Raw genomic sequence first — 121,896 nt, forward strand, 5'->3', positions numbered from 1 at the left:
TTGGCGTGTTTGGTGCGTTGGGATGTCAGTCATGGTGACGCACATATAATTCAGCTGTGGATCATCCCGTTGGATGAGGAACGCGGGTAAAATAAAAATGGGTGGAGTCTAGATGAACGCAATGATGTCATTGCAAAATATGTGTGAGTGACCGTAAACGCGGGAATTTATCAGTCGTTATTCAAATGTACGTTATTCCCTGTATATTTTTTTTATTTATTTGTTTTGTTTTTTTTTTCTTTGATGCTATTATGGATGTAATAGATACTAGTTGACTACTAGTTATATATAATGTGCAGTATTTAAAATAATATATAAAGTAATAACCCAATAATTTGGTTTGTTGAACTTAATGTAAAAGCAAACGTTTGAACGAGTTGAATTTATCATAAATAATAGTAATTTATTATAAGTAGGCTAGTTATAGTCTGTTTTCTCATCATTTAAAAAATATGTAACCAAAATAGCCAAATGTTTATGTGAAATTGATTTTTTTTATTTTCTATGTATTATTTCTGCCTGCTAAAATCCAGTTCAATAATTCTGATTCTGCCTGTTTTGTATTGTGCGAAGTTAATTAGGGACGCTGAATAATCCAGGATAGTTTACATATGGTCACAAACATGAAAGTCAATGCATGATTGTTGAAATCTATTCATTTAAAAGGTAGGTAGAATATGTGTCATTTGCATAATACGAATATCAGCTGTATCTGGCATATTGGGTCAATGTTATGGATCTTTACATTGTGCTTTAGAGGTCATCGGGAGGCAAATATTGGTAAAATCATAAAATTGCATAAATCCATGTTTTATATAGCTTCACCAACTACTGTTTGTATTTTAATAAAAGTAAAGCTGAATTATGGGCAGAATGAGGTGCTTTGGCCTGTGATATTTTATGATACCTGTTAACTAATAAACATACGTCTTATGCATCCTTGTGCAATGCTACTGCAGTACAGACATTTCTATGTTGAAGCTATAAGAGAATGACACTGCTGTAGAAATAAAAACATTACCTTTATTTTTCCACAAGAGGGCGCGAGAGAAACTCTTGCCTTCAAAAATGATTTGTTCACTTCAGTCACACTTGACTTTACCATTTCTGAATGCATTAAAATAGGAGGGGGATGCCTGATAATTAAAATTATCATCTGTTCTCAAATGCATTTTGTCGTACGTTTTGCTCAAAAAGTTACACAGTTTGATATTTAAACATATTCAGGGTTTATCACTCACAAGGACATCAGGCTCAGAAATTAATTTGACGTGTCAAAGTGTTTGTTTACTCTTGAGCACGAGTAAATTAGACACACACCATCAATGTTTATGTTCAATTATTGTTTATTCATACTTTTATGGCTTCATTATGTTGTCGACAGCTCACAGCCTGTGACGGGATGCATTGGACTGACTTCTGGAAGGTGTCCAGTGTCTGTGTGTGTCCATAACGGTCACTTTGAGCCTTTACACACTTGCATACTTGCATTTGGCACTTGGCTAGTGTTAATTAATTAACTACATTTCATTTTCTGAAGTGAGTATAAGTAATGCTTTGATAACTCGCCATCACGTTTCCATGGGTAGTCACAAGCATGTTCCATGTAATTGATTGGCAGTTAAGTGGTTGCTAGGGTGTTGTTAGGCAAGAAGATGTTTGCTATATGCAAGAGTGTTGTGGGTTACATGATTGGTTAAAATCATAGTGCATTCCATATTTGTTCTCATTAAAAAAACTGCAATTTGAATCAAATTGGCAGATCATTTGCCACGGATATGTGTGTGATTGATATTAAATAGATACACTCTCCGGAGGTAGCAGCTAAATGAGTATAATGTCGAGTGAGATGTTTGTGAGCCAGGCCACATCAACTGACAGACTGGGGAAAGCGGGATCTCCCACGACCCTTTGCGGTGTGGGATGGAGATGTGGAAATAGCACTCAGCGTTTTGGCAGCAGTCGAGTCCCTCTGGGGAAGTTTGGAGAGCAACCAAAGCGGAGTGGAAATAGAAGCACTGGAAAAGAAAAAGACATGCGTTCTTTAAAGTAAAACCACCCGTCATGAATCTGCCGTTGAATATAGGTTAGTAATAAAAAAATCACTGTATGTACAGTTGACTTTATAAATCTAAACCATAAATGTGTGTTTGTAATGGAGCTTAAAAATGTATCCTATGAACCATGCACAACTACTCATAATACTCAAGCCACATGCTAAATGTGGTGCTAAAAACACTCAAAACACATTTTGCACATTTGACTTTGTTTTTGGCAACCACAATGTGCAATCCTACTCAGAACACCTAAGCAACTGCATAGAAACCATCCAAAGTATTCTAGTAACTGCTTAGCAACACCCTGGCAACCACATAGAAACACACCGGAAACAACCCAAAACATATAAATGCAATATAAACTACTCAGTACATTTTGACAACCCCCTAACAAACAAAGATAACACCCTGGCAACAACCCAGAACATCCCAGTTATATCATATAGCAACCCTCTGGCAAGCAACACCACAAAACATCCTAGCAACTATATCGCAACTTCCTGGCAACCATCCAAAACATCTTAGTAACTGCATAGCAACACCCTGACAACCATCCAAAACAGTCGAGTAACTACATAGCAACACCCTGACAGCCACATAGCAGCCACACAAAACACCTAAGCAACTGCAAAGTAACACCATGACAACTATCCAAAGTAGCCTAGCAACTGTATATAAACACCGGAGATCGGGGTACTACAACAATCCAACATGCTAACAACCACTCAGAACATCTAAGCAACCACACAGCAACACCCTGGCAACAATCCAACACATCCTAATACAGTAAATGCTAACTCCCTTAAATAACTCAAAACACACTAGAAATGCACTATGAACTACTCGTATATTTTAGCAAACCCCTATAGCAAACAAAGATAACACAATCTGGCAACAACCGAGAACACCCATGTTACCGTATAGCAACATCCTTGCAAGGAGCAACCCAACACATCCTAGCAACCACACAGCAGCTTCCTGGCAACCGTCCAAACATCCTAGTAACTGCATAGCAACATCCTGACAACCATCCAAAATAGCCTAGTAATTGCATTCAGTAGCAACATCCTGGCAACCACCTACAACATCTTAGTAACTGGCAACACCCAAGCCACCGCATAGCAACACTTTGACAACTTTCCAAATGCATAGCGACAACCTGGCAACCGCACAGACACACGCTTAGAACAACTTAGAACACCTAAGCAACTGCATAGTAACACCATTACAACCCTCCGAAATATCCTAATTAATGCATAGAAACACCCTAGAAACAACTCAAAACATCAAAGAAATGCAATATGAACCACTCAGTATCGTATTGCAACACCATGGCAAGTTACCACCTAAAACATCCTAGTTACTGCAAAGCAACACCCTGACAACCACCCAAACCATCCTAGCAACCACATGCTAACAGCTACTCAGACCACCTTAAAAAAACACATAGTAACACCCTGGCAACCATCCAAAACATCCAAGTAACTGCATAGCAACAGCCTGGCAACCACCCAAAACATCCTACAACATATGACCCAAACTAAGATAACACACTCGCAACCATCCAAACATCCTAACAACTGCATAGCAACGCCCTGGTAACTAGTCATATTTTTAACACCTAACAACCAATGATCACACCCTAGCAAGTTTTGTATGAAAGTTAAATTAAATTTCCGATTTGTGATGTGTTATGATGTCTAATGGTGTGTGTGTGTCCTTCAGAGACGTCTTCAGCACTCGTCCTCCACAGATGCCCAGAACAGAGGGGCGTCTGGAACTCTGGGTATTATATAAAGTGTGTGTAACGTACGTGGGTGCATTTGGGAGAACAGGACTAACAGGAGGGGAAGTATTTATGGATGTATCCAGGGGTTATAATAAAAATATTTTGTTGCATCATGTTCAGAGATGTGAGACTAAAGTGTGCTGCGTATTTACTGTTCATCATATACTCTCATATACTGATCATTTCAGGGGTTTTCAGAGTGTTATACAAGTAGACACTATTCAGAAGTCCGAAAACACATTAGGTAGGTTTGAACAAGTAATTAATCACTTCACGGTCACTTATATTAAGTATGTTCTAGTATGTGTGTGTAGTATGAACACTATTATGGTAGTAAAATATTCCAAATAAGGAAGAATAAATATAAAACAAAGAAATAGGCCAACCTCAATGATCTGATATGCATGAGGGCTTTGAGGTTTGAGGAAACACAAGGTGCACGGAAATATCTTATCTAGATTGTCTCTCCAGATGGTGCACACCCTATGGATGTTTGTTAGATGTGACAGATCAAAGTGTGTGTGTGTGATGGAAGAGGCGAATGAGGTGTGTAAACATCACTAGTCCTGATGTGGAGTTCATCGAGGGTGGTTGTGGCATTTTATTTTTCCACTTAGTCAAGGTTTCTGGAACCAAATATAGTTTTTAACAACCATTTTCCACCTCCTTTCCCAAAACATCCTAGCAGCAACAGCAGAAAAATGCAAAAGGCAAGCATGACACCATGGAAACCACTCAAAACATCCTGGTAAGTGCATAGCAACACCCTGGCAACAACCCAGCAACACTCCAAAACATCTTAGTAACTGCAGAAACACCCTGGCAACCACTCAGAACATAGCGAGCACATAACAACGCCCTGTCCGCCACCCTAAACACCCTGGTAACTGCATAGCAACACCCAGGCAACAACCCAGAACACCCACAGTGGCAACCAAAACATCCTAGTAACTGCATAGAAACACCCTGGCAACATCCCAGAACATCTAGCGATCATATAGCAACACCCTGGCAAGCATCCAAGACATCCTCGATCTGGTCCTTATCATTTTGCAGGTAGGTGTTCGACTCTCAACAAAGAAGGGATTTTTTGAGCCAATGACCTGAGTATAACATTACTGCAACCGAAAGTTTATTTCACCCAGAACTATCCATGCAGAATTTATTTGGACAGAATACACAACTACTTTTGTGTATTCAAAAAACTTCCCAGAAGAGACTATTTTTTAAGATGGCTCCTGCCTGTATACACGAAGTGAACTGTCTTCATAAAGTATCTTCTTATTAAACGGTCTGTACACTTACAAAGTTCTCAACGCTTCGTTTTGCATGTATGGAGCCTCATTATGTTACTGTGTGAGAGTGAGGCTATTTTGAGCCTTGTTAGTGGTATTAACTGGCGATTTCTTTTTACTTTGTCAATGCCCCCATTACTAGCATTATACGCTAAACAGTTTTTAGAGATAAAACTCTTTACATTCGATTATCAAGAAAACAAATCTCAGAGAACGGTTGACTAGGTACCGATGTTTTATTAGACCAAAGGTATCATTGTTCGCCGGAGTTCTCCTTTAACATGGGGTCTATTGACATTTGCTCCCTTTTGGGACCGGCCTCTAGCGGATTTTAGATGTATTGCAGTTTTTCGCACTTCCGGGTAGGCTTCATTTATCAGATTAGAATGTTGCCGCTTGGTATGGCCCTGCAATGTGATAAAAGTTTTGCATGATTGCACAAACCATTTGCATTATCTTCAGAAACTGCTCAAATCTGGGTATTTGTTTACTTGCAGTTGCACATAAAAAATTTACATAAAAAATAGCATGAACAATGTTCTTTTCATAGTAGCAAGTTACAGGGCTTTAAAATACACCGATGGGAAATTTAAACTCCTCCAGCATGTTTTGGAGGTAATGGCCATAATTAGCTTGACAACGTCCCAATAACTCTTAGCCTCTAATGAAGCATTAGAAAGTGATTCATATCTTGCCTCCGCTATAGCTGAACCAGCGGGATATCTTGGCCCTCGTCACTGCAAATAATGTGTTTTAAAGAAAATTCACTGGGGCTGAAATGATGAATCATGGGAAGGTGTTTCCAGATGTGACTTCTTGTTTCTAAAAAAACACTCTGAATCTAAAGCCACTTGTTTTGGAAACTTTTGAAGAGCTGTTTAGATCACTTGCGTTTAGCTGTGCTTCGTAACAAATAAAACATCTATCAAGTTCTTCTCATTGTAGTTGTTGCTGTCATGTTTTTTAAAAAACATATAGGCCTACCAAAAGTGGTTTAACCGTCAAGTAAAAAGTAATATAGCCGAATATATCATTTAAAAATCATTCGTATCTTGGAACATAAACTCTGTTTGTCATATTCATTCACTCAAGACATTGTTATTATGAATTGTTTTTGTGTGTTTTTAAATAAGTATAAAAATACCCCTAAACCAATTATGAAATTCTTATAAACTGCAAGCCTCAGAAACCACAGTAACAGTTATCTGACAAATAAAGTAATGTATTACTTTTAAATTTACAACAAAATATCTGAGTTACTTTCAATAAGTATTCTACTTTTTTCCTCATTTATTTACCTCTCCGTGAATTTGCATTTCATTTAGCTTTAGCCCGAGGCTAATCCATTTCACTTTAAGTGTGAAAAGGCCTTTACACTGAGTAGAAATATACAAGTCCAGTTGAGAAAAAGTAACGCAAAAGTAAAGTAACACATAACTAATGCAACAACAGCAAGTACGACACCAAATTCGAATTATGTAGCCCCGCCCCTTTTCAACGTTGCGCTCGTTGTCCGGTCTGTATTTTCACAGCGATCTTGTCTTTTATGAATGAACGGCTCGTTTTAAAATATTCCCGGTCTACTGACATTTGACATCTACTTTAAATATTACAATCCTCATGATAACTTTCGTTAACTTTAGATTAAGTAAATCCAGTTCAAAAGCTATAATTACTCCCGTACTGCAACGCCATAGATATACAGACCGACCGCAAAAAAGGAAGTTCAAGATGGCGGCGCGCGTGTTTCTCGATCTGGTGCATATGGGGGCGATTTCAAACGCATTTTCAAGTATGAATTCCTTTTCATTCAACTTGATTTGTATCGCTTTTGTTAGTGCAGACAATTGAAAGGTGGCGGTGCAAAGTTCCATGTCAGTCTATGAAAATAAACTTTATTCTGAGATTCTGAACCGAAGAAAGACGGCAGGTTGTTTAGCGAATAAAGGCTACGGGTCGGGGGATGGTTCATATTTAAATTTTTCACAACACAGAGCTTTTTTATGACCAGAACAAAGAGTTCATATTGTGGTCTCACTCTGACTTGCATCGTTGTCAAGTGTGAGCCGTTTGATTCTTCTGAAATTCATGAGACTCCATTTAATGTCATTGCTGTGTGTGTGGGAGAAAACACTGAGACATTAAAGAGGGCTTGAGAGAATGTAAAGCCTCTGCACACCACATACAAAACCCACTTGAACATAAACAGAGATACCGTCGTGATGTTGTGTTATCGTCCTGTTGCCATGACACCCAGTACTGTGGCCTGAGGCGAATCCTGTCCTCCATAGACCTGTTCTTCACACACACTGATCCATCTCTCCATCACTGCAGGATCTCAGAGGAGGATGAAAGCTGTACAGTGGGTGGTGTGTGAAATCTCCTGTCAAACGTCTCACTCATTCCACCAGATAACAGCGCATTCACTCCAAACGCTGCAAGTGCAACATTAAAGTCAAGAAATTCATCATCTTAACTCTAATAGGAGTGAAAAAATATGTGAAGTATATGTATTTATAACACACAGAACTGCTATTGTTTATTAAAACGTCATTTTGGTCATTACAATATAAAATAAGAATAATACAATATAAAATAATAATTAAATATATATTACATAAAAGTATAAATTATATATTATTTAAAAATATATATAATAATTATTTTATATTATTATAATTGTAGGCCTATACCTATTGTGTGTATATAGAGCCTATATATCGTGGCTTGTATGTATTTTTAATGTCATATATATATATATATATATATATATATATATATATATATATATATATATATATATAATGAATACATATAATAGGTTAATTATTATATATATATATATATATATATATATATATATATATATCAACAATATAAAATAATTATTAAACAAATATTAATAATTAATTGTAAAATTATTATAATATTACATAGTTAATATATTATTTAATATATATATATATATATATATATATATATACATTTTATGTATTATATAAACATATTAATTAATTAAACATGTTAATTTGGCAACAAACTGAAATAAGATAAGCTAAAGTTGAAAAACTAAAATGACTAAAACTGACATAAAAATTAGCTGAAGCTTAATAGAAATATTTTTCAAAAGCACATAAAACAACTACAACCCAAAACAAAATTTAAATGAAAACTGAAAATATTAAAATAAAAGTACTATCATAGTATATAAATAATACTACAGATATTTGATTCTGAATTCTGATTGGATGACAGACACTTCCATGCGATTCATTAAAGGGATTGTTCATTTTATATCATAGTTACATTTTACTTCAAAATGTAAACTCTGTCAGTAATTACTCAAAAATGAAAAGATATTTTTGAGTAAATCTGAGAGCAGGATCACTCCTTCATAGGCTTCTATTGTAATTGAAACTTGCCGGCCCAGAAAGTTATGAAAGACATCGTTAAAATAGTCCGAGTGACTACAGTGGCTCAATCTTAAGTTGTGTTGTACGTCACACGTAGGCTCACTATTGGCCGACGCTGGTCATGTGTGTGTGTGACGTACAACACAGAAGCGCTGCGCTGTTACACTACGGGAAATCTCGAGGCCCACAGAGAAGGAAATTAATAGTTGAATAAAGTCGTTAGTTTTGCAGACAAACTCAAACCTGCGTCCACTTCTGTGAATAAGATGTTTTTATTGTCGTGTTGAATGAAACCGTATTCACAATCCATTTACCATGTGGGAGAGGGTAAATGTTCACTTAAAAAAATATAAGATCAATGATGAAAGTTAAAAAGGCAAACCCTTAGTTCACATGGCAAGGCAGAGTCACCCATAACTGATCGTCCAGGGCTGTTGAGTGTGTGTGTGTGTGTGTGTGTCTATTCCACTCGTTTAGTCTCATCTGCTGTAATATTCACAAATAATGATGTTTTAGCCATGCATATGACCGCTAAGTTTGGCATCTTTTTTTATAAACTACACACAACCATCTTGAATTGTTTTCAATACAATTTTACACATTTTTACATTTCTGGATGATCTTACGGATCACAGACGTGATGGTCTGAATAAGAATTGCTCTGTAATACCAAAAAAAAAGACCAAACGACAATATAGATTAAGAAAACATTATTATCTTATACTCTAATGATTAAATAAACAAAAAAAGAAACATATCCTCATAAATTTTAATAACAGATTTGGTAGCCTGTAACTCTCCTGAGAAAGGTATGATAAAATGATTTTTCTATTATTATTGTTATTATTCCTGTCATATTTGCTCAAAGCAGATGAATCAAGGAACTGATAATGAAGTTAGCCACTATAATTGTTTTCCCCCTTGTGTTTCTGTACAACATTCATGAGGTTGACTGCATTATGATTATTCCCGTTCCACAATATCATTAAATTAACAATCACATCTAGTACAGGCTTCCAGATTAATGGCTATTTCCACAAACAGGGTTCAAAACAGAGCTTCGTCCACCTCAGGAGGTCACATATTACATATTTAATAACTAGAATACATTTAAAATGAATTTAATTAACATTTTGTGATCTACTTTTAAATAATATCCCCCTAATCCGAACATCATTATCAAAATGATTATTTTTAACAGCTGAATATGAAGACCTCTGAGGTGCAACAGGCCAAAATCACCATTTTAAAGGCTCAATCAGTTGATTTGTAAGTGTTTATCTAACTTATCAACTAGTCGTTTGTCTTTATTGCTTAAAAAAAGTAACAGGACCCTTTTCATGGAAAGTGCCGATTGCGTTTCACGAAATACTGTTCCTGCCTGATTCAAAGCTTTACAGTCTAATCTAAAGCAAGTCCCATGATTGTTTTACTACATTATTACAAAATACATCATTTGCAACATTCTATATCGAGGAAAAAAAACACAACATAATCGGCTGAATATTCCCAGCAGTTTCGTAAATCAAAATGGACACGAAGGTACAAAAGAAAAGTGCTTCTCAGGATCCTATTTGGCTTCCTCAAAGAAAATGTCCCTCAAACACTCAACATCTCAAACACCAGACGTCCGATTATAGTCCCTCGGAGGAAACGTCCCCTTCGCCGACGACTGTGGGCCGTTTGGAAGAACAAAACTAGCTCTTTCTGGCTCTTTATTAAAGTAATGGCAGTTTAAGACATCGGGTTCTCTATGTGCAAACGAAATGAGTCTCTTACGAACAGCGCCAAACTCTGAATGAACGTGTCGAAAACATGCGGAGAAAGGAAAGACTCAAGTATGGCGCATTTTTAAAACCCCTTTGACCTTTTTTTTGGAGTTTCTTGTCAATTAATTGATCATAATTTAGGCGTTTGTAGGAAACACACTGTAAAAATGAATACGCTTTATCTAATCAATAGAATTGTGGCAACAGATTACAAGCAATATTATTAATTAAATTTAACAAATTAGAATTAAGTAATAATTAATCAAAGTTAACCATTTAAAATGAGTAAAGTTTACACCAAAAATATCTCACTAACAGACAGACGAACTCTTTATTTTATATTGCCAACATTGAAGACACCTGATGTTAATAAGCAGGAGAAAACCGTCATTTTAAAACAAATACTGATCACCATAATGGTGACTTCAATTTATGTTTTTTTGGGGTTGTTGTAAGTTTTACTCATTTTAAATGGTTAACTGTTAAGGAATTAATTTGAAAAATTATCACTCACTTCTAATTTGTTAAATTTAATTAATAATATTGCTTGTAATCTGTTGCCACAATTCGTTTGATTAGATAAAGCATATTCATTTTTACACGCTGGAAAAAAACTGAAGAGCTTGACGAATGCGAAACAATGTGTTTTCTCAACTTTTATTTGCCGAATTGTCACAAACGAAGTTTGCATTTTTCATCTACGTCTTTGCAAATCAACGGATCTGATGAAGCATTGCCTAAAAGTTACATTTCTCAATTTGCACGGTTTTCGTAAACCCTTGCGCTTTTCATCTACGTCATTGCAAAGCTGATTTCTTTGCAACGGTTTGCTAAAATTCGTTTTTGTGTGTGTGTGTGTGCAATGCACATTTCCATTGAAATCAAAATAGGCTAATGTATTTCCAAACCCTAATGTGTTTCATCTACGTCTTCGCAAAGCATCATTCCAATTAAAATCAATGGATTGCAGCATTTCCCAAAATTTACAATTCTCGACTTTTGTTTGCACGGCTTTGCGTATGTTATTTTTCTGCAATGCACCATCAAAAGATCTGAATCTTTGCCTAAACGTTAAATTTATCTAAACGTTTGTTCGAACACCCCACCAATAGCCCACGTTTTTGTTCATCTACGTCAACGCAACGCCCCATTCCTGTTGAAATCAATGTATCACTGCTTAAAGTTGCATTTCGCAACTTTTGTTTGGACGCCACAACATCACTTTCGTCTTTGCGTCGCACCGTTTCCATGTAAATCAACAGATCGGCAGCGTTCTCGAGTGTGTAGATGCACCAGTTTTCGATGATCTCCACGTGGCTCCTGATTGCGAGGGTTATTGTATATTGCAGGAGGAACAGCACGGGTCTTCTTTATCCGGCTGCGAGGCGTAGTCCATCTGCCTCACGATCTCTGAGAACAGCTCGTCCACCATGGTTTTGCTCTTGGCTGATGTCTCCATGAACGGACAGCCCCATTCCTCCGCCAGAGCCTGACCCTCGCTCGACGAAACCTCGCGTTCGTTGTCCAGGTCCACTTTGTTTCCCACGAGAATCACGGGCACTCGCTCATACCTGTGAATGCACATGACACGATAATGAGTGAACGAGTCAACACCACATGGTGAAATGTGGCATTTCAGTACTCATAGATATATACACTAGACCTCACCTTGGGGTTCTAAGCATGCGTCAAAACCGCCGCCATCTTGGAACAGGGGTCTTGTCATAGGAAGTAGCTAGGTAACGCTGCTATCTCTGCCTTTACTTCGAATTCATTGATGGTGGCGGACTTTTGTGCAGCGTATGATGTTCACGGATGAAATCTGAACTAGGAAGAATGTTTAAAAAAAAAATAAAAAATTCTTTCCGGAATCAATGATAAATACATGTCCGACCGTTGGAACAAACCAAAAAAACAAGAAAAATCGCACGCATTCATGATGATTTATGGTGATTTTATTTCCGTTAGACCTGTGTCAACTACATTGAAGCTGATGCATTAAAGTGGAGGGGCTCCCCTGTTTCAAGATGGCGGCTCTATTGACGCATTCGTTCCAATGAACTGCCGTAGCCAAGGTGAGGTCTAGTGTATATGTCTATGTTGAGCACTAAGTTTCCCTGATAGCCCTACTACCATTGGGCAGGCAAACGGATAGTCCCGCCCCCAAACTGATGTCATTGGTTGTAACAGTGTTGGAAAAGAGTCACGACATCTCTTTTCCTGCCGTTCGATCAATGTTTCTCCTAATAACTTTAACCAAACTTCTCTAAAATAGGGGTCAAATAACCTTCAGACCAAGAGCGACACCTACTGGTCAAAAGTTATAGTTGTAACATTGAATTACTCTTAATAATTGAACTAAAAAAGCAAGGACCAAACAAATCTTCTCAACCTGTGCATTCAATTAACGTACTTGTAAACATAATTAATGCTTTCAGCTAAAATAAATATTTGAAGAGTTCAGATGCAAAAGCCTCTAAATGCCATTTGAAATTTTCTTCTTTAATGATGATTTTTATCAAACTTGTATATTTAAGTTCAGTAATTTCACTTAAATATCATTGCCATTTAAGTGAAATCACTGAACTTAAATATACAAGTTTGATAAAAATCATCATTAAAGAAGAAAATTTCAAATGGCATTTAGAGGCTTTTGCATCTGAACTCTTCATTTACTCGTGGACTATGTAGCTTTAAGCTAATGGAGTTACAGGATTATTAGGAACACCTGTTCAATTTCTCATTAATGCAATTATCTAATCAACCAATCACATGGCAGTCGCTTCAATGCATTTAGGGGTGTGGTCCTGGTCAAGACAATCTCCTGAACTCCAAACTGAATGTCAGAATGGGGAAGAAAGGGGATTTTGAGCGTGGCATGGTTGTTGGTGTCGGAGTATTTCACAATCTGCTCAGTTACTGGGATTTTCACACACAACCATTTCTAGGGTTTACAAAGAATGGAGTGAAAAGGGAAAAACATCCAGTATGCGGCAGTCCTGTGGGCCAAAATGCCTTGTTGATGCGAGAGGTCAGAGGAGAATGGGCCGACTGATTCAAGCTGATAGAAGAGCAACTTTGACTGAAATAACCACTCGTTACAACCGAGGTATGCCACAACACACACAACCTTGAGGCGGATGGGCTACAACAGCAGAAGACCCCACCGGGTACCACTCATCTCCACTACAAATAGGAAAAAGAGGCGACAATTGGCAAGAGCTCACCAAAATTGGACAGTTGAAGACACTGAATAAATAATCGAATGAATAATTTGCTCCAGGTGAAACTGTTCAATGTGTTTTCTTTCCCAAGATTGATGTGAGTTAATACGAGAGCGCTTCACTCCAGTTATTGAGCCATCCGATACCTGAGGTCAAAATCATTAAAGATTATGCTAATGTATTTATCTTCTTTGAAATGGCACACTAGCCATGTGTGTGTGGCTGATCCTGGACTGACGCTGTGAATCATCCCCTCCACAGACTCTGAGTCAGAGCTATTGATCTGTCAGACCCTGCAGCTGAAAAACGAGTGTCTTTAGAGAAGTGTGTGTCCAGGGGTGTGTTGGGCTCCTCAGACCAGCTGAGTCATGAGTGTTTAACACAGAGAGCGGAGGAGTGTGTGCTTCAGATCATGATTATGAGTGAAGATCTCAGGAATCAGGACTCTTACATGGATAGTTTGATCTTCAAACCAAGTATCAAAAAATTAAGAATATTTATCAAGCATTAAGTATATCGACAGAAGACGAAATATTGGCCGTACTGCCGCTTTAATGATCACATTAAAGACTTTTATAATGTTGCAAAAGATCCTTTCTATTAAAATATGAAGCAGCACAACTGTTTTCAACGTAATAATAATCAGAAATGCAGCGAATCAGCATATTAGAATGATTTCTGAAGGATCATGTGTAATGAGTAATGATGCTGAAAATTCAGCTTTTATACAGGAATTTTTTTTAAAAATCAAATAGAAAGCAGTTCATTGAAATTGTAAAAATATTTCAAATTTTTTTTTACTGTCTTATATCAAATAAACGCAGCCTTGTTGAGCAGAAGAGAGCTCTTTAAAAACACATAAACAAACTACCGACCCCAAACTTTGAATTGTAGTGTATACTGTATACAATTTGCTATGCATTGATTGCACTACATTTAATTTTTAAAAAATTAAATTTTTGATATGTTTCAGCTTGCCTCAAGGGCATCCAAGATGTAGGTGTCTTCAATTTTGATATTTTTAGGTCAAACTGTTCGTCTATCGGTCTAAAATGGAGGTCTATGGTCACCACGTCAAAGAGCATGCGCAGAGAAGTCCGAATTAAACATGATTTAATGACTCGTGAATGTAAGTACACATTGATGGCCTAAGACACGAAACGAGCGGTTTGTGTGAGAAAACGAACAGTATTTACAAATAAATCGCCCGCGCCCTCAGATCACTTGGACGTGGCTGTGGTTACAAGACGTAAAAACGATATAAATACTGTTCGTTTTCTCACACAAACCGCTCGTTTGGTGTCTTAGGCCATCAATGTGTACTTACATTCACGAGTCATTAAATCATCTTTAATTTGGACTTCTCTGTGCATGCTCTTTGAGGTGGTGACCATAGACCTCCATTATATGAACGGTTTGACCTAAAAATATCAAAATTGAAAATACTGCGGAAACAAAGACACCTACATCTTGGATGCCCTTGAGGTAAGATAAAACATAGCAAAAATTAATTTCAAAGTGAACTATCCCTTTAATACTTCGATTGCACTATGTAAATACGGCGATCCTGTTGATAGTAAATGTCCGCAGTGATGTTGAACCGGAGCAGGAGTTCAGTGCTGACAGCAGGGCTTCAGGATCTCGCCGGTGTTTGATTGACACCGTTCAGCATTATTTATGAAGCACCAGACAATCACATCTCGTTCTGCACTGGCGTTGAGCATCATTCACATCATGTTATTCCATCTAACGTTTCCCCGGCCTCAGCTAATGTTCCTCGACACACTAGCGGGACTGTGGAGCGAGTGTGAATGCTGAGTGGGAGGTAAGAGGCGCAGATGAAATGTCATCTATAAACACTATATATAGCCTGACTGACACGAGGGACGTCTGAAGTCTGAGTTCGACGCATGTTTGAGCCGGTCTGGGAGAGTTTGTGTCATATTCATGAACATATGCTGCTTCAGCTCGTGTGTGTGATGATGATGACGCGGGAAACCCAGACTTTTAAGTTCAAAGCTTGTCAATGAACCAATGGGCTCGATCTATATCTGAATATATATTGAATTTTATACAACATGGTTATACTAAAGAAACGTTAGTCACAAAAACAGATAACACCCCTCGTTGTGTTTATGCTTCTTTTTAAAATTATAATAAATAAACATAACTATATATAAAATTACATCTAAACGTATGAACGTTTCGTTTCAAAGACGGGAGGACAGTACATTTTGAAGACTCGTTTTCCTCGATTTTCCTCCGCTTTAATCTCCCCAACTGGAAACTGTAGAGCATCCTTGCGTCAAATGCAGAAATTATGCGTGCATATAGCCCATTATGATGGAAATCAATTATGTTGAATGCTGTACATTCAGTTTGTACACATTTTAGGCACTGCTGATGAAGAATAACAATGAAGCTGGCTGAGAAAAATACTGCTTATTATTTATTTGAAAATATTTCCTAATATTAAAATAATTTGAGATATAATATTCCACTAAAAATACAAATTAAATTAAAATTATTAACATTTAATTAAAATATTTAATCAAATTGTTTAAGAAAATTATACATATAAATAATTTTTAAAATTATTTTATGATATATATTAGTGCTGTCAAATCAATTAATCGTGATTAATCACATCTAAGGTTTGTGTATTATGTTTTGTGTATTGTGTATATGTGTGTGTGTGACTGTATATATGAAGAGTTCAGATGCAAAAGCCTCTAAATGCCATTTGAAATTTTCTTCTTTAATGATGATTTTTATCAAACTTGTATATTTAAGTTCAGTAATTTCACTTAAATGGCAATGATGATTACCTATTAATTGTTATTTAAGTGAAATCACTGAACTTAAATATACAAGTTTGATAAAAATCATCATTCAAGAAGAAAATTTCAAATGGCATTTAGAGGCTTTTGCATCTGAACTCTTCATATATATATATATATATACTGCTAATAAAGGGAGCACTTAAACAACACTTAAAAAGTAAAAACAAGAAAAAAGTATTTAATAAGATTATTTCATTCATTCAGATCTATGATGTGTTATAGTGTTCCCTTTATTTTTTTGAGCAGTGTATATATATATGTATATATATATACACACACCCACATATATATATACTGTATATATAAACACAAACTTGTATGTTAGATGCTATTAATCACAATTAATCGATTTGGCAGGCCTATTAAATATAATATTTTAATTGTATGATTTATAAGTAAATAAATATATATTATTTGTTGTTGTTGTGATTTACCATAAACTAGTTCTCCTTCAGGTTCCCAATGTTGCTCAGTGACATTTTCCACAATGTCATGCCATGCATTATCATCTTAATGTCTAAGCGATTAAAATAATTTAATACCGTGACAAGATAACGAACACAGAAGCACTAGTTAAGTGAATGTAATTACCCTGGAGTTTAACGAAGCGCGAGCCTTTCATGACCCAAACATCTATTAAAGGATCATTGAAGCATGAGCGTCGACTCTTAAAGACTGACCGCAGAGATGATGATGATGAATCCATGAGCCGATGACAAGGTGCATTTACCAGTTTAGGATCTGACGCCGCTCAATAGCTAATTATGCTTTCATGCTAGTGCGCGCATGCTTTGCTTATTGCCTGAAACCACGCGTCACAGCACACGCATTAGCCTGAACCACACAGAACTAATTTACAATCAAATAATGCAATGCATCAAATGCACTTTAATGATGGAAACGGTTAAAGTTTATTGGTGTTGTTTTAGCATGATTCGCTACAGGAGTTTTTAGAGAGGAACTGTTTGGAGTGTGAATTGATTGTGATGAAGCACTGAGGGATTTAAAACACATGATTTCAGTGTCCGTCTGTCAACGAGTGACGGCTGCATTGCTCCGTCCAACGCATTGAATCCTCGCCGGCGCAGTTGCCCAGTAACGGTTCGACCCCCGGCGCTTAGAAACACAAAAACAGATGTGATGTCTCCAGAGACCCCGCTGGAAGCAATGCATGCTGGGACGCTTTTGGCCAGAAATGCTGGTCAGGCCACACGCTGATTCAGAGCGAAACAAAGGAACCTAGTTGTTAATGAAAACAAAAAGGGGAACGTTTTTTTTTTTTCACCCAAAGATCCCAAAATAAAAATGTCTGTCAGAAATTAAAGGCTGAATAAAGTCCAAACTGACTGAACGAGACACGAAGTTCAGGAACTAAACTGCTACAGTAAGAGTATAGAACATAAAAAAGGATAATACAACAACATCAGAGATTAAGAATAAAGTCATTTTGAATCATTTTGTTATGTTTCTGGTGTTTCACATGTGTTTAGTTCCGTTTCCTGTTTCATGTGTTTAATTCCGTTTCCTGTTTCATGTGTTTAGTTCCGTTTCCTGTGTTAAGTTCCTTTTTCTGTTTCGCATGTTTAGTTCCGTTTCTTGTTTCACGTGTGTTTAGTTTTGTTTCCTGCGTTTCACGTTTAGTTCCGTTTCCTATTTCACGTGTTTAGTTTCCTGTGTTTCATGTTTGTTTAGTTCTGCTTCCTGTTTCATGTGTTTAGTTCCGTTTCCTGTTTCATGTGTTTAGTTTCCTGTGTTTCGCGTGTGTTTACATCCATTTCCTGTATTTCACGAGTGTTTAGTTCCGTTTCCTGTGTTTCATGTGTGTTTAGTTCCGTTTCTTGTTTCATGTGTTTAGTTTCCTGTGTTTCATGTTTGTTTAGTTCTGCTTCCTGTTTCATGTGTTTAGTTCCGTTTTCTGTTTCACGTGTTTAATTCCATTTCCTGTTTCACGTGTGCTTAGTTCCGTTTCCTGTTTCAAGTGTTTAGTTTCCTGTGTTTTGCATGTTTTTACATCCGTTTCCTGTATTTCACGTGTGCTTAATTCTGTTTCCTGTTTCATGTGTTTAGACCAGTGTGTTTAGACCTGTGTGTTTACAACAGTTTCCCTGTATTTCACGTGGGTTTAGTTCCGTTTCCTGTGTTTCATGTGTGTTTAGTTCCGTTTCCTGTTTCGTGTGTTTAGTTCCTGTTTCCTGTGTTTAGTTCCGTTTCCTGTTTCGTGTGTTTAGTTCCGTTTCTTGTTTCACGTGTGCTTAGTTCCGTTTCCTGTTTCAAGTGTTTAGTTTCCTGTGTTTTGCATGTTTTTACATCCGTTTCCTGTATTTCACGTGTGCTTAATGTGTTTAGTTCTGTTTCCTGTTTCGTGTGTTTAGTTCCGTTTCTTGTTTCACGTATTTAGTTCCGTTTCCTGTTTCATGTGTGTTTCAAGTGTGTTTAGTTTCCTGTGTGTTTAGTTTTCTGTTCCCTGTTTCAAGTGTGTTTAGTTTCCTGTGTTTCACGTGTGTTTAGTACCGTTTCGAAGCGCTCGACCAATCACAACACACTGATCCAGCCGACCAATCAGAGCACAGTGTGCTTTTCAGAAGGAGGGGCTTCATAGAGACAGGAAATAAACAGAGCGTTACTGACAGACTGGGAAGAGAGGAGCCGCAACAATGGAGAATATGAGGGAAATAATCAACATTCAAGCAGGAAAACCTGCTCTAGAAAAGCCTGAAACTATAGACTTTGATAAAGGGTATAATAGGTCGTATTTAAATAGCATAAAGTACCTGAACTGATGTGCAAATACAAGCGCTACATCAAGTAAAAGGTCACAGTGCAAGTAAAAGGTAGAAAAGTAGCCAAACCAATTTAAAGTCGTACAACATACATAATCACCCTCGGTGTAGAGAAATGGAGGAAATCTTCTCTTCAGAGTGAAACACAATGAAGACAGATGAGTTCATGTTAATACGCCGCAGCTTTGCTCGCGGTCACAGCGGTGCAGTGGAGCGGACAGTAAATTGGAGCAGGTTAAAAAGCAATCATGGTCGTCAGCGGCCTTACACACTCTCTCCAGGACACGCTTCTCCATGCGTTTCAGAGCTAGGAAAATAGCAAAAACAGATTTCAGATGAGTGTGAAATGTCAATATCTATGGGCTCAAACAGCAGGTTTCCCTCAGGAACACTATCTCATCTTCCAAGAAGGAAGGTCTCGTGAGACCGTTACACCGTCATCCAATCCAGGAACGCAACATCTACTTCACAAAGCTGGCATTAGACACGCTGTATATGTGTTGCATTAAAAAGCCAGACGTAAACAGAAGATCATATACTAATCCACAGGTAAAGGTAAACAACATTTGAACTTTCTATTCATCAAATAATGTTGAAAAAATAAAAGAAATATATCACAGTTTCCCCCAAAATATCAAATTTTTAACATTGATAATAATCATAAATGTTTCTTGAGCATCAAATCATGACCTTAGAGTGATTTCTGAAGGTTCATGTGATGCTGAAAATTCAGCTTTGATCGCAGGATATAAATTACACTTTACAATATATTCACATAGAAAACAGTTATTTTAAATTCTAATAATATTTCACTATTTTTAGTGTATTTTTGATTTAAAAAATGCAGTCTCGTTGAGAAGAGAAGACTACTTTCAAAGCACACACAATTAATATAATAAATGTTATTTAAGTTCTCTCTTCTGGGAGTCTGAATGTCATTTACACATTTCCTTCAAATTAATTAATTAATGCTTTTAGATACCAATTAGCGCAACACATTTTACAACATGTAAATACTTTCACAGAATTGCACACATTTACTATGGAGTGTGTGTGGGCCATGTTTTTAGTAGCTAAATTGAATAGATGGATGTGATTTTGAATCTAAATTCATTGAGGAGTGTTTCACATTAGATAGAAAGCAGATGACCGGCGGGTCCGCCCACATTTCCTCTTCCCAGGGTCTCGCTGCCAAAAGTGCAGCAAGTCTTTGGATTAGTGCGCGCTAATGCAGTCGTGATGTTTCTTTGGCTTCCACCAGCACACAATCTCATTTCTATAGTGGTGAGTGTGCAAATCTGACCAGCGTTTCTGTAGTTATCATCAGCCGTCTCAGCATGTGTCTGCAGATTAACAACCTGTGCCAGAGCTTCAGATATCTTTCTGCAGGTTCTGGCATAAAACGGTGCCAAGTCAATTCATAATGCGAGAGATAAAGCTGCAAAAAATATAATGTGCTTAATGGCGGGAATCTCAACTGGATTTATTTAATGCATTTTTACTTAAAGTGATTTTGTGCAAGTGTCATATCTCATATCGCTCAGCACTAAAATCGGTATTCGTTCATTTATTTAATAATGCATTTATTTGTTTATTCAACAAGTAAGATGCATAAAAGCACAGTTGCTACAACCGCTAAACCCCAACATGCACAGAAACAACTAAATATAGACTCTACTTCATCCTTTTCAGCACCAAATCAGTCCAAGCACAAGCTACAAAAGACTAGGATGTTCAGCTGTTCATGTTTGTATGTTCAGTTTTTAACCCTAAAACCGTATTCTGGACAAATGTGGGCAAAATATTTTTTATTTTATTTTTAAAAAAATACTTCCCTTGATCTGAGCGGTACAAGATTTGGCTACTTTTCCTAAGTTTGCCTCCTGAACACACACATTTTTTTTTTTTTTTGACTCAATTCTACAATGTTAACTGGGTGAAAAAAAAACTTCTTAACCTTGTATTTGGGAATGAATGGGAAAAACTGTAATTTAGAGCATTCTAAAATAAGACAAAATAAGACACCAGGTGACAGCAAAGTCACTTCATCTTGAACTTATTGGAAGGATATTTTAATGTAGTTAAAAAATTTAAAAAAAATAAAAGCATAATTTACATAAAAAATATGGTACTTTTTGAAGTAAATAAATTCAAAAATACCCCCAAAATAAAAACAAACACCATAAATGGATAGACAAAACTTTATCGAAGACAGTGATATAACATTTATAATAAATAAAAAATTAGGAGTCCCCTGTGCCCACATTTGTCCACAATTACAGGATTAAGGGCTATAAAGTGAATTATATTTTCAGGGAACTGTGCATTGATTGATCTCACGACTTGATCACTTTGGTTCACTAAACCTGTCTCCTGTTCATAATGACACCATCAGCCAATATTTAAGGGAGTTTCTAATATTCAACTGCAACAGTGACTGTATGTGTCACGATCACACATCTGAACAGACAGAAAATGCCAGAAGACAACATGGCAAAAGTGCATAAATAAGAGCTTTTTAAAAGCTTTTCTCCTTCAAGGTTCTGACAGGATAATTCAGGCCTTTCAGGTTTTGCAGCTTCAGTGATTAATCTTTTGTCTCTTTGTGCTTTACCTCACGCTCGGTTTATAATTGTTCTGTTTATGAAAGCACTGCAGTGTGTTCAGACCTCAACGTGGAAAAACACAAACAATACAGCATCTGTTTCTCGGCCTTAGGTTAAACTACGGAAAGATTAGAACAGACGCCGACTCCCATTGGACTTATTATTAACGGCACTGTCATATTATTCCACACACACACAGTTTCCATCTTCTTAACTGGGAAATCCTTGGAAAGTTCACCTCGCTCAGATAAGACAAACTACCGGCTTTACAGACTCAGCATCACTGAGGTAAAATTAGGGTTGTTTAATACAGTGTGTATCATGATAAAGAATGATTAGAGTACTGTGACAGAACTCTGGTAAAATGATGGGGTAAGATGCTAATACCAAGGTACTTTTAATATTAACCACAGCACATGTCCAAAAACATGGTAATGCCATCTTTATTGCTGGTATTACGGTAAGAACTGTGGCAGTGCTGTGCTAAAATGACCATATCACATGCTATGCTAATAATATATTTACAATGGTGAATGTCGAAAAAAAAAAAGGTAATAAAAAATAAAAGTTTAATGCTTTCACCTCACTAAAGTACACAGTAAAATGATGGCAATGCCATGTTTTTTTTTTTTAAATATAGTCTGTATTTGATGATATTGAACACTCAGAAAAAAAGGTACAAAAGTTGTCACTGGGGCTGTACCTTTTCAAAAGGTACACTTTTGTCCATTTCATGAGCTAATAAGTACATTTTAGGTGTTAATATGTACATTTTGGGTGCTAATATGTACATTTTAAGTGTTAATATGTACATTTTAGTTGCGAATATGTCAATTTTAATGTTATGTCAATTTCATGATCTAATATGTACATTTTAGGTGCTAATATGTCAATTTTAAGGTTATGTCAATTTCATGAGCTAATATGTCCATTTTAGGTGGTAATGTGTACATTTTACGTGCTAATATGTCAATTTTTAGGTTATGTCAATTTCATGAGCTAATATGTCCATTTTAGGTGGTAATATGTACATTTTAGGTGTTAATATGTACATTTTAAGTGTTAATATGTACATTTTACTTGCTAATATGTCAATTTTTAGGTTATGTCAATTTCATGAGCTAATATGTCCATTTTAGTCAAGTCAAGTCAAGTCACATTTATTTATATAGCGCTTTTCACAAAACAGATTGTATTAAAGCAGCTTCACAGTGATAACATGTAAGTAGCACAACACAGATCAACAACATTGCTAAACACTAAATAAATAACCCCAACTGAGCAAGCTCAAAGCAAGCCAAAAGCAGGGCGACAGTGGCAAGGAACCAAACTCCATCAGATTGGATGGAGAAAAAACCTTGGGAGAACCCAGGCTCAGTCGGGGGCCAGTTCTCCTCTGGCTTACATTCATATTGTTTAAATATAAATATTAAATATAAATATTGTTTATGAATCAAACGGCGCCATAACATATCGCAGGCGTTGAGTCGTCTCATCACAGGCGTTGAGTCGTCTCATCACAGGCGTTGGGGCATCCGAAATCCCCATTTTAGGTGGTAATATGTACATTTTAGGTGTTAATATGTACATTTTAAGTGTTAATATGTACATTTTACTTGCTAATATGTCAATTTTTAGGTTATGTCAATTTCATGAGCTAATACGTCCAGTTTTTAGGTGGTAGTATGTCTATTTTAGGTACTAATATGTAAATATTAAGTGTTAATATGTACATTTTACTTGCTAATATGTACATTTTAGGTGCTAATATCAATTTCATGAGCTAATATGTCCTTTTTAGGAGGTAGTAAGTCTATTTTAAGTGCTAATATGTCCATTTTAGGTGTTAATGTACCACTAAGGTACCAATATGCAGCCTTTGGGTGCAAAAGTGTACCTTTTGAAAAGGTACAGCCCCAGTGACAGCTTTTGTACCTTTCTTTCTGAGAGTGAATGATTATCATATTAATATAAGACATAAAAAGGTGCTTATAACAAAGTACTGTGGTAATACCATAAAGGTATCACGAGCTACTTCAATATTTGCCGTTATTTGCTGTGCGTTTATTGCTATTCACCTTGAATTTACTAAAAAACTATTGTGGCAATGTCATGTAAAATTGATTACTTCATGCGTACCATTGCAAAACATGTACTACCAACTTAAATGTCTGTAACATTGACAAAACACTCTGGAAGTACAGTAATTTTGCTATCATGAGGTTCTCGTGCTTCAAAGAAAAGCACATCAACTAGTAGGCCTATTAAAATCACGGTATGTGGTACTATCAAAGAATATGGTATTTCCATCCTTGATTTTTGCAATAAAATGCAGTGATTTTGTCCAAGAGGTTCTTTCATACAGTGTGTACACAATGATCATATTAATATAAGTCATAAAAAGGTGTATATTAAAAGTACTGTAGCAGTATGGTAAAATGAAACTACTTTAATATCTGCATGGTGGATGCCATTATTTTCAGTTGGTTTATTTCTATTCACCTTGAATTTACAAAAAATGAAAAATATTGTGGCAGTGTCATGGTAAAATGGCGTTAAAATTATGGTACTATTGGTAATAATACGTCATATAATACCATGGTATTTATATCAATAATTATTGCAATACAATGCAGTGATTTTGTCTAAAGAAAGAGCCTCGATCGCGTCTCCTATTAAAACGACAAGCTAATACCACCATGGCACTAATGTGTAAAACATGGTACGAACAACTTGCATGTCGCCGATCACCATGCTATGTCCATGATTGTAGTCTCTTACCTCTTGACCCGGATGATCTGGTCTCTCATGGGCTTGATGTCCTGGAAGCTCTGCTGGTTGACGAGGCTGTAGACCAGGATGAAGCCCTGGCCGTTCTTGATGTACAGGTCCCGCATGGACGCGAACTGCTCGGTACCGGCCGTGTCCAGGATCTCCAGCACCGACGGCGACGAGTCCACCTCGATCTCCTTCCGGTAGAAGTCTTCGATGGTCGGGTCGTACTTCTCGATGAAGGTCCCGGTCACGAACTGGACCGTGAGCGCAGATTTGCCGACCCCTCCGCTGCCGAGCACCACCACCTTATACTCGCGCATTGCGCACAGAACCGAACCGAGTGACGCGCGTAAAGGAACCAGCTAACAGTGTCCGAGCCGATCAGAAGCGATGGGAAACTTGCATCGAATATCGCAGAAGTCGAGCAGACCAGGAGCCATGGCTGGCCGTGTTACACTCACCACAGAAGCGCGCAAAGAGCCACCGCGCGGGCTTCATGGCATCCGGAACATGCAGAAGAGCCAGAACCCGACAGTCGCGTGACGACGAAAGAACCTCTAAACGCTGAACACATCACGCGTCCCCTCCCTGATGCGTCCCAGAATAGAAGATGCACACTATTCTGCATCTTACGGCATCTTCAACCGCCATCCTCTCGGGTGGAGACCTTCTGGAGCCAGAGCACAGTCTCGGGCCGAGGATAGGAGCTTTATAGCGGGATTGATGCTGTGAGCGTTCACTGGGCGCGGAGGAGTTCGATAAGCCACGCCTACTGTTCTTAATAAGGCAATGGTTGAGTGGGGTGGGCGGGACTTCCGCTTTTCACTTCGACGCGGTTGGTTCTAGGATCAGTTGAGCGACCAATGGGAGGCGGTGAAAGGGGCGTGCCAATAAATGATGCTGTTCCTATGGCAACAGCGCGTCGCCTGCATCAGCACCTTAAATAGAAGCAACAGGGATGCGGCCATTGTGTGTGTGTGTGTGTGTGTGTGTGTGCAGTGTTCATCAAACTATCTCAATACTTTAATTCATCACTTCTGCAGGATTACTGTAGCTCATCAACATGTTCTGCTAACGACTAATGTTCATTTTAAACACCATCTATTGTTTTGGTATATCAAACTGATCAAATGTTTTGCTTGAATATCATACTATCTTTATTTTTTAAAATGCCACGTTGTCCGTTTAATTGAACATTGATGGAGGAACAGATTTTGTATGAGAATAAATCATTAAAGTGGTTTATTTTGTTTTATAAATCGTATAAATGTATGAGCTGACGACAGACACACAGGGGGTAAAACCAGCACAGGGCAAAATACATATATACTTTAATAAAAAACATATTTTTATTATAAAGTCCAAGTTAATACTTGTTAATACTAAGTTAATATTATGCTTATTACTTGTTCAAAACAATCACTTTAACAAAGTATGTGCCATAATCGGTTTATTTTGAGATATATATATATATATATATATATATAAATTAATTATTCTACAATATACTATCATTAAAATATTTGATAAATTGAAACAAAATTATTTTAAAAAGTAAAGATTTTGAATGCATTGAATGAGATCCGATAATCATTGAATATAGATTTACAGTAGTAATTATTAAATAATAACACATTTATTATATGATATGATTAATATATTTTTTAAATATGATGGTTCACTGCAGTTTTAAGGAGGAAATACTCAGCAATGCGGTCGACTTATGAACTTACACATGATTCGTCTTAAAGCGTATTAAAAACACCTTATGGACATATAAACAACATTTAAAGCTAGATAGAAAATCTTTTTTTTTCCAATAAAAGTGCTGAGCTGAGTTTTTGTGCCATCTAGTGGTTTAAAAGAGAATAAAGTCAAATGCGCCTTGGCCCCATCATACTGTAATATTTACTCACTTAACGACTTTCCAATCCTGTGTGACTTTTATTCTTCAGTGCAATAGAGTTATTTTCCAAATCAATCTACTTCAAAAAGGACCACAAAAGCATGCAAACAGGCTTGGAATGACATAAACAGTCTTTCCAACAACTATTCGTTCCAAGAGTAACACGATTAACACAATATTACTCAGTTTTAAATATCATATTTTAATTCCCTACCATGTTAAAAGCGTGGTATCAGATGATAATACTATTATGATTACAATATTCATTTAGCATATTACACACACGATTTTATCAGTAAAAAGACAATTGGATGGAAACTGTTATTTGGGAGACGTTTGATGCATTTTCCCTTCGCTGAAAACAGAACTGTGCAAAAAGACCATGGAAACTGTGTTTGCCTTTTCAAAAAACTCGTTCAGGGTTTCTGCAGGTTTTATGAAGGTACATGTAATATTTTATAAAGACTTCTTTAAGACCAAGGGATTCTTTAAGGGATAAAAAGCAACACTTCTGAGTTTGAAAATATAACTTACAACAGATACCCATTATTCTTTCATTCATTTTACAAAAAAAAATAAAAAATAAATAAATAAATAAAAGTAATCATCAAAAATAATCATCTTTTACTGAACCTTCTGATCATTATGCAAAAAAAAAAATCACGATTTTCCTCAGTTTTTTTTACTTGTTTTCCAGTGCAACTGCATAAAGTAAATGTATTAAACATGCAAAAGCACAAAAAGTTTAGTTTTCGGTGAAATTGATCAACATTTTTATGTTTAAAATAACAAATATCAGAAAAATGTATTTCAAAAACTGAACACTTAATTCAATAGGAAGTTTTCATAACAAACTGGCATATTTGTTCTTGTTTTAAGCATTAACTCACTTCACATTGAGTTATTTAACACTTGCATCTCAAGTTAACGTATTAGAAAAGGACAAAAAATGCAGAAATATATATATATAAAAAAGATCAATGCATGCAAAACTGAACGCACATCTTTCTGCTGATGCAGATGATCATGCAAACACAATAAAGCACACATGCATCCTTTTTCTCTTTCTTTATTCATTTTGTCTCAATAGATTTTACACTATTTTTCTGGAACCAAAAACATTTGACTATATGACATAAAATAGCACATAATATATATATGCACAAATAAAACATTTAAAATGGTTACATGAAAACTAATATCATCCAAAGAGGGCTTGGTTTATCATTTTCTTCCGCTATCATCATCATCATCATCTCTGTGAATGTGTGGATGGGCTACTGCATCACTGATGGAAGTCAAGCAGCACAGCGTAAAATTACCCACAATCCCACTGAAAACGGGAGCGGGGCGTTCTCTCGGTGACGACGCTCCCAAATAATAAGAATAAACTCTTACATGTCTCAGTTATAGGTATAGTATAGTCATATATAGATGGAGGTGAGAAGTAAAGTCAGTAGACCTGTTGACACCCTAGTACATATTAATAGCTCTGAAACACAAAAGCTTAAAAACAATGGACTAAAGGTAAGGCAAAGTGTTTGGATACGCTGTGTCTGATCCCAAAGTGCTTCTTTTACCCATCAGTCAACAACTCATTTGGGGAGTAAGAAATCCCAAATCATCCGTTTACGTTCATCACATGTGCAGATTTTTTTCTTCTCTATAGTGTAGATAGAAACATTCAATATATTTCATTTTTTTTTAATCTTCTTCTCAGATTAAATTGAAAATAACTTCTTAATTTGACATAAAATACCATGCAAGATGCTTACTGAATATTTAGGTCTTAGCCGTAAAACAACCGTCATTGATTTGCGTCGCCGTATTCACACTGTGCGTCGGTTTGAAAGTTACAGGAAATCAAAGTGCAATCGTTGGGTTGCAGAACAAACCAGGACAACTTTCATAAATAATATATATAAAAAAAACCAAAAACGCGAGATCCTTTAGTCAATCGAAAAGGGGGCGCGGGTTCTGTAACTGGTGAGTATTTACTACTATCTTAAACGTTACACCGTTAAATGCTACGGAGAAATCTCCCGGTAATATAATCTCGACATAAACGAGGAAATGTTTTACAATCTAACCTTTCGCAGTGCTCTAAAAGAAAGAAACTTAACGAGTACATCATTTACAAAAATACCAAAATTTAGTATCGCAACTTTAGGTTGCCACAGCAACAACTTAATATTATTATGAAATAACTAATCATACTACCGAGAATTTATTTTTTGTACTTTTTTTTAGCTTTTTTTTTTTGTTTTTTTTTTGTGTTTTGTTGGTAAAACATTACCTATACAATAAACATTATGTTGTTTTTTGTTTTTACATAACACAAGCAGTTCTACAGCCCGGCCTGCGCTCGATCTAGAAGCGGCTCCTGATTGGCCGAGGCCGCCGACGCCGCCAAAGCCCGGCTTAATAAATTACATTCATTTTTAAAATAGGTTACACCATTGTTCCGTGTTCTAGCATTTAACAAAACAGAATGACGATAAAATATATTTAAATCACGTTCCACTTCAAAAATTACATTAAAACTGTAACTTTTGGACAAAAAAACAAAATAAAAGCCCTAATAGAAAATCAAACAAAGGGGAAAACGCTAAGACCAGTGCCATATTCCTGCGAAACCAAACGTCTCTGTGGATTGTCTGTGTTAACTGAGCACCATGGAAACACACGATGTTTCTGATTGGATGGGTGCACGCGCTCACCTCACACACGCTCCGCCCACCAGAAATCAGGCATGAAAACGACACGAAACAAAACACAATCGTCCACCAAACAGACATTTAGCTCGTCCTTTACATTCTCGCTATTCAGTTGTGTGAATGACAGACCATGATGATGTCGTTTCTCGTCTCGTCTCGTCCCCACGTTAAGTCATCTTCTCAAGATGCTTGCTGTGTAAAATAGATTTCTTAGGCACTTCTAAACTGTTTATCAAATAAAACAGGATTATCGGCGAGAGCGACGCTTCGTCCTCGTCCTCCTCGTCCTCGCGGTTGTGAAGTTTTTGACGGTTTGACAGCAGCTCTCCAGTTTAATGTAAGCCCTTGGCACGGGACAGAAGCCGGAGTCGACTCCCTGATGGCCGGTGTTCCCACGGACACGTCCAAATCATTCACAGTCCTTTAGCGGAGACAGAAAGGTGGTCGCATGGCACGTGGTTCGCCACATTCTCGCACGGTAAACCTTTCTTTGGCCGGCGGCGGGGATGATGAAAAAAAAAATAAAACGAATCATTTCCGCTCGCGAAGACGGATCAGCTCAAGTCCGAGGAGAAACCGGAGGGAGGCGCATTTGTTTTTGTTTTTTAGATCAGTAGACAATCTTCTTTTTGTCCGCCATGTGACATTCGGTGTATTAAAACAAGAAAATAATCAAATAATAAAATCAAGCAACCCCTCTTTCCCCTATCCGGAGGGTCATGGGGATGTTAAGACAAACTCTGCAGGAGACGTCCTCCCGCTCAAGACAATCAAGCACTTATTATTAAGCACTATTTCTGACAGTGCAAACCGTGTGTGTGTGTGTGTGTGTTTGAACATTGTGCATTTGTTTTTCATTTAAAACAACCATGGGAGAAAAATACACATTATCTGACTGCTGACGATCTCACTTATGCCTCTATGAAACGTGCTGTACATTGACATATATATATATATATTTATATATATTTTCTTGTTTTTGAAGTTAGAAACCGGTCGAGGTGTGTGTGTGTGTTGTGGCTTGCTAATGTGTTACGCTTTATCATGCAGGTTGCTGTAGTTCTATCGGGGAGGGCAGGTCGTATTTACACGGGGATCTTTTTGGGTTTCTCAAAGCAGCTTCCTGACACCCCGTTCCTCTCCGGTGGTTTACTTCAAGATGATCTGCGGGGAAACAAACACACAATTAAGGCCCATTAAACGTCATAATCCATCTTACAGGCTACACGATTGTTCAGAGGAGCCCGTGTGATGCCGATACGACATGAGCGAGGGGTGTGCATGCTATCTATCGGGCGTATGCATGTTCATGTAGTGTTTCTGCTCAAAAATAACATTGTTTAACCCTTATGCTGCATTAGGGACATTTTTGGTCTTTTGCAGTTTAATTTCTTTGACCATTTTGGCTGTTTTAATGCAAATGGTATTAAATTTGGCAAAATTGTGACTTTTTGGATACATGTAAAAAATGTGATCCCATTTTGCAAAATATGTATAACACACACTGTGTAGATCAAATAGTAACACTCAGCACCATAAAGACCAAAAATGGCCCATTGAAACCCATTAAAACGTTGTTTAAATCTGAGGCTGTCAGTAATACATGAAACATGATTTTTGCACAAACATCCTTTCATTTTGAAGCAAAAGCATTATATTTGCATTACGTCACTACATATTTATTCCCTATGGGTGCAAATGCACCTTATTTTAGGCAATAGGCAATGTTTAATAGGTGGCCATTTTTGGTCTCTAACGCGCTAAGTGGGATTTTTTGCAAAGTGGGACTGTGATAATCCAAATCTAAAGTTTTCTCTTTGCATTTAGTTTATTGAAAATAATTGAATTTGTGTGTTTTTTCCTCTTATACAAATCGATGGTTTCGCAAACAAAACTGGTAATTAAAGGGTTAAAATCCTGAAGCTGAATACATTTTTGGTAGTTATGATGAGGACTGATGCTGGTTAAAAGATTTAACTTGGTAAAAGTGGAAAATAATAATAATATATAATATTTTAGGCAATGTTTAATATGTGGCCATTTTTGGTCCTTAATGCACTCAACGGTGTTAAAAATCTAATGCAGCACAAGGGTTAAGTGTCTTTTCAGTTATAAAATAATTAATAAAAAAAAATCAACAAACAATATTTTTGAAGGAAGTCTCTTCAATGCTGCATTTATTTGATCAAAAATACAGTAAAAATATTATTATTCCAATTTAAAACAGCTGATTATTATGCGATCAAAGCTGAAGCATGTGTCACATGACCCTTCAGAAATGATGATTTGATGCGATTCAAGTTAAAATGTAATCTTTTGTAACATTATAAATCCCTTTTACTGTGGCTTTTGATCAATTTGATGCATCCTCGCTTGAATAAAAGAATTATTTTGCATATGTAGCGTCCGTGTTATTTTAATGCAAAAAAAAAAAGGTGAATCAATGCATACAAAAAATGATGTGTCGTATGCTAGTATGCGAGTCAGAACACAGCCAGGTCTCCATCTTAAACTGTGGATACGGTCGTTTATTAGAGGCCTCGGGTCACAGTACAATATTTTGATGTCTTTTTGTGTGATTTTCTGCATGCATGGATGTGGGAGTAACATAAACCAATGGAAATGCCTCAAACAACATCATATTTAATGACATAGCTGGTCTATTCACCAGAGTGTGTGGGTCGTATAGCGAACCTTTTGCCTGGATTCAAAGCGAGTTGAAATGTTTTATTAAACTAGCCCAAGCCAACAGTGATAGTTCGGTCACCAGACGTGTAAAGTCCCCATGAAACACAGGCAGCGTTGTGAGGTAAAGGCAGTGTGACAGCCGGCTGCACCGCGGCATGATGGGAAAGCAAGGCCAGAGAGGGTTCACATGCAAGCTACACAGAGCCCGATGAGACAATGACAATGTAGAGAACAGCGACTCTATGCTGGATCATGATATTGTGTGTGATGTAAACCAGGTTTAGCTGCTATAATTAACAAATAAATGCCATTTATTTCAGACTAAAGCGTTTAAAGACCCCATGAGCAGTTTGATAAGCAGTTTTCTGTCCTAGATTGTGATAGATGAAGACACACTGAAAAAAAATATTTTCATGATTTGTAATCATATTTTTTCTTAAATAATTTATGTAGTTCATATAACATTATATTTTGAGTTTCTGATGATTAAATTAATCTCCTTCATTGTATTAACTCAATTTTTCCAGTTCAATCAACTTAAAATTTTAAGGCAACAAGGTTACTTAATTTTTTAAGTTAAACCAACAATATTTTATATATATATATATATATATATATATATATATATATAATTGTTATTGTAACAATAATATTTTAAACAATTACAGTTATTGTAATATATACTTCTTTAAATGTAATTTATCAAAAGTATACTATTACCTTATATTAATAATTATTATAAATAGATTACATGGTGTAAATATATGCACTTATATTTTATTTACATATAATTATATATATATTTTAAGTTTCTATAAACATAAATATAATTTTTTAGCAACAGTATATGTAAATATACACTATAAAATAAAAACAAATACATTACATAATATAAATATAGAATTCTAGAGCTTTAAAGTGTAAATATGCACATCTGATTTTCAGTTATATCTGATTTTTACATTTTAAAAAAATATATTTTTAATACTTAAAAAAGACCATTACATTATACTGCATTGAAATAATACATACATTGTAAAATTTAAACGAGCATATCTGTATAATACCCATTTTTAAAATATAACTATATTAGTAATGCAAATATACATTAAATACATTATAGAAATCTACAGCTTTACATTTTACACGTGCCATAACAATATTTTTATATTATTTTATTATATTAATAATGTAAATATACTTTATTAAAATAGCACATACACTTTAGAAGGTAAATATTTAATTCTTTAAATTTGTAAATGTATATATGTGAAGTTTACCATATCATTTTATCAATGTAAATATACATTATGTAAATGTTTGATTCTATAGACCTTTCAATGTGCATATCTGTTAAAATATGTGTTATACATTATATTGCTGAAAATATATAATCTACAGCCAAGAATTACGTTTTTTTAAGCTACATGGTTACAAACATTATTTTAAAATCAAGTATTTGCACGCAAGTTTTCATAAACGTTGATATTAGATAAATCTGAGTGTCCAGGAGGGGGCGTCGCTGCCCTACACACACATCACAGGGACGTGCCATCAGTTCACACACCAAACTGAGTCCCCGGCTGTGTTCGAAATGGCATACTACTATCACACTTCCATATTTTCTGTATGCATGAACACCCAGATGACCTAGCATAACTCAACAACACTGAAATCAGTATGGAAGCCGTGTTCGGATTGGCAAGTCCTACTATATTGCAGTATGCAGTGTGTATACTGTGAAGAATAGTATGCATGAAATTCCCGCATTACCTACTACATCTGCTGAAACCTGATGTACGCATCTGAGGACACTGCTTGGGATACTGACTCCCACAATGCAACGCGCTCCATGTGACGTTTCATCTGCGTGTAGAATTCAGCGTGAGTGAACTAGAGGCGGGGAATAATTATTAATGTAACACTTTTAGAAGTACACATATACATGTTAGGGTGAAGTACAGTCTGGCTGTGTTTCCGAAAACACTTGTTAGTAGCACAGAAATCTCTGCGGCATGTTTCCGGTCAAGTCATTGTTGTTTATACAGCGCTTTAAACAATGCAGATTTATAAGCAGGAATATGATGATTCAGTGATGCAAACAGAGATCAATGTTGCAACAGAGCTTGAAAAAGAAAATAGTGTCATTATAATGATAAATTCCCTTAAACGATCTGTTTGTGCGCTTCACAGTTTGTCTAAAACTTCAAATTATAATTACGATGCAGTCCGTCATATGAAACAGCCTACTCTCTTGACCAATAAAACTATGTATTATTTCAAAATAGCTTTTAAATACCATCCGACTTTCCTATCTTGTGTAGAAGCGTAATTAGGTCCACTGTTATTCTATTTAATTTTTAATAATTAATTTCTAAAAAAGACAAAAGTCTGTTTAAAATGTTTATTTCATCTGTATCAATTATTTGTAATAATCAGGTTCATCGACTCACTTGTTTCACTACCGGATGAATCAGTGAATGATTCAATCACAATTTGAAGTGTCATGTGACTTTCTCTATTTCGATCGCTTCCGTAGACATCAGTGTTTATATCTAAACTATGACCCCAGTACTTCTCTGATAATATCAAATAAGAATATGTGATCCTGTTTGAGAAGCGGTTTTATAAATGACAGATTTAATTGTTCCGGTGTGATTCTGTCACAGGTTTGATACACAGACAAATCCGTGTCAAATAGGAATAAGATCGCATGGATGTTTGAATCGAGATCGCAAATCTTTAACTATAAATCATGGACACTCTTGTTTTAACCCAACTTTGGGTCAAATATGGACAAACCCAAATGTTGGGTTAAAAATGTAATTAAAAAAATGTAACCCAATGGCTGGGTTCGTCCATATTTGACCCAAAGTTGGGTTAAAGGAGTAGTTAACTTTAAAAAAAAAAACAACTTTTGCTGATAATTTAATATAATGGACTTTATTGGGAACCAAACGGTTCAAGGTCCAAATGAGAGTTTCGGTGCCGCTTCAAAGGTCTTTAAACGACACCAGATGATGAATAAGGGTCTTATCTAGGACCCTTGAGTCATGACTCGAAAAAAGATTCGTTCATTTTGAACAGGACAGTCACGAACACTAATCACAGAACAGAGCAAGGCGAGCATTTGAGCTTATAAAACTTAAACTTTGTTATTTATTTATTAAATGAGTGATCGTTTCGATTGATAAGACCTTTATTCATTGTCTGGAATCGTTTAAAGCCCTTTGAACAGTTTGTAGTTTGCACTGAAACTGTCTTTTGGACCTTGAACCATTTGGTCCCCATTGAAGTCCATTATATGGAGAAAATCATGGAATGATTTCATCAAAAACCTTAATTTCTTTTCGACTGAAGAAAGAAAGACATGGACATCTTAGTAAATTATCAGCAAAAGCTTTCTTTAAAGTGAACTACTCCTTTAAAACAACCCAGCATTTTTTAGAGTGTAATACTAATACTCGGCCAATAAAGTTGAATCAGATCGATTAACATATCAATAACTTTTTTTATGCTGACATAATATATATTTATGTAATATGTAGAGCATAACCTATCATAAATCTTTGATGTGTGATGTTATGGAAAAGCTATAATGTATGTATAATACAGAAACCCTTAAAATTACCCAACCTAATATAGTCAATTTGATTCAAACATGATGATGTTATGTATTATTTGATTTAGTTAATGTACATGTTTACCAAAGTCAGCTATTTTTTTTTTTCAGTGTAGAGCAAATATAAAATCTAATCAACTGATTTTAAGTGAAAAACATGATTCCGGATCAACGTTACACCAACAAACAGAACTGTTTTAAGTTTGTTTCGGATTGAAATGTAGGACATTTGCACATACAAAAAGAAGCATGTTCAGCACATTTATTTGTAAGGTGGTAACACTTTACTTAAAGGGGTGTGCATAAGACTAACATGACACCTTCATAACCATGACATATGTTATGAATATGAAGGAAGTTTTATGCATGTTTGTGACGACTGTCATTAAGTGTCATTCGCTCAGTTATGACATTTTTAATGCAAATATGACATTGTTTGAGATGTTTTTGACACCTTGACATAAACCAATACCTCATAACCTGTCTTTGTCGTGACAACTTGACATTACCAAGACAACACAACCTGTCATAAACATGACATAGCAGATGAATGATCAAACTTAAGAAAGCACCTAGCTTTATTGTTTAACATTACATTAAAATGTCAGCTTTTTGAGTTTGACATTAATTTCATGACAAAGACACTGACAGGTTATGATGTATTGGTTTATGTCAAGACATCTTATAATGTCATATTTGCATTCAAAATGTCATGAGCAAAAAGACCCTTAATGACAGTTGTCATAAACATGCATATTTCATGTTCATAACATGTGATGGTTATGAAGGTGTCATGTTAGTCTTATGCACACCCCTTAATTAACCTTAATTAATGTTCAATGTCTGTCATGTGACAACTACTCTGAATGCATATTGCATACTACTCTGAAAAACTAGTGGGCGGTGTGCACTGGGCAGTAAGCAGTGAGTTAGTGTGCCATTCCGAACACAGCCTCAGTTCAGTAGATAATAATAACGTGACCGGCGTTCATCCGCTCCCAGCTAAAGTCGTCACCTCAAAGCTGCGTCTGTGCAGCAGTCAAGCGTTTGTTTACGCCTCTCTCGCTGCATAATTAAACTCATGTGTGAGATTAGCGCTCGCGGCGATGACTCAGCGGACGCTGCTGGTTCTGTCTGTCTGGCTCGGAGACTGACGCAAACAAACACCAGAGAAAAGGCCTCTGTGTTCCTCCTTCAGCTCTGAAACCTGTGTAAAACCACGACTGAGAGAAGCATCTGCTAAATATATAACTTAAAAATATAACAAAATGTCTCATTTTCTTAATTTATATGTCTGGCCTTACAGTGAACACATTAGTGCTTTCACCTTCAAATCAATTTTTGAAATTGTTGAAAATCCTGTTTGACATGGAAATAAGTCAAGATAATTAATTAATAATAGATCAAATACCAACATATAATAAAAAGACTAATACAACCATGTATACAATATATAATTGTTATTATAAATATCCTTATTATTGTTTTTGTTATTAATATACTGTATGTTATTAAATAATTTTCACATTTCTTTCTCAGTGGTTTTGATATTTAAAATAGTATTTAATGAATAATATTATTAATTATTAATCATTAACATTGTTTTAAATGTATAACTATTACTATAAATATTTAATTGTTTTAGAATACATTATTTTTAAATTTCCAATTAATTCCACAAACATTTAAATATTTACTGTAATAATATTAAAGGTTTAATAGCATTTATTAACACTATTATTTATTTAAAAAAAATTATTATTAAATATTGAAAAATATTAATGATGAATTTAACAATGTGTTTAAATGTGAAAATATCATCAAATAAAAATAATAGTGATAATAAATGCTATTAAATGTTAATATTATTACAATAAATATCGAAATGTTTGTGTTAGTAATTGGAAATTTAAAAATAATGTTTATAAAACAATTAAATATTTATATCTTTGTAGTAATCGTTATACATTTAAAACAATGTTAATTATTAATTTATTTCAAATTATTATTATTAATAAAATTATTAATTAAATAATGTTTTATAATACATTATTTTTACATTTCCAATTACTACCACAAACATTTAAATATTTATTGTAATAATATTAACATTTAATAGCATTTATTATCACTATTATTTTATTTTAAATCATTTATCATTACATAAATTAAAAATATTGACAAATATTTTTATTGTTATTATTAATAATGAATTTAACAATATGTGTTTAAATGTGAAAAGTGCACACAAATACACATTTAAAATAAAAATAATAGTGATAATAAATGCAATTAAACATTAATATTATTACAATAAACATTTGAATAAAAAAAAAACAATTAAATATTTATATCTTTGTAGTAAGAGTACATTTAAAACAATGTTAATTATTAATGTATTTCAAATTATTATTATTAATATAATACATTTTATAATACATTATTTTTAAATTTCCAATTACTACCACAAACATTTAAATATTTATTCTAATAATATTAACATTTAACAGCATTTATTATCACTATTATTTTTATTTTAAATAATTTATCATTACATAAATTAAAAATACTGACAAATATTTTTAGTCATTATTAATAAAGAATGTGTTTAAATGTGAAAATTTCACACAAACAGGGCACTCTTGCATTATCCAAATAAAATGTTCGCGTTCCATGTCAAGATTTGTTGCTTTACGCTGAATCCCCATCGGTTATGAAAGATATTGCACGATTAAAACATTGATTAATCTCAATCAACGTGATTGGAGGCTGGCGAGACGTGAGGTGCGGTACTTCATTCTCCTGCCAGGTGGCGCTGAAGAGCCTCGCACCGTCTGGCAAGAGACCCTCAGGAAACAGGTTCAATTTCACGTGATGAGACTACAAACGTCCAGTTCCTGAGAATATTCAACAACAGGAAAAGCCACTCGCTGACAGGAAGGCTTCACTTAAGAACGACGGAAGTGGGAAAGCCCTCAAAGTCTCCTTATGTGACCCCCGAGTGAACAATACCAAAGAACGGGAGCGGTCCGGGGAATGCGTGATGGGATCTGAGCACATTAGACGAGTTCATGAGCAAGTCTAGGGCTATTGTGATTTGGTTGCTGTAATTGCCGGTTGGTGAACGTCACACACATTCCCTCCTCCTACAGAACCATTTTTAGCGCCTCGTCGCCCAACGTCGCCCTGGTTCTGCAAACCTCACCTTCTCCCTGCTCAGCACATGACTGTGTGTGTGTTTAGTGTTTGTGTGGATGAGGAAGGATATCTCGACATCAAAATAAAGCAAGGACATGCAGAACGAAACAAGAAAATAATGCAACACAACACAACTACTATTTGCCAATGTGCGAGCTCTGAATAAGCACCGATCCGTCCGAATGAATGCTTTTGGTTTTAGCCAATGGATTCGAGCCTTGCGAAGTGCTTATTCAGAGCTCAGGGATTTATGAAAGAAAGCTTTTAAAAGGAGCAAACCTGATTGGCTGGTGCTGTTGTTGCGTAGGGGACACTTGTGGCAGGAGTTGTTGCTGCAGAGACAGTAGCAGGCGTAGCACTGTACATCATGGGTACTTTTTCAGGAAGGGAACCATGGAAGCAATGAACAGGTAGGTGGAGCATTATGGAAACCAATGCAACAGGTGTTTGGTAGGGTTTTTTTGTAGTTTTTTTGTTTTTTTGGTTTAGCAATGGTGTATATTACAGAGCAGCGAGCCATCGTTAGGTTAAACCAGCAGATGGCATGCAATCACGATGCAAAGCGAGAGAAGCATGGGAAAAAATAAAACAAAAACAAGAGGAAAAAGGCTGATTACAATCACCTCAAGGACATTTATCACCATAATCAGTTGTTTGGCATGGGTGGTTAGTTGGGCATGCGCTGTTAACCAGTCTCGCGCACATCGGGCGAGACTTTTGACAAGTCCTACGATCTACAGGGAATGGCCGTTTGTGATCAAGTGGGCTATTTCTCTAGGAAACTGATCAAAGTTGCCAATACGCTAGTTATTAAGAGCCTGTTCGCTTGGATCTGGCGCTTTCACACAAATACCGTTTAAACGACTTAAAACAATGATAATAGTAATAGAAATAATAGCCACCGTGAGAGAATGTGAAATTAATTATAAATGTCAAATAATGATCTGAATTTAAAATAATAATAATAGAGTAATGCATAATAATTAGGGCTGCAAACGATTAATCGCATCCAAATTATAAGTTTGTCTTTACATAATATATGTGGGTGCACTGTGTATAATTATTTTGTATATATAAATACACACACATGCATGTATGTTTAAGAAAAAATATTATTTATAAAGTATTTATATTTATATATAATATTAATTATATATAAATCTATATACATGAAAATATTTCTTAAAAATATACAAGCGTGTGCGCGTGTGTATTTATATATATATAAAATAATTATACACAGTGCACCCACATATATTATGTACAAACTTTTATTTTGAATGCGATTAATCGTGCCCTTATGCCCTAATAATAATACAAAATAAATACAAATGTAAAGAATAAAACAATAAAAAAATGTATAATATAAATGCATAATATTTATACATTTTACAAAAAAATAAAACAAATATCTGTCCCTGTAAAAAAATTGTAATTTTAAAAAAGACACAAGAAACTGAATAATAATAATAATAATGAATAATTTAAATAAAAAAAATTGTATAATATAAATGCATATTAAAACAAATATCTAATCCTGAAAATGTCCCTGTAAAAAATTGTAATTTTAAAAAATACACAAGAAACTGAATAATAATAATAAAATATATTGAATTCAGATAATAATAATAATAATAAGTATTTTGAATAAAACACACATAATTACTGTATTAATGTACATAATTAATGAATTAAAAAACCCCAACGAGAGAAATGTGAATTTTCAAACACACACACACACACACAGAGCACTCTTGCAGGTGAACTGAAGCAAACTAACACAGATCCACTGATCTAGAATGATGCGTGACGTTACGGTCACGGGTCAATCGAGCTTCAAATCACCTGTAAGAGCGACTAGATCTCTACGTGAGGTGGGAGACAGACAGACAGAGAGAGGAGGAACCTACCAATGCTGCTAGCAGGAGCCATGCACAGAACTGACCCTGTGACCATGCAGTGAAGAGTGGAGAGAGGTTAATAGGGAAGAAAAACATATTAGACAGAGCCAGAGATTCAGTATTCAGCATGCCATACAAATCCAATTAAGCTTGTCATTATAGATCGCTCGCTCCGCCGTGTCGTCATTCCGGTAAAAACCTCGGTGAATTCCAGGAAGATAAACTGGATCAATAGTCAGATGGGCCGCAATGAGAGGACGGGAGCTTAGCGTTGTGAAATTAGAGCGCAGTGTGGGAGAGGAGGAAGAGGGCAACAGGGCAGAGGAGGAAGATGGCTAAAATCAGCCACACACACACACACACACATGAGAGAGTCATGCGGTGAAGTAACAGCCACTCCTACGGTTAAAATAGACGCTCTGCTGTTACAAAAGGCCCAGCGCTGGAGAAGAGGGAGGAACGGGGGCACAGGAGGACAGCTAAAGAAAACACAACCACCACGTGGGTGTGTGATGACAAAATACACCTACGAGGGATTAGACTGCAGGACTCGCTCCGAGACCCGACGCACACAGAGTTTTCATGTGTTTATGCTCATAAAAATACTGCAGTACATACGCCTACAGGTAAAAAAACACAGTTTACTGCGGTTGTTTACTGAGATTCAGAGCCAGGACCATCTTTTCAGTTGATTACGCAGAATAATATAATGATAATAATTATTATTATCAGTTGAAAAGATGAATACAGATAATAACGGTTATAAATAAAGCTCAAGCTGATGAGAGTCGGTCACGGGTTCGATTTCCAGGGAAAGCAAGAACTGATAAAAATGTGAATGAGACACTTTGGATAAAAGCGTCTGACAAATGCATAAATGTAAATAATATAGGTAATAAAATATTAATAATATTAGATACATTTTGCTTGCAAATAATTGTTTTAAAAGAATGTATAAACATTAAAATTAATTGTAATAATAATTAAAAAAAATTATTGTCTAAAAATAGTGTGTAAAATATAATATTAAATATCAAAATGTTCCTGCAATTTTCACCAGGCAATATATAGGGCAAGGAAAATTAATCAAACAATATTTAGCCATTTGAAGATAGTTGGCACCTTTTTTTAAATAATCAGGCTTAATTTGATGTATTTTGTAAATTTTTACATTAATATTAGGGCTGTCAAACGATTAATCGCGATTAATCGCATCCAAATTAAAAGTTTATGTTTACATAATATATGTGTGTGCACTGTGTATAATTATTTTATATGTATAAATACACACACATACTTGTATATATTTAAGAAATATTTTCATGTAAATAACATTATATATATATATATACAAATATAAATATTTTATATATAAAATAATATTTTTTTCTTAAATATACAAGCATGTGTGTGTATTTATATACAGTATATACAAAATAATTATTTTGGATGCGATTAATCGTCAATAATTGCTTAACATATATAAATGTTATATATAACATTTAGAATTTCACAATGATAGACAATATATCACCATGTTTATTTAAATAAATTACAAATATCTCTTGTTTTCAAATAGCAGTAAATATTGTACCAAATATAAAAATAAATATATATTTTTTTACAATTTTGAATGATATATATATAGCGGCCTATATATATTATATTATACTATATATAGTATTTTATCTTATCTGTTGTGCATATTTTAATTGTGATCCGAATTATTTTTTAATGCAAACATATCGGCATTATGTGTTGACCCATATAGCTGGGAGTCAGATATATAATCTGACGGCGTACAAGTGTGCCGATCAAAGCACCTTTTTCTAATTTAATCAATGGCCGGCAATGCTTTTTTACATCCAAGAACCCCAAACATCCATTAACGCGAGTGAAAATCAAACGAAATCTGCATTAGTATTTCGTGCACTCCCTGCATGCAAAAGGGACAAACGCATGTTTAAAGGCCTCGTTACTCCGGGATCGCAGGAGAGAGAAAAAAGGGGCTGATTAATACGAAGCAGTGTGTGTGTGTGTGTGTGTGTTCTTACCTGTGGGAAAGAAAGCGGTGGGCTGCTGAAGCTGTGCGTTGGCCAAAGCCTGTTGGTAGTGCAAGACACTGGGGTTGAAGAGAGTACTGGCCCCGTTACTCTTTTCTAGTGCTGGTCTCTTTGGTAGGGGCTGCAGGACTCCATGGGGGAACGCCTGAGCGAGAAGACAAGCGTGAGTTGCGTGCACGCGTCCGCTTACACAAACATCAATGCACATTGTTGACTCGAATCTCCGTTTTAGAGGCACTTACGTTTACTAGGCTTCAATAATTGGTAATTTCTAAATTGATATCAATGTGACTTTGTTACTTGTGCTATCAAAACAAAGAAGCCAAATTAAAAAAGTCTGTGAGTTGCTACAGTACATTAAAAAGCTACATGCAAAGCAAAAGGTGAAAGGTCATAGTACCAGATCTACAGATGCCTCGAGGGGTCGCTTCATTGCTTTGGCAGTCGACTGAGTCTTTTAATAGCAGGCAGCGAGCACATGATGGCAGTGGGCCAATGGGATTCAAGCGTATTAACATACAGGTAACAGCAAGCAGAGGTGCATCATGGGGACAGCATTGCATTGTGGATAGGTGAGAAGGAAAAAAAACAAAAACAAAAATAATCTGAATGCAGTATACCACATACAAAACAATAGGCATGCACATAAACGAAAAAACTCGTCTCAAAGAAACACATCGCTACGTTCTGAATTAGTACGAAAGCAAAAAGCGTCTACAGTACCTGTTGTGTTAAAAGCGGCAGAAATCAAGATTCTCACCATTTACCGATCAAAGTCAAATGGGATTGGAGATATTAGTGCTATGAAAGCTCTCGAATCATCTTTAGCAGTAAATCAATGGAGAACAAACACTGCATGAAACACACTGACCGCATCCGGCACCCGATATATCCGCTACCGAAGGGTTTTCTGCGCGCGTGGCGGATTAAAATCAAACATCTCTTCGACGGCTTGCTTTGGTCAGATTAGTCGATTAACTTTGCCATCTATTGATTGCTAATTCATGGTTCTGCGGTTGTCATCTGGCGATTTTAACATGCGCTGGGATGACATTTACCACCACTTAGACTTGGGGAAATAAAAGGACACTCGGTAAACGAGGCAAATGCCTTCCTTGACATTCATTTCTGTCACAATATGTTGCAATTTCTTGCCAACTGAGGGATTAAAATGACTCTGCACTTATAAAGCGTAAAGGTCGAAACAACTGATGCGAGTGATCACAAAATGTGGAGCTCTGTTTATTCTTATATCCAATTTATGTTGCTTGTTATGGGTTATATTTATTGTGGTGTCATCTACGTATATATGTAACTAACCCTAGTTCAAAATGCCATGCAAAAGTACTGGTAAGAAGTAAAGATGTGGCTCGATGGAATGACGGGCAGCAAAATGTTTAGTAAAGAAAACGGGATGCTTGAAATGAGATGACGCAGAAGGGCCATGCAAAAATGCTTCAAATCAGAATATCCACAGAAAAGAAAGACAAAAGAATGTGGAAAAGGAAAAAAATGCATCTTTTCTTCCTTGTAATATAGTCACAGATTACAGCAAACGGGTTGTACGAGAGAAATGTGACGCACTTGAAGAGTCATTTAAAGAAGGAGTAGTTCACTTTTAAAAAATCTTTTGCTGATGATTTACTCGCCCCCGTGTCATCCAAGATGTCCATGTCTTTCTTTCTTCAGTCGAAAGGAAATTAAGGGTTTTGATGAAAACATTCCAGGATTTTTCTCCATACAATGGACTTCAATGGGGTCCAAACGGTTCAAGGTCCAAATGAGAGTTTCAGTGCAAACTACAAACTGTTCAAAGGGGTTTAAACGATTCCAGACGTTGAATAAGGGTCTTATCAAGCGAAACGATCGCTCATTTAATAAATAAATAACAAAGTTTAAGTTTTATAAGCTCAAATGCTCGCCTTGCTCTGTTTTGTGATGAGCGTTGGTGACTCTCCTATTCGAAGTCGATCATCAAATTGAGCGAATATTTTTCCTTATTCATCGTCTGGAATCGTTTAAAGCCCTTTGAACAGTTTGTAGTTTGCACTGAAACTGTCTTTTGGACCTTAAACCGTTTGGACCCCATTGAAGTCCATTATATGGAGAAAAATCCTGGAACGTTTTCATCAAAAACCTTAATTTCTTTTCGACTGAAGAAAAAAAGACGTGGACATCTTGGATGACATGGGGGTGAGTAAATTATCAGCAAAACTACTCCTTTAACAGAAAAAAAACATCTATGCCTGTACTCTCTCGAAGCTCTGTTCAAAACCCTAGTGTGCTGCATTGCTGTCTACATAGGCCGCGACCTTCTCGAGCATAAGTGACTTATCATGCACGTCGCAACTAAAGTCTGACTTTTGCATGTTGCTAAACTAACACTCTAAGCATAGAAATATACAGCAGCAAATTGTCCGTATTTATGACGATTTCAGTGCATTGAAATCTAACTGTTCACTAAGCTTGTCGCATGCATTCTGGGATTAAATTCTCCCTGAAGGATACTTGCTGCATGAATTTCTTAGAAAGCAGAAGAACAATGCACAAGCCTCAGTGCCGTCTAGGTGTTCAGATCAGTAGGTTTAGGAAGAGTGTGCTTTTAATAAACATCAGGATGAGATGCTGAAGGCATTCTTGTAACCAAGAGTTTCTTGTTTTGCTCCCCTCCGCCAACATAGAGAACCATTAAAATAAATATGCCACCCACAGGGATTTATCATAGAGGATTACATAACCTTCCACTGGAGAAAAACAAAACAAAGGACAAGAAAATGAACCGTGTCAACTCTTTCGCATTGGGGTCGCGGGTGCAGGGATCGATTGCTTCACTTTAAACCCTAGAAGCAAATCTGAATCGGGGAAAGGCCAGAGCACCTCAATGCAAGCAGCGTTTAAGCTGAAGCTAAAGCCAGGCGCTTTATCTTATTTTCACTCTTGTTTTATTGTTATGGCTGGTGAGCTGATACTGTCCTCGCGTCACCTCATGACCCAGACGCCACAGTGGGAAAACAAAAAAAGGTACAGGGCAAAAGCAAAAGCGAAAATGGAGTAAACAGCAAAACGAATGAGGCCAAGCATGTGAGTGTCATGACAGCAAACGCACACAGGCGTCGTAGCGGAAGCGCGAAAGCTTGCTGCCAAACACCGTGTCTACACTGCAAGCGAGTCACGTGACCAAACTAGATCCTCGCCGTTAGGGATGGGCAACGATTAATCGTGATTAATCGCATCTAAAATAAAAGTTTGTGTTTACATAATATATGTGTGTGTAGTGTGTATAATTAATTTGTATATATAAATACCCACACATGCATGTATATATTTAAGAAAAATGTGTTATTAATATATCATATATTTATATTTATATATAATATTAATTGTGAATAAATATATATAAAATATATACATGCATGTATATATTTAAGAAAAATGTGTTATTAATATATCATATATTTATATATATCATTAATTGTGAATAAATATATATAAAATATATACATGCATGTGTGGGTATTTATATATAGAAATTAATTATACACACTACATTATGTAAACACAAACTTTTATTTTGGATGCGCGTAACCGTTATAATCAATCAACTGAGCGACGCAGTGCACGGAAACTGGATCGTTCCCATTATAAACGACAAGCTTGTGAATTTGTAACGTATACAGTTTTAGAGATCTAGTTTTCTTGCATTGCATTGTAGAAAAAAGTGCATGCGTTCATTATAAATCAACGACGCTGTCTACACTGCATGCATCGCGAGTGTAGACAGCTTCAACAGGAGCACGATAGTTTTCTTATGCTGCTTTGCTTGTTGCAGTGTAAATAAAACTAGATAAAAAGGTTCAAGACACACTTTATGTTGGCTTGAGAAATGCAATAAAGCAATGCAAAATTGTATTACTTGTATTATAAGCAATAAAGTTATCTACACCCGCTTGCAAATGCCTTCTGTAGATTATAATGGGAGTGATCTAGTTTTGTTGCAACACATTCCACAAAAGCAAAACAAATTCAATCCCATTATAAACAACAAAGATAGTCTACAAGCATGCAATATCCAGTTATATTGCATCACAACGCTCTCAATGTAGACGGTTTAGCTGATTATAACAGGAGACATCTAGATTTGTTTTGCTGACTTGCAATGTAGAAACCTCTCAGTTGCTCCCATAAACAACAAAAAGCCGTCTACGCTGCAAATGTGCAATACTGCATCACTGAGTTGCAGTGCATGTGTTTTCTGCATGGCTTGCTTGCAGTGTCGATTCCTCCCATCAGAAATCATCAAAACTGCCTAGGCTGCAGCAAAACCATGCAACAAAATTGCATGCATGCAGACATTGCGATGCAACTAACATTGATATCACCTGTTATAATCGAAGCCATATACATTAAAGGGATAGTTCAATTTGAAATTAATTTTTGGTATGTTTTAGCTTGCCTAAAGGGCATCCAAGATGTAAGTGTCTTTGTTTCCACAGTTGATATTTTTAGGTCAAACCGTTCATATAATGGAGGTCTATGGTCACCACCTCAAAGAGCATGCACAGAGAAGTCCAAATTAAACATGATTTAATGACTCGTAAATGTAAGTACACATTGATGGCCTAAGACACCAAACGAGCGGTTTGTGTGAGAAAACGAACAGTATTTATATCGTTTTTACCTCTTGTAACCACAGCCACGTCCAACTGATCTGAGGGCACGGGCGTTATAAATACTGTTCGTTTTCTCACACAAACCGCTCGTTTGGTGTCTTAGGCCATCAATGTGTACTTACATTTACGAGTCATTAAATCATGTTTAATTTGGACTTCTCTGCGCATGCTCTTTGAGGTGGTGACCATAGACCTCCATTATACGAACGGTTTGACCTAAAAATATCGAAATTGAAACTACTGCGGAAACAAAGACACTTACATCTTGGATGCACTTGAGGCAAGCTAAAACATATCAAACATTAATTTCAAAGTGAACTATCCCTTTAACGAAACTGCAAGTAATGCAACAGAATAAACTGCATACGTGCATGAATATTATAATCAAAACTCAACATCGCTTGCTTATAATGGTGCACGAAGTTGTAGTGTAGACACGTAGACAAGTGAGAGCAGCCTGGCATGTGACCAAATATAGTGGATGAACCTGTGCATTCACGTCAGTTTGGCATGAAGATGCTATCCATCTCCTTAATTTAATCTCGACTGATTTGAGGAGAGCAGGCGAAATGTGGAAGTGAGCCGCCCCCCCGTGACCTTGTGTAGTCAAGGGTGTGAGCAAAAAAGCTTTTAAGCCATCGCGCTTATTATATCAATATCCTATCCTAATAATGATCGCATCAGTAAAGTACAAGATGGATAAGAAGCGGGAGTGATTTTTATCTCTCTCTCTCTTTACTCACACTGTTCTCCTCCAGGGACGAGATAAGGGAGTCGACACAGATTTGGCACGCAACCCGCCCAGATTCTGGAGACGGGTCATGGCTATATAATAATAAAGCAGTGCTCCACATTTAACGTGCTAACATCATCAGATATGCTAATCGCAACCTCCGCCGGCGCGCCTCTCTCAACATGTGTTGACAATTGATTTTATCGTACACATAAAAGGTTTCACAATTCTAAGCACTGCAGCTGGTCTAACATGACTCTTTAAACGTTGAATTGTATGCATGTTATTTGTGCAAGCTGTGATTGGCTCACCATGGCTGCAGCGGCGGCCTGCGCTGCGACGGCGGTCTGGTTCGCCTGATGTTGAGCTGCTTTAATCTTGGCCTGAAGGTGCGCCGGAGGGTGGAAATACTTGCACTTCTCGCGCGAGCAGCGGCTCTTGATGTAGTCCATGCACACGGTGACCGTGTTGTCGCTCGTGTCGATCATGGGGCTGTCGCTGGGATGGGCGAAGCGGCAGTCGGTCTCGCCGCGCGCGCAGTTTCCCCGCTGAAACTCGCGACACACCTGCCGTTCGCGGACGCAAAACAAACACGCAGACGAAACAAACAGGGAACACAACAGAAATATGCAAACAGAGACGTGAGTCAGTGAAGATTCAAACAAAGCTTTCATGTATGAGCACAGGTATGGCAAACACACACACACACACACAGCTGAATATTAACCCTCTGGGGTTGTTCGTTTCAGAGTCACACTCGGGGTGTTCGGGTCCAAATTATATTTAAAAAAAAAAAAATCATGATTTTTTTTTTTTTAACTCTTTTTTTTTTTATAATATTTTTTATTTTATTTTTTGGTGTTTTGAGAAAATTTCAAAAATAAAAAAAAACATTATAATAAGTATTAATGCAATAATTATGACAAAATTTCCCCCCATTGAACATAATAGAAAAAATATATTTTTTAAAATATATATTTAAAAAAAAAAATTTTTTAAAGCTGTATTTCATTTTAGAGTCAAGCCTAGGCCTCAAAAAAGCAATTTTTGGCCATCTGGTGGACAAACTGAGCATTTTAAAAATGCAAAACGCATGTATAATCTGAATTTTTTGGTGTGTTTGTGTATAAAAGTGTGTTTGTTTGTGTGTGTGTGTGTCTGTTTTGCTCTCTTGATGTTTTATAGATTCACCCATTCACTGTTGTGTGTTTTTTTTTTTCAAGATCGTGGCTGATTTGTAGATTGTACGCACAAAAAAACTCAGTATTTTCACATTTTTGCCAATTTCCCATTCATTTTCAATGCGAGTCCATTTGGACCCGAACACCCCAAGTGTGACTATTTTTTTTTTTACAACCACTTTGACTATACACATCCTGTCCCCAATTTTTTTGGGTGTTCAAATACCAAATACCAACAAAGTCACCAAATTTCGGACCATTCCGAGGAAGCTGTGATTTTTAAAAAAAAATTATAAATTCTTCAGGTCCATTTGGGCCGAACAACCCCAGAGGGTTAACAAAAGCAGCGACAGCCTCTCGGTGTGGGAGGGCCGCGGAGGAACGGAGCCTCTCATTATCACAGATATCAGTCAGTTGCTAAGTGATGGCATATTTAATGACACACACACACACACACAACCTTCAACTGTTATTGTTTCAACCACACTGATCATTTTCTTGCAAGGCAGAGCTGAATTGAAAGGCCTCACACTTCTTTCTGTCCCCCTCCTCACACTTTTCTGTAATCAATTCAGCTCTATCTTTAACACACAGACAAAAGCCTTCGGTCTTCACAAACTTACACATTAAAGTCTGAAAATCTCCCACTGACACTCAAACGTTTTAGCCGACAGTGATGATGCTAATATTTGCATACTGAATTATGACTGGTCTGCTTGCCTGCATTAATCTGCATACTGACATGTGATTGGTCTTTTCTTTTTCTCTTTTTGAATTTGTGGCTCTGAATCCGTTCTCTCACGTCCCTCGGCCACAGAATTATTATTGATCTTATTTTGTTTTTACATTTTTTTTGGCCTTTTCTCTCTTACGTCAATTTGTTTTCTGATTTATAACGGGTCTTTTCTTTCTTTCATCATTTCTTATATTGAATTCATCATTTCTTTATAAAAAATCTCTTTTTTTGTTTATTTTTTACACATATTTGCTTATTAAAATGTCGCCAAACATCTTATGTTGTATTTTGATTGTATTTTTGTACTGCGATTCCTCAAAATATCAGATAAATTCTCTCTTATGTCTGGCAATATACTGAATTGTGAGCTGTCTTTTCTCTCTTACATCGATTTGCACATTTTATTTCACTTTCTACCCATTAAACCCAAGGGTTCAAGGTTTGACGACTACAAAACTGCATCCTTTTTAAGGGCCAAAAAGCATAGTATTTTAATGTGCATTTTAACAAAACAAACCTTTCTGCAAGCAGTATTTTAAAGGTAAATATTTAATTGTATTGTACAGTGATCTGGACTTCACTCAAATGTTCATTATTCAGAATTTAGCCGACAATGATGATCCTAATATCTACATACTGAATTATGCCTGCATTAATTTGCATACTGACATATGATTGGTCTTATTTATTATCTGAATTATCCCTTACGTTCATTGCTTCTGTATGTAAATTATTAACATATTAAAAATTAAGTTAAAAGAATGAACTAGACTTACTTTTTTATTCCTTAGGTTTTATAATAACTTTTGTCTAGGTTTCAATAATTGCAACTCAAGCTGAATGAAATGTCTCTGTGTGCCACTTTACCTCGAGCTTGTCGGTGCGCAGTAGTTTCTGTGTGGAGGACGAGCTCGGCACGTTGACCGGTGGGCTGCCCGGGACGATCACAGGGGTGCTGGAGAGCATCTCTGTGGGGACCAGACCCATGCCGTGGCTCATGGGAGTCAGATACGGCGCGTAACTCAGTCCAGGGCTCGAGCCCAGACCTTGGCTGACAGGGAATGTAGGCTGTGAAGACAACAATTATTATTGTTATTTTTTTTTAGAATTAGATATAATTTAACTGTACATATTTAAATCATATTCAATTTTCAATGTCTACTAAATTTAAAAATATTTTTCCAATTAATTAAATATAACTAAATTTCAATTTTCAATTTTGTTTTTAATGTCACTTAGAATAAAAATCTTAAAAAGTATTAAAAAAAGAAACAAATGTCAAATTTCATGCATGTCAAAACACTGCTGTTTAATATTTCTCAAGAGTGCTGTTTGCAAAGTCAAGCATCACTATTATCATTGCTATTTTTTTTTTTCATTTTAATGCCACTCTGACCACAATGATGGTAAAAAGCATTTGACTAAGCAAAACTTTAACCCTTCAAAGTTCCAAAATGTGACAAAATGAAGAGTTCAGATGCAAAAGCCTCTAAATGCCATTTGAAATTTTCTTCTAAAATTACCATTTTTATCAAGCTTGTATATTTAAGTTCAGTAATTTCACTTAAATGTCAATTAATAGGTAATCTTCATTGCCATTTAAGTGAAATTACTGAACTTAAATATACAAGCTTGATAAAAATTATCATTTTAGAAGAAAATTTCAAATGGCACTTAGAGGCTTTTGCATCTGAACTCTTCAAATATGCATTATTTTATACTTTTGTGATAGTTATTAAAACATCAGGAGAGTTTTATACTATTGCGTCAGTTCAATCTGTGTTAGATATATAATGATTGGCAAAACATTCATGCATTATTTTAAGGCTTAAAATACTTATTTGTAAGAACTGTGAAAAATACAATTATTATATTATCCTGGATTTCTCCAGGTATCTTCAAATTAAATTTAATGCTTTTTGATGCCATTTATAAAAAATGACCCATGACTAACCACAGATTTTATATATAAAATATAATATTATTACAATATTATTTTTATACAATAAAAATATTATTTTTACTGTATTATTATACAATACTTAATTTATATTTAAATAGACATGTCCCAAATTCTGAATTGCAACCATTCAGTTTGACAATGATGAAACAATACCAAAATTGCAATTACCAAACTGGTTCCGTGTGTTTATCACACTAACATACATATTTTGTGACAGCAAATTAAAAAGTTCAATTATGAAGGCTATATTGAAACTAATTCATAATATAAAATATCCTTCAAAACTATCTAGGTTTTTACTGCCTGTAGGCTTAAAATGTAATGCTTTTTAATGCCACTTAAGGCCTTAATTTTCACAAAATCCATTTAATGCCCCGCAGAAGCCCAGTGGAAACGTGCGGTCTCCTACCACTGGTTGCATGGTGGTGCCGGGGATCATGAACTGCATCTGCTGGGCCAGCATCGCTGCCGCCGTCTTCTGCTGGATGAGGTTGTTGCGTCCGTTGATTTCCAGCTGCGTCTTCAGATGCGCTGGTGGGTGAAGGTACTTACAGTTCTCTCTCGTACACCGACCCTACGACAGGAGAGATCACAAATGAAACGACTCGTGAGAATCGACATTTTTTTTTACAATTGAAACATTTGCTGAAGTCTCCTGCGAAAAAGACCCCAGTCTACCCTAACAAATGCCAGCCCCAAAATCTGAGATCTCAAAAAAACATGATACGATATTATTGCAATACTCAAGACATGGTAAAAGGTTAACAGAAAAGAAATGTCTTGTCTAGGTCTCGCTGTCTCAGACCGACATTGTGCACAAGGGATTTAGCAACACAATACTACAATATCCACGAAGATATCCGCAACGGATTGAAGCGCGCGTCCAAGTGAAGACGAGAAAACACTGTATCCACGTATCCACTGATCGCAGCGGCAACAAGCTCTTTGATCACTTGATTTAAAAAACACATATCGTACAGTTTTTGATGTACTAATATTTAATAAAACACATATCAGTTTTGGGTTTTAACTTTGTTTAGGAGATTTTGGGACTGCACAACTGACAGATGACTTTGTATGTGTGTGTGTGTGTGTGTGTGTGTGTGTAACCATAGCGACAAAACCAACTTTCGGATCTTGCACTTAAGCTTATAATTTAGTTTATAAAAATATAATTATGTATTCAAAAGTTGCAGAATGGATTCATTTGGAGACTTTGAATCAGCAGAGATAGGCAGGCAATGCAAAACAAAGTCTTGCAAGTTATTGCTTAGTCTGTTTTTTCCTATTCATTCATTCATTCATTCATTCATAATTTTTATTTCGGTCAAAAGAAATTTACAAACAAACATAGAAACAAAACAGGATAGCCAGAGTTTTTGCAATTTTTTACTTTATGTAAGTTATGTGGGATTTCCAACCGAGTTTGTTGTCAATAATGACACCTAAGAATTTAATTTCACTTACTAGTTCTAGTTCAGACATTTCAATTCTAATCTGGACATTTGTATTTATTTTTTTATTACCAAATAAAATAATTTTAGTAATCATCAGTAAACAGACATCAATAAGTTTACCTCTGCAGAAAAATCAACAACAACAACATCTATTATGCATATTTGAATTGACTTTCTACTCATTTATCCCAAGGGGTGAAGGTTTGTTTTCATTTATTTTCAGGAGTGGAAGATGCCGCAACTACAAAAGCATAATATAATGAGTATATTAACAAAATAAAACTGTTTGAAAGCAATATTTCAATGGTGAATGTTCGTTATATTAATAGTATCATAAATCAGTTTAGTTAAAAGCATGAAATACACTTTAGTGGTGAGAGATATGACCAAAATATTATTTCACAAAAAGAAATAACATCAATAAAGTTAGCCTCTGCAATAAAATAGAAGAGAGCTAAATACTCTACATGAAATACAAGCAGGATCAATGCAGAGAAGATGTCGGCTCCACACTGCAATATTAATTAAGTAGGCCAAAGTTAGAAGAATATTCTCACAAGGTCAGCGCGTGTTTGCATTAAACTCCACTGCAGGATATCCAGTGACACGGGAGGCCGAACCGATACGAGTGTGAGAAACAGTGGAGGAGGGGTTAAAGAAGCGCAGCGGAAACACATACTGCAGACACACACACACACTCCTGTTCTGCAGATGCTCATCGCCCTGCATGAGTCCTACAGCATCAGCTGCGAGATCGCCATGCTAACCTTGAGCACACACACATCACACACTCACGATATACTTACAAAACAAGGAAGATGAAGGAAACTAAAATATAGATATGACTGAGTAAAATATTAATTAGTACACTAGTACAAAGAAATCTGTGATTTTATTATAAATATGGTTAATTATGTATAATGTAATTTCACATATTTCTAAATTCTGTATTTTTTATTTCTGTTTTTAAATTTAAAAATGAAAAATTCTTGAAAGTTTTTTTTTATAATTCTTTAAAATGTTTTTATTATATTTCTGAAACTGTTTTTTAAGAAATATACAATTTAACGCTATATATTATTATTATTTTTGAATTCTGCATTTTTGAATTCTGTTTAATGTCTTTTTTATGTTTTTTAAAAACAAATGACATGCAAAAAAAAAACTAGTACAATGTAGAAAAAAGCTGACGCACATACAGTACGTGTGCATGAACGCAAGCTTATCCATTTAACTTTTAAGTTAGAGATATTGCAAAATGCTTCTGCTTTTAACTTCTAAGTACGCACTAAAAAACACAATCATTATCTTACACTGAAACTAGCTCACTGCTAACCAGATGCAATGCTTCATATATGCAAAAAAATGAAAACCTGATTGAAATGAAGAACAAAGCAGGATATAAATGTGTACAAACCACATTAATTCATTTATCGTGCTTATTTCACTATGATCAAATTGCATAATATTTAATCAATCATAATACTTACGCTTCCTTATCAAGGGTATGAAACGTTTTAAAGTAGAGAAGTGACCTATATAAGCTATTGTGTACTCTGCATTGTTGCAGGGAGGTCACAAATCCCTTTAAAACAGCTTGGGAAGCGTTCGCAGGAATGTGCTCGCTCAGCTTATCTGAGGTCTTGCTTGCTTGTGTTGGTTTATGACAACAAGGATAAAAGCGCAAGATGTCCAGGTATCCTTCCTTACTCGGATTACAATGGAGATAGTGTGCTATAAATAAGGCGAAACTAGATCTAAAAGGAGCATGGCTGTCATTTCCATGATCTCCACACTGCTGAATCAGCTCACCGCAGCGCCGGGAACCGAAATATCTGACTTTTGTTAACGCGAGACCTTGGGTGATTGATCACACACAAAATACGTTGCATTTGCGATCACTTAAATGCTTTGAGTTATTGACACAGCTTTGCGTTTTCATAAGAGCCAGACCGATATATCGGCAGGCCGATATTAGGCATTTTCTAAAATATTGGTATCGGCAATTATAATGACCAATAAATGAATATTTCAAAAATAAAATAAAACGGACTAATCACGCTTCAACCATGTCATGAGTGTTGTCAAAAAGTGCAGGCAAGCTGATATTGTAATTATAAGGTAGCTTATAACTATAAGGCAATGTAGGGACCAATTATTATTTTATTTATCAGATCTTTAACATATTTTGATGTTCCTCTGTTTCTTTTTAAGTTTCTTTTTAAAATGCATTATCATATTATTTTAGTTAAAACTCATAAAGAACTACAAATAACTAATGTTAGGAAAATCTGTTAATATTTTTTTGTGCGTTTCTGAAATAAGAATAATAATATCGGCCGATATATCGGATTTTAAAACCAACAAATATTTGTATCGGCCTTCAAAATCCTTTATCAGTCTGGCTCTAGTTTCCATTCACCAAACCTATTGAACGCTGATTTTGAACGCTGACTGTGCACAAAAACGTGATTTTCTCAGGTTTTTTGCTCAAAATGTTCATTTTTATGAAACTTCCAAGATAAAAAAAGAATGCATGAAGCATTCAACATCAAAAGCAGAGGGTCTGTTCTGTCTTTTGATAAATTGCATGTATTCATACAACAAAATATGAATACTTTGGTGAATATGACGCTGAAAAAACGCTGGTGGGTAAAAATTAACTATTCTAAACTTTGGACCACTAGTGTAAATGATGCTAATATCCTTCATTAGAAACATATAATCAATTATAGGCCAAGTTGGAGACAGGTCTAGACACTTAACACCCTCAAATTCCCAAATATGCAGCGCTGTAATCCATAGGATCAGGGTGCCGATGGCTGTCGATATCCCTGCTGGTGCTGGACTAACAGTGTTGCTCAGCCGTCAGGCCAAAAGCTGAAAGGTGTCAAAGCCAATCAGTCCGGGCCGAAAGACGGACTCTCTGAAGTGACGGATGGCGAGGAGAAGTGAAAGACACCTGATAGAAGTAGACTTAGAAGTAGATTTTCGACGCTGTTCAAAGGATCGTTCTGGAATATGTATGAGAGGTTTGATTTGCTGTGATTGAGAGGAGACTGCTGATTCAATAATGAAGGAGGGATGGTCTATTTTTACCGTGAAACTCGGCAGGAATGGGGCTGATGGAAGCTCTGTATCAAATGACCGATCCTCGACGTGCTACACAATACTGCATCACTGCAATTAATGGAGGCACCGGATTTAGAAATCCGAGATGAGATAAACTAAGACATTAAAGGAGATAAAAAGCAGAAGACACTTTAAAGAGGAGGCACAAGGTTCATGACGGCTTGTCATCGCAATGAGCGTCACATGGCGTCATTTACTGTATTTCACATCCTGAAAGAAACATCGCATCACAAATGAATATGAACTGGATTGAATTCCAGGTGTAGCACAATCTTTGTAAAAATTAAGCTTTATTTACACCGATTCAGTTTGGCAAAATGACGAACCGTTGATTGACAGTATCACTGAAAATGCCTGATTCACTTCACTTTGCAGCTGCAAACTGTTGTCAGTGTGAATGGATGGAACGATAGATGAATGGAACGATGGAACGATAGATAGATGGATGGAATGACAGATAGACGAATGGAACAATGGAACAAAGATAGATGGACGGAATGACAGATAGATGAATGGAACTATGGAACGACAGATAGATGATAGAACGATAGATAGATGAATGGAACAATGGAACGAAAGATAGATGATGGAATGACAGATAAATAGATGGAACGATAGATAGATGAATGAAATGATGGAACGATAGATAGACGGATGGAATGACAGATAGACGAATGGAACGACAGATAGATGATGGAACGACAGATAGATGAATGGAACAATAGAACGAAAGATAGATGATGGAATGACAGATAAATAGATGGAACGATAGATAGATGAATGGAACGATGGAACGATAGATAAATAGATGGAACGATAGATAGATGAATGGAACGATGGAACGATAGATAGATGGATGGAATGACAGATAGATGAATGGAACGATGGAACGATGGATAGATGGATGGAATGATAGACTGATGGATGGAACGATAGATATATGGATGGAAAGATAGATAGATGAATGGAACGATGGAACGATGGATAGATGGATGGAATGATAGACTGATGGATGGAACGATAGATATATGGATGGAAAGATAGATACATGGATAGATGGATGGAATGATAGATAGATGATGGAACGATAGATATATGGATGGAAAGGTAGATAGATGGATGGATAGAATGATAGATAGATGGATGGAACGATAGATAGATGATGGAACGATAGATATATGGATGGAAAGATAGATAGATGGATAGATGGATGGAATGATAGAATGATGGATGGAACGATAGATATATGGATGGAAAGATAGATACATGGATAGATGGATGGAATGACAGATAGATGATGTAACGATAGATATATGGATGGAAAGATAGATAGATGGATGGATGGATAGAATTATAGATAGATGGATGGATGGATAGAATGATAGATAGATGGATGGAACGATGGATGGATGGATGGATGGATGGATGGATGGAACGACAGATAGATGATGGAACGATAGATGTATGGATGGAAAGATAGATAGATGGATAGATAGATGGATGGATAGAATGATAGATTGATGGATGGAACGATAGATGGATGGATGGATGGAATGACAGATAGATGATGGAACGATAGATGGATGGATGGAAAGATAGATAGACTCATTAACATCTATTTGCATCGTGTCCAGGCCATTTGTGGCAGTGTAACACAACACACAATCAATCTAGTTTCATTTAATGTTTGTCTTGAGAGGAAAAGAAAAAGAGTGGTTTAAATACACAGAATCACAAATGAATCTGCATTTGGACCGAACTGAGTTTTGGATGTTATCACAATCTTGCCAATTACACAATAAAAGTTTTTTACATACAAGGCAATTACATACTAGCTTCTATTTTCACTAGTTTGACTGTATTTTGAAGATCAAACACATTTTTATTTGACTCAATTTGTCACTTTGTGCAGCATTTTTAATTTGGTGGAGACAGAAAATGTACTTTTTCCACCACCCATGGTTAGTGCATGTATTTTCAAAGACCTCTTTATTACTGTAAGGCTGCTTTTAAACAATCTGTAGTGTATAAAGCATTATATAGATAAATGTGACTTGAAAAGTGAAGCTGCAGTACAAACCAGATTTTGCCGCTCAGGTGTGTGCGTTACTTCAGTGAAAAATACTATATCTGGAGCAACTTTGACCTCAAAGGCGATACGCAACCAGATTTAAAACGGTCAAGTATCCCTGCATTAGCACGACATGACAGACCCGAAATGTCAGAACAAACGAGTTGGACAACCATTAATGCGGCATGAACAAAACACTACTTAGCTCAAGGGACTACTAGACTGACCCATATAGATTTACTAGAACTTGAAATTGTGATACAATCTCTATGACTGGCAAGAAAAACAAGCAAATGTTGATGTGAAAGGCAGTGCAGTGTTCTCAGTGACATTGCTGTCGTGTGGTCTGGCCAGCACCGAACGAAAGTACAGTGGGTCACGCCGGGCCCGTCACTCTCCCGCACGCCACTTAAAATAATAGGCTTGATTACTATACGGCACAACGAGAGGGTGAGATCAGAGAGGCTTAACAGGATGAGCCCTGGGAGTGCTGACAAAGACAGTCTTCAGACAGAAGCGTCCTTGTCATCATGTTGGGACTTTCGTTGGACTGTCCCTCATACTCATACCTGTGTGAGACAGAACTGAATTCAGACGGCATTTTCAATTCAAATTCAATTCCTGAATTTGATTTAAGGTAGCGAAAGGGACGCAGAATAATGATATGGAACGATAGATAGATGGATGGATGGAAGGATAGATAGATAGATAGATAGATAGATAGATAGATAGATAGATAGATAGATAGATAGATAGATAGATGGATAGAATGATAGATGGATGGAATGATAGATGGATGGATAGAATGATAGATGGATGGATAGAATGATAGATGGATGGAATGATAGATAGATGGATGGATGGAATGATAGATAGATGGATAGATAAATGGATGGATGGAACGATAGATAGATGGATGGATGGAATGATAGATAGATGGATGGATGTAATGATGGATGGATGGTTGGATGTAATAATAGATGGATGGATGGATGGATGGATGGATGGATGGACGGATGGAATGATAGATGGATGCATGGAATGATAGATAGATGGATGGAATGATAGATGGATGGATGGATGGAATGATAGATGGATGCATGGAATGATAGATAGATGGATGGAATGATAGATAGATGGATGGATGGATGCATGGAATGATAGATAGATGGATGGAATGATAGATGGATGGATGGATGGATGGATGGATGGATGGATGGAATGATAGATAGATGGATGGGATGATAGATAGATAGATAGATGGATGGATGGAATGATAGGCTTGGATAGATGGATGGATGGAACGATAGATAGATGGATAGATAAATGGATGGATGGAACGATAGATAGATATATAGATAGATGGATGGATGGAATGATAGATGATGGATGGATGGAACAATAGATGGATGGATGGAACGATAGATGGATGGATGGAACGATAGATGGATGGATGGAACGATAGATGGATGGATGGAACGATAGATAGATGGATAGATAAATGTATGGAACGATAGATAGATGAATAGATAAATGGATGGATGGAACGATAGATAGATATATAGATAGATGGATGGATGGAATGATAGATGATGGATGGATGGAACGATAGATGGATGGATGGAACGATGGATGGATAGATAGATGATGGATGGATGGAAAGAACGATAGATAGATGGATGGATGGATGGAACAACAGATGGATGGATGGATGATAGAGTGATGGATATAAATATAAATAGAACAATAGATGAAAGACAGACAGATATATAGATAGAAGGAATGAACGAAGGAACAAAAAAATTATAGGTAGATTTGAACCCGTTTCGCCCACATAAGCACCTCACATGTGCAGCGTCACACCACAGCTGTTTAAGTGCATTAGGGAAAGCCTTTCAATCAGTTGTGAGCACCAGGAGGGTATCAGGTAACCAGAAAGCTTTTAGACAAATTAACTCCACTTACTGTGAATGACTTCTTTGAACCCCTAAAAGCTCTCGCCCCTTTCAAAGCTCAGAAACGAAGGACCGCACCTGAAACATCTGAGACGCAGCACCAACCCCATCAACTGACAGTAAATGTTCTGTACAGTCTCCTCAACTCAATCCCAGTGAGGACTGGGAACACTGTTATCCATTTCATGGAGAGATTAGGATTAAAACCACTTAACCCATTTAATATCCATGCCCCAGACTCAAGCCCAGTAATTCCCATCTCTCGCCCATATAAACGTAACGCATTATCAAGGAAATGAGCATTTAGGGTGAACTTGCTAATTAGGGTATAACTGAGGTCAAGTGGAAGTTGGCTGGAGGAATTAGTGTTTTCAGACTCTAATAATAGACTTACACTGAGATTTTCCCTGCAGATTAAATCCCACAATCTCCTAACAATAGATGAATTCCTAATTTTTACTGTCATCCGTCCAAACGCTAAACGACGGAGAATGTTAAAGGAGTAGTTCACTTTTGAAAAAACTTTTGCTGATAATTTACTCACCCCCATGTCATCCATGCTGCTTTTTTCTCCAGATTTTTGATGAAAACATTCCAGGATTTTCTCCATATAATGGACTTCAATGGGAACCAAACAGTTCAAGTTCCAGTGCAAACTGTTCAAAGGGCTTTAAACGATTCCAGACGATGAATAAGAGTCTTATCAAGCGAAACGATCGCTCATTTAATAAATAAATAACAAAGTTTAAGTTTTATAAGCTCAAATGCTAGCCTTTCTCTGTTCTGTGACGCGCGTTCGTGACTCTCCTGTTAGAACTCGTTTATCAAAATGAACGGATCTTTTTGAGTCATTTGGTTCATTCAACGAACGAAACGAACGAATTGACTCGGAAAAAGATTCGTTCATTTTGATGAACGAGTTCGACCATGAACGAATCTTTTTTCGAGTCATTTGGTTCATTCAATGAACGAAACGAACGAATTGACTCGGAAAAAGATTTGTTCATTTTGATGAACGAGTTCGACCAGGAGTCACACAGAACAGAGCAAGGCGACCATTTGAGCTTATAAAACTTAAACTTTTTATTTATGTTTGAAATGAGCGATCGTTTCGCTTGATAAGACCCTTATTCATCGTCTGGAATCATTTAAAGCCCTTTGAAGCTGCACTAAAACTCTCATTTGGACCTTGAACCGTTTGGTTCCCATTGAAGTCCATTATATGGAGAAAATCCTGGAATATTTTCATCAAAAACATTAATTTGTTTTCGACTGAAGAAAGACAGACGTGGACATCTTGGATGACATGGGGGTGAGTAAATTATCAGCAAAAGTTTTTTCAAAATTGAACTACTCCTTTAAATTCCCTTTGTCATCCTCTACTATTTGACCGATCGAGCTTGAACTGCGGACCCGCTTCTCTCCTCGACTCCGGTTTCCTTGATTTTCCAGGCCTGCAGTCAAAAGTAATCCGACTGCGCTGGTGGGTGGGACAAACACAGGGGCCATTTTCCGAGGAGAAGGAGAATTGAGCCTCAGTTGTGGCCTCCAACACCCAAACACCCATTTGCATCTGAGTCTCAATGGGCCTTTCTTCCAGCGGCGAGCCGCATTACTTCTGATGAGGGCGGCCCACCGAGTCCGAACACTGCAGACGGCTTGATGCCTCGGTTAATGATAAAAACAAGTTTCTCTCATTGTATACACACAAACAGTTGAATGTCATGAACAGGACATCATGTATCTCAGCTGACTAAACTCTTATCTAAAGACTTCAATATGAGACAACATTTGCAAACAAGCTCTCTTCTTTAGCGTTATCATGTGTTGCAAAGTAAAAACTGAATATTAAATGAATGTATTTCCAAACCAAGACATGGAGGTTGAGGTTCATTCTCCAGTTCATCGCTACAAAACCAAACACAATGCTTCTTTTTGCAATTCTTGCCATAATCCTTAATAAATTAACATTAACCAGTATCATATTAATTCAGGGATTCCCGCACTTAGTTTGATTGTCAGCTGAACCCTGAGATTTTAAGTTAATATTTCGATAATCAGGTAATAAAATACATTTTTTATTTTATTTTTGATTGTTTTTATTTTAAAATGATTTATTTCAATATATTTATTTGTAATTTAACGGCATATCAGCAAAGGCTACTCCACATTCATAACTCCAGAAACTATATAAATAATAATAAAAACACTTCAATAAATAATTAAAAAATATGATAATACAAAAAAACAAAACAAAATACATTTACACACAAATTAATGAATTATTATCTTTTCGTCAACTCACGATCCCCTTGGAGTTTAGAAGTGGAGCGAGTGCTTATTGATGACTGATGAAGAAAAACGGCCTTTAGAACAACATACACTAACGAAGCTTTTAATAAAACTGGGAACAAATATTAAAACAATAAACAAGGTTAATATGTTGATTTCATGTCTCGCTCAGGGCCACAATGGCTGATGGTTTGCACTTTCAGGAACTCGAATCGGTAACTTTCTGGCTATTATCCCTGTGCATTCGCCACAAACCTTAACCACAAAACAAGAGAGTGAAGTTGAATGTCACAAGGAACAGAGATATGGTCATGCCCCGGTTATCAGCCTGAAAATGCGTTGTCAGTTAGCGTCGCTGAAGGGCAAATCTCATGGAGCCGGGCTGATCTCTCATGCCTTCACGCTCTCAGACTGAGTGACACTTCAAAACCTGCTCAGAAACGGGAAAACGCATGATGAAGCTGTGAACACAAGGTGTCTCGTGTGTCTGTGGTGCGTTCTGGGTGGCTGCTCGCCCACAGCCATCAACGACCACCAATGAGTTTTCTCTAGCGGTCAAAGTGAAGTGAACTCGCCTGCAACCAGAGCCGACAAGGTTGGCGTTGCAAAGGTGGATGAGAAAGTAGAAAAAGAGTCAACCCTCTTCCGGAGTTCTGATCCATTTCACGCATCATCACATCATCATATGGAATATGACCTACACAGCCGTGAGCGCTGTTCAGCGACATCACTTCCTGCTTTAAAATGAAGGGCTCTGAGTGTATTGGTGAAATACAGAAGGAATTGAAACATTACACTAATTCTTTAGTCTTGCACAGAACCAAGTACTGATCTGTGAGTCTACAACCTGTGATGCTTAATTTCCTTATAGGAGTAGTTCACTTTAAAAAAAAACATTTGCTGATAATTTACTCACCCCCGTGTCATCCAAGATGTCCATGTCTTTCTTTCTTCAGTCGAAAAGAAATTAAGGTTTTTGATGAAAACATTCCAGGATTTTTCTCCATATATTGGATTTCAATGGGAACCAAATGGTTCAGGGTCCAAAAGACAGTTTCAGTGCAAACTACAAACTGTTCAAAGGGCTTTAAACGATTCCAGATGAAGAATAAGGGTCTTATCTAGCAAAACGATCGCTCATTTAATAAAAACTTAACAAAGTTTAAGTTTTATAAGCTCAAATGCTCGCCTTGCTCTGTTCTGTGATGCGCGTTCGTGACTCTCCTGTTCGAATCATTTTTCGAGTCATTTGGTTCATTCAACGAACGAAATGAACAAGTTGACTATGGAAAAGATTTATTTATTTTGATGAACAAGTTCGAAAAGGAGAGTCACGAACGTGCATCACAGAACAGAGCAAGGCGACCATTTGAGCTTATAAAACTTAAACTTTGTTATTTATTTATTAAATGAGCGATCGTTCCGCTTGATAAGACCCTTATTCATCGACCAGAATTGTTTAAAGCCCTTTGAACAGTTTTTAGCTTGCACTGAAACTGTCTTTTGGACCTTGAACCGTTTGGTCCCCATTGAAGTCCATTATATGGAGAAAAATCCTGGAATGTTTTCATCAAAAACCTTCATTTCTTTTCAACTGAAGAAAGAATGACACGGACATCTTGGATGACGAAAGTTTTTTTTTTAAAGTGAACTACTCCTTTAAATGTCCAGGTCATATTTGCAACGCAAGAACAATGATTTTACACTTTTTTCTAACGTAAACAAATTTAACAGAAAAAGAAATGATGCAAAATGCAGTTTGGAGTAATTTCTGGTCAGTGCATCCTCATTTTTGGGATGTTTCAGACTCTTTCCTCTGCTGAGATGTTATTTGCAGATGTGAGAAGTGAGTTTATTAGACTGGATGCAGGGATCAGCTTCTTCCAGATCACTGCTTCCCCAAAGTGAGTTTCACTGTAGCGGAAAAGGCAATTACAAATAATGAGGTGAGAGAGACTTATGGGGAAATACGGCCTGACGCTGGTTTAGTTAATGTTACAAACGCACACATAAGTGCGTAAATCTTACATCTATCTAATATGCATGTCTGCAGTGCAGTTTTCAATATAAAGTTGTTTAATTTCACATATTTAATGCATGAATAAGCAGCTCTTAATAGAGAAAAACAATACAATCCTGTAACAATTTATTTCAAGAAGACACTTTTGTGAATAAATATGTGAATATGAATATGTTTGTGTATGTGTAAAACTAATAAATGTATATTTATTGTCTCTTTATACTGGAAACTATATTATTTTGGCTGTGAGTTTATGGCAAAAGCACTGCAACATTTGACTTTGCATGCACTTGCAACTTAAATATACAGTATATATATATATATATATATATAAATAACTGATAATAATACTAATAGTAGTAGTAACAATAATATTAATAACAATAAATACTTGCAATGTAAAAAATATTGTTGGTTTAACTTAAAATTAAGTAACCTGGTTGCCTTTAAAATTTTAAGTTGATTGAACTGGAAAAAGTGAGTTAATACAATGAAGGAGATTAATTTAATCATCAGAAACTTCAAATAATAAGTTATCTCAACTAAAAAAATTATTTAAGTTGATTTGACAATAGAAAAAATGTTGTGATAACAAATCTTGAAAATGTTTTTTTTTATAGTGTATATATATATATATATATATATATAACTGAGTGTAATAAATGAAGCAGTATAATGTCAGATTATGACATCATGTGAACATGCCTGAAATGCATTTAAAGCCGTTCCTCCCGCTGGTAATTATGCATGCATTGGACACGCAGCAATAATCCCACAGACGGCTCTGACGCGTCTGAGATTAATGCGCAAGAAAGACTAGATCCCGCTCACCTAAGCCTGAGAAAGACTCTCATTAAAATGCCTATTTTCACACAACCCGTCATCTGCAGGGACATCCCAGAAGCACACACACACACACGTACATCTATCAGTGCCTGAGCATGTCATGAACACCGGCACAGATTCTGCGCCACAGAAAGCTCCTCAGATTTCACACTGATTTCTATACGCAGTCCGAGTTAACCAGGTGCCGTGATTCAACATGGACGTCCTCGTGGTCTGTGTGGGAGTTGCACAAATAATAAAAGATTCACGTGTTGCATCTTAACTCGCTTAGCACACTCTTTCTGTTTGTTTTTAGTTGTGCTGATGCATCAAACCACAAGTTGAAGTCTCGAGGTCTGAAAAACACTGATGATGATGATGATGATGATGATGACAGCCAACCTTGTGTTTAGCCGGAGCGAGGGAACAATATTAGCTCTGGTTAGAGCCAGACCGATATTATCCGCCGATATTAGGCATTTTCCATAATATCGGTATCGGCAGTTATAATGGCCGATAAATGAATAATAATTAAAAAATAAAATAAAAACAGATGAAACACGCTTTAATCATCTCTCCTTGGCCTGTTATATTGAAAATGTATGTTTTACAATTTGCAGTATAATGTTATCTACTGCTAAATTATGGCTCATCATAGACTAGCTAACCATAAATCTAGCTAATGCTACTATCTCCAACGTTAACATTAATGAGCTTGGAAACCACAATGAACTTTTTCTGCCTAAATAAAGTAATGATTACTGTATTTATAACTAGCATATCTCTAGTTACAGTCCCTGCATTGTAAAATATAAGTTAGACTTGCGAGGAGTGAACATTTAGACATAGAGAAAAAGTATCAAACGTATCTTGTGCAGAAAAGTTAGCTTTTCTTTTACACGTGTGTGAAATCCAACAATACTTAATAATAAAAATAAATATCGGCCGATATATCGGATTTTAAAACCCAAAAATATTTGTATCGGTATCGGCCTTCAAAATCCTTTATCGGTCGGGCTCTAGCTCTGGTCATTCAAAAACCCAGATTTTCTCTTGGTCTTTGAATAAACTGGCCAATCTTTGCAATATAATTGAACTCTAACACAACAAAACAACCTTTTCCAGCCACAATATTGGTTGTTAAAGCAGCATTATATTAATTCTGCGGTAAAACGGTGATCTTTGTTTTCAGGCCTCGGCCTAAAATTAATCGTACAGTAAATTGAGTTTTGTTATATATTAACAAAAATATTTTAATCAGCAGTACATTTAAATATCCTGAGCATGTCATGAATGAATGCATGAATTAACAATTTAATGAACGTAGGACTAAATAAACGATTCAATTAGTTCAATTCAAAAAAGTATTGAATACATAAACACTAGAGCTGCACGAATGACCTAAATGACAATAATTCGGATGTGTGTATTAAACTTTTGTCATGACTCATGTATAGTATGAATCAGCTTTTTTAACATCATAGTATCATTATTTCTGTGTTACAATCATTCAAAAGTGCTGGGATAAAAGTTTATAGCTCAGATATATACACTGATGTCTTCAGTACTGATCAAATTAGAGCAAATCACCTTTTGAAAGTAACTTGATGCTTCAAATAAAGATTGTATTGATTAGATAATTACACCAGTAGGTGGCGACAAGTAACGGTTAAAAATTAATTTGTAATTGAATCATTTGTTCAAGAGATTTGTTTAAAACACTGATTCATCCAGTAATGAAACAAGTGAAGTCTTCATTCAGTGAGTCGTTGACAAATTTTGTCAGAACATCTAGAACAGGGTTCCTCAATTAATTTTTACCAAGGGCCAAATTCTGCTGACAATACAGAGCCAAGGGCCACCAACCACAATGTTATGACCTCAATGTTTGCTCTGCTATTTTTGTTGTTGTTGTTTTGTTAAAAAGAGTCACAAATCACCACATAGCCCAATTATTCTATTTTTATTTATTTGTATTTATTATTTTCTTTTTCAAACGAGTCTGTTTTATTCAAGAAATTTTGAGCAGATGTTAAAATGGCGTTTGGTATTGTCAGACTTACAGACAGCCACGGTCTGCGTGCATAGCAAACACGTTGGCTTTGCATTGTGGTGGTCAGGCAAAATAAAACAAAATTGTTCAGTCCATTCAGATTTGAATCATCTGTTTTCTGTGTCCACTTTTCTTTTCTTCGCACTTGCCATATTTCCGTTGCGCGCGAATGCCTAGATACTGCGTTTGAATTTTTGCTTACACTGATGTTACCATGACAACCTGTAAAAGAGCGCGGGCCAAACATTTTCCTTTCGCGGGCCGGATGTGGCCCGCGGGCCGCCTATTGAGGAACCCTGATCTAGAAATTACGTTATTTTGTTTAGTTGTCTATTCATAATTGAGATTTTAATGAACAAATAAATGATCAACAAATAGTAAAAATATAGAAAAACTGACTTAATGCATGAATACACAAATGCATTAATAAGCAAGTGAACTTAAAGAAAATCTATGAACAGATAAAAGAACGTAGACATAAATGAGTGTGTGTGTGTGTGTGTGTGTGTGTGTGTGTGTGTGTGTGTGTGTGTGTGTGTGTGTGTGTGTGTGTGTGTGTGTTGGTGTCAGGCACAAAGAAGGCCGTCTGCTAAAGCGTGCCTGATCCAGCACTGTAAATCTGATCATCTGTGAAGTCCTGAGACGTGACACACACCCCGGGGAGCCGCAATAATAGACCTCAATTTAATACACAAATATACTCTCTAATACACACACACACACACACAGCAAAAGCACAGTCATTCAGTAATGATGCACCGACTCAAGGCGACGCAGCATTTTTTTTTATCACCAGTTGCTCGCAAAACGATGGACAATGATTCACATTTTCTGCGCGCCAATTTCTGTGATAATAAAATTCAGTAAATTATATGAGTAAATAAACAAGTAACAAGCATACTTAAACCCATTTGCTTAAAATTTGCTGATGCACGTATGGGAAAATATCTAAAAATTAGTGCCATCAATCTATTTAAAAAAAAATTAAAACAAAGAAATTAAAAAAAATAAATAAAAAAGAAAATTAACATTTTTCTGTAATAAATCGCGATCAATCGCACCAAACATTGAAGTTTTCAATATATTTTTATATTCTAATTATTTAGGTTAATCTCGAAATCTCCAAAGGTTAATCTTTAGGTTAATCTTAGTTAATCTCCAAATTATTGTAGAACATAGAATTGTAAAACAACAAAGACAATTATTTAAAAAAAATATTATAAAATCATTATTAATGCATTTAAACTGAAAAAAATAAATAATTCCATGTGTTAACGTGTAATTTTGACAGCCCTTAAAAATATCTTTACATCTCTCAATTAAGATATCATTGAGATGACCAGCTCCGATCATGCAGTTCGCTGTGATTAAAGAAGTCATAAACTAACAATGTTTGAAATTTAGTAAAGGGAATATTTACTATTAATAATATTTTTTTTCTCATTTATTTTATTAAATCATTTAAATGCAGAATATATAATTGTTTCGGTTAACGTAGCCAAACGCATGGAAAAGAGCAGCATGTACATGGCACAGAATATCTCCTTTTGTGTTCTACGAGAGAAAGAAAGTCACATGAGTTTGGAACGACATAAAGATATGAATAAATCATGACAAAACGAACCCTTTAATGCATTCACGAAACCATCCCACACATTTCTGCTCAATGCTTTTATGCCTGACAAACAGAGCTCTTGACTAGCACAACAGCAAACGTGTCATCAGTGTGAACACACCACGTGTGTCCTGACATTTCATGGCCTTCATCGCCATATTCTCCAGTGCTCGCGGATGAGTTGCGGCGTCACGCGGACGAGCGAGGCCGACGCGAGTCTCTCCGCGCGACTGAAGTGTCTGTAAATGATGGAAGCGCAACAGGCCATGCGCATCAGTGTGAATCATCCGTTTCAAGAACACACGTTCCCTTCACTCTCTCTCAGATATCAATACCAGACCACATCTGATTATATAAAAATATATGAGAAACATCAGATAACACTAGTATTTGCACAGTTCCTCGATATTGTCTTCTCCGGGGACACATGATATTCAGCAATATTTCTGTCGGAAAACTGGACGATGACATCACGGTTTTCTACAGAGCTGAACTCATTTCATATGTGATGATTAAACTGAATCAACACTGAACTGACTTCAGACACTATTTTTGCCTGAAGAATTGACCCCTGTTTACATCATTGAATTATTATTTTCCTGTCTCAATATTCATTTGATAAATATTGATATATAAAATTTACAAACCAACGTTGAAAAATGGGAAAACAGAGCGATCAACAAATCAAAATAAGAGAAGGCTTCGTTCTGATGTGCATTGTATATTAATTAATAAGAATATTACTAGGTAGAGGAATTGCTTATTCTGATAATTACGTCAGTTACATTTTTTTATATTTATTTAGACTAAACAACTCCTCTAGCAAGGAGAATTCTTCTGAACATTGATGTTTTATCATATTGCTTTTATCGATGATTTATAAAAGCAAAAAGCCATAGATTATATCGATTTTACCATGATGACTGTTGAATAGTGTTAATTTCATCAGCTATTTTTTTTTATTTACTCTTAGTCTTAATTTTTCTCCTTAAAGGAGTAGTTCACTTTTAAAAAACTTTTGCTGATAATTTACTCGCCCCCATGTCATCCAAGATGTCCATGTCTTTCTTTCTTCAGTCGAAAAGAAATTCAGGATTTTTCTCCATATAATGGACTTCAATGGGAACCAAACGATTCAAGGTCCAAATGACAGTTTCAGTGCAAACTACAAACTGTTCAAAGGGCTTTAAACGATCCCAGACGATGAATAAGGGTCTTATCACGCGAAACGATCGCTCATTTAATAAATAAATAACAAAGTTTAAGTTTTATAAGCTCAAATGCTCTCCTTGCTCTGTACTGTAATGCGCGTTCGTGACTCTCCCGTTCAAACTCGTTCAACAAAATGAACGAATCTTTATCCGAGTCAATTCGTTCGTCGAATGAACCAAATGACTCATTCATTTTCGCTTGATAAGACCCTTACTCATCGTTTAAAGCGCTTTGAACAGTTAGTAGTTTGCACTGAAACCGTCTTCTGGACCTTGAACCGTTTGGTTCCCATTAAAGTCAATTATATGGAGAAAATGCTGGAATGTTTATCAAAAACATTAATTTCTTTTCAACTGAAGAAAGAAAGACATGGACATCTTGGTTCTCCAGTGAACCAAAAAAACGGTTTGAAATCGCTGGTGTTTCTGACGTCACAAACGACCTTGTAACCAATCAGATCAACGTGTAACCAATGTGACCAAAAATGGCAGATTGGCCAGATCGCCTGTCAATCAAACTCCCTGCGACGGTTGAATTGACAATAATTTAAAAGTGAAAGTAAAACGCAGTGCCGCACCAGCTTTTTATAAGCGAGTTCATTTTTTTAAAACATTTTATACACCGCCCTTCCCCCCGATGCAACCGGTATTACCGATTAACCAGTGTGAGTATTTTATCTCCGTCACATCTCTAATATAGAGTTACATTCAAACTATTTTAAGGCATGAAGTTTGTTTTCAAGAAAAAAAATGATTAAATATGTCATTTTGGTGATCAAAGATGAGTTAAGACGATTGTCCACTTTAAATCGGCACACGTAATCCCGAAATAAACCCACCTGCTCCCCCTCTTCTTCACGCTGACAGCTCTGCGCTCCCCGACCCCTCAGTCACCGTACACACACTGCCAATTAGCATCCCCCACCTGTCGCGCTAGTTCAGTGGCGTACGCGTCTGCTGGCTGTGAAATTGGCCACAGCCGATCTGACTTTCATCCGTGACCTCTGCCAAACCCTCGGCGGGCCACGACCTCCATCCGCACACAGACTGAGGGACGTCCGGGACACACACCTATTTTCAATGGATGCCGTCACATCATGTTTCGCCCTGTTTATTGCATGCTTGTTTTTAAGCAAAGGCTCATTTCTAGATTTTTTATTCCAAGCAAATCCAACAGTATTTTGCATATTTGCTTTGCTTTTGAAGCCCTCCCAGAACACTAATTATAGCACATTTGTTTTTCTGTCAGACGAAAATGATTTGAAAGAGACAGACCAAGGATCTGACAGCCGATAATGTGTGAAATAAACCAATCGATAAATGTCCGATAGCTGAACCTCGCACAGACTTCTCTCACACGGGCGTTCAGGTGACGGGGTTGTTTTCCCCGCTAGGCTTTGCTTTCCAGACATTTCTCAGCCACGTCAGACCCGAAACATTGCATCCGACAGATATCTGTGGCTGACAAACTAGCCAATCATGAAGCCTTCAGTTATGACATCATAAAACAGCCGCCATACAAGCGTGAAACATATTGAACCATCAATCCTGCAATCAAAGCTTGAAATCTGAGAACAGTGTGCTAAAGCCAAGAGCTGCATTACATACAGTGATGTTTGCATATGCACAATAGATAGTTGTTTACCATCTCACAAATTTATTTTCATCTTTGTTTTATACGTTTCAAAATTGACAATGAATAGCTGTTATTAAAATAATTAGCATTTAACATAAGTTTGAGTATTTACACACACACAAAACATTAAATGTTACTCTACCTGTGAATATCATTGTTAGGTGCTTTTCTTCAGACACACCATAAGAAGACCTTTATCGGTATATATATATATATATATATATATATATATATATATATTAATCGGTCCATTTTAGTTACTAGGTAGTAACTAAGCAAGTTTGTGAGATAAAACTGGTTAAAAAAACAATGTCAATGAGTTATTTAACCCTCTGGTCATCTTTGGGGTCTTTTTAACCCGCAAATGACTTTTGGTCAAATTAAAAAACTATAATTGTGATTTTATAATATTTAGATATGAATCCAACTGGAAAAACTTGTGAAAAGATGTATAGTTTGGTTAGTCAAATAGCAAATAGCTTACAGCTTAATGGCCATTTAGTGGTTAAAGTGATATATTTTTTTTTATTGTAAAACTCCATTTTCCAAAAAAATGGACAACATTTTTTTTACATTTAACCATGTTAAATTATCCGTGTTATCTCCATGAAAGAAAATGAGAAATCTGGGTCTTTTATAAAGTGAAATTTACATACAATGGCGTTTTTTTGTAAAAAGCCTATTTAAATAAATATTTATTTAAATATTTATAGAAATTGAAAAGTTATCAAAAAAACTCCAAAAACGGCACAAATGTTGAGTGAAAATATTAATAAACAGAGTAAAATTACATTTTTATTTTTATTACATTACATTTTTATTTTTACATTACATACCAAATTTAAATGTTATTGTCTGTGGTCCCTGGAGACCCCAAAGATAATGAGTGGACACAAATGAAGATAATACAAGGGTTAATAAAGTTTAAAAATATTAAAAAAAAAGGTCGTCAAAACAATTATCATCCGATTTCTAGTTTCTAGATGGTTCCAGGTAAGATTTTGTTAACCAGCTTGTTGATCTCTCATGAGACGTGAATCATTTTGAAAAGCCCCAACTCTAAGTGAATAAAAGCAAGCAAATTACTAATCACTAATGAACTAAATACGCTGAGCTCAGAGTCTACATCGATGGATCTTGCGGATGCTTGGTCCCATGGCACATAAGCTGGAAAACTAAACGATATTCACAGAGCGGCCCTCCAATTGGGAGTCCAACAGTAACTTAAAGGTTACAGCCTAATTATACGAGGCTTCTGATTTCAAAGCCTCTCGTCTCATTAAAGCATATTGGGATCCTAACACCACCTGGTCTCTGGCGCTGGAAACCTTCTCCAAGGGAACCACGCAATGGGATCGGATCCATCACTGGAGCATTCGGATCTACATGGCCTGTTATCCTGCCCTACACCTCATTACGGGAAGGGTTACAGTGGGAAATCAATGGTGATTGCAGATTTGATTGAATGGGATGTGTTTTGCTCAGGAACGTTTGGGAAATGTGTGTGGTTTGGACATGCTAGGAAACTGCTGTAATGTTGTGAGGTCGTGCTAGTGTTACAAAAGATGATGGATTTAATCTGCTGTCAGATAGAAATTTGTTAAATTGAACTTCTCAGAGAAATATCTTGTCTTGCGTTGTTGGCAAACTGATAACTTGTGACCCCCATACTGCACATTTATGGAGCTTTAACTGGTAAATAATGTTTCGATGTCATTTAAGTAATTAAAAAAAAAAGATTTATATCTGGTTTTTGTTTCTGGTTTCCGCCTTTGGATCAAAATCATATCGAGAGCCTTCAAAAATATGTAGCTACTAAGTTCTTGGCCATTTTGTACAGTTTTTCTTATTCTTTTACGTCAATAACTAATAGAAGTGATTCAAATTTCAATTTGAAATCGTTAGGCTTTTGCACGTCTAGTTTTTAGCTCTTCAAATTACATTTTTTATCCAGTTTAAGTTCTCAAATAAATACATTGCTCGGCATTATTGGCAAACTGAACACTTTTGACCCCATACTCCACTTTTATGATGCTTTAAATGGTAAATAAATGACCGGTAGATTATTAATTATCTGACGGTTTTAATCAGATTTCAGGAATATTTAGCTGAATAATAAGTTTGAATTGTGTGTGTGTGTGTTTTTTTTAATGTAAATAACAAACAGAAGCGATTCAAGTCAGTTCTGCTTTATGTACATCTCTTTTTATTTATTTTGTATCCAGTTTAAGTTCTCAAATAACGATCTTGTGTGCATTATTGGCAAACCGAAAACTTTTGACAACATACTGAACATTTACGATGCTTTAAGTGGTAAATTAACGACTTAACTGGTAAATTACTGGTTTAACTGGTTATAAATAATGGTTTGGGGTTGGGCAAGTAATATAAAATCTGACGGTTTAATCTGCTTTCAGAGTGAGACATAACGACAGCCTTCAGGAATATTTTGCTCACAAGTTTTTTAAAATATAAATAACAAACGTCAATTCTGCTTTACTTACAGTCTCTCCAATTACATTGTCTTATGCAATTTAACTTGTCAAAGAAATATTGGATTATTTGCAAACAGATAGGCTAACTTTTGACCCCGAACTGCACATTTGTCCAGGAAATGTATTAATAGTCTTGTTTGTTGGAATCTAACCATGTAATCGTCCGCTCTTGGAAGAAGAACAAAACTCCTTGGATTGTTCAATTGATGAAAGGGATGTTTGTTTTCCAGGAAAACCTTTTGACTCTTTACAGAATGTCCCAGTTTCAATACAAATGGCTAGCAACAGCATTTATTGCATACTGTTCATAATAACTCGATCCTAAATACTTTGTAATTTAGTAGTTTGTAATGTCTGATGTTTGACAAATAAAAAAATAAAAAGTGCATGAGGCAAGCAAACAAGGTCTGTGTTTTTAGAAACCGTCCTGTAACCACTTGAAAGAATGTAGACACAGTAGCCAAGAGCCTCTCCAAGGTCTGTTTCTAATATCCCAATATTCCATTACAGATCCCCGGATAGGTATGTGAAAGAAATACGCTTGTGAAGCAAGTGGAAGAGCGTGAACACACACACACATATACACGCAGGTGCACTGCAGCATTAACCAGCAGCAGCTGACAGAAAGAGCAACACGCAGCGCTAACGCTAACCAGCTCCAGCTGACATCAACAAGCGAACGGTAGCGCAGGAGACGCTCAGAGCGCTTCATGTTCAGGAGTCACGAGTCTGCATTGGTGTTGCAGCCGCTCCACCCCCACGGCAGGGGAAAAGTGAAGTCACATGGACCAAATGCAGGCCGACGTGTCGGAGGCCCCGGTCAGGAATGAGAGGCTGCAGAATTCATCAAAGTCACTCCCCAGCAGCGGCTCGACGTTAAGCTCAAGTCAGCATTTCATTGTTTTGTGAATGACCTGGGGGATTGACACCCTGCCGAGCGAACACATTCCCTCGCATGTTTGCTCTGGCGAGGGTGCGGCTCGCTTTGGTAGATTGCACTGACAAAAAAACAAATGTGCAGCAAGTTCGTCTCATTCCAGTTCAGAGAGTCTATGAATCTCAAAATGGACTGCAATACAGTGAATCTAACCATTCGACTAAATGGTTAACAACACATCATTAAGAAATATGCCAATTTAAGAAGAATTCAAATGTCTATTTTTGTTATATTATTTATTAGTAGAATACATTTTAATTTTAACAAGTTGAAATTGCATTTAAGGAGTAGTTCACTTTAAAAAAAACCTTTTGCTGATAATTTACTCACCCCCATGTCATCCAAGATGTCCATGTCTTTCTTTCTTCAGTCGAAAAGAAATTAAAGTTTTTTGATGAAAACATTGCAGGATTTTTCGTTCATATAATGGACTTCAATGGGGACCAAACGGTTCAAGGTCCAAAAGACAGTTTCAGTGCAAACTGCTCAAAGGGCTTTAAACGATTCCAGACGATGAATAAGAGTCTTATCTAGCGAAACGATCACTCATTTTATAAATAAATAAAAAAATGTAAATTTTATAAGCTCAAATACTCGCCTTGCTGTGTTCTGTGATGCGAGTTCGGGACTCTCCTGTTCGAACTCGTTTATCAAAATGAACGTCATTTGGTTCATTCAACAAACAAATTTATTCAGGAAAAGATTTGTTCATTTTGAACTACTCCTTTAAATATGAAAATATTACCGAATACAAATGTATATCATATATTATTATTATATAATGTTACATTTTATATTATAAATGAGTATACTAAATACTAAATAAATAAAAAGTTAGATTTTATATTTAAAACCTGTAAAAAAAAGCCAAACTTAATTTGATAAAATAAAAAAATAAAATAAAACAAATAATTATATACCTGAGCCATAATAATAACGTAAGCTGTATAAATAAATGTGTATTACAAAAAATGAAAAGCTACACAACAAAGTATTAAAAGAAAAGCAACTAACTACACTGAATTTATAAGATTTTAAATGTTTATTATTATTATTTATAATAATAATAATAATAAGATAATTCACTATTATTATCATTTATTTTAATTTATTATTATTTATTCAATATATATTAAAAATAACAGGATAAATTAATGTAAATAGCATTAAATATGGACAAATAAATGAATAATTTATATAATGCACATGATGTATTATTAGAAATTAATATAATACACCATAGGCATATTGCTAATACAAGCTATAGAAATAAATGTATTTTAGTAGTAAAAAGTAAAGTAAAAGTTCTTCATAACACATTTTTTAAACTCAGAAATTACCATTTATGAGATTTATCACTTGTTACACCAGGATACAACATGTTGTTTATATCGATTTAGTCAAAAACGATTTGCGGCAAAATATTATAAAGCGACAAGAGATAAATACAAAATACATTTATAAATCTTTTGAACAAAATCAATAGGCTTGTGTTTATTGTTCATGCAACAGACACGTCAGCGGTGCAGTAAAACCGAGAAGACTGTGGACTGTTGTTGAGTGTGTTTGAGACACGTCGAGTGTTTAGCTGACATGAGAGCTGTTATTAGGAAACTGTGCCTGGACTGACGGCTGCAACCGGTGCAAGAGACTTGTCAAGCACACACACACACACACACACACACACCACTCGAGAAACAACAACAACAACGGGCTATTCAGTGTCAGGCACACCATCACATGACTCTGGCGTTTGTATATTATCGAGGAAGACGGGAACGTCTCTTTTCCATCCCCCACGTTTCAGCTCCGCTTCCGGCCTCTTTGTCAATAGTGTCAAACAGCTGCGGTTCAACCGGCTTCAGCAATTAGGTTAGACGGGACAAACGCATGGTAGTTGGGTTCAGTATTGGGAAACTAATGGGAAAAGATAAGCATCCAAACATCCAGGTATTTCTATCGCACAACCTATAATCCAATATGTGTGAATGAAACTTTACCAACGTGTCACAGCGAAAAAGTCATCAGCATTGTTCTAAACATTCAGTTATTGGGGTGGGGAAAGTGCAGGGAATTCTGGGAATATGAACAAAACGAATCAGTGAACTGAAATGAACAGTATGAATGAACCAATTCACTAAAATTAACTGAATCCAAGCCAATAACACTTGTTGCTGGAAAATATTAACAATTTTGAACCACAGTCACGTTGCTAAAAACGCGCAAACTTAGAAGCGTAGCAACTTTACATGTTAATGTCACACTTTGTTCGCAACATTCAGTATTAGAGCGATAGTGGTTTAAGTAGTTAGTGTTATTTCAGTATTTCTAGGGGTGTAACGATACCCTCATGTCACGATTCGACATATGGTAAAAGATTGACTGTTGATTAAAATGCTAAATTTGGTGTTACATTGTGTGTGTTATGCCTGGGTCAGATTACACGATTTTAGCCCGATTTTGGCTCGATCCGTTTGACGTAGGGTGTAAACGACAACGGGCGTCGAGACGCAAGATTCGATCGTATCATCTCGTATAGTGTGTCCTAGTGGGTGACAACCTACTACGCTTCACATCACGACAAAAATACTAGCATGTTTAATTTTTTTAACGGTCGTCCACGACGGTTCCGTCACATGTATGAGGTCGACCAATAGGAGCACAGAAGCTTTTCCGTACACAACTTTCAAAAATGGCGAAACGAAAGAGAGACGATGGTGCTGACGTTAAAACTAAAAGTAAAAATATATTTTAGCTAGGGCTGGGCGATAAAACGATAACGATAATTATCGCGATATAATTTTCCTCGATAAAACGATATCAAGAGGTCGATAAATGTTTGATAATATTTATGCGTCAAAAAAGCGGAACGAAACTCATTTAAATCGCGCGCGCCACACGGAGCATTTATCCGCTCGGCTCAAAGTCCAAACGGCAGTGCATTGAGCGGAGCGCGAGCTCACGCAGACGCGCCTCTGATCGTTTTGCTCACGAGATCCAGTGAGAAGCACTTGAGTTCAGCGAAGAACACAAATGTCAAGTTTAAACCAGTTTAAAGGCAGATTAAACACCGCTGACAAAAAGGAGAAACACTGCGTGCAACGATACAGTCAGAATCTGAATTGATACTGAATCCATTTAGCCTACCATGGATTTACTGTAAGGTTAGCCTGGTAATATTAACTGCACCATGAAATGTGGGATATACATATTGAATTGTATAATATTATTAATGTTGACAATGTATTATGACTAATGGAATATAAGTACAGTATTTAATAATGTATTTAGCTGTCAGGCTATTGTTTTTCATTCAAAAAATACAGAAAACAAAGTTATGCCATGACAGTGAGGAGCTAAGTTATAGGCTATACCTGGTTTTATCTGTGGTTATCATGATCTAAATGCATGAGACTGAATGACCAATGGTTAATTTGAATGCAACTCAAACAGTCAGAATATTACTTTTTACCAAATAAAAAAAAATGTGGTTGTTACACAAGAAAAAAAAAGGAAAAAAAACAGATGTTACTGTTTTTGTTAGTGAACATAAATTTAAAGAGTAGTTTAAAAACACAATTAACACTCTGGTTTATACAACTTTGTTGCAAAAATCTGCCTTTAAACTTGAAAAAAATAAATATTTGACATATATCGTGATAATTATCGATATCGACTGATATAAAAAAAATTATCGTGATAATTTTTTTTGGCCATATCGCCCAGCCCTAATTTTAGCTCAAGTTCTCTTTGGCGGATTGACAGCCCGCACTGTCCTCTTCGAGCACTCCAGGAACGTCTCCATTGTCGGGTTTTCTTTCTTTTTTAACTTTTTTCTGAACACAGGACAGCCGATACAACATTCACCGCTTCATCCATTGTTTGTTTACGTTCATTTCCGGAAGTCACTCGCTACTAGTTTCACCTTCTCGATGACATCACGTGCCATTAAAGACTGGTCAGGAAGCAACGTGTAGTCTGACATGTGACTTGCCCACGACACGACAAGATTTTAGGAGTCAAAATCGCGTAATCTGACACAAAGACTATCGTAACAAAAAAAAAAAATCGCGTAATCTGAACCAGGCATAAATGAATAGGCTGACAAGAATTATTTAAGAGACAAATTTCACTGACTAGATATATTTAAAATAAATGTAGGCCACTTTTTACTGGTAACATCAGACATTTGGGCAGACCCATTAAATATTCCTCCATTGCATTATTACACATTATAGCAGTTTATTGTAGTACTGACACTAAAACTTGATTTTTTTCACACACAGTAATTTTCATTTTGGGTGAACGATCCACAATACATATATATTGACACGATATATTATCACCCCCCCCTAATTATTTAAATTTCAAAAGGTCAATGCCAAAACCAGTACTCGAATTTCCCAATTTTTCAGTTGTGAGTAGGGATGGGCAACGATTAATCGCGATTAATCGCATCCAAAATAAAAGTTTGTCTTTACATAATATTTGTGTGTGTGGTGTGTATAATTAATTTGTATATATAAATACCCACACATGCATGTATATATTTAAGAAATATGTGCATGTATATATTTTATATATATTTATTCACAATTAATATTATATATAAATATAAATATTTGATATATTAATAACACATTTTTCTTAAATATATACATGCATGTGTGGGTATTTATATATACAAATTAATTATACAAACCACACACACATATATTATGTACTGTAAACACAAACTTTTATTTTGGATGCGATTAATCGTTGCCCATCCCTAGTTGTGAGCGTAATGCATTGTGGGGGAAAAACACACTAGTAACTCGCATAACAAGTTCCAAATGTCCCGGCCTTGAATATGAAGTCATGCTGCGGTCAAAAGCAGGACATTTTCTGCAATGCATTGTCTATAAAAATGGAAAACGTAGTCAGTACCAGAGGACTCTCGGCTGGATCTCTTTGTTCTGGTCCGGACAGGACAGGACACACAGCACAATGCAACACACACCTGCACTTTAAAAAGAAAAGAATCTCACAGCACCCGTGCAAACGCTGAGGTCGGCAGGAAGGCGTCACAATGAAACAGTGAACGTTACAAATGAGCCCACTGACCAGATTCATTATCTGTTAATGCAGAGCACATGGCTGATTGGAAAACAACTCGGGCTTTTGTGCATCTTCGCAAGGTCAACGCAGTCAGAGGAACTCACGAGTCTCCGCAGCACCTCGAGTCCCGACTCGAGCGAGAGAATCTGATGACCGTCGACTCCCAGGGGCCAAAGATGCTGTCTCAATGGGCCCCTGTGTTTTACAGATTCAATTAATACAGTAATACGCTGAATATCTCAGTTCTAGAGGTCAGACGCCCCAACCAAACAAGATACAACGAATGAATGGATTCTGGGTCGGGTTTGGGCCAGTTTTTCTTATGCAGAACATCTGAGATGAGAAATGTATATTAAATATAAATGCATTACTTATGCATTGCTGTTTAAAGCATAGAGTAAAAATCTAAAAGCAAAATTGTATGTTTTCCATACTGTTTTTAATTAAATCAACAGTTTGATTTATATGCACTAATATAACAATACACAGTATGTAATAAAAAGATTTATAAAAAAAAAACATTTTAAAGAAAATTGCTATTTGGGAGATTTGAATCACAAAAATGAAGCAGAGATCTGAATAAATTCACTAAAAAAAGAGCAAAAAATATAACACTGATTCATTGAAATACGAACTTTTATGCGAATTGCGTGCAACTGACATTTGAATCTAAGCCGTTGTTAAAATATACATTAAAATAAATACAAACAAATATATTGTCATGACCACTCTCATGTTATAAACATCCAATGGCATGTTCTGAGAAAATTAATGACCAAGAAAAATTCAACATAATTTATTTTAAAAATATCCCCCAAAAATACTGCGAATATTCTATATATTGTCCTGCGCTATTAAATCAATGAACAAAAATACCAAAATAAATTATAAAAGATTATTATTAAAAAAAGATATCATTTAAAAAAAGGTTAAGGTTATATATATTTTTATATTGTTATATTTTTTTTTTTGAGAATCTATACCTCTACTTGCTCAGAGAAGACACAAAAAGGGATTAAGCAATTTAGGGTGGAGGTTTGGGTTTAGTCTTAAAACTGTGACATGAATCACATGACGCACCACATTGCACCCCCCCCCCCCCTCCCCAGAAAGCCCTATGATGTGCAAAACGGCGTGGTCGATTGTGCTAACTGGAGGCAGTTGTTATCACATTAGGTAGCCGTCATCTCTGACAGACCTGAACTGCCATAACAGACCGCAAGTCGATGGCAAATTACAGTAATTCAGCAGAAATTTGACACAAGTACACCTCACCTCGGAGTAACAGAGACGAGACAGCTCGAAAGAACAGTTCTGCAGCACCACAGGCGGATGTTGCCTGAATAAATGTAACTTTGGCCCTGCGAACTGAAAGTCTGAGCATGCATGACCACGGGTTAATATGATTGCAGAAGCTTTGGCTAATTTAAATGCACATAGAAAAACAAGTAAAATCCTTTTAAACGGTCACATATCAGCTTTAGACCTGCAATAAAACTCAGTCAATGCAGCGTTATCCCTCTTTATACAACCTCGCTCACAGGTTCAGTGCATTGAGATCGCCCACATGCCTCGTAACACAATCCTCTCACACTGACCTACATAGTGACCTTGCCTAATTTGCGAGATAAACAGCAGAGTGTGTGTAAGCCGTTGACGATTGTTTTTGAAGGGCGGGACTGCAGCGCACATGAAGGTAAGTATCATCTTAAGTCTATTATTCCTGTGAGAGATAGGAGCTGCTCCAGTTTTACTGCGCATTTGTCAATGTCACCGGCGCAGTGTTTCCGCCGCATTAAAACATGTATTGCTGTATCGCTCGGCTCACGGCCATCTGTGTCGTGAAACATTATGAGACCCAGATCAAACAAAAAGATCAGTTTGTGATCACTGGTTTACTGGAAGAATATAATAAAAGACCATGTTTAATAAATAATTCACGCTATTAATAATAAAAGTCATGATATTGTCTACATTATTTAGCCTATCATTTGTAAAAAAAAGTTTTGCTAAGGGTGCTCACGGCAGGGTTATTAAATTAAAACCAAAAAACTATTTAAAAAAAAAACTTTTCGCAAATATTAATATTTTTATACATATTTTAGTTAGCTGCTAAGGCAACATTTAAAATTAGATTTTAAATTATATTTAGATTTAAAAATAGCCTAATAATGAAAATTACAAAAACACAACAATACCATAAAATACCATATTAAACTGGTCGTGTCGCCGGCATCGACACATCTAACCAAGCCGTATTAATGTTATGGTAACTATTTAACCATTTGAACCATCAAAATAACTCAAAATAATTATAAAAAATTGCTCCTGCTGATTTTCGGCAACATACAGCATATTTTGGTAATTTCATTTGGGGAGAGCGGGGTGGCAGGATTTGAATGAGAGATACAGAGCGAGATTTTCAGGAAATGAGTTTTTTTCGATTTATTAAAAAAAATATTGTTAGCAGTTTATGGTACTATGCCTTAAAAGCCTTCTTAAATTCATCTCCCTAAACACCCTTAATAAACTATTCTTTCACTTATTCATTAGCCTGACCAGATATGGTGCATTATTATAGAATTGATGTGAATAATAATTAAGAGGTGGTGAATAACCATTATGAACTGTACATTTGTCTTTCTGAACAATGCATGAGCATGACGATGCTATTTGGTACTGAAGCGTCCATTGTAGTGTGTTTCATCACACTTTGACATGTACGTTTAATCTTTGAAATGAAGGTCTAAATGCAATATCTGAGGCTGAATGTAAAGCACTAGCATCCAAACACCCTCTGACTCCGCCTACTACTGTAGCCACGCCCCAAACTCTCACGATAGGTTGAGCTGGAAAGTGATTGACAGATCTGAGTGGGCCGCTCTCAATGTTTAGATGGTGCCTGTGAGGCATAATGTTACAGTGTTGGGAGAGATAAACCCACGAATGCCATAATAATAGTAGTCAGTAAACAATACACTGGGTGAAGAGAATGTATTTTAACATGAAACTTTAACAAAAAAGCATGGGCTAAAATCTAATAATTGCTCACTGCATTTGTTTTGCACATGGTCACGGTTCTAAAAACAGCACGGGCATTCACCGAAACCCTCTGCCAGGCCGTATATGACGGACGTGTGGCATGGTAACGTTAGATGGAGAGACATAAAACTGGCAGTATAAGAGAGAGTGGCGCTGCCCTTTCGCTCTCTATGGGTCAGCTTTATTTGAAGTGTGCAGTATGCAGTGTGGCTGAGCTGACACATGCACTCTAATTTGAGAGTGCTGCACTAAGACAAGCTATTTGCCAGCAACACAAAAAGTGTCCTCAAAAAATGTGTTGACGTTCATGCGATCAATTACCGGGTGCAGCGAGTTCCCGTGCTTCATTTACATAATAATAACTGCCTAGAAACTGATCAGTCAAATATGGTGTTTATGCACACAAAGTGAACTTAGATTCCAACATGGATATACACAGCTGTGAACACACGGTGAATGCGATAACTAGCTACAATTGTCGTATAGTCTCAGAAGAATGGCAATTGTCATATTTTCTAAAATTTTAAGTCTCCATGTTTTTGTTTGCATATAAATGCACGCCTGCGACCTCAGATCTATAGCAATGCGCCAAGTTGCTTTGTTGAAATTGTGCATTATTATTAATCAACACAATTATTTATCTAAGATTGGTATCGTTTATCACATTGCTGTTGGTGCTGTTTAATAAAACTAAGAAAAAAGCCATGCAATAGTGAACTTATGTATTAGAAAACAAAGTTCCAGCTATTTGTCAATATACTAGGGCTGTCAAACGATTATTCGCATCCAAAATAAAAGTTTGTGTTTACATAATATATGTGGGTGCACTGTGTATAATTATTTTGTATGTATATAAATACACACATATGCATGTATATTTATTTATTTATATATAAAATATTTATATATAATATAAATTATATATAAATCTATATACAATATATGCATGAAAATATTTCTTCAATATATACATGTGTGTGTATTTATATATATATATATGAAAAAATTAAACACAGTGCACCCGCATATATAATGTAAACACAAACTTTTATTTTGGATGCGATTAATCGCGATTAATTGTTTGACAGCCCTACAATATACACAACTGAATGCGATAACTAGCTAAATAGCAACATAAATAGTTTCACGCATGAAATATAATATTTGGTGGAAGAATCACAATACCGTATTTTCTGGCACATCTTGTTTTGTACTCAACTCTGATTGGCCAATGATGTAAAATGCAGATAAATGCACATCTGTGACAGCAATTCTATAGTAACGCGCCAAATTGCTGTTTTGGACTCGTGTATCATATTGCTGTTAGTGTAGTTTACAAAAAAAAAAAAAAAAAAACGAGAAAAAAAGCCATGAGATAGTGTTTTTACCATAGTTAAAGGCATTTCGCCAAAGGCATTTCGCCCTTAGCCATGCTTCATGCTCTTTGGATTTATTTATGAAACAAAACAATCCTCAAAAATGAGTCTTTCCACCAATAAATGACATTCGGAATGAGTCCGAGCAAATCAAATGTCTTTTTGTAATAAGAAAGCTGCAAACAAGAAAATGCGTCACGTAAGTGTAAAATGGTACCTTGAGCGAGTCGAAGCAGGCGATCACCCGTCCGTTCTCCACCTGGCAGCTCTTGGGTGGGTGCGCGAATTTGCATTCCTCGTCGCTGCGCGAGCACGTCCCTCTCTGAAACTGCCGGCACACCTCGAGAGTCAGCCATTTCGTGTCTCGTATCGACGCGATGTTTAAAGCCATAGCAAAAGTTGTGTCGAGAACCTGCAGGCTCTATAGCGTCAGTAGATTGTTGACTTGGTTTTGGATGAGTTTGATTCTTGATGTAGTTCTGAGGTTTGTCTCAGTTTGTTGGCGAGCTCCTTTAAATAGAGATGTCACATTCAGACCCACGTTGGCTGTCGCATGGGAGATGGCCGCTCTCAGTGAAGCTGTCAATCTCTGTCAAGTCGTTCATCAGTCATTTAGTCCCAGGTGCACAACACTGGAGCGACAATAAGAACATGCTCCAGGTCTCCAAATGGTCTTGAGGCCGACGGTTGTTGAAAACTCTGCCTGAAGGCAATGGCTATCCTTGGAACAATATCGAATAATGGTCCGTGAATGGAAAGAGTGTGTCGGTTCCTTGTGCTTTGGCAAGTCTGAGGAATTGAGATCTTTTCGGAGGCCAAGCCAGTGTAGAATGGGGGCGGAGAGCAGCTTCAAGTAGGAACCACGTAAGAAAAGGCACTTTCTTCTGTCTGGGATCTGGAAAAGAAGGCCAAGATTTGATTTGTGTAAGAAACAAGGCCAATAGAAGTTTCCCATCATGAATATGACCATTTATAGGTGGCACAACATTGAATTTTTAACATTTAACTGTTACTTTACACCTCTAATTTGATAGATAGATAGATAGATAGATAGATAGATAGATAGATAGATAGATAGATAGATAGATAGATAGATAGATAGATAGATAGATAGATAGATAGATAGATAGATAGATAGATAGATAGATAGATAGATAGATAGATAGATAGATAGATAGATAGATAGATAGATAGTTGGATAGATAGTTGGATAGATAGATAGATAGATAGATAGATAGATAGATAGATAGATAGATAGATAGATAGATAGATAGATAGATAGATAGATAGATAGATAGATAGACAGACAGACAGATAGACAGATGGCACAACATTGAATTTTCTTCATTTAACTGTTACTTTACACCTCTAGATAGATGGATAGACAGATAGATAGATAGACAGACAGACAGACAGACAGACAGACAGACAGACAGACAGACAGATAGATTTCGATATAGAATCCAATAGATAGAATCTGATAGATAGATAGATAGATAGACAGACAGACAGACAGACAGACAGACAGACAGATAGACAGACAGACAGATAGAATTCGATATAGAATCCGATAGATAGAATCCGATAGACAGACAGACAGATAGAATTCGATATAGAATCCGATAGATAGACAGACAGACAGATAGATAGATAGACAGACAGACAGACAGACAGACAGATAGATAGACAGACAGACAGATAGATAGAATTCGATATAGAATCCGATAGATAGACAGACAGACAGACAGACAGACAGACAGACAGATAGATAGATAGATAGATAGATAGATAGATAGATAGATAGATAGATAGATAGATAGATAGATTCCACCTACAGTAAAATGAATAACAGAAGGATGTTGTTATTCTGGAAATTGAAGCATTGGTGTTATCTAATCATAGGCCATTCAAGGATTATATTTACATTTAATCATTTAACCGAGGCTTTTATCCAAAGAGACTAACAAATGAGGAACATCACTAGCATGAACTAAAGCTAGAAGCAAATCAGTGTAATATGTGTCGCATCAAAGCACGAATGGAAAAAACAGCTATATCGATTAAGCACAGTGTCACATTCGGTCAAATGCAGAGGCGTGCAAACACTGAAGGAAAACACCCCTTCCTGAACCGATAGAGACGACCTAACCTGTTGAGTAATGCCAGAGACTTCAGCCAATAGAAAACATGCAGCGGCGCAATATTCCAGGCAGCCGTTCAAGGACTGAAACAGATGCATATTCCAGTCCGCGACGAGCGCCACAACACCTCGACCAGTTCACATTAAACGCGGAGCAAGAAAGGATAGTCACCTTATTTATATAGCACTATTGATGATACAGATTGTTTCAATGAAGCTTTACAGAGATAATAGGAACATAATAGGGGTGTAACGATACCCTCATGTCACGATTCGATACATATCACGATACTGAACTTACGATAAAATATTACTGTGATACTGTTGATTAAAATGCTAACTTTGATATTACATTATGGGTTTAAATGAATAGGCTTGGACTTGGTGCTTGTAACCCAAGGACAATGGTGACACCAGAATAACAATATTCATGATACCGAAGCTGAAAATACAGAATGATTTTAAACGAATATGCTTGCACACTTTCATTGACTAATAATGTTGGCCACTTTTTACTGGTAAGATCAGACATTTAGCATTATCAGGACCCACAAATATTCCCCCATTGCATTATTATACATTATAATGAACATTATGTGTAGTAGTTTAATGTAGTACCGACACTAAAACTCTGAAAAATAGAATTTTTTTTTCTCACACAGTAAATTTTATTTTGGGGGAACTATCCACAATACATATTGTCACTATCCACGATACGTATTGTAGCATTTTTGCGATATATTGTTACACCCCTAGAAAATAATGCAACAAAATTCGTTTCTAGAAGAAAATATCGTCACAGTCCAGCTTTAGTATGTTCAGTGATGGTTCATTTTTGTTATAAAAAAAGTTATAACATAGATGGATGGGTGGGTGGGTGGGTGTATGGGTGGATGGATGGATGGGTGGGTGGATGGGTGGGTGGATGGGCGGATGGATGGGTGGGCGGATGGGTGGGTGGATGGGTGGGTGGATGGATGGGTGGGTGGATGGATGGGTGGGCGGGTGGATGGATGGATGGATGGGTGGGCGGATGGGTGGATGGGTGGATGGATGGGTGGGTGGATGGGTGGGCGGATGGGTGGATGGATGCCAATCCAGCTGCCAGTAAGATACCCTTCTTTACAGTAGCAGAACTTCTCATGATCACTAACCCTTATATAGGATTATAAACCCTTATAAGAATAAACCAGACACCTCTCAGATTGGGAGCAGCTTATAACAACACCATCCAATCTTATAAAACACCGCCTCTGGCATGACTTGTGAAGCTCACACAAACATTGCTGCTGAAATAGAGGACTTTTCTTGGAACATCTGGAAATATTTCCTTGTGCAAACTGCAGGCGAGGCGGGAAGGGTCCGGGTCAGGGTGGGGGTGGTGTAGGCAGACCAAACAAGCCCGTAAAAACCAGCAGCTGCCGTAGAAGATTCACTTTACTGTGTAATGACGGCCACGTCCTCTCCACTTACAGCAAAGCCAACAGACAATGACTGTGTGTACGGAGCTGAACACTATACTAACCTTAGGAGGTATCATATGCATTAAAAAGACAAGTTCTGAAGGAACCTGAATGCCTGGGTTTTTGTACTCGTACTCATTTTTTGTATGTTTTAGTATGCCAGTAGTACAGGTCCATTTAATAACAGCTGAATATTTTCCCTATAAAACTTAATTTGTGCATTTTCAAGAAATAAACGTCATATTATTAGTAACTGCACTTATTAATGCGAAACAAAAGTAATATTATGATTAAATTGCCTTTATGATTAACAATCCCCAATGATACTGCTCCCAAACGTTAGTCTGGAGCCCTGTAGTAAATGTAGGACAGTGTTGTGTGCAAAGCAAGCACGAAACACCATCATGATGACCCACTACATTTGCTGAAGTGTGAAGTATAATACAAACATCCTGCAGTGAATATCATAACAGCATCTCTTTTTAGACTCATTAATTTGTCAGACTGCCAAATGTTAAAACATTTAAATAAAATCAAATAAAAAAATGCTAATTATTGTAATTATTTCTAATTTATACAAACAACGTAGTGAAATCAAGACACAATAATGAAGCACGTACTAAGCTAAACATTAGTATTCCAATCAGAGCACAGCCAGGTTGATCGATTCAGCTTTTTATTAGGACTTGTGGTGATCTGGACCCTCCTTTTGTCTGTCACCAATAACACACAGCAAGCATTTGTGTAATCTAATGAGCTTGAGTATTTCTTTCATTTTCCACTCTTGTTGCTAAGGGTCTGTTTCTTCTTTCTATTTCCCACAATGCCTAGCAACCACAATAGTGCACCTACAGAAAATGAAAAATCAAACTGAGGTAGAATGCAACAGGTGTAGTGCAAACGAAATACTAATCTGCATAACGCAGACAGCACAATCATAAAATAATGACACAGCAACAACAAAACAATAAACATAGTATATAAAACAAGCATAAAAAATATCTTGCTATTTTCGTACATTATTTAAAGCAAGCCTTTATTAGTTTTCCTTGTATTATTTTAAGACTGTAGCAATTTTTAGTATATATAATAATATAATATAATATAATATAATATAATATAATATAATATAATATAATATAATATAATATAATATAATATAAAAACTAATTTATATTATACTGCGCTTTTGTAATGTGTGAATATCCGCTTTGGGAAAAATAAAACTAAATAAAATTAAAAAAAATAAATAAGATAAAATAAAAATAAAATAAATTAAAAATTAAACTAAACTAAAATAAATTAAATAAATAAATAATAAAATAAAAATTAAATTAAATTAAATTAAAAACTAAATAAAATTAAATTAAAATTAATTAAATTATTATAAAAATTGAACTAAATAAAATAAATAAATAATTCAATAAAAAAATTAAATTAAATAAAAAAATAAAATAAAAATTAAACTAAATTAAATTAAATAAATAAATAAAATAAAATCTGCAATGCCTTTCCTGAAGAATAAATAGGGCAACAAGCCACCTGACAACGTACCGACTTGTCCCTAGTTGAACTGTGTGTTGAAGCCCTGAATCAAGGCCTTCAATGCATCATACGTCAAAATAACTGGCCTAAAGGTCCAAACTGTCAAGCAGTCAATGCAAAAAAAAATTTCGGGTGCTGCTGTAATTTGAGATGCTTGTGTGCGGCACTATTTGAGCTCTTAAAAAAACACATTAGCAAAGCTTCCTTTCTGGCAGCACGGGACCAAAGGGAGGCCGACGTCCAGAACTGGAGAGCAACCTGGTGTTAAAAAGAGTCATTTGGAAGCCTCAATCCATGCTCCACCATCGCACAATCCCAGCACCTGCTGCTCCTTTCCATTTTACCATTATAAAATTAAATGGCCTGCCATACTCGTCGCACACGTAGTCTCAGCGGCACGATTTAATTTCATAGCTTTACCCCCGAGAGTCAAGCCATAAAAAAATTGGATAGAAACCATGTCAGATGTGACCTCATGCAATTAATCCTTGTATTTTTAGATCTCAAAAAAACGATGGTCTAATTTACGAGGTGAATGACAGTTAAAGGGTGCTTCAGTAATACAATCTGTCAGCTACTAGAAGTGCTTAAAGCTTGTAAACCCAAATAAAACCCAAATTCTCAGGCCTGTTGGCTTTTCTTTTCAAGGTGCAATAACGCAAGCGTTGAAGCACAGCAAATACAGGGTAATGGTTTATAAAACAGTGCACGTTTAAAGACCAAAAAATGGTGGTAATGCACAAATCATCAAAGCTGCAAACCAACAATTTGCTTTCTCTCTTAAAGAAACTGCAATTCCAGTCAAATCGATGCAAATCTCTCCCTGTCGGCTGTTCGCTCAACTGAGCAAAAACACAGGGTAGGTTTCTCCGGATGACATGGTAATAATATCTGAAGCATGCTATAAAAGGTGAAGTGTGTAATGTTTTCACGTTGAAATACCCATCTCCTAGCTTAATATGCAGAGTCAACTATTTCTATTTGTAGATAAATTTCCTCTGAAAAGTGCAAACGCTGCCGTTCTGCGGTACTAATATACACTGTGCATCTCGACCAGCCCGACACAACAACACTGGCTCAACTAATTGCGTTTATGATGCTATAGTAGGGGCAAAACTAACATTACAAAAAGTTGCACAAATGTTGCACAAAAACAGATCCTCTGGGCGCTTTAGTAGATAGCTCAACTCTAGATATAGCTAACACATCAGTGTGGAGTAAAAACAGGGTTAGGTAACATGGGTGTAACGATACCCTCAGGTCACGATTCGATACATATCCCGATACGATATTATTACGATACTCCAAGACATATGATAAAAGATTAAAATGCTAAATTTGGTATTACATCGTGGGAGTAAATGTATAGGCTTGGACTCGGTGCTGTAACCCAACGCACAGGACAATTGAGACAGCAGAATGAAAAATATTGATGATTCTGAAGCTGAAAACACAGAATTATTTTAGACGAACATCCTTTCATTCTGACTAGTTATATTGATAATAGTGTAGGACACGTTTTGCTGGCAACATTAGACGTTTGGCACAAATATTCCTCCACTGCATTATTATACATTAAATCAACATTATATTAGTTTAATGTACTGAGAAACTCTGTAAACTTGATTTTTTTTTCGTATAGTAATTTTTATTTTGGGTGAACGAACTAAACACAAAACATATCGTCACTATCCACGATACATATTATATTGCGAAATATTGTTTCACCCCTAGGCTATTAGGCAAGTCTAAATGGCATGATTATATCCGAACGGCATCGATTTCAAAATACACTACTAGACAATACAATACTCAACTAATTGCGTTTATGAAGCTATAGTAGGGGCAAAACTAACATTACAAAAAGTTGCACAAATGTCAACACATTGCCATGTCCTAAAACAGATCCTCTGGGCGCTTTAGTAGATAGCTCAACGCTAGCTATGGCTAACGTAAAAACGGGGTTAGGTAAGTCTAAATGACATCATAATATCCAAACAAGGCATCGATTTCTAACAGATTGGCCAATAAACTGCACGATACTGCCAAGTCACCGCGTCACCTGCCGTGGCTCTGGGTTCAGAGGCGAGAGCTGTGACGGATGGCTGTCAGCGAGTGGGACGAGGCTGAGGAGGAGGACAGATGGTGTGCAGGTAGGAAGGTGCTGCGGTCTCCTTGTTGTGACCTGCAGAGATTAGCACTGTCTGTCCGCCCCGCCCTTGCTCACAATGATTAGTGCTTCTGGAGGAGGACGCCTGGCTGAACGGCAAAGCCATGCATTCCACAGATGCAATTATCTATTATCACACACACACAAAAGTACAATATCACATCTTACGTCACTGTAGGGAACAGGCTTGCTGCGGTAGTCAATGTTGCATGGTGTTCGGCGTTCTCGATTACATTACTTGCCCACCGCGGAACCGCCCCACTGTCGTTTTGCTTTTATTATTGAAATAAAAAACATTTAGTACATTGGGACAACAGATGCTACAATTATAAATTGAAAGTGCTCCATATGCTGAACGAGCTGATTTTTAAGACCTTTTTAATGCCACTTTGAATGAAATTTAAGACCAAACCTGTGATGGAAATAAATATTAGCCGCTATATTCCAATCATATATGTAATATTTAATGTTTAACCCAAGTAATTAAAGTAATTTATAATGTTACATATGCAATCGTAAGAAAAATAGCTCCCGTCATGTTGTTACTTAACTATATCATGTTGTAAATAAATAAACTAAACATATTGAATTTTTACCTCAGTATGTTTCTTCTGTGTGTTATGTTTGCCGTTATGCTCATTTTGTTTGATTTCTCGTTATAAAATCTCTCACAGAGACAGGCGAGTCTCAACAGCGTTACATGAAAAGCATCAATCGCTGTTTATGTAATGAAATCAGAATCATTCTCGAGTTATTTGACGGACATTGGGTCCATCAGACTGGAGACATTTTATTGGTAATATGACCAAAAATATTTCAGACCTATCGAATCTCAATTTAAGACATTTTAATACTTTTTAAGGACCCACGGTCAAATTACGGGGGGTAAAACTGACTTTAGAAAGATGGCAGCATCATTGGTAGGTCTGTTAGATAAATATGTTTACTTGGCCATTTTTGTTGCAATATATGCCAACAGTGGGCGTTAAAAAATGTGTTTTTCATGCCTGTAACTCAAGAAGCATTAAAAATATCTTAATGTCCTTTTATATTCTGGTTCTTAGCAACCCTTTGGTTCAATACAATACGAGTTGCATGAGTAAATTGGTCAATCGTACACAATTTGTGATCAGATTACTTTAGGTCTACAGACATTGATATTGCATTTGGAAAGAGCTCAACTGGATCGACTGAGGTGCATCATTTAAGCCTTTTCAGTCCGATTAAGCCACGAATCAGATTTTAAATAAATTATTTGGGTGCATGGCATGTAAATGTAGCTTAAGTTGCCCAATCTATGGCTCATTTGGAGGAGATTATTATTATTTTTTTTTACAAAAATATTTTTTGATTGATAAAATCATTTTCCGCCCCATTTATCGCTTTACAACACTTACATAACGTAACACCCAGCTAACATGACCTAACTTCTGGGTTACTTGTGAGGTACATAACTAGGTTGCGAATTAATTTGTTATTAAGTAGCTAATGAGGTTAGTGGATAATTCAGAGCAAATTGCTCTTTGTATAAAATACATTGATGAAAAGCAAATAAATGTATTTATTGCATTTTATTTTATGCATTTATTTTAAATGTATAGTTTTTTTCATGAGGCAACAACATTTGATAGATAAGACTGAACAAGAAAGATCATTAAAAATCATAATATTTCATTGTGCAAAGGTTTTATATGCCTAATATGAAAGGCTCGAATACAGAGCGGCAAAGCGCTTATGCACATCCAGTGCGCAGAATGACGTGCTTGAAGCAATATGGAGTCACAATGTGCCTCGCATTGAAAAGTAAAAAGAGATGTTGATGCTTAGATCATATCTACTGACAGTATGATCTACCAGACAGATGGGAGAAAGACCGATTTAGAAACCGAAATAAAAAGATTTAAGACAAAGTACTTTTATGAAAAACCATAGACCTTCTTCTACAAATAAAGTATAATAATGGAAACATTGATCTAGGAGTGAGTTAAGGTCGTAGCCAAACTTCACATTAAGCTTTCGAATGGCTCCAGAAGTTTTGGAATATAGTGCACGAAAACATTGTAAATATCGCGATAATCAGATTTTAAACGATAACACTAACCATGAGGACATTTTATCATGAAACCGGTAATCGCTACATCCCTAAGCCAAATCAATGCCAATTACAGATCTTCTGTCTAAAAGATAATGAATCATAAGAACAATTCCATTTACAACTTTAGTCGAGAATTACAGTATTACAGTATACAAAATTACAGTATAACCGCCGGTGAACTGGCGTTGGGGTCGCAGAGTAGGCTTTTCCAAACTGGTTCTGCCATTCAAACACTCTTTTGTTACAATAATAGTGCTTCCAAACCCAAGGATGAATGTGGGGTAATCCTCCATGGCATCAGACCAGGATTTGGGTTGCCTAAGCCAGCGGGAATTGCATCATATTGGTCTCCTAATTTGCTCCTAATTTTTTTGCCTCCGGTTGACCAAAACGTCATGCGAGAAGATATGTGGTTAAGAGGTGGTTGTAATTGATGTGATTTTGTTTCCCAAACAACCCAATTTCTAAAGATTTCATTGGTGAAAATACTAAACCCTAACCTTAACCTCGTATAGCATTGGTAGCACATCTTGGTTTGAAACTGAAACTGAATCTTTCCAGACAGATGACTGTGTGACTGAGTAGACCAATGAAATCGCTGAAGTTTGGAGGGGGGGACAGGTTTTTTGCAATGACATGATCATCATATCATAGAGCAGGCTAAGGACAAAGTCAAGGCGATCGCTGTTTTGAAGGTAACAAGGCCACATTTTCTACAGCTGGAAGAATTTTAGATAACTAAAACCACTTTTGTTTAATCATGCCACTTAATGTCTTCACAGTCAAAGAGTTAGCCTAAATGTCAAACATACATTAAAGTCATATGTTCCGCTGCAGTCATTCTGTACAGCCGAATGAATATAAAGCGTCTTCTGATAAACAATCACAATAATGGAATTAAAAACAAATTCTCATGTTTAAAACAATCTACAACTCTGCAAGCTTGCAATACGAAGACAGACGGTAGGCTAGTTGCAGTTTGTAAAGCGCTGCAGCCTTGATTCGATGTGGTCAGCAAAAACGGGTGTGTCATATGATAATAGCCTTAATGTAAAACTGAATCCCGGTGACCCAAGTTATTATCTTCATAACACCAAGGCTGCTTTTATCCCCCAGATCATCGTCTCTAGTTATTTATAGCATTGTGGATGGCAGCCATGCCTGGCGCTCATTTCCTCGGGCTGTTTGAAACTGATGTGCAATTTAATTAAGAAGATCATTTAGGCACAGATATGATCTACTTAGCGACTGACAGACATTTGCGCTGTGTTTTCAGTAAATATCCTGCAACTTATCTCAGGAAAAAAGCTAATTATGACTCGCTGACTTACCTTTACAGGCTGGTAAAGGAGCCAGAATCTTGAAAACAACATTAACTTCTATCTAATCTTCTACAGCAAACTTTCACCTTGACAGGAAGGTGCTGGCACAAATCTCGTTTCTCTTTAGAAGTGCGCCATACGACACTCCCAACTAAAATAGTCAAGTAATAAAGGGTAATTTGTTCATGAAACACGCCTGGCAGTTGTAAAGCGTTTAAAGGTGCCAGCTAATTACCTTTCCGAGTCCGACTAAACGTGTTTCTGATCGATTCAGAGGAGAGCTGTTGCTCTCACGGCTTTGGCTAATAAACAATCAGTGGCTGCCTAGACTGTTTTCATGGGTTTTTTAACGGGAAGGGCAGAGTCAGTCTCCCTCTTTAAAAAAAAACACGCTCTTCCTCCCAACACGTTTGCCAAATGTTCGACACAAACGCGGCCTTTTCCTGCCACGCCGCAGGTCCTGCTCTTTTAAAGTCTGGATTGTACATCTAGTAAGACCGGAGGTCTGATCGGGCCAACATGAATGATGCTGGCGTTCAGTAAATTTGCATTAAGCCCTTGCTAATCAGACTGGACTAAAACCTTTGGATAGGTTTGGAAAATAATTTCAAGAAATGCTACACATGCCTTAGGTTCAAGACCAAATTCACAAATTAGTCATTCTAACTACATAAACATAAGCATTATACTCTTAAAAACGGCAAGAAGAATGGAAAAGGATAGAAATTGGAAAGATTTGGGATATGGGATAAAGACTACCATAATTTCCTTGCCTTTTCAATTTCATAAAGCAAAACTTTATCTTAAAAAGCAAATGCTGCAACAATAAGACCAAACTCTCATAAATCGGCACTACACTCTTAAAACGTAAATTAACTTCCAGATGTTCAAGAATTCAAAGGGAGAGAAACCGGAAAGACTGGGATACACATGGGATAAAGACAGAGTAACTTACTGACACAACTCAGATTTCCCTCCCTCTCTTTCCACACCCCTGCCCGCATGCAGCATATTGCAGCAAAATTCCTCGTGTTGGGAAAAACAGGAACTTTAAAGGATATAAGGATCCCTACTCTTCCCACCTTGCTGGAATAAACGAAGTCCTTTCTCTTCACGTCGCACTCTCGCTCCTGCTCAGTTTGTGTGCATCTGGTACAGCAATCACTTCACGCTCTCCCGGTATAAAACGACCATGTGATGCGTTGTCATTCCCTATGCAAAGCTGCGAGCTGGCGGCCCATGCCGAGACGGGGATTTTCTCTCAGCAACAGCGCAGAAAGGACCAGCGCGTCTGCTCGCTGCTCAACTATCTGGCTGAAACATTTCCAGCCATTCCCACACCCCTCCCCTCCTTTCCTCTCCCGCAACCAACCCATTCCTGCCAGACTGCCTCCGGCAAGAGCCCGCCCATCCGCTAACTGGCCAATAGCGTCACGCATTCCCTCTCTGAGGCTCTGTTGTTGGCCGAGTTTCCCAAAACTGGCAGGCTGACCTCAGAGCTTCCGATGACAGGCTCCTGAACCCTGATCTTAAAGGTATTCCCCCATTTTTACGCCCTGGCAACAGAGAATTGTTTGGGAACATATTTTCCCAAACTTTCCCAAACTGTGACAAAGATGAATCTCTATACCTGGAAATGTTTTATACATGGCAAGCATGTATTATAAAAAAAAAACTAAAGTAAACTAGCCAGAAAATATTATATATAAATGTTCTTTTAGTTTATGTAATACACAGACAGCTACATAGGCTAGCACAACCCAAATCAAACCCGAGTGTGTGGCTTATATTTGCGCGTTTTATTTTTTATCCGCGGGAGTTGTAGTCTTGTAAACATATCAAAAGTATGACTGAAATTAATAGATTGGAGCCATTTTCTTGGTTGTTTTGTTGTTTAACATTTATATGCGAATATTGTACACCTCCCCATTAGAAACTTTCAAGACTATCTATAATGACCAACTTCAAAAAAAATATAGTTGGCTTCGTAAAGAATTGCCCGCTTATAAATCGTTAGCCTCATAGCATCATATTTCAATGTCTTTGGAAAACAAGAAAAAACAAAAAATGAGGCAATTATGCTATGAGGCTAACGATATAGCTTTGCTGTGACACTGTACAAACGCTTCCAGTGTGAATACTCTCTGCAGTGACGATGTAGTTACGCTGACGCGCTGCTCAAGTGGCGCTCACGCTTGCGGTGTGAAACGGCCGAAAGGCTACAAACTTCGCGTCTGCTGCCATGTTGGATCCGTAGGTATAAACAAACTGCTTCGGTGCGTCGTATAGACATCGTCATCTTGCTCCCTCCCCCTTCTGTGATTGGCTAGATGAGGCGAAAATTTGGTCCATGGTATACAGACTGCCTAGCAGCGTGAATAAAATCGCGCTGTGGCAAAGCAGTATGGGGAAACCCAGGCTACACTGACTGAAACATTAATTGAAACGATTTGCTCAAAATGCTGATTCATCCAGTAATGAAACCAGTGAAAGATTTTTTTTAACAAATTAAAAATGTTTTAAATAGACAGCAGCAATTTGTCAGAACCTCTAGCAAATTACATGCTATTTTGTTTAGTTGTCAGTTCAGAATAGTGTGAGAATTGTGATCTGTATTTGAAACAAAACAAAAAAATTATCAATTCCAGAACCGTGCTGCTATAATTCTGGGTGTGGTCAGGGCTACGAGATTATCATTAAACATAATTATTAATTTCACTCTGTTCCTCGTGCAAAGCTATCGTATGACTTTATCTTTTTATGTGAACTAACTATATGGTGCTTTTTTGTCCTTTAGCGAGTTCAATCATCATGCACCTTGATTGCATGGAAAAGGGCAGCATGAACTTTCTGCCAAGTTTCTTCACAGCAGACAGAAAAAAAACAGGTATGCCACGCTATGGGGCTGAGTAAATGGTGACAAAATCCTAATTTATGAGTGAACTATTCTTTCAACATGTCTTCAAAGTTACATGTCCTCAAGGCAGTGTTTGTGAAGTCCTTGAATTCTCTGACATGTCTAACACCTCCATCAAACACAGCATCTCGGTTTTGTGTATTTAATATTTAACATAGGCAATACACACATATATATATATATATATATATATATACACACAGTATATATATATATATATGAAGAGTTCAGATGCCAAAGCCTCTAAATGCCATTTGAAATTTTCTTCTTTAATGATGATTTTTATCAAACTTGTATATTTAAGTTTAGGAATTTCACTTAAATAACAATTAATAGGTAATTATCATCGCCATTTAAGTGAAATTACTGAACTTAAATATACAAGTTTGATAAAAACTATCATTAAAGAAGAAAATTTCAAATGGCATTTATTTAGAGGCTTTTGCATCTGAACTCTTCATATATATATGTATGTGTGCGCTTTGGAAAGGCTTGTGTTCAGTTGTTCAATAAATGTAATTTAAGCAATTTTCTGTTTCATTTCTTATTAACTGTTAGATTTTATGAGATGAAAGGGGGAAAAAAGAGAAAAATCGGCCAAACATATCAAAAAAAAAAAAAAATTGGTATCATATATCAGACATCGGCTGCCTCGATTTCTAAATATCGGCCAGGAAAAAACCCATATCGGTCGACCTCTACCCTCAAGGCAGTGTTTGTGTAGTCACGCCGAAAAAAGACTTTGAATTCTCTCGCATGTCTAACACACCTCCGTCAAACGAAACGCAGCATCTCTGCCTGCCTCCAAGGTCTCTGCATCCCCTGGCAACCCATCACTATGACAATGAGCATCGTTACCGTAGGGCGACGAGGACACACATATCCTCCTCTCTCGCGTCACGTGAGCGATGATGCAGTCGGGTAGAAGTGATGAGTCAGAAGCCGCTTCGCACTGTTTCCATCCGAATCAATAGAACAGCTGAAGCCTCCTGCTTTTAGGGGCTCAGGTTCCCGCAGGCGCACTGCAATTATGTGACAGCCAGAGTGCTTTTACAAAAGCAACGGCAAACGATGTTAAAACAAAGCAATGCTTAAACATCAATGAGGCGAGACACACACTCGCTCTCTATGCAGCTGCCAACTAACCCTGATGACCCTGACAGTCAACTCTATGTGATTACACTAAACACTCTCACTGGTTTAAAGTGCTCATTTCTGAAATTGCTCCTTTGGCATTTAGAATCAAGGTTGAAAACCAAAGCATTTATTCAAATAATAATGCACAAATTATACAGGTGTACGGTGTTGTCCAAATTTATCCACCTTATTTTTCAATGTGGAAGTAGGCTAGGCTTTCTTTGCATGTGCAAACTAGAAGAATAACAAAGTTCAGAAACACTTGCGCAACAAACCAATGTGGTTATGAATATGATGAAAAATACGTTCAAATAATATGATACAAATACCAGTTTGGAAATTCATGCATATTGAAGTTACAAACAGATGTGCCGCTCTTACTTTAAAATAAGAATGAGGCAATACTATTTTATCATTTTGATTCTAAGATAGTATGAAATTAAGGAAGAAAATCAACTTTCTCAAGCATTTCTGTGCATTCACAATTTAAGGTTCTGCGTTGTTTAGTGTCACGTAAATAATTCAACCCATCAGGAAAATCATAGGATGTTAAAAGCTTATTATAGATTGAGACACAAGCCTAAATATTTAGCTTTCTCCTCATTTATCTGAGCAGCTCTGACTAATTACGTTGCATATCACGATTTCAAGCTCTCGTGAAGCCGTTTAATGATTACTTTATCAAACGTGTCATGTTGTTAATGTTCAACAGAAATGTAAACCACCTCTGAGCTTCCCGTTTCAGAGTATAATCGATTCTTTGCAGCATTGGACGGATTGCAGAGATGACGTGACACAAATCAAGGTTTTTCTGTGTGCATCTGAAGTAACATAAATGTACAATACTGTGTGTGAAGCGTCCTTGCATGTTTCATTTGCAATCAGCATTGGAGAAATGCAAATAAAGCACAGTGTCCACTAAACGAATAAATGGAAATGCAAAGACTTTTCATATCCATAAGCATTAATTTAATGTAAAGGTTTTTGCATAGGACAGGCCTGATGCAAATTCATCCAACCTCAACTACATTTACATAAAGATTTCTAGCACAGGTCATGTCGTACCACATTAATGCATAACAGGCCCATCAATACTTATTTTTAATGGTAAACAACACATTTTAATTACACTTAATACATTTTATTGTGAGACTATTAATAATTCAGCACAATATAACTTTTTCATCTAGAAGACCCCTGTTCTAGTCAGCTCTTTTCTGACATGTCTACAGTAAACTGCGCATTATACTAAGATGCAAAGCTAAATTGTGGCGTCTACCCCGTTAGACATCCTCACTGAATAAGAATCATTATCTTGAACAACCGTGTGCAGACTATCATCAGACAGAGGCTTAATTCACAAAAACAATGAGAAAGGTGCGATACTTGCTGTGAGGGCAAATAAAAATGAGATCATGGAATTAGATTCCTATTTGGGTCATACTTGCATTATGCTTATTGAGATTTAGAAAAGCATCTTAGCATATATCCTCTTCCATATCTATGTCTCTCAGCACTTTCTCAGGTAAATCACCTTTCATTTTGCATGTCTCGGCCCAAACTTGAAATACATGCAAAAGATGTTTTTTAACATCATTTATCATGATACTATTTTTGGGATATGAACCATGATAATATATCTAACCACCTTGAACTAACACGTTACATGAATACGGTCTTGAAAGTGTTCTTATCTAATACTGAACCATAGACAACGACAGACGCGCAAACAAAAACAAAAAAACAATGTATATAAAGCGCGTGATGTGAAGAGTTGAAGTAGTTGTGTGTTGGTGATGATGATAATGATAAAGCATTAGCTGTCCGGCTCTCACGTGCTCTGCGCGCGCACGGGGTGTGGCTCGGGATTTGGGAGCGGTTTCGTGACGGGACTAGTCTTGAGGGGTTAACCATATGTCAATTTGTACATATCAAGCCAGCAAAGCCAGAAATGTTCGAGATTCGCGGGTTATTTATAAACTGACGTCATTACATTCTCCTCACGCAGCGATGGTGACGGGGGAAAAGACCAGAAGGCAAGTCTGAAGTAAAGAATATAAACGTCATTCGTCATCTATGTGTGTGCGTTACCACACACAAAACTATTTATTTCGAAGAGAATATCGAGCCGATTATTTCTGATCTTGGTCGATTTATAACGAAATGTATCAAGGCATTATTTTAGAATATTAAATACTTTAAAGATATACATGTTCATATTGTTTTATTTAAGTTGTTGCACCATTATACGCGTTTAAACTCGGAAGGCGGTTTATATAAACTGTCGTGATAAGATTCAAATTAATTCCCATCACGAAGTAACGGAGCGATGACGCGGAAAAAGAACCGTTGACAACTAAAACGCCCCGAAGAATGAGCTGTCAAATTATATTTTTCATCGATTCTAACGTCAAACTCACTGCCACCAACGGGGCAGCACGCGGGCGTTTCATGTAACGTAAACATGGGAACTTCTCAGGCTCAATCGCGCACTTTCATTTTTCCAATCCATTATTTTTCGCTCGGCAACAAGGAGAGCATACATTACTAAACCCATGTCGACATCACTGAGCGACGAAGCCAATGTTAGCTAAACACACTCACTCTATCTTTCTCGGCAATGACAAGCACTGTAATGACATTGAACATTTTCTATTGAAAATAAACAGTCAAATATAGCTTTTCGCTACTGAAAACGCGGGAATTTAACCTGCTGCTTACCTGGTTAACATGACCTGCCGCCGCTTGACCACAAATCACGCAGACAGCAAAAAGAGCTCGATGGAAACTGCCGTAAATGACTCGTTAAGTCAAAGAAATTAAGGCTTGTTTTCTAACCGAAGCGAACATTCTCGTCGGTCCGCGCGAAACGCGATTTGTCAGGCAACTGGTTTAGATTTTAACGCCGAACTCAAGTTAGTTTACCAAGCTGGTCGTGCAACAAGCTGCTCTGACAGATCGTGGGAGGAGGGACCAAGTCATGTGACTGGAAGGGGGGGCGGGGGTTGTTGCTTGCTTTAACGGCAAATATGCTTAAAATCTACGTTATATACATATTTGTTTCATTATTATATGTTAAGTAATTTAAAAAAAAACGTTAGCAATGTGTAGTTTATGGAATGTAGTCAGAAGACTAGTCATATTAGATGTGATAATGCCCCCCGATTTACAGTCTGAGGTGGTATAGTCCAAATGAATGTCAGGAGCCCTGGGAAGGGCAAGGGTCTGCTTGTTGCCGTGGAAACAACAGTGAATCTCCAGAGGGTACAATGGATGTGGGCTACAGTACTGTTAAATCAACAAGCTAAAGGCCTGTTGTGCTCTTTAGATGGTGACGATTAGATTCAGATGGCTGAATCCGCAACAGTTTACATGTTAGATGAGTGAGTGAGAGCCTTTCGCCCACAGGCCCCTATATGGCCAGGCATTATTACTTTTAATATGAAGCCTGCAAGTGCATAATTGAAAAGTAATCAGTAAAATGAAACAGTAAATTATAAACTATATTGGGGCAGGTTTATCTGAGATAGATTCACTCACAATAATACATTGGTAACACTTTATTAGTTACACATTGATGCATATAGTAATAGCAGCAAATTATATGCATAACCCAAAATCAAACCTTAACTCTATATGCATTAATAAATATTACTCAGTACTTATTTGAATATGCAAAATGTAACTGCGCCACCTTAAAATAAAGTGTAACCAAAACATTTAGTAAATAATGGTGGCAATCTGAACGACTGTAAAGAAAAAGAGGGAAACGTGTACAGAAAATATAAGCAGAGTTTAATAGACAAAAGTTCCGATCTCTTTTTAAAAGTGATACTTGGCTTCAGATTATTGCTGAAGTTTAAAAAAGTGAACTTGAAAAAAGCACAACAATCCCATTTTCAAGTTTTATACGAAATATATATTTTCCGAAATTCGTTTTACTGAGAAAATCAAAGCTGGAAAAGTTGTGCTCCAAATTTGAGGTTGATATCTCCAAAAATGAGCTTTCAGCGAGATTTTATGTAGTACCGAACCCTTCCAAACTCATTTCCCATTCATTCATTTCTAATGCACTCTTTCAATGATGGAAAATGACTGAACAGCACTGGAGGGTTAAAAGTACATTTAAACACTTAATGAAAAATGGAGCAAGTTATTATTGACTCGCATTATTTGTAATTTTTAGTCAGGTTTATTTACTAATGTTAAATCATTTATTTGATTTGCAAAAACCAGCTATAGTATAGCAGATTAGTAAAAAAAATCATTCACTTTGGTATAGAAGCTTAAAATTTGGTACAGATACTCTCTAAGGGCCACTATTTTGGGAAAAGGCATTGGCCACTCAAAAATTCAATTTGGCGGCCAATTTTCAAGATGGCCGCCATTGCTATTAAATGCTTTTATATCAATTATTCAAACAGTGATCCAAGCATAATATCCTCTCTAAAGAACATGTTATTGGAAAAAGATGCTTGTCCCTCAAAAATTCAAGATGGTCGCCATTTATAAAGATGGCCACCGTTCCTGTTGAATATGAATTATTTCAATTGTTCAAATGGCAAGCGTAAAATTAGTCATACAAGACATACTCTTCAAGGAACACGCTTTTGGAAAAAGGCATGTGCCACTCAAATCAAAATGGTCAACATCTTGAATTTTTGAGTGGCACACACCTTTTTCCATGATAATAATGTTCATTGAAGAATATTTGTACCAAATTTCATGATAGCATCACCCTTTGAAAAAAAGATTTAAGGATTCAAGAAGAATGGCGGCCATCTTGAAAAAAATGGTTACCATCTTAAACTTTTTAAGGGGACAAGCACCGTTTTCAAAAAAAAAAAAATTTTTTTGAGAGAAGAGAGTATTTTCACAGTAGTTTGAACGGTTGACATAATCAGCATTTGACATTATGTTGAAAAAATGGCCACCATGTTGAATTTTTGGGTGGCCAACGCCTTTTTCCCAAAAAGTGACCCTTAGAGAGTATCTGTGCCAAATTTTATGCTTCTATACCAATTTGAATGATTCTCTTGAAATATGCCATGCACTACTAAGTTTCATGTTAACACAAATGGCAAAACAAGAGCTACATAAAGTAATCAATGGGAATATCCCATGAGCATAATAGAGAAAACTAATAACCTTGCAATGAACATGGTGACATTATGTTTTGTTTCCCTGTTGGAAAGTGAAAGACTACAGCTAGATTTGTTTTCCAGCTCATCTCTTTCCACTTGAAATACATTTTCTGTTTCCTTTACACAAAAATCCCCCAGACAAACATCATGCGACATAGGCTTTAATCACTAAGGTTTTGTATTTGATAAGGGACTATCCATGGGAACAAGAAAAAATCCATAATGATGAATACCTCATTTAAGACATCTGACCTAAGAATTGTGATGTATTAGCTCTGGCATGAACCCTTAATTGAGACTTTCTGCATTGAAATAATTGATGTGGCAACATTTCTGTCCCCGAGGAAACTCATTAGGATGGCAGATCATCAATTAATATTGACGTAAAGGTGACTGAATGGCAGCTTTAAAGAAATAAACGATTGAAAATATGCATTGATGTTTATTACGAGAATGGACGTTCAGCCCATTGTTTATCCAAAGACACTAAATAACCTAATGGACTGAAGGATATTGATTTGATGACGATTAGAGCACGTCTTTCTCTACAAGGAGACCTGAATACTCTTCTTGTAAGCATTCCTAATGATCCGGAACTCACTGATACTATTATTTTCTACATGCCAAGCGCAAATTAAATTATTAGAAGTCAGAACCCAGTCACCTAATCACCGGCTGCCGGGTTTGGTGCGCTGTGGAAAAGTACTGTAAATCTTCAGGACCTATTATGCTGTTTTTACATTTTAAACAGTCTTTAGTGTGTAATATTTCTGAACTCCTGAAAAGCCTCCATAGTACACTCTCAGAGAAAAAGGTACAAAAGCTGTCACTTGGGCTGTACCTTTTCAAAAGTGCCTAAAGGGTGCATTTTGGTACCTAAAATGTACATAATAGCACCTAAAATGTATACATAATAGCACCTAAATGTCCATATTAACACCTAAAATGTACATATTAGCACCTGAAATATACATAATAGCACCTAAAATGTACATACTAGCACCTGAAATGTACATAACAGCACCTAAAATGTCCATATTAGCTCCTAAAATGTACATAATAGCACCTAAAATGTCCATATTAGCACCTAAAATGTACATATTAGCTCCTAAAATGTACATAATATGACCTAAAATGTCCATAGTAGCACCTAAAATGTCCATATTAGCACCTAAAATGTACATATTAGCTCCTAAAATGTACATATTAGCTCCTAAAATGTACACATTAGCTCTTAATTGTCCATATTAGCACCTAGAATGTACATAATAGTACTTAAAATGAACATAATAGCACCTAAATGTCCATATTAACACCTAAAATGTACATATTAGCACCTGAAATATACATAATAACACCTAAAATGTACATATTAGCACCTGAAATATACATAATAACACCTAAAATGTACATACTAGCACCTGAAATGTACATAACAGCACCTAAAATGTCCATATTAGCTCCTAAAATGTACATAATAGCACCTAAAATGTCCATATTAGCACCTAAAATGTACATATTAGCTCCTAAAATGTACATAATATCACCTAAAATGTCCATATTAGCACCTAAAATGTACACATTAGCTCTTAATTGTCCATATTAGCACCTAGAATGTACATAATAGTACTTAAAATGCACATAATAGCACCTAAATGTCCATATTAACACCTAAAATGTGCATATTAGCACCTGAAATATACATAATAACACCTAAAATGTACATACTAGCACCTGAAATGTACATAACAGCACCTAAAATGTCCATATTAGCTCTTAAAATGTACATAATAGCACCTAAAATGTCCATATTAGCACCTAAAATGTCCATATTAGCACCTAGAATGTACATAATAGTACTTAAAATGTACATATTAGCACCTAAATGTCCATATTAGCACCTAAAATATACATATTAGTTCCTAAAATGGACAAAAGTTTTCCCTTTTGAAAAGGTACAGCCCCAGTGACGGCTTTTGTACCTTTTTTTCTGAGAGTGTAGTGTTGAGTTTTATCCGGGAACGAACACGTCACAATATTCCTCATTTAAATATTTAACACGCAGAATAAAGGGGCGGGGCCTGGTTAAGTTAGATAGTAGTGTGTTAACTGGTGGGGCGGGACATTTCCCAAACACACTCGAAGCACTCGACCAATCACAACACGCTGCTCCAGCCGACCAATCAGAGCACAGTGTGCTTTTCAGAAGGAGGGGCTTCATAGAGACAGGAAGTGAACAGAGCGTTACTGACAGACTGGGAAGAGAGGAGCCGCAACAATGAGGAAATTAATGAGCATTCAAACCTAGAGCTCGAAAACTTCCTCTTGCCTCAATATTTGGTTAGATATTCAGCTCTTCATTATACAGGTTGGGAAATAATCAGCAATATGTTCTCTTCAGTAAATGTCAGTTTTCATACTTCCAATATTTCACACCCTAATTGGATAGCACATCGTGCCACTGCATTTGGCCTTAAATATGTCAATGCTTACGTATTTTAAACTGAAGCAACAACAGCTCTGCGATTGTGCAAAAGATCTCAATCAGCATTCCTCAAACCCATAACTGCTGACTTCCTCCCAAACCCTTCCCGGCGTTCACCAGACATCCGCAAACATAAACATCATCACCGCCATCTCCTCCGGGATTAGGCAGTTTGCAATGCAGATAACCCAACGTTGAAAACCAACCGAGAGATTTCTCAGCGAAACATTCCTTCCGTCGGTCCGGCGATGGTATGGACCTGTTGAATGCAGCCATCATGACCTAAGTGTGGTTTCTCGCCCTCATGTGAAAGCGCATTGTTCGAGGAGGTGCGGAGAGACAAACTGTGGCTTATTATGTTGAGTAAGAGTCTAAATGGAGGTCTAGAGATCCAGACTTGTGCATCAGCTCATCATTTTGGCAAAGTGCATCAGACAATCCACCTTGAATGATCATAACATTCTGTTGCTAAATTTAAGGCTTGGTAAATATGAACACGGCAAAATCCATTAGTGAGAGAATCAAAATGGGATTCAAATGGCCATTTCAGGAGTAGTTTTGATGCGAGTCAAAGCTTCACTAGTGGCAGTGAGATATGTAAAGAAGGTTCGCTGGTTGAAAGGTCAAGCGTTCATGGTTTTAAGCTTTAAACGGTCACCACAAACCCCTCAACATCGATTCCTAAAAATGCCACATTATTACACTCCAATTACATTTCAAACATGTGACCTTTTAATACTCTCCCAAAACCTGACGTAAGGCTCCCAGTCGTTGTCCTGTAAGTGACAAGCTGTTTATACTAATCCATATAGTAAATAAACGTAAGTGTTTTTAAAAATTAGGCCAAAATGTATTCTAAGCAAATACGTGTATGAGCACACAGTCATATACTCAAGTTCAATTGCAATTGCATGCGCGTGTATATGTTTCTGGCCTGCAATAAGCAGTTCTCAAAAACAGGTTTAAATCTGCTTACAAGCGTATCTGCTGTCCTGTTTTATGCCAAATAAGTACTTTAATTAGCACTTCACAATGCATATTTTCAATGCAGCATTTATTAAATGACTTGAAATTGACTAAAATTTATTTCATATTATTTAATTTATTACTTAAATCTATTAATTCATATTAAGTTTAATATGAAAATTATGCCCTATGCAACCTAGGCTTAGAGGGGGTATCTTATTTTGTTGAAATATATTTAAAAAAAAAATCATTTAGTACTTCGGTAGGAACAGAAGATATTGAATGTTTCCCGGAAGAGAAATTAAGTACAGTTTGTACAGGTTTGAACCTTTTTTAATAGTTGCGTTTGCTCTCCGTATGAAAAGATGGATGTCTAAATCATACAGTCACTGCTGGAAAGGATCCAAATATGCAAAAGGTGCTGGAAAGCTGAAGAAATTTAAGGAGCTGGAGGATTTTTCTGAAGAACATTGGGCAGTTTTACTGTTCAGGACAAACAAGGGACTGAAGAACAACATCACAAAATGGTTGGATCGTTCGGTTACACCGTATTAAGAATAAAGGGTATTGAACGGGTCATTTATATAAATATATTACCTTGTGGACTATGTTTAAATATCGTTTATGTAAAAATATTTTATTCAGGACAGTAGTAAATAATAAAAACATGCATTTTGTAGGATCACTCTTAATTTGTTAAAATAATCAACATTTTGCAGGAGTATGTAAACTTTTGAGCATGGTGTGGAGTTTGCAAAGGCGATTGTGGGAAGGAACTAAAAACTCCATATAAATCTTGAACTTAGAGGACGTTTACATGACACCATTCTCAACTAAAGACTTTTTATGCTCACTTTTTATGCGTTTTGGCCATTTGTTTACATGCAAATGGCATTTTGGGGGCCTTTAGTCGTGATGCATGAAGATGCATGAAGATGCATGATGATACATGAAGATACAGGATGATGCATGATGATACAAGATGATGCATGATGTTACAAGATGATGCATGATTATACATAAAGATGCATGATGATGCATGAAGATTTATAATGATGCATGATGATACAAAATAATGCATGATTATACATGATGATACAAGATGATGCATGAAGATTTATAATGATGCATGATGATACAAGATGATGCATGATTATACATGATGATGTATGATTATACAAGATGATGCATGAAGATTTATAATGATGCATGATGATACAAGATGATGCATGATTATACATGATGATGTATGATTATACAAGATGATGCATGAAGATTTATAATGATGCATGATGATACAAGATGATGCATGATTATACATGATGATGTATGATTATACAAGATGATGCATGAAGATTTATAATGATGCATGATGATACAAGATGATGCATGATTATACATGATGATGTATGATTATACAAGATGATGCATGAAGATGCATGATGATACATGAAGATGCATGAAGATGCATGATGATAAGATGATGCATGAAGATGCATGATGATACATGATGATACAAGATGATGCATGAAGATGCATGATGATGCATGAAGATACAAGATGATGCATGAAGATGCATGATGATACATGATGATACAAGATGATGCATGAAGATGCATGATGATGCATGTTGTTGTGGTACATGATGTCACTTCCTTTAATTTCTGCTTGCAGCTCTATTTATATTTTATCTAAAGTAGTTTTCAAAGTTTTTGGCCTCTCACATTGTTAATAATGAAGCCAATATTCCAACTTGTATCCAAAGGTTTCTCATTTCCATCCAAGTTGTATGAATAATACGAAAGACCAGAAGAGAGGCTGTATGCAATCTGCCCTCCATAACCTCTCATGGCACAACGAGACCCTGAGCGTCTCCAGGAGAAAAATGGCAGCGCTTCACTAGAACTGCAATGTCGACATAAACCTCTCCAAGGAACTGATGCAGAAAGCGTGACAGACGGCTGAGAGGTTTCAAGAAGCAGAATGGCATTCATTAAAAACAAAATCTGAAAACCATGCCAATATGCAAGTCCTGGTTTCTCTCCAATGTATTACTTCTGTTAGCAGTTACACAAAGACTCTCCTGGATGGAGTGCAGTATTCAGTGAAGGTTTAATGACCATCATGTGCAGGGCGACTCTCAGGAGACTGACGGATCGATTGATCCGCAGAAGAGAAGAATGGAGAAAGACTCAAGGAAAGTCCAGCTCGTCATTATTTACTCATCCTTGTGTCGTTATAAACTCATTTACCAAAGGAATTTTCATGCAGTTTCTTTTTTACATACAATAAAAAGGCTAGAGCACAATAAAAGCAAAGGTTTTAACCTTATAAACCCTATTTTTTAAAAATAAAGGTTTTACATATTAAAGTGTTGCATAGGATCCATCCGCTCTCACATGTAGAAACCTTGACAATTTAATAATGTTCTTTTGATATTATATCAAATGTTTGTACATGTTAATTTTAACAACAAAACAACATATATGTTCTGTTATACGCATTAAAATATTGTATAGCATAAAGCTGGCCTTAATACTTTTAGCAAATATTGGCTAGATTTGTGTTTCCACTGGATTTGAAAAATCCCTTCATTTATTTATTTATTTTTCAAAAATATTTTTGCAGACTTAATATAATATGACTTCTTAAACATATCATTCAACTTAAATATTTTTGCTCTTCCAACAATATATTAATAGGCGTTTTACAGTGCATCTGGTTATCTTTTGTCTTTTCACAAATAAAAGCATACAGATTTGGAAGGACATGTGATTGATGAATGTTTAAACATCTCGCTAAGTAGTGTGTTATGAGGATAACTGTATATGATAATTATCCTCAAGTGGATTAGTTTCCCATTTAGAAGCCAGAGGTAATATGTTGATTGGGGTTTAAGGACTGAAGCCATGTTGATGGCTGTATGTGAATCATATATATTGTTTTTTACATCTGCATGGGGAAACAGCTTGACCTTTGTGGCCTAGCTGGCAGCGTTTGAGACAAAACCACTTCTACACGTATAAAACCGAAAGAAAGAGCTAACCCACGCACACTGACAGCAAATACGCATCCTTGGGGTCATAGTATCCAAAGAAAGACTATACTTTTAATGAGTTGCATCATTTAAATTCACATGCCTCTAACTCTCTTGGTTGTAGTCGTGGACCAGGTCGCTGGAGTAAAGATGTTTCTGTTACTCTGAATATTTTTTAGTTTTTAGAGTTGGAGTGACGTGGGATTGACGTCTTTATATCTGTTCTTGCTGCTTTCCATCTTTCACTCTCAGTCTCACAATTCATCCTCTTGACTAACAAATAAAACTGTGACTGGTTGCTTCCGCCCTCTTAATTATAGTCATAATTATATGTAATATAATACCATATGGGGTCATGTGATTCAGATGTATATTGATGCAGGAATAGAGATGCTGAGAGATCTACATCTACATCAATTTTTTTTTTTTTTACATTGATGTACACTTAAAAGAGTAGTTCACTTTAAAAAAAAAAAAAAGCTTTTGCTGATAATTTACTCACCCCAATGTCATCCAAGATATCCATGTCATTCTTTCTTCAGTCGAAAAGAAATTAAGGTTTTTAATGAAAACATTCCAGGATTTTTCTCCATATAATGGACTTCAATGGGGTCCAAACGGTTTAAGGTTCAAAACACAGTTTCAGTGCAAAGTACAAACTGTTCAAAGGGCTTTAAATGATTCCAGACGATGAATAAGGGTCTTATCAAGCGAAACGATCGCTCATTTAATAAATAAATAAATAACAAAGTTTAAGTTTTATAAGCTCAAATGCTCGCCTTGCTCTGTTCTGTGATGCACGTTCGTGACTCTCCTGTTCGAACTCGTTCATCATAATGAATAAAACTTTTTTCGTGTCATTTGGTTCATTCAACAAAATTGACTCGGAAAAAGATTTGATCATTTTGATGAACGAGTTCAAACAGGAGAGTCACAAACGCGCATCTATCTATCTATCTCGTTCTATCGTTCTTTTGTTATCTATTAACATTATTCTGTCGTCACTCCTTTTATCCTTCCTCATGTGATCATAAAGGGATGGACTCAGGCTGTTTTGTTTAAAATGATGCTCAGCTGATGGGGATAATGTCTTAACCTTAATTTTACACTAATAATACAAAAATAATTGTATTATTAATAATACTAATAATACGTAAACTTTGTTATTTTAAAGAGCGATCTTTTCGCTAGATAAGACCCTTATTCATCGTCTGGAATCGTTTAAAGCCCTTTGAACAGTTTGTAGTTTGCACTGAAACTGTCTTTTGGACCTTGAACCGTTTGGACCCCATTGAAGTCCATTATATGGAGAAAATCCTGGAATGTTTTCATCAAAAATCTTAATTTCTTTTCGACTGAGGAAAGACAGACATGGACATCATGGATGACATGGGGGTGAGTAAATTATCAGCAAAAGTTTTTTTAAAAGTGAACTACTCCTTTAAGATTAAAGTCAGATTTTAACAAATTGGTGAACTTCAAGTTTTGAACGTAAATGTATACAAACGTATTCGATTTCACGTCGTCTTCTGAAATGTGCCATTGCAGCATGGGTGTTTAGTGCGTATAGAGTTTTTTGTTTTGTTTTGTTGTTTATTTTGTTTTTGTACCGCCACAGCAACGCAAGAGCGCACATTCAGTACCAGTTTGTCACATTGGCCATTCGCTGTCTTAAAGGCACAGTATGTAAGTTTTACCGCTAGCGGTCGCTTATTCAAAACAATAACAAAGGCGTAACGTAACGTTACACTCTAAAAAGATAGGTATAAAGCAGGACGGGCAAAATGTTATGTTGCCATTTTTATTATGCTTAGATGTCGTTTTTTTTTTGTTTGTTTGTTTGTTTGTTTATTAAAGTTACGTTTAACAATCATCCCCTTCTACCTTGAATTTGAACTTTGTTATAGTTACATTAGATAACTTAAATTCACATTATTTTATTTCATTCTAATGAAACAACTGCATTCTAATAATACAGGTCAGTTTATTTAACAAATAAAATGTGTGCGGTAACGCAGCGCAGGTTTCCTTAATCATACTAAAAATACATTTAAGTGTGTTGAGAGCTATGTTATAACATGGCTAATATGCACATTGTAAGCTAGATCGATGTTTTAATATCGTACTTATAAAAGTTGGGTGACTTGTGTTGCTAAATTTTATTCATTTTAAATCAGTGCAGCAAAAAATGCTGTATTACTGTTACTTTAAATAAAGCTCTTTCTGATTATGTTGTTAGACACTTGACAAACAATGTTGTCTGGTTTACTTTTGGGGTATAAACATGTTGTGGTAAAGAGATTCAAACCAGAAGACTAACAGTTGCTCACTGGTCTAATAAAACACATAATTATTAAAGCATCTTTGGTGTTTCCACGTTACACTGGTTAAAGTAGAAGATTTCTCTAGATTTAAACATTGTTGGAAACATTTGGGATAATATTAGTACACAAGTCAAACAAAAACATTGGTCTAGTGGTTTATGGATATTTTAACGTGCGCCCTGCCCTCAATATGAGCAATAGAAATAGTGAATTCCTGACTTTAAAAATACCACTAATAAAATAACTGTGCCTGAAAAAACATGACATAAAATCATTTTTTTGTGTTTTGAAAGCAATTTCCCAATTACCCTCTTTGTGCAATTTAAGTAGCAAATGAGCAAAAGAATAAAAGCATTTAATTGCAAAACCACGAAGAAGTTTATTAAGAGAGCATGCTGAAGTAAATTATCTTTGAATGTGCGAGACTTCCCATTCATTAGCCATTAGGTAAATAACTAGACGTTTAACAAAGCGGTGTGCAATAGCTTTTATGATTATGATAATACGTTCAGATAATGTGTAATAAATACCAATTTGCAATATCAAGCAACGTAGACTATTAAAATAAAAATGGAAGCAGATGAGACCATCAAACGGCTTTATGTTGAAAATATGTTTTTTTGTGGTGTGTGTGATGATGTTCAAAGAGAGGAAACCAAATATCTATAAAACTAGTGGAGCTGTGTGGATGAAGAAGGAAATGAACAATCAGCAGGACAGGTTCTGTCAATAAATCAGTCGATTACATCGATCGAGACGCTCCACCTGTGCATTTAACCCCCGCTTCTCCTCCCGGGAGTATTACACACATCCATTTGCAGATGGATGGAGGATTTCCCGCCACTGCCGATGACCTGTCTGACCTGGATTAAGACTTAACGACGATGCAATATTACAGAATTGTTGAGCATCAGAGGTGGGACTCATTAGAGGAGGTTCTGACGGGCAATGGCAAATGCAAACAAGTACGAGTTCAGTTTTCGAATAGCATGATTTTTGCATGAATCAGTGCCACATCCAAATGCACAGACCACCCTTGACACACTTAAGCAACTTGAGTTGTGAAAACACCCCATTGGTTAAGAGTAATCAGTGCATTCCTGTCAGTTCAGTTCAGAGGTCAACCCAAAAAGACTTGCAAAATTCACGAGCTTCAGATATGACTCTGTATAAAAGCGTTGTGTTTGTGCACGCATGCATGCAGATGAAACGTAATTTCAGTGTGTTTAATGTCTGTCCAGTGCAGGTTCAGTACAGGGGTCCATCGGTCTGAAATATTAATGCGACGATCACCATCACGAGAGGAGGAGACGCTGCAGGAGCTCGACACGCGGATCTGCATACACCACTGACAAACCCATTCTGCTTCATCGTATCAGCTTTATTCAGTTAAACACTGAGCTTTTTCTATTATTAGTGTAAAATTAGGGTTAAAACGCTAGTGTCCCCATCAGCTGAGCATCAGTTAGACACCATAGGCTGAGTCCATCCCTTTATGACCACAAGAGGAAGGATAAAAGGAGGAGTGACGACATAACGATAGATAGATAGATAGATAAAATGACAGATAGAATTAGTGATAGATATAAAGATAGAACAAAAATCGATGGATGGATGGATGGATGGATAGAATGAGATAGATAGATAGATAGATAGATAGATAGATAGATAGATAGATAGATAGATAGATAGATAGATAGATAGATAGATAGATAGATAGATAGATAGATAGATAGATAGATAGAATGAGAGTGATAGATGGATGATAGATAGATAGACAGAAGGAAAGAATGACAGAATGAGATAGAACAAAAAAATGCTAGAATGAAAGAACGATAGATAGATAGATAGATAGATAGATAGATAGATAGATAGATAGATAGATAGATAGATAGATAGATAGATAGATTTGTAAACTTTTGGGAGTCTGTTCTGTCATTTCTGTTGCTATGGTAATTGTTTCATGTTTAATTAATTTGTTCAAACACATGTACAAATAAACAGAATGTTTACACAAGGTGTGTGTTTAAGGACATTAGTTGTGTTTAACCTCAGAATTCACCAGCACAGTGTTCATGAATCACACACCAAACGTGGGTGTGAGTAAGTGTGTGTGTGTATGTGTGTGTGTGTGTGTGTGTGTAATGTCTGCTGTGTGTGTGTGTGTGTGTGTGTGTGTGTGTGTGTGTGTGTGTGTGTGTGTGTGATCCCTATGAGACACAGTGAGAGTAATATATACGGAGACGTGCAGAAGACTCAGTTCTAGGTGAGTAGAGATGAACAAGAGCAGAAGAGATTTCTCAGTGGTTGGCAACAGCGAAGGCGTGAGAATGAAAAAAAGGAGAGACTTACTGGAATGGGGAGGAAAGCCAATGGCAACCAACCCACGCAACACCTACATCCCCCATCAGGCACGCACACACACACTCGCACGCGCGCGCTCACGAATACTTACAGCGATACAGAGAGACGTGCTTTAGTGTGCACTTTATCCTCACACTAAGATTACAAGTACGCAGATGTGAATGCATGACTGTGGCAGAAACAAACCTCCACTTTAAGTGTTGTTCAGGTCAGTGTAGGCACGAAACGGAAGTTATATTAATCCATTCTTCGCCCTCGTGACGTATCTCCGAGTGAATCGGCTTCACGAACAACGACAAAGGTGGGCGGGGCTTGATTTTATCTGTGGGGAATTTATTGGATGGTTGTGGTTTGCTATTGGTTGATCTCAAGTGAGTGACAGGTTGCCCCGCCCTCTTCATCAGAGAACAGATGTCAAAGATGTCGAGGGGAAGTTATTCTGATCCAAGATAATGAGGCACATGATTTAAAAACAATAATAATGAGCACAGATAAATCATTTATACTGCAGTATTCCATAAAAATAAAATAATTGCCAATTTTGATTGCCTAATATCTATTCTATCGCTTTGTTGTGCGTTTTACTATCTATTCTATCGCTCTGTTGTGCACTTTATAGTCCCCATGAAATCAAAATAGAAGGTTTTTTTTGGCTTTTAGAGAGTATATATATATATATAGGGCTGTGCAAAAATTAATTGTGATTAATCGCATCCAAAAGTCTTATCTTGTTTACATAATATATTTGTGTGTGCTGTATATAATTATTTTGTATATATAAATACACACACATGCATGTATATATTTAAGAAAATGTGTTATTCATATATAAAACATTTATATTTATATAATATAGATTATGTATTTTTATATATATACAGAATTTAAACACAAATAATTCTTAAATATATACATGCATGCATAGGTGTTTATTTATACAAAATAATTATATACAGCACACACAAATATATTATGTAAACAGAGACTTTTATTTTGGATGCGATTAATCGCAATTAAATTTTGCACAGCCCTAATATATATATATATATATATATATAAATAACAAACAGTTCTCTTTGTGGATATTTAAGTTACGCTAATGCACTCCTTGTGTCAATGTTGAGAATGAAACCTTTGAAAAGTGTGCTTTCACATTTGATTTTGAGTGCATTTGCATTGCAAGTCACTTTCAAATATCTGTCAATAAAACAGATGTAGGCCTATTATCATTCAGATATCTAGATATAAAGATGTCGATTGTTTTTAATTAACTGGCCACAAATAAACAGTTTCCACTAATGGCCGCTATAGCAAAAACAACACATGCTTGCAATGCATTGCATTTTGTCTCATAGCATTTGCGTTCAATGTTTCAGGCCTGATAAACAGCAGCTCATGTATGTAACAAACATATTTTTGTCGATGCTACTAACAATCTGAATGAATAACGAGGTCTCATCCCCCAATGCAGTTTATGGTTTTATAGTTGTTTGTGCGATGCAGGGCACTAAAAGGCCAGTTTGACAGCAGGTCGCCACACATTATTTGTGGGCGGAATGGCACAGCAAGACGATAATATGTTGGCGTGCCAAGATAAGTGCTGTTTACTGCAAGCTTCATCACTTATGGTGTCTCCACCTTCTGTCCAAGTGTTAAAATCTAAAAATCGATGCAGTGGCCCCTCCTGAGCGACTAAACTGACCCAGCGGCGAGTTTGGCGATACCGATCAGAGAGTTGATTCTGACCTGAGATCAGGACAGTCAGAGTCTGGATCCACATATAGATCCACCGCCTTCCTCTGATGTAGAAACATGGCCTGTCCTTCAGTCTGGCCTGCTTTTCAACGTGCTCTCATTTTCTAGTCACCTAAAATAGGCCATCGGATCCTATTTTAGCTGAACCACAGTCTATCATGCTCCGAGTGCTTCACTTGGCTAAATCACCACAGCGATTGCTTGAGATTTCAGCGTGACACTGGAAGGTTTTATGCTGTCTGTGTTTAATAAAACAAATAAACGGGCAGATTTGAATTTTACATTTTTTTAAAAAGGTTTTAATACGACTGCTCTGTTTTCTGTTGTATTTGAAGTTGCGTAGGTTCATGTGAGGCGTCTAGTTTGGTGGTTAGGGGGCAAAAATGAATCAGATTAAAACAGTACAGCTAAATATTCAAATGAATAGGCCTACTTTTTACACATATTCTGGTTTTAGTACTGTGAAATATGCTATTTCATGGCTGTATTGGGTTTGGTTTTAATTTAAGAGGGGGTATTACTCCCTCTAGTGGTTAAATGTGAGCACTTTCCCTAAGATGGATAGATAGGTTGACCGTCTCATGATGAATGTCCTGCAGTTCCATCATCAGCCACTAGAGGTTCGCAAACTCTTGCCTATAGTAACAGTGAACCTGATTTCACAGAGTACATGTTTCTGATCAACATCTTTGTTGATCCTGCAATCATTCAATCAGATTTGAGGGACAAGTTTACAGTTTATGTCAAGTTTAGGCTTAAAACCAGGGTTAGGTGCTTCTGCATCAGTGTTATTCACCAACATTTCCCTCTGGGATAGCATAATTATGGGAAGCGTTGGGATTGGGTTAGAACTACATTTTCAACAATTTCAAACAATTTCACTGATTTCCCTGGTCTTCACGTGTGCATTTTCAAGATGTTTTAAGGCCAAAAAATTATATAACAATAGCTTTAAAACCTGAACACAGTACAAGCATTAGAACAAACTAATGATAAGAAATAAAAAACTTTTTCTAAATGTTATTAAACAATAATAAAGAATCAAGACATTTTTAATCAACATCGAGAGCATCATTTGGTCAGGAAATATAAAAATGTTTAAACAAATGTTTAAAAATTAAGTGTTTAACCCTTGTGCATCAATTAAAAAAAGTTACACATAGGTAAAAAGAGGACAAAAATGTCCATGTAAAAATAAAAATGAATAAAAATGTGACGCTTTGGAGCACAGACTTAAGTTTGGTATCATTTTAAAGAAGACCCTTTGCAGATTATCGCTGAAGTAAAAAAAAATAATAATAAGTAAATCCAAAAAAAGTTATATAGGTATAAGTTTATGAAAATTATTTATAAAAAATATTTTATATAAAATATATATTTTTTTAAATCAGGTTGAACTCAAAACTGCAATAAAATCAAAGCCATAAATCTAAATAGGTTGTGTTCCAAATTTGAGGATGATATCTCAAAAAATGAGCTTTCGGTAACAGTTTGTTTGGGCGTAGTAACATATTTTGTAGTAACCATTGGGTAGTAACCATTGGGTGCCAGCAAAACCCACTGGAGCTCACAGTGATTGGATTTGTTATTTGCAGATTTTCTCTCTCAGTAATACAGTCACATGCGCACACACACACACACACACATATTTTTTTATAACACACATACTAACCACACTCTGACATCCATACCAACACACCCACACAAATATTGTTGCATAATTTATCCAGTTGGCTCTATAGTATGCCGAAGCAGAAAAAAGAAATAAAGCGATATTTTTTTTATTGGCCAAACTTAAAAAAAAAAAAAAATGACACCATCTGATAAAAAATAGTAAAAAAATACAATTTTGAAGCCTTGCCATCAGAATGAAAGCCTCTTAACAAAGATTGCATAATTTTATAGTTAACGTTAACTGAACCGGGGATTAAAAATGGCAGTTTTAATGGGTTTCAATGGGGACATTTTTGTCCAAAAGGTGCTAAGAGGGAGTATTTTTTGTACCTAATGCAAAAAATATTTTTTTAAGAAAATAACGGTGAAATAGTAAAATTCCAATAAAAATACAAACCGGTGCCAAGTTTTTTGCAGTTAGCTTTAACACAGGCAAAGTGATAAAAAAAAAACAAAAAAACTGAAAAGGACAAAAATGTCCATAAGGATGCACAAGGGTATTGTATGAAAAGCAAATTGAATTCAATAATCTGAATGGCTGTTTCGAAATACTTAAATGCTTTTCAGAAACAGAAAGTAGCGCAGTTGCTTTGTTTACGGGGTTACTGTGGTAAAAGCTGCATTTCTGTTACTTCCATCAGCGCCATCTGTCAGTGTCCCGACATGCACACAAGAAAAGGTAAGGTCCAAGTGCAGTTTAATGGGGTAATCCGTACTCACAATTCAGCCAGGCAATCAGGAAGCAGGCGTCCACAGTCCCGGAGTCTGTACTCGAGTAGCCAGCTGTCGTCCCGAAGGCCGTCTCGGAGCAGCCCGCTATCGTCCGGGAGGACCCGACTTCGGTGGTCCCAAGCCCGATGGTCTGGGAGGTCTCGAGTCCAGTGGTCCAGAAAGACATTGTAAAACACATTCCAATTTGTTTACACCTTCTAAAAAATTTTTTATAGACTATTAATGACATTTGATAGCAGAAATAGTAGAAACATTCAGTTGCTGTTAACATTTCCTAATTTCTTAGGCTCGATCATGATCAGTTTGTACATGATCAGTTTATCAGGCAAAACATGACAAAATAACCATTGGTATCTTGGATGAGCGATACAAGTCTTCAAAATAGGTTGTTGTGTTCTGACAGAATTGACATAAATGGAAGTAATGTGGGCTTGTCTGTAACACACTTATCATATGAATAAGATTATGTGTTGATATTGCCTGTGTGTTTTGATGCAACATAAATGAATGCAAATGAATTTACTGATGATTTACCAGGAACTGTTCATCAGAAGAGGGAGGATCAGCTCAGTTGTTTAAACTCATGATTTCTCTGAGGAACCAGCGGCTGGATGAGGAGCATCAGACCACATTGCAAGTATTCACCTCTAAACAATACATTTACTTTAAGCAAAATTGATTGTAAGAAGGGTAACAAAACTTACCATGCTTTTAACTTTAGAAGACTGTTCCAAATAACTAGTAATTCCTTGGTCAAATTTGAGTCATTACTTTACCATGTTCCTCACTTTAGAACTATTTGCATTAGTCAAATTGGTAACACTTTAACTTTGCAGCTACATGTCAACTTATTCTAACCCAAACCAGTCTATTAATACTCCACTAACACTAATGAGAGTTATTATATATGTAGTTGCAACTAGTCAACAGAATGTGTTGGGGACCATAAAAATGAAGTGAAACTGTCACATTAATTATAAACCTGTATAGCAGTTCTTAATAGTTCTCTGGGTTGTATGAAAAAAAAGGTAGTTATTGTAAATTACCACATTCGACTAGTATTACTTGCCAATTAGTTATTCAGAGTTGCCTGTCTGTTTGTTAATAGTGCATTCAGACAGTCCATGCAAATTATTTACATTTTATTTATATTATTATTATATTTATTTTTAATATTATAGCTGTTATACTTCAAATAAATTCAGCTTCACATTGAGACAACAGATCAATATCTTAGAATTTCATAACAAGTGTTGAAATGTACCGTTTAAACAGAGTTTGTATGCAGAATGCAGTGTTTTAGGTGCTTTACTGTGTGAAATCAGGTCATATACCGTAATTGTGCACAGTGGGATGGAAACACAACTGGTTTAAGTAGCGTTTTACGACAGACTAATTGTAAAATATTTTTTGCAGCTTAGATCATTTCTATGAGGTGTCCAGAACAACATACTAAAAGTCCTAAGAAAACCTAGTTGAG

The 121,896-nt window shown here is 36.3% G+C and overlaps 2 protein-coding genes across 24 annotated transcripts; both read right to left on the bottom strand.

Moving 5' to 3' along the window:
- Positions 1 to 8,807: 8,807 nt before the first annotated feature.
- On the bottom strand, positions 8,808 to 25,308 carry rap2ab (RAP2A, member of RAS oncogene family b). Its single transcript, XM_039648238.2, has 2 exons — positions 24,558 to 25,308; positions 8,808 to 11,894 (listed from the first exon to the last, which is right to left on the bottom strand). The coding sequence occupies exons 1-2, from the start codon at positions 24,869 to 24,871 to the stop codon at positions 11,657 to 11,659; spliced, it is 552 nt and encodes a 183-aa protein (XP_039504172.1). The 5' UTR covers positions 24,872 to 25,308; the 3' UTR covers positions 8,808 to 11,656.
- A 2,202-nt stretch (positions 25,309 to 27,510) lies between these two features.
- On the bottom strand, positions 27,511 to 102,899 carry mbnl2 (muscleblind-like splicing regulator 2). 23 transcript variants are annotated; one of them, XM_039648274.2, is made up of 11 exons: positions 102,657 to 102,899; positions 85,364 to 86,041; positions 52,339 to 52,503; positions 50,834 to 51,034; positions 48,361 to 48,615; positions 43,047 to 43,100; positions 42,638 to 42,791; positions 40,593 to 40,628; positions 38,962 to 39,014; positions 33,636 to 33,728; positions 27,511 to 30,338 (listed from the first exon to the last, which is right to left on the bottom strand). In XM_039648274.2, the coding sequence occupies exons 2-10, from the start codon at positions 85,535 to 85,537 to the stop codon at positions 33,639 to 33,641; spliced, it is 1,182 nt and encodes a 393-aa protein (XP_039504208.1). In that variant the 5' UTR covers positions 85,538 to 86,041; positions 102,657 to 102,899; the 3' UTR covers positions 27,511 to 30,338; positions 33,636 to 33,638. The 23 variants fall into 23 exon arrangements, with proteins under 23 accessions (XP_039504208.1, XP_039504205.1, XP_039504202.1 ...); XM_039648271.2 differs by having other exon boundaries at positions 33,636 to 33,755; XM_039648268.2 differs by having other exon boundaries at positions 38,962 to 39,056.
- Positions 102,900 to 121,896: the final 18,997 nt, after the last annotated feature.

The sequence above is a fragment of the Pimephales promelas genome, chromosome 6 (genome assembly GCF_988280905.1).
Source record: "Pimephales promelas chromosome 6, fPimPro1.hap1.1, whole genome shotgun sequence".
NCBI lineage: Eukaryota > Metazoa > Chordata > Actinopteri > Cypriniformes > Leuciscidae > Pimephales > Pimephales promelas.

Bases quoted from the DNA above. Each gene is read 5' to 3' on its own strand.
- mbnl2 (XM_089132561.1), bottom strand. From the start codon at position 85,537: ATGGCTTTAAACATCGCGTCGATACGAGACACGAAATGGCTGACTCTC. The intron at 52,504-85,363 runs GTACCATTTTAC...CTCCTGTCGTAG, and splicing joins CCTGCTTCGACTCGCTCAAG to GGTCGGTGTACGAGAGAGAA. The intron at 33,729-40,592 runs GTAGGTTCCTCC...TTCTACACGCAG, and splicing joins GGCTCCTGCTAGCAGCATTG to ATGAAACGTCACATGGAGCG.
- rap2ab (XM_039648238.2), bottom strand. From the start codon at position 24,871: ATGCGCGAGTATAAGGTGGTGGTGCTCGGCAGCGGAGGGGTCGGCAAA. The intron at 11,895-24,557 runs GTAAGAGACTAC...GTGCATTCACAG, and splicing joins CAGATCATCCGGGTCAAGAG to GTATGAGCGAGTGCCCGTGA.